Source organism: Adiantum capillus-veneris, chromosome 22 (genome assembly GCF_014529385.1).
Source record: "Adiantum capillus-veneris isolate H3 chromosome 22, ASM1452938v2, whole genome shotgun sequence".
Lineage (NCBI taxonomy): Eukaryota > Viridiplantae > Streptophyta > Polypodiopsida > Polypodiales > Pteridaceae > Adiantum > Adiantum capillus-veneris.
In genome coordinates, this window is record NC_140952.1 from 85,014,884 (window position 1) to 85,159,062 (window position 144,179).

Sequence of the window (144,179 nt, forward strand, 5' to 3'; positions counted from 1 at the left end):
TGTGTTTTTCTTGCATGTGGACATTATAAGTAAAAAGAGATTGCATCATTTTACGTTGTTTGGGAGGCATGAGCTACTAAAAGAATCTACGGTAGTTGCTATATGGGCATTGTTACGATCGGAAGAGGGTAGGGGAGCTTGCATTCCAGAACCCCTACCTGATGGGATGCGGGGAGCTGTATGACAGGAAACTATCACAGGCGGTTCTGAATCGGCGGTCAGGCAGGGAACTCTCAACCCAATCGATCAACCATAACTGAAATAAGGCTTTAGAAAAGTCGTCGATGTCGCTAAGAAATAGTTTATTTACATGAGTAAGAATATGACGTATTTCCATTAGTCGCTTTCGTTCCGTATATTAGTTATTTCGTATGTCTTGTATAGTTCTCCACGAATCAACATTAGAAGGTTCTTCAATAGGCATAAACAAGTCGTGTTGGTAGCTGGTTGGCTTTACAAGTCCCGAGGAGTTGGATTAGTCTTCCTTAATTACTAATTACTATTTTGCTACTATGTGGTTGACATAAAACGGCATTGAAGGCAAAAAAAGCTTGAGATCATTTCAACGGGTGGCCTTGGCTTTTACTAAGGTCACCTCTAACGTTTTACTAGCTAGGTAACATAATGGCAATGTATTGGACTGCAAATCCTAGAATGATGGTTCGACTCTATCCCTAGCCTTATCTTGCTTGCTTGATTCAAGGGTAGTTGGAGAATGCGGTACGATGAAAGTCATAGGCCGTTTTTAGAGAGGATTCATTGTCTATTGCCTATATGGTAAAATCTTTTAGATAGGACTAAGAAACGGCAGCTTACCTTATAGCAGATGCCAGCGATTCTAGTTTACTTATCTCCAACCTGTGATCTAAGTCAATAGAATCGCACATCACCCACTAGTATGGAAGAATTATGGAAGAATCTTGATCTGTTGGCCGGTGAGCGGGGCACTTTAACCCACGACCAATTCCCTATGAAATGAACGTTGATAAAATCCTTGCATCGCATGTAATAGCACGTTGACCATGTTTCCAGCCAACACAAACAACACCCTATTTAATGAGAGTATGCCTCATGTCTGCGTGCTTGTTTGGGCACGAAGTTCATTCGTTAGCCGTAGACATCGAGAGTTTAGTTGGTTGAGCCCCGAAGTGCAGTCCCAAAAGGCAATCCCTACGCGCTGGCTGAAGAAAGAATAATATTAATATTATACTTGTTTTTGATAAGGCGAGAAGCGACATACTAATGGCTTGCTTTCTATTAAGTTAAATATCATCTCAACACGAAGATCAGGCCAAGGCAAAGGCCTTGAGGAAACGCAAAGCGCAAACACACATTTCAAGAATATAGTTAGATGCAAGGAAGCTTGCTGAGACCAATAATCGGTCCTCCCGCTTCATACACACCGCATGTGCAAGCCAATCCAACACGCCACGCGTTCAATGATATATATACACACATACGTAAGACAGATTAATTTTTTGTAATTAAAAAAAAAAAAGGGAGTGCTTGCGAAGCTTAAGAGCCAGCCTTACAGGCCAGGCCCTCCGTGGACTGCAAGCAGATCCCCTTGTTCGCAAACAATTGAGGTGAACCACTGAACACCGCCAAAATGTCTATGCCAGATTTGAAGCAAAAAAATTTGTCGTGAAAGAATGAATGACAAGGGCCGACTCATTGGCTATCCTATCTTAAGACAGAGCCGTATGATGCAGAGTATCATGTACGGTTCTTTGGGAAGGGATCGGGTACCCGCCTTCTCTTGACTTACCGCCCTTTGTAGGGCGATAAAGGGAGGGACCTATCCTTGACTCTCCTATTACTATAGGGGTATGGGGTTCTAAATAAAGAAAAATACGAGCGGCACATTGGTTTTTCTTACATACCTTGCCTGGATCTGTCTTTATGCTCTTAGCTATCTCATTGATTTTTTTTCAAACGGGAACTTTTGATTTGTATATATCATTAACCACAGAATCTAGCGAATGGTGCTAAATCTCGCACGGCTTGCCTTTATTGCTTCTTTTTTTGTAAAAGTGCCTGTGGTATCAGTTTCTTCTCACATGTGCTGCTGCGTTATTTGAAGAAAAGATGGAGGTTGCAGAGCTAGCAATGCAAGATCTTCTCCATGTTTTGTGAAGGCAAAGAGGACTTGAACCCCTGGCAGCCCCGGTGCTATCGCCTCGTTTTTTGCTTGCATTTTTAAATTCGGAAAGTAAACAAGCGACACCAAATGAATCACAGCTCTTTTGGTTTGGTTGAGATAATATTCTTCATCCTCAGACAAGTAAAAGCAAAGTTCCCGTTTTTCTTTCCTACTAGCCCATGACCAGACTCGAACCGGTGTCGTTTCCTAGTACATAGAAAGGCTCTTTCCAAAGGTAGCAGTTACATTACATGAGCCAAAATAGCATAGCTGGCTCTTTTTGTTTTGTTTGGATAAAGGATATGCTAACTTTAGCAGCTTGGAGTGGCTCTCTCTCTCACGTGGGCAGCATTCCTTCCGAGCTGGGTCTCATGGCCGTATTCAACTATCTACATCTCGATAACAATTCATTGTCTGGTTAAATTCCTCCCACACTGGGGGACTGTAAGTATCTGGTGTGGGTGGATCTCAGCAGCAATGAACTGGAGGGCACCATCCCTGAGAGCTTGCCAAGCAAGCAGGGAAGGTGATAGAAGGGACACCAGCTTGCATTTAGCCTTTTTTAAGCATCTTTAGGTGATCAACGCACAAAGTATGGCTTGGGATCAGTGCTTACCAATTCGCTCGGCTTAGCAGAATTCCTTCCAAAGGTACAACCTTAGCGTCTCTACTCGGATATCGTGGACCACGCACGTATACGATTTGTACAGGCAATGAGCGTGGGATACTTGAGGAAGAGAGTAGGATCGAATGCAACACAAGTAAAAATCTTGAAAAAGAGCTACAAGTCGTGCATGAACAAAAGGAGAGACTATTTGACAGAATTAAAGCTTTAGAGCTACATATAGAAAATGCAAAGGACGACAGCTCCTTTGTTCATGACTTACGCAAAATGCCTAATTGCTCTACACCCGATTTGTTAGCCTTACGCCAACCTTTGAATCGTTGCGAAACGAATAACGAGAACTGGGGAAAAAAGGCGGCGTAGCGGATTTACACTCAATGGAAGGAGGAAGATGGCCAAAGGCATCGACAAATGAAAGATGGCGTGTTGAGAAACTAAAGTAGCAAACCGAAGACATACTCTAATGGGTCAAATCCAAGACCAAACCACGATAAATTGAAGTTTTACTATCCATTACAACGTGAACCACCGATTCCCTGCAAGGCAAATGATGGAACAAATAAGATATTTTACCATCACTGATTTTGTACGCTTTGAGGCCAGAGTGGTCGCTGATTTTGTACGCATATGCTTTCAGGCTGTATGCGGAGTGGTCACTGATTCTATATGCTTTGAGGGCAAGGGATAAGAGAATAATTAAGTTACTGGCGCTGCAATGCCGATGGTATCGAGGCAACTCCTAATGAGATGATATGTCTGCTTTAAAAGAAAAAGTTATGGATACGACGCACGGAGGAAAAAAAAGGATTAAAACCTAGTACTAGTAAAGCTCCAATTTCTTTCATGCGTAGAAATCAATTCAAACACCTTCGGCAAAGACACTCTGCTAGACCGACACTGACACTGAGAGATGAAAGCGGGGAGTGAATGGGATTAGATACCCTTGTCCTAGCCATAAACGATGGAGACTAATCGCTGCGCGTATCAACCCCTAAGTGCTGTAGCTAACTTAGCAATAAGTATCCCGCCTGGGGAGTATCGTTCCCATTAGATATTTAGGTGCTAGGCTAATGTAACCTCTCGGGACCGATGGTAGGCTAGGTGGTCCCTATGTTGATGGGCAACCAATCCCAAATGCCAAGGCCAAGATTGCGAGGTGGAGTAAATGGCCAACTCGCCAGGCTCATGACCTGAAGACTGTAGGTTCGAATCCTGTCCCCGCACTACATGTTGTCAGCAGTTTTAAAGCAAAGAAAAACACAGTTTAAAAGAAAAGGAAAGCAAGTTGTAAGCAAAGAAAAAGATGCGATAGAGAAAGCAAACAAGCGAAAGCAGAAAAAGATGTGTTTGCTTTAAAAGAAAGAAAAATCAAAGCAAAGCAACCTTTGCCAGCCAACTACTTTACTCCGTTCAACATTAGCTTTTTTGCATGCTAGCACAGTGCATAAAAGCATTTATGAAAATGTGTAAAAAGAGATGTTAAAAGAAAAGCATTAATTGCACCATGCTCTTCTTTGGTTTAGGTTTTTTTGTAGGGCTTTCCGTAAGCGGAAGCTGTTTTTTTGTTTCTTTTGTGTAGGGCATGCTTTTGGAATTGGAGAGGCTCTGAAATCTTGCGGAATTGTATCGAGCACAATTCAACTTTCTTTATTCACAAAACCAAGTAGGATAAAATCTCTTACTAAGGCTGTGGAGAGCAGCTATCCCTCAAGGATCCCAGACCAAGTGCAAGTAGGGACTTCTCAACATCACAAGTCACCTCTTGATGATCTGTCCATTAACCACACAAATATTTACATCTGATTATTATAGTTTGACTATTATACGAGAACACTAGAGAATCTTTGTCTTTAGGCTTTAGGCATCCTTTACGTAACAAACCACTAAACTAAGAGGCCATGTCGTTGATAGCAAGCTGTGTACTTGTCGGCTATCAATCATAAGGTGGAGTGAAATTGGATAGCCAGAGTGTTTTTGGGCACTCAACAAAAAGAGAGGCGCACATGCAACAAAGTAACAGGGGGCTTGGGGTTGTTGGGGTTCCTCGTTTGGCTCATGTAGCTAAAGGGATAGAGAATTCCTATGTACCATGAAAGGAAACGGCACCGCTTTAAGTCCGATCGCTTACCTGGATCAGAAAGGTCGCGGTAGTATCTATTATATTGTTGACATGGATAATTTTTCTACTGCTGCTACTTCATTTTTACTTTTTAGATGTAATAAAACATCAAAACTCCATTTCAAATATACATAATTTTTTTAATTTTATTTTTTTTGTATGTAATCACTTTTATTAAGCTTTGTCATGTCTCTTTTTGAATAAAATAAAGTATATAGTATAATACTCCAACACACACACTGGTTAGTGACTAAATATGATAATAGCTCCTTTTGCCACTATTGGCTTTGGAATCTGAGCCCAGGAGCTTAAAAATATAAATACCACACACACACACATTGTGTTTAAAAAAATCTTTTTGCTCATCCTTGACAGGAAGTGTATGAGTTTGGGAGAGAACGCACACACTCACACACGGAGTTCATTTCCAAAACTTAAGTAATAACCTCGATCACTATTATTTACTATGGACTTAGAACCTAGAAAAGTTTTCTTCTCTTTTAGGTCATACTTTACCCGGTCCTTAATTCGTCCCAACCTTTTTCAGGTCACACACACACACACACATGGAGTGCATTAAAAACAAAACCTAAGTGATTAACCCGTTCAATATATATATATATATATATATATATATATATATATATATATTCTCTACTACTATAGGGTTATAAATACATAACAATAAAACATAAGAGAGCAAAACTTTGGGTTCTATGAGTGCTTTAGAAGCACTATAAGAAATCCATGGATGCTCTCTCTCTCTCTCTCTCTCTCTCTCTCTCTCTCTCTCTCTCTCTCTCTCACACACACACACACACACACACACACACACACACACACGTGCGCGCGCGCGCACACACACACACGTTTTTTTTTTTTTTATCGATTTGATTAATTACTAGTGGGAAACCTCAAGGCGAGGAAAACTACTAGAGCACAAAACTACTCAGCTGTAGAGAGTAGCTAAAACATTCATATGAAAGCTGATGCGTCTCTAAAGTGATATCACCAACTTCCAAAGCAAACCGTAATGATTGCCTAAGAGAAAGCTTGAAGAGTGGGAATGGGTCTGCATGAGTACGATGGAACATGCAAGCATTGCGCTGACTCCCAATATATCTGACCCACACAAAGAAGACCGCAAAATGTTGCAATATCAGTGAGAAAATGCCAAATGCCCAGAACCTTTTGTGAAAGACAACCCCAGGAAAATGAAGCTGCATACAGGCCGATACACAGCGAAGGAAGTCTCCTCTAGTAACGCCACAATCCCACAACAAGTGACAAATATCCTCTTCTGCAGACGAGCAACGAACGCAAGAAGAAGGACGAATATGACGCGCCCGAAGAAAAGTGCCGACGGGAAGCACTCCAAGCAAACAACTCCAAAGAAACAGGTGCTCTTTCAAAGGAAAATGACTTTTCCACAAGGCAGAGAGGAGCCTCCTTCACCAGAGGTCAGATTTGTGCATGCGCCAAAGTGCATTACAATGACCATCAAGCCATGGTTGTGGTAGAAGAAGAGCATAAATTCGACCTGCAGAAATATCTCGAAAAGGCGTTTTCTGAAGGGCCCAATCAAACATGCGATCACCATCAAGCAAAGGTGAACAGGCAAAAAGTCGCGAGCAGCATGCTTTGAAGCTCTCTCCAAAACTGACAATAATGAATGCTCAATCCAAACCGGTGAGCAGCAAAGGGAAACTCAAAAGTATATCCGGCCTCATCGACCACATCCTCAACCACACAAATGCCACGCCCAGAGAGAAAGTAAGCATGACGAGGGGAGAGGTCGACCAAAGTAAGAGAGAATGCCCGGGTCCAATGGAGACTTTCCAAACGAATCGAATCACCTTCCTGCCGAGGATTCCATGATAAATGCATCGTAACCTCTTTCCATGCAGATACTAAATTGGAAGTAAGAGGACATCCAGGAATGTGCCCTTCCATCTTGCCAAAAACCGCCTCTCAGATAGATGGTTGCCAATGGCCAAAAGCAGAAGTAACAACATGCTAACCGAGGAATGCAAGCATCAGAGTCCAAAGCTGAATTTGTTGCACAAGAGTAGAAAACAACATAGCTTTCCTCGCAAGAACATGCCTGCGCAAATCCAAGATATTAAGTCCACCAAGACATCTAGGAGTGCAAAGCTTCTCCATCGACATCAGGCGTAAGCCTTTTTTCAGAGCATGAGTCCGCCACAAATGGGACATAATGTCCAACATAAGAGAATCGAGACATCGACGAGGCCAATGCATAAGTGGCAAAAAGAACCGAACATATGCCAACAGGATACTTTGAACAATTCGCGGACGAACATGCGAGGGCCAAGTAGATAGCTTCCAGTAATGCAATTTGACATTCAAATGTTGCATAACCCAATTGAATTTCTGAGAATGAGTAACATTCCATCCAATTGGATAACCCAAATGCCTAGTGAGCACATTTGAAGACACAATCTCACTTGGCCACAACAGACTATGCCAATCACAGGAACAGAGAGGCAGAAGCTTCAATTTACAAAAGTTGAATCTAAGCCCAGCCGCATTGCCAAAAAGTTCCAAGGCTTCCATAATCACTTTGACATCCGCCTGCTGATTATGGGGCATTAACAACGAATCATCAGCGTAGGCCTGGCCAACAAATGTACGACCCGAAGGTAACCGCAGACCATGAAGACGCTCAACAGAGGTCAAGTGATCAAGATAAGTCAACAGTGGGTGAGTGGCAATAGCATACAACAAAGCACAAAGGGGGAAGCCCTGCTTGACCGAACAACCAAGAGGCCAAGAGTCAGTTAATTCACCTTTCCAAGATCCCTGAAGACACGCTACATGCATACAAAAAATAAACCACATTGGCGAATTTAGGATTAAACCCTAGGCACCTCATCGTGGCGGCAAGAATTCCACTGTACAGTGTCAAAGCCCTTTTCAATGTCAACTTGCATAACCAACACATCCTATTGAGTGTACTTAACATACTCCATGCCAATCATAACATTAGCCAGATTATCCATAATCTAGCGACGTGGAATGAAACTATATTGAGCCAGATGGAGTCCTGCAAAAAGATGATCCTTAATACGGTGCACCAGCATCTTAGCCAATGTCTTATAAACCACCGACATCAATGTAATCGGGTGCCAAGAAGAGAATCGCTCACAAAGCGCTTGCTTAGGCAACAATTTAAGTAAACCTTCTTTCCAAGAGAGTGGAAAATCTTGTTTCTCCCATGCCGCATTCATCATGAAAAGCACTGGATGTTCAAGAACCTCCCAGAAGGAGAGGAAAAATTCCACAGTAAGTCCATCCAAGCCAAGAGACCGCCAACGGCCCAAAGCAAGCAACGCACTATGCAATTTTGAGGCAGTGAAGGGGTCCTCAAGGCCACATGCATTTTGCGGGGAAATGATCGGAGTAACAAAGGAAAGCATCAATCGACGCGCATGGCAAACAACCGAAGATGGCTGGGAAGGAGCAGCAAACACATGTCGATAATGCAAAACCATGGAATCCGCAAGTTATTGCTTCGAAGAAGTCCAAAGACCTGAGGGAATCATAACCCGCTTGATTGCCTGTGAGAGTCTTGAATGATGAAAATGCTTAAAGAATTTCTTTGAAGCACAGCCTTTATCCATAAAAGCCTGTTTGATGGGCACACATTTTCCATTTAGCAAGCTTTCACTTATCATTACACTGAATACACACAGAAGCTTCACATAACTCCGACATCTCGGAATCAAATAGAGGCCTCTAATCAACCAACACTTGCAATCGTTGACAAGCTTGCTTCGCATCTTTGACATCCCCTCAAGTGCATTGCATGTAATGCGTGCCATAGTTACAAAATAACACTTTGCACCCTCATAACAAAGCGATACCAGGCAGCATCAAGATCAAAATGCATATGAGCAAGTAGAGGGGCAATAATCTCAGAAATCATGTCACGAAAAACCCCATGAGTGAGATAAGCATTGTTAACAAGCAATAGACGTTTCCTAGGAAGAGCATGATCGCAACGAATCTGCCCAAACACAAAACAGGGTAATAATCTGATAACTACAAGGTGTAATCAACGTTGGCCTCACATATAAATTCCTCATATTGTTGCAAATTAAGCAAATACCATCTATCCAACCGCGCTCGATAAGAAGAGTAGGCAACATGCTGAAAAGTGAAACCAGAGGCATCTGGATGCAAATGCCGCCAGATATCAATCATCTGAGTAGAAGCAAAGAGATTATCCAATTATTGCCGTTCCGCAAACAACATATGTGAATTACCAGTGGTACTATCATCCATCTTAGGGGTATTATTAAAATCACCGCAAAGGAATGCATTCGAGGTGCATGAGCGAGAAGAGGCGTCTCGCCATAGAGCACCTTTTGTCCAGATGATGTATACACATAAATGCCTCCAAATTCATACACCTGACAGTTTAACAAGCATTGAATTACCATCCAGCGGCCATGCGGATCATTAAACAAGAGAACTGACTGAAGCTCAAATCTCTCTCTCTCTCTCTCTCTCACACACACACACACACGCACACACACACACACACACACACAAATAGCTAGATCAATCTGTAATGCTAGTGCACCTCAAAAAACAGCAGAAAATTTGCTAAAGTTAGCTACAAACAATGCTTGCAGGTGTGCCCCTTAAATGCACCTTTTTCTGCATTTTAGGGTCGAGCCCTCTTTTGTGGGACATTGGTGAGTGGAGATAGAGACCCTTATAGGGTCAAACACAAAAGAGGGCCATCATGTCACAAAAGAGGGTGTACCCATCTTTTGTGGGACATTGCCGATTCGTGTAGAGCCTTCCAGAGCCAACCATCCTCATCTCTTACTTTAAGGTTGATGAATGCAGTTTTGTGCAATCCTCATACTACTAAAGTTAGTTGAAAGCTCTTTTTCTCGCATATTTGATACATAAGCTAGTCCAAAACAATCGAATATAATAGAGGTACTATAACCATAGCCTACAAACATACAAACCCACTCAACAAGGGTCCCTTTTGAGTGCACTCTAAGTTCATGATGCAACACAAACTCTCTCTCTCTCTCTCTCTCTCTCTCTCTCTCTCTCTCTCCCCCCCCCCCCGTGCTCTCTAGCAACCCTTGTTTGAAGTGCACCACTATGTCTCTCTAGATATTGAGGATGATTTCCCATTTTGAGGTACACACCTCTGTCTATCTGTCCCTCTCATCCGGTCTTCAACTCAAAACTCTTTAGATACATCTGGAAGGTCTCTTGGAATGTTCCTATGACGTTGACATTTTTCTTCTTCTATATGTCTCTATTTTGAACTTCAATGCCCATGCATGTGTGCTGACTAAGTGAATAAGGTAAGGAAGGAGGGATCAATGGTCCAAATCGAAGATTGGAATGGAAATAGGACATTCACGATCCGATTGCTCCAATCGGAGAGTTACACTCCTTGTGGACTGAAAATGTTGAACTAGTTAATTGTCAATGGAGTGTTCAGTGAGAGCGCTCTCTCTCTCTCTCTCTCTCTCTCTCTCTCACCATCAGAGCGGGATGGTAGCAAGGAGAAGGTAATACATATGTGTATTTAAAACTGACTTGCTATATGCATCACATGGCTCAGTGTTTACCAAAAACCTTTTTAGGAACCAAACGAGAGATTTGAAAATCTATTGGTTTTCAGAGAAATTTTGCTGGTTTTTACACTGAAATCCTCAAAATATGGATAACTAGCTAAATATAAACATGCATAATACATTAATTACTTGAAATCACTTAAATGAATAGTTGTCAACAATTGATGTTGTAATTCCAAACATACAATGATGTGACCAACTAAACAAGTGGGCTACCCACAATATTTGCTTACCATCATATTACAACGGGCCTCCATTTCCAACATAGAATTGAAGCTAGTGGCAATAATGTTGTATGCTAGTGATCCATATTTGTAGGTCTTTGCTAGATCAAGGGAGAGAGCTCAACTTTGACGACTCAACTCCGAGGTAGGATGCCTGACGCAAGGAATGGAAGAGAGAGAGAGAGAGAGAGGGAGTTTGCACTACACACACAACCGGAAATTTTCAATTTTTGTCCTTTACAAATACATTAAAGGCCGGTTTTTTGTGAACACTGACACGGCTATTTCATGGGAACAATTCCCCAAATGGGGAAGTGGGAGTTCGAACTGCTCTCTCTCTCTCTCTCTCTCTCTCTCTCTCTCTCATTCTCATTCAAAAAACGACAGGGAGAGTAAATTCTGACTCAGGTCTTTAAAAATTTGAGAATACGCGCTTTTCGCCATCGCCATGGCTTCAGCAGAGGAACTTGCTGTGATTGAGGCACTCTATTTCTTCGTAGCTTCCTCATTCCGAGCTCATTTCGATAGCGTTTTTACTCAGAAGCCAAAACTGTGTGCAGAAGGCGAAGGTTCTCATGGTTGGAGCTGGAGGCATCGGCTGCGAGCTTCTGAAAACCTTGGCTCTTACTGGTTTCAAAGACATACACCTGGTATTTTCACCTCAATTCTTATTAAGCTGTAGCTGCTTCCTTTTACACGATCACACTTATTTGTGCATGTGTATTAAACGAAAGCTTGCATGTCCACCTCTGTGCACGTCTGCTGTTTCTTTTTTTCTACAACACTGGGTTGAAGTGCATACCTAAGTTGTGCATGCTAGAGATTTTGCATGCTCTCTCGCCTTACATTCATATGGGGTTTTTAGCGAGTGTATGCACCCTGAATTTTTCAATTTTACTTATGGAAGAAGGCTTGTATTGGGCTGCATCATTATATACTTGGACCTGTCGTAGACACACAGACAACTTACTATTCCTCCTTGATGTGCGTCAATGGTCTATCATCTGCATCAAGGGTCCGTTGGGGCTAACCACCATTGCAGAGGAAAGAGCACACTATTTTGGTGTCATACCACATTGTTGTGCAACTAAATGCCATATCATTGGGACATATTCCGAGCTCTGGAAGTAAATAAAGAGAAAACATTATACTGCGTTAGGTAAGAACAAGCTGCAAGTGGATTGTAGGAGCCGTTAGCATGCCATGCATAGTAGTAGCCATGGAGTCTCAAAACAGGTTTCAAAGGATTTAGAAGGTTTTGGTCCATGTGAGAAACACCAACCAAGAGTTTTCTTAAAAACTTCAAGGTAGATGTTGACACATATACATGAATACTATACGATCATGCACATTGTACAACATGTCAAAATAAGACATGAACTAGGTGTATTACGTGCTAGCAAACTCATGGTGTACTTAGAACTTGAAACTTCAAATAGAATAGTTGGGAACTATACAAGTGAAAACTTGATTTTTGGAGAAAGGAAATTTTTGAAAACGCAAGGTTTAATAAACGTTTCCTCAAGATCTTTTGTGGAAGCAACGGGTTTGGGATGCCATCGGTAATCACCCACTAGATGGCTGGCCCATTGAAGCATGTAAATTGCGACTGAGAGACTCAAAAAGAATTGAAAAGATCATACTTGCACTTTGATGACAACACGGAAGAGGCATAGGGTCCCCTCCAAAGAGTGTCGGCCCTCAAGCCGAGCACCCAGGGCATTATTTATTTATTATTATTCAAGAGAGTTTACAACTGTGCGACCACACACTTTTGATATCTATTACAATGCCTCTTATTTATAGGCACTTAGCCTCACAAAAAGCAACTAGATAGTCACTTGAAAAAACAAAGCACACAAAAAGCTCCTTCTCCTAATAACTTCTTCTAAAAGCTGAAAAGTCAACTGCTTGGATAACTTACACCTAAAAAGTCCTTGTCGTAAAATATGCTACATCGCCATTAGTTTGTATTGTCCGCTCTTTGCGGCACACAATCTGCCGCGAATTGCGGGGTGTTCTGTTACCATATACATGTGGTAGTGATATGTGTGAACACACTAGGACCGCCGGGGCATTTTTTCCCTCATTAGGAGGTTTTTTCCCCGTGCATTGTATATACGCCCATCACTCTAGGGCTATCAATCTTTCCATTGCACACTAAGTTATACACTCTCTATTATGTGCCTTGAGCTTCCTTCGTCTTCTCCAAGCTGTGTGTGTTTCTCTGCAACCCTAATTCCAACAATTGGTATCAGAGCAGGTTGCGTCCTCCCGGGCTTAGTCGCCAGCTGCTCCAGTATACGCCTGCTCACTTTCTCCGATTTCAGTGAGCTTTGGCGAGCGTTCGCAGGTCGACAAATACTTCGGGTGCGCTCGTAGAGCATGGTTTGCTCAAATTTTCGATTTGGGCTCATTTCGGGCTCCGTTTCCACTACAAGCAGGTCTGCACAGGCAATTTCGTCATTTTGTGCAGAATTTCTGTCAGTGCCGTTTTGTGCATAACATGTGCCTTATAGTCTTCTACGGTTTGTGCTATATAGCACGTGTTGTTCCCGCTTCATTTCTCCTATTTTCGGGCAGTTTTCACATCAGGTGCAGCATTTACCATGGCTGACAACAACAACACAGATGTGTTCAAGATGTTTGCTGCTGAGGACAGGTTGGATGGGGACAATTATCCTATGTGGGCTTATATGATGCAACATGTTCTTGTGTCAAAGGGCGTCTGGAACATTGTGCAGGGCATTGATGTACGTCCTGGTTCTGAGGATGTAGGCGATGTTGAGGATGTTGCAGGTCTTGCTGCAAGGATTGCACTTGTTAGAGTTGTTTTGCCTACGGCAGAACAAGCTCGTTGGGATGTTAAGGATGCGCAGGCTCATGCATTGATTGCGTTGTCTGTGAAGCGCACCATTGTTGCTCACATCCGTTCAGCAAAATCTGCAAAACAGGCTTGGGATATTCTAGCAGGTCTTTATGCAAGCCGCAATGAGGCTAAAATGGCTTTGCTGCGTAAAGAGCTGGAGTCGAAGATTATGGATGAGGAAGATGATATGGACACTTTTCTTGCTAGTGTCAAGGATATCAATGAGCAACTTATTTCTGCAGGTGAAGTCATTTCAGACAGTTCCCTTGTGGAGACTGTTCTTGATGCCTTACCAGATTCCTACCAGAGTTTTGCTAGTACTTGGACATTGATGACCCATGGAAATCCTGAAGTTGTCAATTTTGATGCATTATGCACATTGCTGTTGCAAGAGTCACTTTCCAGAAAAAACAGGACTAGGCAGCGTGCAGTTGAACAGGCTTTTATTGCTTCTCAAAGAAAGGGTGGTAACAACAATGCAGCCACTTCTTATGGTTTTGCTGTGAGTGGCAAAAATTCTGTTCCTAATGCTTCTGTTGGAAGTACTTGGTCTGGCAATTCTGGTGATAAGGGCAAAAAAAAAGATGCGTTGCCATTATTGTAAAGCTAATGATCACTTGATCAAGTCGTGTTCTAAGTTGAAGGCCAAAGAGGCTAAGAAGAAAGAGGGTGGTTCCACTGCAAATGCTAGTTCCACTACAAAAGCAGCCATTGTTGAGTCTTGTGTGAAAGGAGACTATGATGCTGATGTTGATGCAGAATGGGATTTTAGTGCAGAGTGCACTTACAATCCTGCTATCCATGATGCATGCTTGTCAGTTGCTGCAGATTCACATGTGGTATTTTGACAGTGGTGCTACAAAGCACATTACCTCACATCGTGAATTGTTTACCTCTCTCGAGTCTGTCCCTCATGGGAATTCAGCCACTTGTGCCAACAATGCCTCTTATCCAGTTCAGGGAGTCGGAAAGATTGTGCTTACTGCTGCTAATGGCAGTTCTTTCACACTTGTTGATGCACTTTATGTACCTGGGATCAAGAAGAATCTCTTGTCTGTATCCGCACTTGCTAGACTTGGACTTGTAGTCAAATTTGTGGATGACAGATGTACAGTACATGATGTCAGTTTTGGTGATGAAATTGTTGCATCTGGGCTTTTGTGCTGTGGGCTCTATAAGCTCACTTTGTATGAAAAGTGTGGATAAAATTTTGCAAATGCTGTTGCAGATTCAAGGGCTATTTCAGATGCAAAACTTTGGCATGCACGTTTTGGTCATCTGAATTTTGCCAGTTTGCTGCGTTTTCAGAAATCTGATATGGTTGCTTCTTTGCCGCCTCTTGAAGCACCTATCAAACATGTTTGTGAAGGTCGTATGATGCAGCGTTCTAAATTTCCAAAGGATGGTTCAGTTCGGGCCACATGCAGGTTGCAGCTTGTGCATAGTGATGTTTGTGGGCCCATGCAAACTCGTCCTTGGGCAATTACCTGTACTTCGTGACTTTCATTGATGATTACTCCAGGCATGCATGGGTCTTTCCGCTTAAAGCGAAGTCCGAAGTTTTTATGTCCTTCAAACAATTTCTGGCTATGGCTGAAAATGTCTCGAAATGTACTATGGGCACCCTCCGTTCCGATCGAGGGGGGGAGTATATGTCTCATGAATTTAATGCATTTCTGGCTAGTCGTGGGATAAAACACCAATGTACAGTGCCTTATACACCTCAGCAAAATGGTGTTGCTGAGAGGAAAAACAGGTCACTGACAGAAATGGCACGATGTATGGTCAAAAGTCAAGCTTTACCGCATTCTTTTTGGCTTGAGGCCATCATGTGTGCCACTTATGTACTAAACAGGTGTCCTACGAAAGCTTTGCAGTCTATTACTCCATATGAAGCATGGCATGATAGAAAGCCTTCTATTGAGCACATGCGTGTTTTTGGTTGTTTGGCATATGCTTTGGTGCCACAAGTGCAGCGTAGAAAATTGGATTTTAAGGCTGTCAAATGTATTTTTGTTGGTTATAGTGCTGAAAGCAAAGGTTACAGGTTGTATCATCCGCAAACAAAACGTATTCTGGTTTCTCGGGATGTAGTGTTTGTGGAAGATTCTGTTTAGCCCTTGTTGTCATGTACTAGAAACAGTAATGTAAGTTCACAGGACATTTATGACACTTTGTTGCCTCTTTTCAGTGGTGGAAATACGAATGTAAGATCCAATGAGGAAAATGTACAGCCTATGGGGTTTCTGAAAATGTTCTAGATCAGCCTATTACTGATGCAGATGTACATGATGTATTTGATGAGGAAAGGGCTGAAAATGAGCAGGCTAGAGGTATGCCAAAATGGCTGGTGCACACTTTGCGTGACAGTAAATTGCATGCACCTTTGTCTAGTCGTACTCGTTCAGGCTCTCGCCATGCATCTTATGCATCAGATTGTTATGCTTTGGCTGTGTCTAGCTTACATGATGTTGAGGAGCCTCTGGCTTTTGATGAAGCACAAAATTCATAAAATTGCATGGTTGCCATGCAATCAGAATATGATGCACTTATAGAAAATGACACATGGACTTTATGTGATTTGCCTCCTGGCAAAAAGGCCATTGGTACGAAGTGGGTTTACAAGTTGAAACGCAAGCTGGATGGTGAGATCGATCGCCCATAAGGCTCGACTTGTTGCAAAGGGTTATGCACAGCAAAAAGGCATTGATTATGAATTTTGCTCCCACTTGTCATATGACTACTGTGCGTTTTCTATGTGCATTGGCAGGTCATTTTGGTTGGGATGTACATCAATCAGACATTGTTACTGCTTTCTTGAATGGTGACATATTTGAGGAAGTTTATGTAACGCAGCCTCGCGGTTTTGTCATAAAAGGACAAGAGGACAAAGTGTGCAGATGTAAGAAGGCTTTGTATGGGTTGAAGCAATCTCCTCGTGCTTGGTATGAGAAAGTTGATACTCATTTGGTCAAACAAGGCTTTCGTAACAGTCCAACAAAAAGCACATTGTATGTAAAGCGTGAGGGTGATGTACTTCTCATTGTGGTTCTTTGTCACAAACGGGAGCGCATAGCAATATAAAATATACTCGGATAATTAAAATTTATCACTTAATATTGAAGCCAGAGGATATAGAGAGAAATAGATAGAGAGAGAGAGATAAAGTGAGAAGATCGACATAGTACTGGGGACCAGAAGATGCGCTGGTCCCCCCCCGTAATAGTATCTTTATTACTGAGGAGAAGTCTATACAAGCACTTGAACCGAACGTATTATCACGTTCGTTCTAGAATAAGACTTGATGGTTCCCGGAAGCCTCAGCTTCCGATTCCTAGGGCAAAACCCTATTCCAAGAAACTTCCGTTCCTTATTTCAATTCCTCGAGAATCAAGGTTCTCGCCTCTGGATCTCACCTTCCAGACTCAGGGCATGACATACCTACAACTCTCTTTTAGAACTCTATTTCCAGAGTCCTCTTCCCGCAGAACAACTCTGCTTTCCCGGACACGAAGTCCTTACTTGGGAATCCCAACTTCCGGATCGCAACTTGAGAGACTACCTCTCTCCGATCCGTGTATCTACTTCCCAAACTCGGGTACGAAACCCCTGGGCTGATCTGGCTCTAGTTCCTCAGAGCCCTTTTCTCGTGCAGAGACTCATACCTTCCTCTGCTCCTACTCCCTCACTAAGAGGAAGTACACCTGCAAACAAATACTCAGAGTTCATAACATGAAAATCGTCACCTTCAAAGTCTCGACGCTCGAAACGCAACTCCGTTCTCGAAAAGCAATTCCCGGGAAGAGATCTCTCCATAGAAAATCCTCTCTTCCAATCCTACACACAAAAGAGGTGTGTTTTGCGGTTCCTTCTCATAAATCAGCCCCGTCTACGACGTTTAGGGGCTGAAATCAGAGAAAAACAGCAGCTTGTCGCGATGGAAACACACTCCGTAGGCACTTCTTCGCGAGGGAACTCGCGCACTGGGTCTTGGCGACATCTGGTACACTTGGGGCAGCCATGGGCATCACCTGCAACGTCTTCTTTACGGCTGAAATTTGCAGCAGCATCTCCTCCTTGCAAAGATTGGTCCTCCTCTCTGAGTAAGGGCATGTGATGCTTTTATAACTCCTAGCCACGGGCACGAATAGCTACTCTCGTAGAGATCGCGGCCGTTTTTTTTAAAAAATTTTTTTTTTCGTTTTTTTTTTTTTCGCTGCTTTGCTTGAAAAAGAGAGAGAGAAAACGTTGGCTGATCTGTTGCCTTATTTATCAGATGGCTGTCCACTTATTAAGTGGGCGGTCGGTCACCTTTAAAAATGGTCTGAATCTGTCCAAAAACTCAATAAAACCTTATAAGTTAAAAACAATGCTTTCACAGCACTTCCCAGGCGTCCCTGGATGCAATCACATACACAGTTGCAATGCAGACATAGACTTCCTCGCGAGAAAGCATCTGCTTTCCCGAAAGGCAATACCGCTTTCTCAAAAAGCATCTGTTTTTCCTCAAAGTTTCCTCAGAACCCATCTTCATTCAAGTGCTTGCTTTTTCCTTGTGCACAATTCTAACACAGTTCGGAATTTCCTTCCGACTATGGATATTCCCTTTCCGATGCACCCGTCACCCACCTTGTGACGCATCAGGAATACCCATCACCTAGTCCTTTCCTACCGAACTTACGGTACAATCTCCTTCACGATGCTCTATGTAACCCATCCTATGACGCATCAGAGATGTCCGTTCCCGGATGGTCGGATACTTCTTTCCGATGCTCCCTGTCACCCATCCGATGTGACGCATCAGAAGTACCCGTTCCTGGTGGTCTTACAGATATTCCCGTTCTCAGTGTTCTCGTCATTACTTTAAATGACGCACTAGGAATACTCTGTACTCGGATGTCTCTAGTGAGAAAAGCACTCTCACTTAAAATTCCAATAATTCATTTAGAATTATTTTTCCTTGGTGTTCCAAGCGACAAAACCCTCTCACTTATAAATCCAAGAATTCATTTAGAATTATTTTTCTGTAAGATAAAGTCAATTTAGCAACATCCCTCTCACTTATAAACAGTTGTCCTCAACTGTAGAGGTCCAATTGAACTGCCGGGGAGAAACCGGAAAGATTCCAAATCTTGCTCAATGGTGAGTTGAGCTAGTCCTTTCTCAAAAGAGAACTTAAAAATTTAATTAAACTAAAATTCAATAATTCATTACTTACCTTACCGGTTCATGTCTTTCCTCTAGGACCTCGAGGATATCCTTCACCTTTCATTAAAGTTACGAGCCATGTAAGAACTCGTCATTCGCGTCTTTCCAACAGATTGGAAGTTTCCTCATCCGAGAATCTGTTTACTCAATTCCACCTTCTCAATTCCGGGAAGAATAAACCTCCTAGAAATCAATCTAGGTCTATGACCTTGTGCATAACCTTGCGCTATTAGTCCTGAGGATATTAAACCTCTTGTGTCCTCCCGCATAGGGCATGTCGAGAGCATTAAGCTCATGTGAATCTTCCTATGGCATAACAAGTGTGTCATCTTACCAAAGTAAGTTCTTATTCCGGGCCTTTGCTTTGGGTAGGCCAATTGTTCTGATCCAAAGTTTCCTTATCTAAGACTCTGTTAACTTGATTCTGTCTTCTCAAATTCGAGAAGAATAATCTTCCTAGAAATCAATCTAGGTATTTGTCCTTGCGCATAATCCTACGCTGTTAGTCCAGAGGGTATTAAACCTCTTGTGTCCTCCCACATAGGGAATGCCCAAGTCATAGAGCATTAAGTTCGATGTCTTTCTTCCACAATTTGCGATCACCTTAAAGAAGGTTCTTGTTCCAGGCTGTCGCTCAACGTAGGCGGACGGTTCCAGTCCGAAGATTCCTTGTGCACGACAGCACTTCCTTCCAATCGTTTCCTCCTGCGAGTTATTACCACCAGCAGTGATTTCTCGACGCCCATTAGCGTCTCTTCCTTACAAAATCATAAAAAATGATTCACCTTGCGAGCATCAATGACGATTTGCAAAACCTCAGGCAGATAGGATTCTAGCCATAGCATTTTCTGAACGTACATTCAAACCCGGTTCACAATAGAGCGAACCCTCTTTGATTCTCAGGGATATTGTCCCATTGGTAATTCTTACCATTTTGAAACGGTTGGCGAATTATATTCTTACAAACAAAATAGTTCAAATTTATTCCAGCAGCGTGTAAATGCTACTTTACTTGCTCATGGAGAAACATATACCGCAACCAAAAGTTGCTACTGTAATGGTAAAAGCACATAGCGTACTCAATGATCAACGACCATCGGAAAACCTCTTCTCCGTAGAGAAACTCAAATTCCTTCTACCAAACACATCTCAAATAGAGATTCTCGTGTCGGAATATTCTTGCGCGCAAAAAGGCGCTCAAGAGAGTATAACAAACTCTCGTCCAGTTCCTTAGCATAGGTCTGCATCTTCGTGTGTTATCCATGTACTCAAAAGTGTACATAATTCTTAAGCTATGTTAAAGTTTCGGTGAACCTGGGAAATTACCTTCCCTTCGTAAGATCCTTAGAGAGAAGACGCTCAACTTGATGATCACTTGGCTCGATCTTAGAGCAAAACCCGCTCATCAAATAATCTAGGATTTTAATCCTTGGATTCCTCAAGCACAAGCCGTAGTTGTCGCTTGTTCCTTCCCTCCTAAAGAGAGTGTTCATTCACTTGTGCAAAAAGCACTACCATATCTTCCCTTACCGTGTAGGGGGTGTGGGCTTAAAGAGTACTCAAGCTTCATGAAAGCTTTTCTTTGCTTGAAAGCTCCGAATGGTTCCTTCATAATTTCCTACCCGCAGTAGTAGGTAATCTGTTCGAGAATTACCTGATACCAAATCAATAGTTGACCTTCCGGCTAGTTAAGCAAACCAATTCATCTCAGAAAACAATGTTTTAGTTTGATCCTGCTCTCATAAACACTCGAGAGTGGTAGTCCCGGTTAGACATAACCATATCTTGTGCAAAAGAGCAAACAAGCACAATGCACTTTATGATTTCCTCAAAGATGTAACTTTGATTGAAAACCTGGCCTCTCACTTAAAGTTCGAGGGTCTTCTATTCAAGAACTCAGGAGTTAGATTGAATTCCCTTACTCCAAACTTTCTGTGTTCAATGATTCCCGTCCCACTACGGGGATTGGATTCTATGTACACTAAGGTGTACACTTTCAACTTTTATTGTCGACTCTACCATCTGCTGCAAAGTATTTTGCAGATGCGTCTACAAAATTCGGGCAAAAGTCCTTTGTTGAATTTCTTCATCTTTCCTTCCTCAGAGAGGATCAAGAGTGGAGCTACCTTGGCAAGAGTGAACCACTACTTGCTTTGACTCACTCGTGTTCCTATTGGGCAAACCCATCCCAATCTTCTTTGATGCCTTCCTCAAAGTGTAGAGGAAAAAAAATTTGTCGAAAAATTCAGCCTTGAATTGAATCCAAGTCTTGTTGTAAGTTCCTTGCAGAGCTTTGGTATACCACCAAGTACTTGCAATCCCCTTGAGGTGTTTAATCACATGCCTCATCTTCGACGCTTTTTCAGGAATTGCCGTTTGCAAAGGCAACTTCAAACTTGTCGAATCAAAGCGGTATCTTCCCTTCCGTCAAAAGTATCAAACTTGACTGGAAGTGTTCCTAGGTCTAGAGACCTTCTTCATATCCTTCCCGGAATGACGGGATTTCATGGCTATAGTTCTGGATTGACGTTCATGGATATTTTCTGGATTCTGAAGAATCTTGAGCATTCCGCTCCTTGGATTCTCCAGGTTCTTGAGCATCATGCTCTTGTCGCCTTCTCAAAGAATCCCAAGCCTTGTGTCGACTTCTTGCACAGAGAAAAAAAATTTCCAACTCTGTGAGCTTTTCCTTGCAGGACTTAGGGTTCCGCGTGCTTACTTCTCTCTTGGCTTGTCATGGCTTCTTCCCGTATCTTCCCAGAGTCGTCCTCCTTTACAGAGAAAGAGAGGAGACCATGCTCTGATACCACTGTCACAAACGGGAGCGCATAGCAATATAAAATATACTCGGATAAATAAAATTTATCACTTAATATTGAAGCCAGAGGATATAGAGAGAAATAGATAGAGAGAGAGAGATAAAGTGAGAAGATCGACACAGTATTGGGGACCAGAAGATGGGCTGGTCCCCCCCCCCCCCGTAATAGTATCTTTATTACTGAGGAGAAGTCTATACAAGCACTTGAACCGAACGTATTACCACGTTCGTTCTAGAATAAGACTTGATGGTTCCCGGAAGCCTCAGCTTCCGATTCCTAGGGCAAAACCCTATTCCAAGGAACTTCCGTTCCTTATTCCAATTCCTCGAGAATCAAGGTTCTCGCCTCTGGACCCCTAGCCCCCCGTTCCGCGGGGATCCCGTTTCTTGAGCATCATGCTCTTGTCGCCTTCTCCGGACCCCTAGCCGTTCCCCCGTTCCGCGCGGATCCCGTTGCCGTTCCCGTTCCGCGTTCCGGGTAACTATGCATGACATCCCTGCAACTCTCTTTTAGAACTCTATTTCCAGAGTCCTCTTCCCGCAGAACAACCTTGCTTTCCCGGACACGAAGTCCTTACTTGGGAATCCCAACTTCCGGATCACAACTTGAGAGACTACCTCTCTCCGATCCGTGGATCTACTTCCCAAAATCGGGTACGAAACCCTTGGGCTGATCTGGCTCTAGTTCCTCAGAGCGCTTTTCTCCTGCACAGGCTCATACCTTCCTCTGCTCCTACTCCCTCACGAAGAGGAAGTACACCTGCAATCAAATACTCAAAGATCAGAACATGAAAATCGTTACCTTCGAAGTCTCGACGCTCGAAACGCAACTCGATTCTCGAAAACCAATTCCTTGGAAGAGGTCTCTCCATAGAAAATCCTCTCTTCCAATCCTACACACAAAAGAGGTGTGTTCTCGGGTTCCTTCTCGTAAATCAGCCCCGTCTACGACGTTTATGGGCTGAAAACAGAGAAAAACAGCAACTTGTCGCGATGGAAACACGCTTCGTAGGCACTTCTTCGCGAGGGAACTCGCGCACTCGGTCTTGGCGACAGCTGGTACACTTGGGGCAGCCATGGGCATCACCGGCAACGTCTTCTTTACGGCTGAAATCTGCAGCAACATCTCCTCCTTGCAAAGATTGGTCCTCCTCTCTGAGTGAGGGCATGTGATGCTTTTATAGCTCCTAGCCACAGGCACGGATAGCTGCTCGCGTAGAGATCGCGGCCGTTTTTTTGTTTTTTTAAATTTTTTTTTTTTCGTTGCTCTGCCTGAAAAAGAGAGAGAAAACGCTGGCTGATTTGTTGCCTTATTTATCAGATGGCTGCCCACTTATTAAGTGGGCGGTCGGTCACCTTTAAAAATGGTCTGAATCTGTCCAAAAACTCAATAAAACCTTATAAGTTAAAAACAATGCTTTCACAGCACTTCCTAGGCGTCCCTGGATGCAATCACATGCACAGTTGCAATGCAGACATAGACTTCCTCGCGAGAAAGCATCTGCTTTCCCGAAAGGCAATACCGCTTTCTCAAAAAGCATCTGTTTTTCCTCAAAGTTTTCTCTGAACCCATCTTCATTCAAGTGCTTGCTTTTTCCTTGTGCACAATTCTAACACAGTTCGGAATTTCCTCCCGACTATGGATATTCCCTTTCCAATGCACCCATCACCCACCTTGCGACGCATCAGGAATACCCATCACCTAGTTCTTTCCTACCGAACTTACGGTACAATCTCCTTCACGATGCTCTATGTCACCCATCCTATGACGCATCAGAGATGTCCGTTCCCGGATGGTCGGATACTTCTTTCCGATGCTCCCTGTCATCCATCCGATGTGACGCATTAGAAGTACCCGTTCCTGGTGGCCTTACAGATATTCCCGTTCTCAGTGTTCCCGTCATTACTTTAAATGACGCACTAGGAATACTCTGTACTCGGATGTCTCTAGTGAGAAAAGCCCTCTCACTTAAAATTCCAATAATTCATTTAGAATTATTTTTCCTTGGTGTTCCAAGCGACAAAACCCTCTCACTTATAAATCCAATAATTCATTTAGAATTATTTTTTTGTAAGATAAAGCTAATTTAGCAACATTCTTTATGGTGATGATTTGCTGATCACTAGACCAAATGAGAGACATATCGCTGAATTTAAGGCTGATTTGAATGCTACTTTCAAGATGAAAGATTTGGGGCTGTTGCATCATTACTTGGGTATACAGTGTGATGGTGGTATTGCCTTGTGTCAGAAAAGCTACATAGAGACATTGCTATGTAAGTTTGGACTTGAGGATTGCAAACCTATTGCCACTCCCATGGAAACAGGTTTGAAGTTGAGTCTACATGATGCTGGTGATCCTGCTGATGTCACTCTTTACCAAACTGTTGTTGGCTGCCTCATTTATGTATGCAACACGAGGCCGGATATTTAGTTTGCAGTCTCACAGGTCAGCAGATTTATGCATAGCCCAGGGTCTAAGCATTGGCACAGGCTGTCAAGAGGATTTTCCGCTACCTTAGTGGCACTTTACATCTTGGCTTGTTTCATCCCAAGGGGGGATCATTGCCGCCATACTTACATGTTTTTTCGGACTCAGATTGGGCTGGTTGTTTTGACACGAGAGTGTCCACAAGTGGTTTTTGTTTCATGCTCGGCAGTTCATGTATATCATGGTTGAGCAAGAAGCAACCTACTGTGGCCACTTCGAGTTGCGAGGCCGAGTACAGGGCAGTCTTCACAGCTACGGTTGAGTGTGTATGGCTCAGACGCCTTATGGCTGATTTGGGTGTTGGACAGGACACTGCCAACACTATCTACACTGACAGTCAGAGCGCATTGGCAGTTGCGAGGAACCTAGTTTTTCATGCTCGCACAAAGCACATTGAGGTGCATTACCACTATGTCAGGGAGAGGCTCTCAGCAGGAGAGATCAGCTTGGCTTATGTGCGAACATAGGACAACCTTGCAGATCTTTTCACAAAGGCATTGTATCGTGAGAAGCTTGAAGCTTTCCGCAAAGCTTTGGGCTTACTCCCCTTTGTGGACTGATCATGTCCTTAGGGCATGGCACTTCCCTTTACTCATGTGCCAGCTCTCGTTCACCGCATCACTCCAGGGGGGATTTGTTACCATATACATGTGGTAGTGATGTGTGTGAACACACTAGGACCGCCGGGGCATTTTTTCCCTCATTAGGAGGTTTTTTCCCCCGTGCATTGTATATATGCCCATCAGTCTAGGGCTATCAATCTTTCCATTGCACACTAAGTTATACACTCTCTATTGTGTGCCTTGAGCTTCCTTCGTCTTCTCCAAGCTGTGTGTGTTTCTCTGCAACCCTAATTCCAACATGTTCCGATGAGACTTGGGCCCTTTGTTTTGGGTTATAGACAACTACGCTTGTTGTTCTTCTTTTGCTTCTACTGTAACAGACTTGGACACTCCAAGTCAAGAATCTACCGCGACAGCACCAAATAACCACTTCAAAACAGCTCACAATTCACAATTTATTGACACTGGCCTGGCGGAGTTCCGTGCCTAGAGATATTGGCCCCAAAGATTGGCGCCCCTTTCGGTATTTCTTTTTGTATTAATCTGAGTTCAAAGTACAAGAGTGCGGGCAGACTCCCACACTCAAACTCTGCATCCAGATGCTTTGAGTTGTGAGAGGCCTGCCCACATATTTAAAGGTACAGGGGTTGTCAAAAGCAGAGCTCCAAAAGCTGAAAATCAAAAGCTCAAAAGCTTTGTAAAATAAAGCAGTTCCCTTTTTTTTTCTCTCTCAAGCTCTCTCTTGAGCCTTTTAAATAAAAGCAAAAGGGTTTCTCTCTCTCTATTGCGTAGAAAAAGCATTTGCCCAAAAGTTGCCAAAAATCTTCTAGCGCTGCCACGTCAGCATCTTGCCGCAAAGTGCGCCGCAAATCACAGAGGTCCGTACACTGCCACGTCAGTCCTGCAGCGTGATTTTCCGGGATTGTTTTTCCCGCGAGCTGGGGGGTGTGTACACTGCTACCCATAGCCAAGCCATGCCACGTCACTGATTTGTGACATACCCCTCTTTTGAAAACATTGTATTCGCCCTCGATTACGCCTACAAAACAGACAGAGGCCATAAACTGCCTTAGCAGACACTGACTGTTAGTACCTACTGTCACAAACGGGAGCGCATAACAATATAAAATACATTCGGATAAATAGAATTTATCACTTATTACTGAAGCCAAAGGATATAGAGAGAAATAGATAGAGAGAGAGATAGAGAGTGAAAAGATCGACACAGTTCTAGGGACCAGAAGATGGGCTGGTCCCCCCCCCCGTATAGTATCTTTATCACTGAGGAGAAGTCTATACAAGCACTTGAACCGAACGTATTACCACGTTCGTTCTAGAATAAGACTTGATGGTTCCCGAAAGCCTCGGCTTTCGATTCCTAGGGCAAAACCCTATTCCAAGGAACTTCCATTCCTTATTCCAAATCCTTGAGAACCAAGGTTCTCGCCTTTGGATCTCACCTTCCAGACTCAGGGCATGACATCCGTGCAACTCTCTTTTCGAACTCTGTTTCCAGAGTCCTCTTCCCGCAAAACAACTCTGCTTTCCCGGACACGAAGTCCTTACTTGGGAATCCCAACTTCCGGATCACAACTTGAGAGACTACCTCTCTCCGATTCGTGGATCTACTTCCCAAACTTGGGTACGAAACCCTTGGGCTGATCTGGCTCTAGTTCCTTAGAGCGCTTTTCTCCTGCAGAGGCTCATGCCCTTCCTCTGCTCCTACTCCCTCACTAAGAGGAAGTACACCTGCAAACAAATACTTAGAGATCATAACATGAAAATCGTTACCTTCAAAGTCTCGACGCTCGAAACGCAACTCGGTTCTCGAAAAGCAATTCCCTAGAAGAGATCTCTACATAGAAAATCCTCTCTTCCAATCCTACACACAAAAGAGGTGTGTTCTCGGGTTCCTTCTCGTAAATCAACCCCATCTACGACGTTATGGGCTGAAAACAGAGAAAAACAGCAGCTTGTCGCGATGGAAACACGCTCCGTAGGTACTTCTTTGCGAGGGAACTCGCGCACTAGGTCCTGGCGACATCGGGTACACTTGGGGCAGTCATGGGCATCACCGGCAAACGTCTTCTTTGTGAGTGAACTCCGCAGCAGCATCTCCTTGCAAAAACTGATCCTCCCCCCTGAGTGAGGGCATGTGATGCTTTTATATCTCCTGACCACAGCACGAATAGCTGCTTGCGTAGAGATCGCGGCCTTTTTTTTCTTTTTCTTTCCTTTCTTTTTTTCACCGTTTTGCCAGAAAAAGAGAGAGAAAACGTTGGCTGATCTGTGGCCTTATTTATCAGATGGCTGCCCACTTATTAAATGGGCGGCCAACGTATTTTAAAAATAGTCTGAATCTTCCCAAAAACTCAATAAAACCTTATAAGTTAAAAACAATGCTTTCACAGCACTTCCCAGGCTTCCCTGGATGCAATCACACGCACAGTTGCAATGCAGACATAGACTTCCTCGCGGGAAAGCATCTGCTTTCCCGAAAAGCAATCCCGCTTTCTCAGAAAGTATCTGTTTTTCCTCAAAGTTTCCTCTGAACCCATCTTCATTCAAGTGCTTGCTCCTCCTGACTATGGATATTAACTTTCCGATGCACCCGTCACCCACCTTGTGACGCATCAGGAATACCCATTATTGGAAAAACCCTCTCATTTAAAGTTCCAATAATTCATTTAGAATTATTTTTCCTTGGTGTAACCAAACGAGAAAATCCTCTCACTTGTAAATCCAATAATTCATTTAGAATTATTTTTCTGTCAGATAAAGCCAATTTAGCAACACCTACGTACTAGGAACACACATCTAGCACATGTACCAATCGACAGTCACATCACATGACATCACTAGACATCACAGGACATCACATGACATTCAACATTCATTCGGATCTTAGACCATGATTTATCGGCAATGTAGCTAGCAATTGCATCTAGATCTAGTCGGGACCTCATAGATGCCCGATTGACTAACCCCCATTGCAACCATGTCTATTCAAAATCATTTAGACCAAAATGTTGCAGTCATTTCATCTATTAGTTCATGTACTCAAAAACAAGTCAAGAACAAATCAGTTTCATATTTCGGAATTCCATTTCATAAAGTCATCCAGCAGAATACTGTCAGCTCTCAGTATCCCTGAAACTCAAAGAGACATCAGTGACTCTAGTATTCAAAAATCGAGGCATCTGTTGATAAAGGAGCGGAGTAACTCCCCTCTTGTGCAAACCCACTACACCAGATCTCCGGCCAAGCTGAATTCTGGGTTCCATTTGGAGTAGACTATGCTAAACCAAAAGCTTCAAGGTAAAGATTCACATTCCGAGGAATATCTGCTAGGTCTTCCTCCTCCATTCGCTTCGCATCCAATGCGAAGTAGGTCTTGAATCTAACCAAGAACCGTCAGTTCGCTTTACCTTCTTTCTTTCTTTCTGTGCCAATTTCTGTTCTGGAACGAGTATCTGCTCGTTTTCGTCCAATTCGAGTTGTTCATCATTAGGCACATCGCCTTCAAAAGGCTTCAAGAGACTCACATGAAAAACATTGTGAATCCTACAAGTATTCTGGCAGCTTCAGTCAAAAGGAGATATCATTCATCTTTTCGGAAAATCTGGAAAGGTCCACACTATTTCATGTTAAGCTTACAAAGAAGCCGCTCCTTTCCCTTTTTTTTCTTTCTCGGGCGTGCCTTCCCATGATGTAAGAGCACCTAATCCTTCTCCTTCAATTTCAAATCGTGACAATGGCGATCTGCTGCCTTTTTCTGTCTTTCCTGAAATTTTTGCAAAGTTTTTCGGACCAAGTACCTCGTGAACTGGTCGGCTTCAAAGAAAAATCTTATCTTTCGCGCTAAGGAAGAGTAGAACCTTCGTAGCAAATTCAAAAATCTCAAATGGCATCTTCCCCATCAAAAGAGTCAAGCGTGTTTATGTAGGCATATTCCACCAAAGGTAAAAACCTTTCCCAAGTAGTCTTCTGATCCAACCAAGGAGACTTCAACAAAGCCAGTACCACTGAATTAGCAATCTCTGATTGCCCGTCAGTCTGCGGGTGGAACGATGACGAGAACTGCAACCGCGTGCCTATGTTCTCCCCAAATGGCCGTCCGAAAACAAACTCATGAACTTGGGGTCCCTATTGGAGACAATCGTCTCAGACATGCCATGTAATCTAAAGACCTGGGCAATAAACAGTTGTGCCCACGCTGTGTTCTCGGGAGATGAAATCCATTGCAATACTTTCCCAGGGCGGGTGGGTATGGGTAAAAAGGCTGTAACAATCCCTGTGCTGTCACATGACACATCCCAACCCTATGTGTCCGTGGACAAGCTACACCACAGCAGGGTTCAGTCAGTCCAGATTAGCAGTGATTTGGCACTTTTGTGAGTCTATTTGTAGCAGGGCTACAGTGTCACTTCACAGGACAGGCAGTTGGACAGTTAGCTACAGTTGGTCTGGTTCACACTAGACGGACCCTTTGGGCTGGGAGTGACACGTGGCAGGGTACCTACGGTGGTCTAGTGGACATCGTGGCCAGGTCACCACCACCACTCAGTTTGGAGACAGACTTAGCTGGCTGGACATTTATGGGCCGTTGGTGGCTCTTATGGTTGTACATATGAGTAGTCGTTTTGGGCCAGTTCTATTATCTTGTACGTAGTCGTCTAGAGAGAGTCTTACACAGAGCACTGCTTCACCATCCCTGCACATCTGAGCCTCGACACCCCTCTTGTACCTGTGAGTTCTGGGTTGGAGCCGAGTGTGTTGCCACGCCAGAGTCTGTAGGACACATTATCCGCGCTACAGGTGCTCTCATTTTGGCAATCACGGTGGGACCTCAACTGAAGTCTCACTCTGTTGAGTAGCTGGGTTCTACGCTTCGCCTGTGTAGCCTGTTGGTCTGGTCCAGTTTCACCCTTGACAGCTTAATCTAGCTGGTCTAGTCTCTCGCCTTGTTGGTCTGGTCCTCTCTCGCCCTGGTCCACCCAATGCTCGTCCTGGTCTAGTCCTTCTCGTCCCTGGTCTAGTCCTTCCTCGTCCTGGTCCAGGCCAGGTGGTCTAGTCACTCGCCTTGGTCTTGTAGAGTCTAGACCAATGTTCAGCCAAGTGAAGGTTGTCTTGCCCAAGTGAAGGTATTCTTGCCCAAAGCTTGGTGGGGTTGGAGGTTACTGCATGACACATACAAGGAGGTCTTTGGAGCGTCAAAGTGCACTACTGTGTCCTCTGAAGTACTACCACAGACGGCGTCAACCCTTGGTGCCTAGTAGAAGCATATTAACCCCATCACCCATATCTACTCATACGGCTACCTCCATTCCTTCGACCGGTTCTACATCCTCCAGGTCACCTTCTCCGGTAAGGCTCTCCCCCATTTTGTTACAGCAAGCTAGTGAGCAACAGACTCAGGAGCAAGAGGCCATGGAGGAGCTCACAAGTGTTCTGGCAAAGGTGAACATCAAGCTCCCTACCTTTAAAGGTCTCTCCGCAGAAGATGTAGACGACCATGCTCGGAGGTTTGTCTCTCTTTGCAGAGGTCGTGGCCTCAACAGAGAAGACGCATACCTGGTGCTCTTCCCGTCCACCTTGGATGGTCTTGCAGATAAATAGTACAGTCAGTTTGCTGAAAACCACTTTACTACTTGGACCATGTTAAGACAGCAGTTCTGTGAAGCTTTCTGACCAGGGGATTATCAAGAGAAGATTCTAGATGAGTTGGCCAACCTGTTGCTCCAGCCCAAGGAGACATTTGCAGAGCTCATGACCAGAACAAAGTCCCTGGTCGCCAAGCTGCCTCAGCAACCAGGGGAATTCATGGTGAAGAAGTGGGTAGCGAAGGCTCTGCCTAAGACTTCTCAACAAAAGCTCAGAGAAAGTCTCCGTCCTGAAGCCAGTCTGGAGGACTTTGTTGCTACTGCTACTAGAATAGAGGGAGCAAGAAGGCAATTCATTGACTCTCCTCAGTTAGATACTGCTACTTCCCCTGTACTCATGGACAGTCCATCAGACCCCTTGACTTCTTTAAGAAGGGAACTGGAAGCCCTAAAGCTACAGCGGGCCCTTCACGAAGAGAGATCCTTCTCTCTCATACAGGAGAAGCCTCCACATCAAGAGGCTTATGATCAACTTAAAAGAGAGTTAGAAGAGCTCAGGTCTCAGCAGGAGACTAAGGCTATGGTATGGTGTAATTCATGCCGCTCTCCAGGACACCCTCCACAGGACTGTCCCCTTCGCTCTTATTACCACTTCTGCGAAAAATCGAGTCATGAAGATAAGGACTGCTACTATATAAAGGGATTGCACAAAATACAACAAAGTCTTGGTCCTACTCTCCAACAGGGGTTAGCACCAGCATCCAACATGGTTTCCCACTACAACCATCCCAACTACATGCCACCTTTGCTCAATACCCCTGCTTTCCAAGGTATGTCAAGTACTTTCCCGACTCAAAGTTTTTATAATGCTAATGCCACCTCAACCCCTCAGAGCTTCTACACTTCAGCCTCCAACTCCATGCAGCAACCACCTCGTCCCCCGTTTCGTCCTTCCAATCGGCCCATACTCTGCTACAGATGCGGGGAATATGGGCATTATCAGAGCAAGTGTCCTTTACGTGAGGGGTCCCCTCCTTGTCGTCATTGCCCTGATTCGAAGGATCACTACAGTAAGGATTGTCCCACGCAAAGGGCATCCACGTCTTCAAGCTCGACTCAGAACCAACAAGAATTCACCTTCCCGAAGATAAACTTGATTACTGTGAACACCATGCCTCAACCATCACCTGCTACTCATGTGGTTAAGCCACTGCAAGTGGAGGAGCCTGTTGGTGTCCTTACTCGGGCACAAAGAGCAGCTCTTGGTCTTAGTCTGCCCACAGGTCCACCTTGCCAGTCCCCACTTCCTCAAGCTGGTCTATTTGACCCAAAGGACGAGTCCTTCAAAATTGCTCAGAGCAAACCAACTTCCCTGTTATCTGACATTGATGGAGCCTTCTTGGAAGCAGTGGCTGACTTGGAACAGATTAAGGTCCCAAAGGGAGCCCAGTTCGAAGGCGCCAAGCCCACAACAGAAGCCATCTTGAAAAATACTTTTCAGCAGGTGTCACTATACAACATGCTAAGGCTCGACGCAACATTTAGAAGTGACACCCTTTTAGTCATTCAGTCTCTGTACCCGGGGGCTGGGCCTAGTGGAGGGCACCTCCTTGTACAGCCCACAGAGTCTTATTTATCTGCTCCCCTCACCGATTATAAAAGTCCTCGCCTCACTGTATCTATTCTTGGGCACCAGCTATCCGGCGTCATCGTTGATGGAGGATCTGGAATCAATTTGATGCCCGAATTCACTATGATGGCCTTAGGTCTAAAGCCTACCCGACCTGCTCCTTTCACTGTTACATTGGCCGATCAGAGAACAGTCTACCCAGTGGGCATAGTCGACAAGGTGCCTCTGAAGGTACAAGATTTCACTTTTAACTTGGATTTTGTGGTAGTTAATCTTCCCTCTACCGGTTATCCCTTGCTGATTGGTAGGCCATGGTTGCGACATACGAAAGCACTTCACGACTGGGGAACCGACACCATGTGGATACATACTCCTGGATCTCCAATGCAACAAATTCGTCTCGAAGGAGGTATGGATCCGGTCGTTCAGTATAGCTCTTTGTCAGTAGAGTCCAACCCTGACTTGGAGCAGCCGGTCCCTCCTGATGGGTCCGATGAAGACTTACTGCAATGGTTAGAAGCTACCTCTTCGATGCCATGCTATGTAGTCTCTCTTCAACCTTTGCCAACAGATTCACCCTCTCCCCCTGATCCTACACCTGAAGCTACAGCTGAAGCAAGTAATCCCAGTCAGCCAAGTGAGCTAGAACCAAGTGGACCGGTCTCTGGTGCCCATCCTTCAGAGGGTCCCTTGATGGAAACCGTCGGCCTGGGTGAGCCTATAACCCACCATAGAAGGGGGAAAAAGTCTCCCTTGCAAGAGTTGGCCAACACCCCAGCTCCTTCTTTAGCCTCTACTCCATCTGACTCTCCACCCATGCTGGAGCACTTTGAGGTATCTGAGGATTTACCATTTGCAGAGCTTCCATCAGGATGGTTGCAGGAAGAGTATGCTGATTTCAACATTGATCAAACGCCAGCTCATAATGTCCAGAAGCTAACAGAGGCGGCACGGTCTTCTCCCCCTGACGCAGCCTCGCCCACTGCACCGCCTGACCCAGTCAGAGAGGTCAACCTAGGCGGCCCTGACAACCATCAGTCCATCTTATTAGCCACTTGGTTATGGGATCACCCCGCTCTACTCGACTTGGTAATCTCTTTCGTGCGCTCTTTCAAGGATGTGTTTGCCTGGTCTTACCACGATTTGGAAGGAATCCCAGCAGAGCTAGGAGTCCACACAATTCCTTTGGTTGAGGGGGCTAAGCCGGTCAGAGGACGGGCTTACAAACTGAATCCCAAGTATGCAGAAGCAGTTAAAATCGAGTTGGAAAAAATGCAAGAAGCAGGTATTATTGTACCAGTAGAGCACTCATAATGGTTGTCCCCTATGGTTATTGCCCCAAAGAAGCAGTCCAACAAAATTCGAGTTTGCGTCGGCTACCGGGCTCTGAATAAGGTCACAATCTCGGATGGATTTCCGACACCTTTCACTGAGAGAGTCCTCGAAGATGTCGCTGGCCATGTACTGTATAGTTTTATGGACGGGTTCAGTGGCTACAATCAGTTAGGAATACATCCTGACGACCAAATCAAAACAGCTTTTGTCACTCCCTGGGGTATTTTTATCTACACTAGAATGTCTTTTGGGCTTATAAATGCACCGCCTTCTTTCAATCGCATAGTATATCTCATCTTTTGTCCTCTGCTTACTGATCACCTTCGCATTTTCATGGACGACTTTTCCACCTTCTCGGGTGCTCAATGTTCGACCCTAGTAGAAAATCTAAAGGAGCATCTTGCTCAGCTCTCTGCAGTCTTCCTCAGGTGCAGAGAGGCACGTTTGAAGCTCAATCCGAACAAGTGTCATTTTTTGGTCACAGAGGGCACACTGTTGGGCCATGTGGTGTTTGCTCAAGGTTTAGCACCTGACCCAGAGAAGATAGTGGCCATCTTGAAGTTACCTCCTCCCATAAATCCCAAAGGTGTTCAGAGCTTTGTGGGCCACACCGGCTATCATCGCAGGTTTATACGTATGTATGCACAGGTGGCTCAACCATTGACCCGGCTCACCAGTGCTGCTGTTCCCTTCCAGTGGTCAACACCTGAGGCCGAAGCATTTACATACCTCAAAAAACGCCTCACTGAAGCGCCTATTCTAGTTGAAAGAGTTCAACTTGGATCGCCCTATACATTATGCAAGTCACCTGCTCACCAAAGCAAAGCGCAACTATAGCACCACAGAGAGGAAAGGTTTGGCTATAGTGTATGCTCTACAAAAATTTCGTCACTATTTACTGGGGGTCCACTTCACAATTATTACTGATCACCATGCCTTGCGCTATCTGCTTAATAAGCCACAGGTCGCAGGTCGAGTATGGCGATGGCTCCTCCTATTCCAAGAGTTTGACTTTGAAGTGGTACTCCGTCTTGGTAAGCATCATGTAATGGCTGACCACCTCTCTCGCATTCACACAGGTGAAGAAGCTACCGGGATTGCGGATGACTTTCCAGATAGCAGTCTTTTTAAAATCGATACAACACCGGAATGGTACGGTGAGGTCCTACATTTTCTATCTACTGGGCTGTACCCAGAGAAGGCATCTCCTCTGCAGAAGAGGAGATTGTTGTTGAAGTCCAGGCTTTTCACTCTGATTGGGGGCCAGCTCTACAAATCGGGACTAGATGGTGTTCTGAAGCGTTGTGTCTCGCCTCATAAGGTGGAGCATATTCTGGAGGATGCCCACAATGGTCTCACTGGTGGCCATTACCTTGGTCACATCACTGCCCAGAAGATTCTACAGAGTGGCCTATGGTGGCCCTACGTTTTTAAGGATGCAATAGCATACTCTAAGGTTTGTGATGTGTGCCAGCGCTGTGGGCCGAAGCCAAGTAAGCAATCCAACCATCCTCTGCAGGTCTCGATGGCGTGGCTACCTTTTGAGAGATGGGGCTTGGACTTTGTGGGTCCAATATATCCCCCGGCTCAACCAGGTAATCGCAAATATCTGCTAGTGGCTACAGACTATGCAACAAAGTGGGCGGAGGTACTAGCGACAGTAGATTGCACTGGCAATACAATAGCCAAATTTTTATATGAAAATATTTTATGCAGATTTGGATGTCCCTTAGAGATCACCAGTGATAGGGGCAGTCATTTGTCAATGACATGATCTCCACTTTACTGGCCAATTATAAGATTTTTCATCGCCAGTCGTGCTCTTATTACCCTAGAGCCAATGGGCAGTCCGAGAGCACCAACAAGGTTCTGATCGCACTCCTGAGGAAAGCATGTCATCTCCATCTAGCATCATGGACTCAGGCTGTGCACGGCACTCTTTGGGCATACCGAACATCTTTCAAAGCAACAACGAATCACACACCTTTTCAACTCGCTTTCGGTTTGGAAGCCATAGCTCCATTTGAGTTCAACTCCGGATCCCCTAGGGTGGGGAGTCTGCGTGCAAGTTGGGGCATGGAAGCTGCTTCTGTATCCCGTCTTACCTTATTGGATGAAAGCCGCCTTTTAGCTTCACATGCTCTGCAAGCGGAGCAACTTCGTTGCAAAGCGTGGCATGATCGCCACCTCAGGAAGCCGAAAATAACGCAAGGCACACTGGTGCTACTCTATCAGGCAAAATATTTGAAAAAAGCCAAGAAGTTGATCCCAGCCTGGCAAGGGCCTTTCAAGGTACAGGAGATTTTACCACAGGGGGACTGTGTAGTTAGTCACTTTGGAAGGCGTTCCTTTGCCACTGGTAAATGGATCAAGAATAAAGTGCTATCACTCACTTGCCTGACTCTATAGAATATGGTTGTGTTATAACTGCCACATACAACTGTATGACTGTCCCATCTGAATTTTCGGCTCTCTCCATCGATCAATTAACCCTCTTCTCAGCTTTACCTTATCTCAAGTTCTCATTTCCGTTGTAATCTGTGTTATCGTAAAAATTCTAGTGTTTTATGCATGCATCAAACTCCTTCTCACCTCACATGGACATAATTCGAATTGGATTCCAGCTACTCTCGAATTTTTTCTTTTTAATTATTGGAATTCACAAATTGATTAGATAATCAACTTCCTGTTTCTCTCTGTCTCCGTGTCTATCTGATCCTGGGTATCCCTATCTCTGGTTCTTACAGCTTACAACACTCTCGCCACTGACCCTCTCCCTCTCTTTGTGGATTTCTTCAAATTGGCGAGTACAACTCTAATCAGCTAGAATATGGAATTCTCGATATTCTGGCACATCTCTCTCACACTGCTCACATGCTCACTAGCACTGTATCAGGTGGCAGGTGGAAGCCCTGATAGGCCATTGGCTATAAATTCTGCAGATCTACACTCTCTATCTCTCTCTCTCTCTACCTTGGACTCCTAGCCGCTGCTGCAACTAGTTGCTCCTTACTATATTGCTTTGTGCTTTCCCTTACTGCCTCTTGCTTGCTTAACTGCTAGCTTTGCTTTTCGCTCAACCCTACCCAATATTGCTTTTTACCGTGAGTTTACTGTATGTGGCGCTTTCCTGCCTACCCTATCCCAACCCCATCGCCACTACCTAAACTTCCCGGGGCCCCCGCCGGCGTCTCCGGATTCGATCACGTTGCCGTCCACTTCCACACACCCTCGCCCCTAACCTCTCCACACCCCCTCGCCCTACTCTATACCAACCCCTCGCCCCTACCCTCCCTTACTCCCCTCGCCCCTATCCACTCTCCCCCCCTTGCCCCTATCCACTCTCCCCCCTTGCCCCTACCCACCCTCAACCCCCTTGCCCTATCCACTCTCTCCCCCTCGCCCCTATCCTCTACCCACTCCCTCGCCCCTACCCACCCTCAACCCCCTCGCCCCTATCCACTCTCTCCCCTCGCCCCTATCCTCTACCCACTCCCTCGACCCTACCCTCCCTTACTCCCCTCGCCCCTATCCTCTACACATACTCTCGCCCTTAACCTACCAAAACCCTTCGTCCTAACTAAACCCCTCGCCTAATTCCGCCTGCATCCATTGATTGCTTTCAAAATCCATCGTTTTTTTTGCATCCATCGCGTGCTTTCAAACATCCATAGCTTTTTTTTGAACGCATCATCCGTTGCATCCATCGCTTTTGAAAGGCAAGCTACTCGTTTCTTGCTTATTCAAGCTTTTTTCAGAGTTAGCACTGCACACTGCAGATTGACACAACCAGGGAGTTTTCTTTACGATGGCTGGTACAAGCAAGCAAGCAAGGAAGAAAAGAGCTCTCTCTCCAAAGAGGCCAACTGAGACATCCCAAAGTTCTGCAGAGGAAGAGGATGTGGATACATCCAGCCATGGCCTCACCGATGTGTCCTCCACTGATCACAGTGATGAAGATTACAAGGAGTCCGAATCAAGCTCTGCTTCCGACTCAAGAGTCTTCGAGCAACGAGGAAGAGGAAGAGGAAGAGGATGAAGAAGAAGAAGCTGTAAAGAACCAAAAGAAGAGGAAAGCCATCATGCGGGTATTGAGTCATCAAATTCCTCGGCCTCCTTCTTCTAAGACCCAAACCAAGTTCACATTGAACTTCCATCTGCAGCAGCCTCATCCGTCTCTTCGAGAAGTCTTATCAAAAGACCAGCTACACAAGCTAGGTCTGTCAGCATTAGCAGACACCGAGCTGCCTTCTGATATTCCCATGGATATGGTGCATGCACTCCTCAAGTTTTTTCCCAAAGTCAGAGGACACCCACTGACTGCTACACGAATTGGTAACGCTTTGGGGATGACAACTTTTCCTGCAGTAAAACCGGCTACGCGAACCTATTCACAACTTTCTAAAGATGCGACAATCGAGGCATGCAAAGAGCTACTTAGTACGAGTCATGCTGACTATGCAAGGAATAAAAAGCTATGGGCCATTTTCAAGTATTACTTTTTGGTCAGAGATCCTAAAGTCAGTAAGGGCAAGGGCAAGGCCAAATGTGACGTGCCTACTATATTCTCGCAGTGCGAAGGCCTATACTGCCTCATCCACATCATCCCGTGTGGCTTTCATCAAATTTTATTTACCTCTTTACAGTCGCGGGCTAAAAGATTCAGAGCTCAGGTACAATCTGTGCAATCTAGCTTTCAATGCTTCGCAGCTCCGATATTGGCCTGGGTCATTAATATACCTGTTAGTCCTATGGATGTGGATGCGGCGATGCAGCGTAAAAGCTCTAAGGGAAAAGGAAAAGATATTGAACAAACAATGGATCTATCTGAAAAGCCAAAGAAAAAGAGAGCAAAGGTAGTGAAGGACACAGTAGAATCTTTAGTATCCCTGCCAGTTTCGGAAAGCCAACAGCTTCGAGTGAAAAAACCAGTTCGACGTTCCTCGCATACGGTCGCTACTGATTCGATGGTAAGTTCAGGTGGTGCAGATCACACTATGCATGTCACAGCTATGGCTTCTACAATGTGTGTTCCTCTCTCTACTGCTGCTATTTTTACCCCTACCACAACAGTGACTAGCTCCCACATCCCAGTGACAGTTGCTTCTTCTCCTATGCCTAATCCTGCAGCAACCACTCCTACCATCTCTACCTCGACAGAGAGGCATGCGCCTAGTCCACCGCGAGCAGTACCACTTGACACACCAGTACCACCAACTGTACCACTGGCCAGCTCTCTTCACCGTGACACTGTTACAGAACCTTCCGCAGGGTCGGACTCTACATCATTTTTTTGGCTATTTGAGGATATATTGTAGGAGTCTAGGCAAGCCATTGCCACCATTGAGCTGGGAGCAGAGCGTTTAGCAGCCACACACCAGCGTCACGCAGCTACTTACGCAGCTATGGAGGGAGCTCTGAAGGTTGTTGAAAGCGCCATCGCTGATAGGGATGCCACTATTTTCGCACTCCAACAGGCCTTGAAGTTAAAGTCTCAAGTGATTAGTGACCTTCAGAATCAACTACAAGGATTTAGAGAATTGCTGTTACATGAAAATCGGGCAACGCAGCCTACGATGATGGGTATGGGATATGGGTGGACTGAAGCAGGTACACCAGTGCAGCATGTAGCAATGGGTTCTTCTCAGCAGTTTATGGGACTCTACTCACAAACTCCACTTCCCGCTCAGTACTACAATCAACAACAACAGTAATCCCTCCTCAGGGGTTTCAGTTTTCACCATTGCCTCAGATGCAAAATATGACTTGTTGTGATGGAGTTGCTGGAGCACATCGCCATGGCTGTGTTACTCGACGTCCTCAGTACACTACAAGACAGGTGCTACCATCTGCCCAGCAGCAGGTAGCTGGTCATTTCTCAGGAAACACACTTATTGACAAGAGAGCTCACATATAGCAAGGCCCTACGATCGATTTGATGGCTCCACCTCCAGAGGCTGATACTTCGGATGCAACAGTGGCCACCACTCTATCTCTTGGATGACAGATTTAGGAGCTCACCATTGTCCAGACTAGTAGTTTTCTTTCACAGTTTCAGTCTTCCTTTCACCGAGACGGTGAGCGGTCTTGTGGCGGGCAACCTGTAGCAGGGCTACAGTGTCACTTCACAGGACAGGCAGTTGGACAGCTAGCTACAGTTGGTCTGGTTCACACTGGACGGACCCTTTGGGCTGGGAGTGACACGTGGTAGGGTACCTACGGTGGTCTAGTGGACATCGTGGCCAGGTCACCACCACCACTCAGTTTGGAGATAGACTTAGCTGGCTAGACATTTATGGACCGTTGGTGGCTCTTATGGTTGTACATATGAGTAGTCGTTTTGGGCCAGTTCCATTATCTTGTACATAGTCGTCTAGAGAGAGTCTTACACAAAGCACTGCTTCACCATCCCTGCACATCTGAGCCTCGACACCCCTCTTGTACCTGTGAGTTCTGGGCTGGAGCTGAGTGTGCTGCCACGCCAGAGTCTGTACATGGTTCTTTGAGCTAGTCGAGTCCACATGTTCTGGTTCACTGTTGTGTCTCTGTTGTTATCCATTGTTTCTGTGTTTCATTCTGTTTGAGAGAGTTTCCATTTGTTTGAGTGAGATTGTCACGCACATTGCACCGAGGGACACCCACACTGTAGAGAGCACAACACATTATCCGCGCTACTTCGTAGACCGTGCATGCCCAGTCACTTAGCATAGATGCATATCCTCTGGTTGCACACAGCATGATCATCGGAATTCCCATCAGAATCCATTAGCATCAGTTAGGAGAATTTTCCAATGCATTTAGCAAATTTTCCTATTTTTGGTTATTTTCACTTATTATTTTTAAGTGACTTTCCAACAAAAGTAGGTAGGGCAATTTTGCTAAGTTAATATATAAGCAAACCCAAGTTAGCACTTTCTGGCAGAAGAGGCAGCAGGAGCTTCCCGCTCAACAGGCAACTTCTCAGCAGTACCCCCCCTCAGCACCGTCGCCTAGCCTCTAGCAGACTTGGCGTTTTCTCCCACAGTAGGCCATCGCCATCCCCCACCCCAGTTTCCTTGCGTTTTCCCGCGACCACAAGCCTCAGCCCCTTAGCGTTTTACTAACGCCAGCTATGCTGATTTTCCCAACGTTTTCAGTCTTCTACTAACGCTAGCAGATCTGCAAATCAGCATACCAGCGTTTTTGGTTTTCTGACTCAGAACAGCCTGGCGTTTTTGGCTAGCAGCAAAGTACATCAGCGTTTTTGATTCTCAGCCCAAACCAGCAGCAGATACATAGCGATTTCAGCCCTATGGACAGTAGCAGATCAGCCCCAAGATGGTTGCAGATGTTCCCCCATTTTCAGCCATAAAAACGCAGCCAAAACAGTCATTTTCAGCCACCGAAACAGTCCCCAAATTCAGCAATTAGAAGATCTCAGATTTCAGCCATCAAGTCGTCGTCGTCACCACCGTCGTCGTCATCGGCATAGTCCCATTGCATCAGTCCATTGCATTCGCATTGTACACCTTTGTGCAATCAAAGTAGACCACTCTCGCCGACGAGAGTGGGGCCTTCGGAGGAGGGTTTTACAACCTCTCGGGTGTGGTATCTCTTCTCTCTCCTTCTCTCAGTCTCATTCACTTGCACGCACAATATCCACTCACTTTGTTCGTGATCATAGCACTCTCCATAAGTCGGAAGGCTCTCTCCTTCCCTAAGAACTAAAAGGAACCTTGAGCCATAAAGATCACTAATCTTGAGAAAATACAACATTCATTCCGTTGCACCTAACATTGGTATCAGAGCTTTGGAAGTGTTCTGCATTACTCAAGGGAAGAACCACAAGAACCACAAGAATTTTTTTTGCTTGTTGCAATCGCACGAACCCACGTTTACTTGGGCGTGGCAATTCCTAATCGTGTTTTGTTGAAGAGTGACAGGAATCCCAAGAAAGAAGGGCTTGTCCAGCCTCCCCTTGTGTCTCTTTTCACTCATTGAGAGCGGACCGTGCACTTAGCGGCCGACCAATCGACGTGAGGTGGGAAAAAGCAACCTTGGTGTGAGCGTAAGGCCGCCAAGGGGTGCGCCCGCGGAAAAGAGCAGAACTCGGGTCAAGAGAAGATCCTTCTCTAACAGAGATTGCAAGCGAAAGAAAAACCGCAAGAACCTCAAGAACTCAAGAACCCCAAGAACCAAGACCCATAAGAACCCAAGTTCCTCGTGAACTTAAGCACCCAAGACTTCAAGAACCCACGACTTCAGTGGATGGTCATCACTCGAAGCGGAATGGATACTTTGCTTGGAGGTGATGAGCATGAGAGAGGCGAAGAAGAATTTTCCCCACCACGAGGTTTTTCCGACCCTCCCCCTTCCCCATCTACGTCAAGGATTGCACTAACTCCTATGGAGGCTTTGGACCAGATGTTTATGGAAAGGAAGTTAGAACGCGAAGCAAGAAATGCAGAAAGAATGGTAGAAATGAATCGCAAACACGCAGAAAGAAAAGCAGAAATGGATCGCAGGCACGCAAAAAACAAAGCAGAAAGAGAAGCAAAAAGAAAGGCAAAACAAGAACAGAGCGAGCGACGCATGCAAGAGTTCTTGCGACTTTTTTCTCAAGTGCAGGCACCGATGCAAGAGATTCAGGAAAAGGAGACTCTCTCAGTCTCTTCTTCTCCAAAGCACGACACATGATCTGCATGATGATTTGAATGACAATGATTTGCATGATGATCAAGATGTGATCTCTCACAAGCATGATGATTTGCATGATCAAGATGTGATTTCTCACAAGCATGATGAGTTGCATGAAGATGATGTGATTGTTCACAAGGATGATGTGTTAGTGGATGCTTTTTCTAGCGAAGTTAACCTCGTTGTAGAGCCAATCTCAGCAGGCAACTTCTCCAACAAGACCTCGTCGGTTCTCCCCTCCAAGTAAGACTCAACATTAGCGTTTTCTGCATCAACATTAGCCATTGGCTTTTCCATCTCCAAGCTTCACCGCGGGAAACCCAGCAGCCCTAGCGTTTCTCCTTCAAGCAAGGATTGCCAGTAGAACCCAGCCCCTAGTGTTTTACAGATTCGAGCCTCTAGCGTTTTTGGTCCCCACCTCAGCCGCTACAGATCTCAGCCTTTACAGCCTTCAGCCTTGGCGATTTTTAGCCGTAGAAAGACCATCAAGTTCAGCCCCTAAAAGAGTAGCAGATTCAGCCCGGAAAGACCATCAATTTCAGCCCTTAAGAACCTCAGTTTTCAGCCCTAAATCTGCAGAATTTCAGCGACAAAGATCATCATAAAACAGCTCCAAAATCAGTGTTTTTGGACTAGCCGCAGATTTCAATCCATAGCGTTTTTGGACAACAGATAAAAGATTGCAGATTTCAGCCCTTGGGTCGGTGCCGTCATCCCCGTCGTCATCACCGACATAGCCTAGACTTGCATCAGTCTCATGCATACAGTTTGTACCAGTTTGTGCAATTATAAGTAGACCACTCTTGCCGACGAGAGTGGGGCCTTCGGAGGAGGGTTTTACAACGTCTCTAGTGTAACAAACTGTTGACGTGGCAAAACCCTAATTTTTGCCAAAAACCCTAATCCTAATTTCTGCCAAAAACCCTAACTGCAAACCATAATTCTGGGAACCCTAACCCTAAAATTGCAAAAACCCTAACCCTAATCTTAAGGGCAATGTGGCATATTTTCGAAAATTGCGCTGACATTATGACGTGGCAGACTGTACAAATTTCCGTGATTTATGCTGGCGGCTTTTTGGCTTTGCTTTTGGACCAGGAGCTTTTGAGTTTTGAAGGCTTTTCACTGTAATTGATTTTTAGGCCAAGGGCCTTTAAATATGAGGTTAGGGCTCATTCTTTGGCATGCTTCCTGGAGAAGGTGCAGAGTTTGGAGTACTGGCTTGTACTGTGTTGATGCAATATAAAGAAATACCGAAAGGGGCGCTAAGGTTTGGGGCCAATACTCTCTGGGGTGGAATTCCGCCACTCCGTGTTGCGTGCCGTCTCTCTCTTTTAGTTCAGTTGTTATTGAAGTGCTAAAAGTCTGTTCAGTTTGTTCTTTTCTACTTGCACGTGGTGCCCGTCTTGTGACAGTGGTATCAGAGCATCAGGCGTGTGCTTTTCTGAAAGCGTATCTGTCCTATAAAAGAGCAGACAGAGGTATTGTTGGATTTTTTTTTTGAGGTATCTTCGTCCTCCAACCCGAACTTAGTAGCCACTCCTCCAACCCGAACTTAGTAGCCACTCGCACCCTTACTTCATCGCGCATCGGGCGCGCTCTCGTCTTCACCGCAGTGTCTTACAGGGCATAAGCCAATTAAGATCACTTGCAAGAGAAAGATCCAGATTTGTTTCAAGTCATTGTTTTTTTTCTCAGAAGCAGTGTCATGCAGATGTTGATGTCTACAGCTACCAAGCAGTATACTCCAAGTACTTGGCAAGCTTTCAAGAAAATTTTTGCCCGAAGTTATATGGTTTCTGACATCTTCCTTCGGAGTGCAACTTCTGGCAGAGTGGGGTATCCTGAAATGCTTGCCATGGAAACCCTAGCAGATTATATCTTGAAATTTCTCGACATCTCTCTGTAGATGTCTCTTCTCGAGTTGGTAACCTTGGAAGTTCGGTGCGATTGCTATCTTGAGACTACCATCGCCGCCAAAGAAACACTATCTGTCCAAGAGCTGATGGACCATGCTGTGCTCGGCTATGACCTTATGGAATGAACCTAACCCTAATTTTTGATGCAGGTTTCAGGATGGAAAGTCAGTCGACTTTTCGAGCTCGATTGATGTCGAGATTGCTTTTAAGTTTGAGTTCTGTTTAATCTTGTTTGGTGATCCTGTTTGGAATTTGTTTGAAATGGATGGTATCTGTTTTGAACTTGTTTTGGTACCAATTTGAATTGTTTGACTCTGGTTTGATAGTGGTTTCAATGATTGGTGATTTTACTCCCGGGTGGAGTAGTTAGAAATTATGTTTGAGAATGCTTGTTCATACTCATGGCCCGGACCCTTGTGGTTATTTGCGGGGGGAGTATTGAATGATTGAAGAGTGCTTCTTTTACTCATGGCCAGGACCCTTGTGGTTATTTACGGGGGGAGTATTGTTGTTGTTACTCATGGCCTGAACCTGCATGGTTATTTACGGGGGGAGTATTAAGAAGTCTGAGCAGTGGTTACTCTCAGCACCTCCAAACGACGCAGACTGCGGTTTGGGGGGCGTTTGGTTGTAAAAGGCCTCTATATCTCATGGCCCGGACCTTTTTAGGTTATTTGCGGGAGGAGTGATGAGGGAGTCGTTGAACAGCTCATGGCCCGGACCTGGATGGTTATTTGCGGGGGGAGTGTTCATCGGCGCCTTTATGTTTCTATGTCTTGTAACATGCATATATGAGCATTTGTGTTGCATTGTGACGTGCCAACCACTGAATATTCCTAATTGGATGAGATTGCCTGGGTACGTAATTTAGTGCATCAAGACACCCGTGGAAGATCAGTAGGGTCTGGGTGTGATGGCTTCTTTTACAACGCCGGAATATCAAGAGTTCCGATTTGGACGAAAGGAGAAGCTAACTCCTTGATCAAAAGAGCAGAAAGGAGAAGCTAACTCCTTGATCAAAACAGCCGAAAGGAGAAGCTAACTCCTTGAACAAAAGAGCAGAAAGGAGAAGCTAACTCCTTAATAAAACGAGCAAACTGATTGTCCCTCGGAATTTTCTTTTGAGCTAACTTGAGTTGTTTTACAGATATGCTGTAATCGCGGACGATTACTCTCTTTCAAGAAGGGGAGATGTAACAAACTGCTGACGTGGCAAAACCCTAACCCTAATTTGTGCCAGAAACCCTAACTGCAAACCATAATTTTGGAACCCCTAACCCTAAAACTGCAAAAACCCTAACCCTAACCCTAAGGGCAACGTGGCATATTTTTGAAAATTGCGCCGTCATTATGACGTGGCAGGCTGTATGAATTTTCGTGATTTACACTGGCAGCTTTTTGGCTTTGCGTTTGGACGAGGAGCTTTTGAGTTTTGAAGGCTTTTCACTGTAATTGATTTTTAGGCCAAGGGCCTTCAAATATGAGGTTAGGGCTCATTCTCTGGCATGCTTCGTGGAAAGGTGCAGAGTCTGGAGTACCGGCTTGTAATGTGTTGATGCAATATAAAGAAATACCGAAAGGGGCGCTAAGGTTTGGGGCCAATACTCTCTGGGGTGGAATTCCGCCACTCCGTGTTGCGTGTCGTCTCTCTCTTTCAGTTTAGTTGTTATTGAAGTGCTCTGTTCAGTCTGTTCTTTTCTATTGGCACGTGGTGCCCGTCTTGTGACATCTGGTGTCGTGTCTCTCTTCTCTCTCTATCTCTCGGTATCATGCACTTGCACGCACAGTGTCCATTCACTTTGTTTGTGATCATAGCATTCTCTCATTAAGAACGGAAGGCTCTCCCTTCCATAAGAACAAAAGGAACCTTGAGCACAGTTCGGAGCACTCATCTTGAGCAAAGCGCAAACATTCTTTCCGCTGCACCTTACATGCGCTCACACCAAGGTTTCTTTTTCCCACCTCACGTCGATTGGCCGGCCGCTAAGTGCACGGTCCGCTCTCAATGAGTGAAAAGACGCACAAGGGGAGGCTGGACAGCCCTTCTTTCTTGGGTTTCTGTCACTCTTCAAAAACACGATTAGGAATCGACACGCCCAAGTGGTCTTGGGTTATGTGCGACCGCAACAAGCAGAAAAAATATCTGTGGTTCTTTCCTTGAGTGATACAGAACATTGCCAAAGCTCTGATACCAATGTAAGGTGCAGCGGAATGAATGTTGAACTTTGCTCAATATGAGTGCTCCGAACTGTGCTCAAGGATTCCTTTTACTTATGGAAGGGAGAGCGTTCCGTTCCTTTAGTGAGAGAGTGCAATGGACACAAACAAAGTGAATGGACACTGTGAATGGAAGTGCATGAGACTGAGAGATAGAGAGAGAAGAGAATACGACACCATGAGACGTTGTAAAACCCTCCTCCAAAGGCCCCACTCTCTATGGCGAGAGCGGTCTACTTATGATTGCACAAATTTCTACAATGCTTGGACTTGCCGATGATGTCGACGGCGATGAGGACGACAACGAGACTGCGACGACGACGAGACTGCCTGAAATCTGAAAATGCTAAGGGCTGAAATCTGCAAATCTTTATCTGCTGAATTTTGACTCTATGTCGGTGACGACGATGCAACGACGACACGCTGAAAACGCAGATGCTGAAATTTGCATTTTCCGGGCTGAAACTGCAAACTTCGCGGAATCTGACCGTGCGGCGAGCATCTGCTGCGGGAAGGTGAGATCTGCGAGGTTCGGGACTTCTTGTGCAGGTATTGACTGCTGAAAACTGAAAACGCTGGTGTTCTTGATGTCCTTGTCGCGAAGGTTTGCAAAAACGCCGTGGTTGATCTCCAAACCAAAAACGCTAGGGGTTGGAATCTGTCCTTGCTGATGGAACTGCTAATGCTAGGGCTGATCTGCTGTCTATTGTCGCCAAGAATTTGCAAGTGCAAAAACGTTGGCTGATCCAGTGCAAAAACGCTAGGCCTTCTGCAATGTTAGAAACGCTAGAGTTGTCGTGGGGGTTGGTCTTGCTGAGAAGTTGCCTGTTGAGCAAGGTGCTCCTGTTGCCTCTTCTGCCAGAAAGTGCTAGCTCTAGGTTTCTATATATACAAACTTAGCAAAATTGCCCTACCCAGTTTCCAATAAAAGTCACTTAAAAATAATTAGTGAAAAATGTCAAAAATAGGAAAAATGCACTGGAAAATGATCCTGATGGAATTTGATGGGAATGCTGATGATCATGCTATGTGCAACCAGAGGATATGCATCTAATGTAAGTGCCTGGACATGCACGATCTGCGAACAGTCACAAAAGTGCCAGATCACTTCCTATTCTAGATTGACTTGACTGAACTGAACCCTGGTCATGCTGTAGCTTGTCCATGGACACATAGGGTTGGATGTGTCACGTGACATTCAAGGTGGTAGCAATGCCGCGGTGACCCATAAAAGGCGGACAATGGCATTCGGTTAGAACCTTTTCCGTCAATGGTTGTGTAATGCACAACATGGTTTTCCTCATCTAGTAGCCATCCCGAATGGAATAGTCCGCTACTATCTCCCCTTTCTGTATTCAACTGAATACATCTGCAAAATCTGTTCTGTGGCGTACTGACCGACCATATTCTCGAAGTTCCTATGATGTATTGCGGAAATAGCTAGAAGCAACGGCTTTCGGGACAAAGTATTTGCCACCAATTTCTTCTGTCCTTACACATGGACAATCTGGAAGTAAAATGTGACAAGATGTTTGTCCACCGCATCCGCTTTTTCGATAGGTGCTTCCATAACAAGAAGTAGCATAAACTCCCATCATCTATGAAAAAACGTAAAATCGGCTCCGAGTAGGTAATGTTGCCACTGAATAAGAACATGGATAGCCGCCAAAAGCTCTTTCTCACATATCTGTATTGTCAATTCCGGCCTTGAAAACAATCGGCTCTCATAGGCATGACATTAGCCTTGTTGCATTAAGGCCGCATCCAGACTACGACCACAAGTATCACAATATACTTCAAACGACTTCTGCAAGTCCGACAAAGTCAAAACTCGTCCCGTAGTCAAATTCTCTTTCAAAGTCTGAAAGGCAGTCACCTCTGTGGGTCCCCACGAGAAAGGGACTCCTTTCTGTGTCAAGATATGCAAAGGGGAAGCAACCTCTACAAACTTTCAAAGGAACCGCTTGTAGTACGAACACATTCCCAAGAAGCTTCTAACTTCCTGAACATTCTTCAAATTGGGCCAATCACGAATAGTCTCTATCTTGGCCAGATCCATTTGCACTCCTGCTGCTGAGACAAAGTGTCTCAAAAAATGTATCTCTGGTAGGAAAAATTCACTTTTCTTTGCATTAATCACTAACTTGTGATCTCGTAATGCCTGAAAGACCTTAAGCAGATTATCTCTATGTTCTGCCTCATTCTTGGAGAAAACAATGATATCGTCAAAGAAAGTGCCAATAAATAGCGTGTACTCTCGAAAAATTCTGTCCATCCTGATGATATTCACTCTTCAAATCAATCCTGCTAAAACACGAGAATCCCTCTAATCTGTCGAGTATATCATCGATCCTAGGAATCGGAAATCTGTTCTTGATGGTGATTTTGTTGAGAGCTCTATAATCTATGCACATTCTCCAAGATCCGTCTTTTTTTTTTTTCAAAACCAACAACACTGGAGAGCAATACGGTAAAGTACTAGGCTGGACAAGATCCTTTTCCAAGAGGTCTTTCACTTGGTTCATAATCTCTTCGTTCTGGGCTCAGCTCACACGATAAGGTGGCCGGTCCCGTGGCGTGCTTCCATGTATTTGATCAATGGTATGATCCCCAAGATGAGTGGGTGGTAACTCGCCTGACAGGCCCTCTGAAAAGCAATCGGCATGAGTGTGGAGAAAATCTTGGCGTTCTTTTGTTCAGGTCAAAACATATTCGACCTTCATCCATCGTTCAGTTCTCTTCCAAAAAAAGTGAGTAAAGAAACTGAAGTTTCATCAAGGACAATCTCTGAGCCCTTCATTTGTTAAAGTCACATTCTCGGCTCGGTAGTCAACCACGGCGTTGTTTTTGTGGTACCAAGGGATTTCGAGTAGAACGTCACAACCTTCCAAGGCAATTACGTAAAACTCCGTGTGCCCTAAACACCCCTGTCATTGCAAACGAAGTTTGCCAATGCTCGGTGTAATGGCAACATCCCGTCCGGGTGCCACGCGAACTACCTTTGCCTGTGGCCTCAGCCTGTCGGGCGTAATTCCAAATCGAGCCGCCAATTCAAGAAGTTGGCTTTGGCTCCTTCAAAGGAGCTTCGTGATCTTTCCCTTTGCCCGACAAAGTTTGTACTTTCATTCATTTGATTCGGTTCAGGCCCCACGCAATGTGGTACCAGTTCTATTTTTTATCTGCCTTTTTTGCCACGTCCCTCAGTTGCTTTAGAACTTTCTGGCCTTTCTTCATCCTGTTCATTCGGTGCCTTTTAGGGCACTTCGCGAAGTTATGTCCAGTTTCCCCGCATCCAAAGCACTTCCCCTCCTTTATCTTTTTGTTCTGGGTTGCTCTTTCTCTTTCTACTTTCATTTTCGAAGTCTGTTCGACTCTTTGTGTCATGATCTCATCTGTGGGGTAGGTCAGACTACAAGAGTAAATGGCAAAACCCCGTTTCGCATGACTCATCAACTTCTGAATAGAAGCTGACTTCTATTCCAAGTAGTGATCTTGGATGTTTGTAGGTAGACCCAAGGTAAACCGCTCAATCTCTTCCTTGAACAAGATCTTCTTAAATGAAGAGGCGGGTAGAAAAGAGCTCCAGAATCTCTCGCAATAAGCGTCCACTGTATCTTTCTTGGTCATCCGAAGATGATTCCAAGCAGTTCGTATTTCACGTTCATACTCTTGAGTCAGCCAAGAAGAAATAAAAAGCCTCTTGAATTTCAGCCATTTAGCTGGCGCAGTCTTGTTTAATGGAAGTGTGGACCACCAAGTTCGAGCATTCCCCTTAAAGCAGGAGGCAGCTCTCCGAATCTTAGAGTGCTCTGAGTAACGCCCTCCTGCGAAAGCGATGTCAAACTGCTGTACAAAAGACAAAGCCTTCGAAGCATCTCTATAACCAGAAAAAGTGTCAAATTTAATTGATTGTCGACCTTCCTTAAACTCTCGGACTTTCTTGCTTTTGTCTTCCAGAAAGTCATATTGGTTGGCTTTGTAAAAATTCTTCTTCTTTGCATAAAAGTTGCTCTCATCAAAGTCTGAATTGTCTGTACACGAGTCCTCTGTAGAACTGTCATTCACGGGGCGAGATTTTTTTCTTGCCCTTTCCAAAGCGTTGCTTCTTTCTTCGCTTTTTGCCTTTTCGGTCTTCTTCGCTCGAGTCAGATGAGCTAGAAGAACTGTCAGAAGGAGAAGAAGAAGAAGAAGAAGAAGAACTGGGTACTCCTTCAAATCGAACACGCTTCTTCTGTTTCTTTGCCTTTTTCAAATGTCGACTGACGACCCAAATAGCCCGGGAAGTCAGTGCCTTTCTTTTGCTTTTTGTCGTGCTTTTCAGCTTTGTTTTGCGCGTCAAAAAGCTGAGCAAGTCGTGCATCCACCACCTTTTCTAATTCCTTCTTTGTATACTTCTTGGGAGTAGGAGGAATGTTGAGAGCGGGTTTTGGGGGTGGTGTTGTGGTTTTCTACCACTACCTGTGCACCTCCTCCAAAGAGGTCTTGCTCATATATTTTGCCATTTTCGGGTCCTTGGCAAAATTAAGCATCATCTTTGTTGAATCGCCGATCAATTGTCGGCGCTCCATCTCTTGACGCTCTGTCTGAGTAGGCCGAGGCGGGCCATACTCATCGCGTGAATCTTTGTTGTGATCCCTTCCCGCATCTCCGGATGCAGAGGAGTCGACTGATCCTTGACTGAAGCCATAGGTGCCGCAGAAAAAAAAATAACTGGGATCGAATTTCCCGTAGAAGAGAAATCGGCCGTGCTCTGATACCATTGTAATAGACTTGGACACTCGAGTCAAGAATCTACCGCAACAACACCAAATAACCACTTCAAAACAGTTCACAGTTCACAGTTTATTCGACACTGGCCCGGCGAAGTTCCATGCCTAGAGATATTGGCCCCATAGACTGGCGCCCCTTTCGGTATTTCTTTTTGTATTAATCTGAGTTCAAAGTACAAGAGTGCGGGTAGTTGCTCACACTCAGACTCTGCGTCCAGATGCTCTGAGTTGTGAGAGGCCTGCTCACATATTTAAAGGTACAAGGGTTGCCAAAAGCAGAGTCCCAAAAGCTGAAAATCAAAAGCTCAAAAGCTTTGTAAAATAAACTAGTTTCCTTTTTTTTTTCTCTCTCAAGCTCTCTCTTGAGCCTTTTAAATAAAAGCAAAAGGGTTTCTCTCTCTCTATTGCGTCGAAAAAGAATTTGCCCAAAAGCTGCCAAAAATCTGCTAGCGCTGCCACGACAGCATCTTGCCACAAAGTGCGCCGCAAATCACGGAGGTCCGTACACTGCCACGTCAGCCCTGCAATGTGATTTTCCGGGATTGTTTTTCCCGCGAGCTGGGGTGTGTGTGTACTGCTGCCCATAGCCAAGCCATGCCACGTCACTGATTTGTGACATCTACTACCGGCTCCATCGGCTATATCACCTGCTACTTTTATTGCTGGTTGCCACATCACAAAGTTATCACGTACCCCTCGCTTACAGAAGAGCAAGCATCTGCGATTACACTTGCATACGAAAACACTAACCAACTCTATCAATGTTCACTGTAGTTGCCCATTGCAATCATGCAATCAAAAATTTGTACACATTGCTCGACTTAGAGAGAATGTTGCAGTCATTCATCTCTTCCATAAATGTGCACATCACATAAACCTCAAAACATAGACCGAGGGTGTGTGACATCAATTTGGTGATGGATTGTGTCCAATTGTCACGAGACGGGCACCATGTGCCAACGGAAAAGAACAGACCGAACAACTTTAAGCACTTCGAATAACAACTGAATTGAAAGAGATGCACGACACACGAGAGGAGGAGTGGTTCCATCCCAAGAGAGCGCTGACCCCAAACCTTGGCGCCCCTTTTAGTATTTCTTTATATTGTTTCAACTCAGTTCAAGCCGGTACTCCACTCTCTGTACCTTCACCTAGAAGCGTACCAAAGAATGAGCCCATGGCACATATTTAAAGGCTCTTGGCCTATGAAAAGCAGTTACATGAAAAGCTTCAAACTCAAAAGCATCTGGTTGCACAAGCACTAGCGCCAAAAGTTGCCAGCGCGTTTTGCAAAAATCCGTACAGTTGCCACGTCATCATGCCAACACAAAATCCGGGAATTCCGTACAGGTTGCGATGTTAGCAGTCCAACGTAATTTGCGGTTGATCCGTACAACAATGCCACGTCATCATTGCAAGAGAATTTGTGTGTAGGTCGTGCTTTATTATCATAGGCCCCATTGGACAAGGCTTTGAAACTTTTGCTACTACTTCTTAGGGTTTAGATCTCTCGGTCGTAATTAGCAGGTTGGCTTCGTTCTTCAGTGGTTTGACGCATCAGTAGTTTGTGACATCCCCCCTTGAAAGAAAGTAATCGTTCACAATTATCGTATATCTGCAAAACAACCCAAGCCAGTTCAAAAATTTCCAAGGGTCATTCCGAGGGACAATTAGTTTTCTCATTACAGATTGGAGCTCTTGATATCTTGGGTCGTTGACTTACCAGGAAAATCTCATCCAATAAGGAGTCTCATTTCAAATCAGAGCTCTTGATATTCTGGTGTAGTAAAATTAGCCATCACACACTAATCTCCAACATGTGTCTTGATGCACTAAAATTACATACCTAGGCAATCTTATCCAATTAGGAATATTCAGTGTTTGGCACGTTGCAATGCAACACAAATGCTCACGTATGCATGTTACAAGGGAAAAACATAAAGCTGCCGATGAACACTTCCCCAGCAAATAACCATCCAGGTCCAGGCCATGAGCTGTTCAACGACTCCCTTCTCACTCCTCCCGCAAATAACCTAAAAAGTTCCGGGTGTCACGTGCACATCTAACCCTATGTGCATGTGGACAAGCTACTTCTAGTCTAGGGTTCATGTTGTCTTTTTTTTTTCCGAGAAAAAGATCCTTCTATTAGTTAATGAAAACTGCCCAGAGGGCTACAACCACCTCTGTAAGAGAGGGCTACAACAAACATGATGGGGAGACTCTCCCAATGAAAAAACAGCATATATACAATGAGGCTAAATCAAGAGATGGGAGGAGGGAAGAGCCACACAGGTGGACGGTAGTGCCATCTGAGCACACCCTGGACAATGGTGTAGAAAGGCCCAGGGCGCTAGAGTCGAAGGAAAGCCTCGCGGCGCTCCCACATGCGGTCAGAGCGGCCCTGTAGTCCCTCAAGCTGTCCTCTGAGAGTATGGATCAGCTCTAGCCAAAAGTCACGAACAGTCTCTGCTGGTGGCACAGGGCGAGCCTCAAAGATGCGGAAACAGCGGGCCCGCCAAATGAACCAAAGTGTCAGGCCACTAATGAGCTCCCAACACTCCTCTCTCTCACTGCACCACTCCTGTGGAGTAAGCTCTGTAGCAGGCTGGAGTGTAGGTCGCCCCCCTTGCATCACTATCATCCTGCTGGTGGAAGATAGCTCAAACTGAAGTGCCGGGCCCGTGAGAGTGGACCAAGCCGCTGCCCCCCAAGTGTACTGTCGAGCTGTGGAGAGAGTAGTCATCAGCCGAAAAACTCGTAGCCACACCTGCTGGGCCGAGGGACAGTCCCAAAGACTGTGACGCTGACTCTCCACCAAATGGTCACAGGCTGCACATGCGGCCGAGAGACCACTATGCACTAGCCAACTCCCTACTGCTGTAGCTCTGTGTGCGACCAACCACTGAAACAAGGTGACGCGCCTCGGCTGTCTGGAGTCCCACAACCTCTCCCAAAAGGCTTCCAAGAACTCGACTGTGAGACCCTCCTCCTGCCAATGACGTGCTGCAGCGGGGCGGGCCTCTCTCTATGCTGCTAGTATATGACGTCCCAGCCGAACAGTGTACTGAAAGAAAGGGACTCCTTGGTGGTCTGCAGAAGAGAAGGGGTCCCTCCATAGCCACTCACCAGGATCCCACTGTACTGGTGCTAGTGGACAACACTCCCAAGCCCATAGTCTCCAGTGTTCAGTCTCAAGAGCTGCTGGCTCAGGGTCTATGACGCAAGTCCTCCCACAGATGCCCACTAGTCGGATCCTCTGAAAATAGCACTGCTACCTGCGGGGCCTCTACTGCAACTCGTTGTAGTCGTCCCCCACCCTGAAGCTCGAAGAACAAGGCTGGGACCGTCTTTGAGCAGGCCTTGACTGAGATGAGAACCTCCAGTCGTGTGAAGGCTCCCATCCAACGGGGTGCTACTGGCTCGAGAGGCGTGAGCCACTCAACTGGAACTGACTTTGAGATGTCCTGACACATGCTCTGCACCCCTCTCATGCCCTGTAGCTGGAACCCCTGTACCTCCTCTGACAAACCTGTGAACTCTAGCCAGTGACCTAGAGAGCGCGTTGGACCTGCTGCCATGGGACCCCAAGAAACATGAGGCCGACTACCAACCAAGTGGCCTCTCTGAGTGCTAACCATGGGGTTCCAGACGAGGGGCTGCCGTAGGCGCTCCTCCGTGCACGTGGGCTGTCTCTGCTCCAGGCCACGCCGTAAGAGCTCCCAAGATCGAAGCAAACTCACAGCGAAGCGGTCCTCCAGTCTCTTGCTCAAACCAACTCTGCGCATCTCTGTAAAGATCCATCTGGTCGAAGGTTGCCAAGGGCCTCCTGACTGAGGCACCCTGGCACGAAGCCTTTGCAGCAAGAACTCCTTCCAGGGCTCCTCACCTGGAAGAAGTCCTCTGACTATGAACTTCCCAAGAAGGGCTCTGCTCTGCTGTGCTGGATCAATGATCCCAAGCCCTCCCTGAGAACAAGGAAGCGTGATGACCTGCCAAGCCACCTTGGCTCGGGCTATCTGAGTGTCACGTCCTGACCAAAGGAAGTTCCTGATCAGCCTCTCTACCTGGCTGATACGAGAACTCGAGAACCAGCAGGAAGTGATGTACCACATAGTCGCCAACAACACCTGGTTGGCAACTACTACTCTGCCAGCCAGTGAAGGTTGTGCTGAGCTCCAATGTAACAACTTTCTCCTGATAGACAGGCGAAGGGGAGCAATCTGCTGCTCAGGAGACAAGTCCAAACCAACCTGACAACCCAAGTATCGAACTGCAGTCCCTGGGGGAATCCACCTGAAACCCTCGAATGGCATCCAATCTGGCTATGGAGCACTACCAACTGAGAAAGCCACTGTCCTTCTCCAATTGATCAGTGCGCCCGATGCACAATAGAAGGTCTCCAAAGCGTGCTCACATCTGTGAAGATTGGCCTCCTGGCCATCTAAGTACAAGGCTGAGTCATCGGCAAACTCAGCGTCTAGTAGCTCATCTCCCTGAATAGGGAGTGCTAAGCCCCGTAGACCAACCTGCTGTGACACCAAAAATCTGCTCATCGCTTCCGCATAGAACAGAAAGAGAAAGGGGGCAAGAGGACAGCCCTGTCTAACCAAGCGTGTAAGCATGAAGCGATCATCTCTACCTCCTGCCAAAAGTACCTGACTGTGAGCATGTCTGTACAAGGCTGACACCCCTCTGATCCAAGCATCTGAGAAGCCCATCCTGCGTAGAGTGCCCTCTAGAAAGTCCTAGTCAACTCTGTCGTATGCCTTCTCAAAATCAAGAAGAAGAATCACGAGGTCCTCACCACGGAGCCGTGCCAGGGTAGAAGCCTCCTAGAAAGTAAAGATGTTGTCAAGGATATTGCGTTCCTTGACAAAACCTGTCTGAGTCCCATGTATAAGGCTCTCTAAAAGTGGTTGAATCCTCAAACTCAGAACCTTGGCAGGAATTTTGTAGGCTGAGTTGAGGATGGTGATGGGTGCCACTGTCGAATCTCATCCAAGGAGCCACCCTCCTTGGGAATGAGGTAGATCAGGCCCTCACTCATGCTGTCAGGCATCACTCCTGTGTGCAAAATGTAGTGAAAAGCACTACAGAGATCTGGGCCAAGCAGGTCCTAGTACTCCAAGAAAAAGCTGGGAGTCAACCCATCCTCACCTGGACAGCTACCACGGGGGAGGGCCCTAAGAGCCGTGTGCAGCTCCTCAAGCTGAAGTGGCATCTCTAGCCTCTGACGCATCTCCTCAGTCACAAGACATGACATCTGTGCCCAAACCTGCTCCCTGCATGCATCCTGCCGCTCTGATTGGGGCTCAGCAAACAGTAACTCACGGTAGAAGTCAGTAGCAACTGCACGCATATCCTCGGGCTCACATGCAATTGACCCATCGGGCCTCCTCAACTGACTGACCTTGGCATGCGAGTGCCGAGGTCCCACTGTCTCAAAGAAAGCACCAGTCACTCTGTCACCCACCTGAGTCCACTGAGATGCCTGTCGGTGGAAAGCAAACTCATGTCGCCCATCCTCTGTGCTAGCAAGCTCCTGTCGAGCCTGCTGTAACTGCTCCTCCAACCAAGGACTGTGTGGATGCTGTTCCTGCATCCTCTGTAATGAAGCAATGCCCTGTCTGAGATGCTGCTCCGCCTCTCTCGTTGCAGCCCGATGAGCCAGAGACTCCTGAAGAAAAAAATGGCTAATCTGAGCTAGGCTTGAGGCCACTCTGTCAGCAGGAGAATCCTATTTGTCCATGCCCTCTGTCCATAGAGCCTCTACCCTCTCTCTGAGTGCTGAGTCCATTAAGACCCTCTGTGGGATGCGGAGCATCGTGCTCCCACTCCTCTGCCTGTCTGCCACTGTGAGGATCACTGGTGCATGGTCCGAGAAGGAAGTCCCTGCCAGGATGCCCACTGGTCCTCCCAAGTCACTGAAGTGGTCACTAGTGTAGAAGCGATCTATCCGCGATAGATTCACTCCTCCCACTCTGTGGTCCGATCTAGAGAAGGCAAGATTGTCTGGGGGCCTCACAAAACCAGAGTGCTGCCATGTATCCGAGACCCTCAAAGTCATACACAACCTCTCCCAAGCTGCCAACTCGACTCCATGCACAGTAGCACGGCTGCCACCAATCCTGTCAGAAGGGTCCTCCAACATGTTGAAGTCCCCTCCTATGCACCAATGATCTGCCTGCGGCAGAGATTCAACAATCTGTGACCAAAACTCTGCACGAGCACTCGCCACATTGGGCGCATAGATGTTCAGGAAACCCACAAGGCCACCCTGAACCTGCATAGTAATCCACTGAGCCTTGCCTAGCACAATAATCCCTCTGCCCACAATGGCCTGCTGCAATGAGTCCGCAATAGTCATACATACCCCACCCTGGATGCCTCCAAGTCCAAAAGCAGCTGACCAAAAGGTATCATATCGTCCACGCAAAAGCTGACCACATCGCCGAATGCGGCTCTCACACAGATGGTGCTCCTAAAGCATAAGGAGATCAATCTCTCCTCCCACAAGGCAACGCTGAAGCTTCTGACGCAACCGGCCCTGCTGACGCTGAAACTAGGGCCCACCTAGTCCCTGCACGTTCCATGAGACGATCCTCATGGGGAGCGAGAGAGAACAGATGCTGCCGCAGTAGCTAGACGGGCTATCTTCGAGGATGGCTTGGATGGGGAGTAATCCGCATCCGAGCGTCCTCTAGATAGGTGTGACTGCAGTGAGTGCCTAGCCCAAGCCCAAGCAGAGCGAGCCGTGCATAAAGCAACCTCCTCTGTCCAGGAGTCCTCATGAATGTATACATAGCATGGCAAACACTGCGTATCAGCAAAGAAGTACACCACAATGTGCCTACATCGTGCTGAGTCTGGGGTTGTCACCGCAAACTTGGCCAATGGCCACAACGTCTGCAGCATGTCTGTAACTCCAAGTTCTCCCATGTGGTGAGAGAACTCTAGGATGTGTGTATGCAACCATCCCAACACTGAGTTGAGGGTCCACTCTGTCTCGGCCCTGTCGCAGAGGGGGAAGGAGAAACCAACTGCTGAGTCCAAGGCCTCTATCCCCCTAGTGGCAAGGAACAAAGCTTGGACCTTGAAGCAGGTTGCCTCATGGTCTGCAGAGGGATTGTCGAGAAAATGAGTGAAGCCGTAGTCGAAGAAGTCCTAGCGGCGCCGGATGTCAATGCTCGTCAGAGCACGAGGGATAGCTGCAAGGGAAGATGTCTGTATCTGCAGAGGGGGCCGTAAGAAAGGCTGACCCTCTCTCGCTAGGCGACTCGTAGCAAAGGCGCTGCCAAGAGATCTCCTAGCCGCCGAAGAAGGCCCTGCCCCCTGGGTCGAGTGTGGAACTGGAGTAGGAGGGGGGGGGGGGAGAAGGAGTTGGGGGAAGCGGTGGAGAAGAGGGGTGGGAGGGGGCGACAGAGGTAGAGTGGCGAGGTGGAGAGGCGACGGGAGCAGAAGGTGGGGGGGAGGATGAGGAAGAGGGGGGGAACTCTGGGTGGGGAGAGGCTGTCGAGGGTGAAGCTGGGGTGGGGGCTGGAGCAGGGACCTCCTCCTGCTCAAGAGGACCAAAGCGGTTCCCCGTGGGAACCCACTGCTACTGAGAAGGTGCCTGAGGGCCACTCTGAGTGCCAGGCTGATGCTGTGGCCCGTGTTGTCGTCTACCATGGGCCTGCTGCCACCCCTCCTCCGCTTGAGCCCCAGGCTCGGAGGGTGGCTCTGCATGTGTGCGTTGTGTCGCTGTCTGTGGCTGTGGGCCAGCCCTGGCAGGCTGGGGTTGAGGCTGTGGTGCAGGTTGAGGCCTCCTCCGTGGACATGCCTTCGCTAGATGGCCCATCTGTCGACAAATGAAGCATTGGTTCGGGAGGCCCGAGTCCTCCACACTCTGTCTAAACCAACCCCCACTCACCCGAGGCAAAAGGATAACCTTCGGGAGCGTGTGGGTGTCTCTGACCAAAACTCAAACTGAGGGAATGTCAGCCGCCTTGGCAGCTGCTGATGCTGCCGTATGAGGTGTCTCCAGGACAGTCCCAATGGTTGAGCCGATCCTAGATAGAAGTGGTAAGTACTCCCTCCGTAAACCCGGAAACCAGACCGAGACGGGGATGTTTGCCTCCTCTACTAGAACATCCGAAGCCGGGTCAAAACCATGTCTCCACTGTCGAAAGTGGGCACGTGCTGCTCGGATGGTCAGTGGACTCATGGCTATGACCTTGGACGGCATCTCGGAGGTCTCAAACTCGATCTGATAGTAACCCCGTCCAAGAATCTGGACATCCAAGACTTGCCCACCTCTGCGAGAAGGCGGGCCTGGAGAAGGTCACGCAGCTCTCCTCCGCTAGGTCGGGTGCCGAGAATCTTGCAGATGACCGAAGTCGCGTGCAATCGCTCTACCTCTGTGGCAAGGCTCGCTTGCTCTGTCAGCGAAAGAGCAAGTCGAATGGTGGGCTCAGCGGGGTAGGGCGAGGGGGCTTCGGGCGAGTCCCTCTGTGGCTGGGGGCGGCTGGGGCGGCAGTGGCGGGCGGGGGCAGCGCGGGCAGCGCTGGGGGGGGGGGGGGGGGGGGGGGGGGCAGCGAGGGGGGATAGCAGCAGCTAGCGCACCTGTTTCATCTAATTGTTCTGGGTTCATGTTGTCTTAGGTAGTGTTCTGGCACCTTTGTGAGCCTGTGTGCTGGCCGTGCATGTCCACACACTTAGAGTGGTTGCATTTCCTCTGGTTGCACACAGCATGATCATCACTGTTATAAGCAGTAGCCATCGGGAGAATTTTTTAGTGCACAAAACCTATTTTCCCTATTTTAGCCGTTTTTCACTTATTATTAATAAGTGACTTTGTGTTGAGCGCGCGGCGGTGTGTTCAAGTGATAGAGCACGCGAAGATGTGCAGGCCTTGAGGCTTGAAGCGGAGGCACTGTGCTGCAGAAGGGAAGCGCTAGCAGAACGAAGAGGGAGAGAGAGAGAGCTCACGTTTTTGGGGAAAACTCAATAAGTGAGTTTTGGGTTTTCCCACTTTTATTATAAGTGACCTTTAAAAATGTGTCCAGGTTCATATTGAACCTGGACAAAGTATAAAAATGTACAAAAAGGGGTTATTTAGGCCTTTAACCCAACAACCTCCCACTTAAAGGCATAAATGACGCCTTTAAGTTAACCAACTCCCACCAGCTGTATGCAATGCTCATGTTGAGCCTTAGCAAGACTCTTGGTGAGAACATCTGCAGGGTTATCCTGTGTGTGAATCTTAGTCAAGGTGACTAGACCATCCTCCAATATCTGTCGTATGAAGTGGTATCGCACATCAATGTGCTTTGTCCGTGCATGAAACATGGCATTCTTGGCCAAATAGACAGCACTCTGGCTATCACATCCCAAGACAGGAGTACTAGCAAGCATACCAAGCTCTTTGACAAGTCTGCCCAACCATATGGCCTCTTTAGAAGCCTCAGTGGCTGAAATATATTCAGCCTTAGTAGTACTCAATGCCACAATTTTCTGCAGTCGTTAACACCAAGAGACGGCACCACCAACAATAGCAAACACATAGCCACTAGTGGACTTCCTGGTATCCAAGTCACCTGCCATGTCTGCACCACAATATTCCTACAACTTTAAGTCACTTTTGCCATAACAGATACACTTTGATTGTGTACCTTTCAAATATCTCAGAATGCATTTGACAGCTTCCCAATGCGCTTTGCCAGGATTCGACATGTATCGACTAACAACTCCCACTGCATAAGCAATGTCGGGACGAGTGGCAACCATAGCATACATAAGAGAACCACAAGCTGATGCATAAGGGATTCCCTTCATTGCTTTCAATGTTACCTCATCCTTTGGGCAATTTGCTTTGCTAAGCTTAGTGTATGGAGGTAAAGGTACTCCAAGAGGCTTAGCATCAGTCATATTAAACCTATCAAGTACTTTTGCAATGTACCTTTCTTGAGATAAAAACAACAATTTCAGCTTTCTATCTCTTTTAATATGCATGCCCAAAATATGCTCTGCATCACCCAAATCCTTCATAGCAAATGTTGAATTTAGCTTACGTTTCAGAGCATCAAGACTAGTCTTATGTTTCCCGGCAAGCAGCATGTCATCAACATAGAGAACAAGTATGATGGGACTACCATCTTCATCCCTTTTCGTATACAAACAATGATCTGCATGGCTGCGTTTAAAGCCTTGAGACAGCATAAAAGTGTCAAACTTCTTATACCACTGCCGTGATGATTGTCTCAAACCATACAAAGCCCTTTTCAGTTTGCATACAAGTTCCTCACGTGTAGGAACTACAAACCCTTCAGGTTGTTTCATGTATATGTCCTCTTCAATGTCACCGTGCAAAAACATTGTCTTTACATGCATTTGATTCAATTCCAAATCAAGCACCGCAACGAGAGCAAAAAGGACACGTAAAGTTGTAAGCTTTACAACGGGAGAAAAGATTTCTTGAAAATCAATTCCTTCTTTCTGTGCATATCCTTTTGCAACCAATCTTGCCTTGTACTTGGGTTTTTCATCCACAATCTCAATCTTGTATACCCATTTGTTAGGAAGAGCCTTTCTTCCTTTAGGCAATGGCACAAGATCCCAAGTATTGTTTGCATGCAAAGATTTGATTTCCTCTTGCAGCACAAGCTCCCACTTACTGCTTAACTCACATGATTTTGCCTCTTTATATGTAAGAGGCTCTCCCTCATCTGTCAACATAACATGATGCAAAGAGGGCTCAAAGCGCTGTATCAACCTTTTGACACCAGTAGACCTGTGTACCCAATGATCTACATTCTCAGGCACAAGTTCTACATCAAGAGGCAACTCATTTTCAACATGCTCATGCTGCTGAAAATCATTTTTAGCCATGACAGGTGGCTGTCCATCCTCATTTGGAGCATCTAAATCATGTACTACCTCTTCTGGCTCAAGGTTAACCGGCTGATTATCAATTTCAGCTTGCGGTAATGCATCCCGAGGCTCTTTTTCAACATCAATAGGTGGCAAGAGAGCTGAAATTTGACCGATTTCTTGTCAATTTCAAAAGATGTAGCATTTTTCAGCAATTTAGTTTCATTGAACACTACATCTCGGCTGCGTACTACCCTCTTAAAATGAGGCAACCATATCCTGTAGCCCATTTCACCCTCTTCCCCATAACCTAGAAAGAGTCTTTGGATGGACTTGGCATCTAGCTTTGTCCTCAAGTCATTACGAACATGGACAAAAGCCTCGCAGCCAAACACTCTCAAATGATCATAAGAGGCAGGTTTGCCAGACCAAACCTCCTCTGGAATGTCATTTTTTACGGTACTGTTAGGAGAGCGATTGCATACATGAACTGCAGTTTTCAAAGCCTCTCCCCAAAACCCATGAGGGAGATTAGCCGTGGACAACATGCAACGCACTCTCTCACATAAAGTACGGTTATACCTCTCAGCCACACCATTAGAAGATGGATTATAAGGGGCTGTTAACTCCCTTTTAATCCCATATTCTTCGCAATAACGTTGAAATTCAGAAGACGTGTACTCCCCCCCATCGTCAGATCTCAGACATTTAAGCTTACTACCCGTTTGCGTGGTCACAAAAGCATGAAACCTCTTAAATGCATTAAATGTCTCACTCTTATTCTTTAACAAATATGCCCAGCCTTTCCTAGTGCAATCATCAATGAATGTAACAAAGTATGATGCACCACCAAAAGACTTAACAGGCATTGAACATACATCGGAGTGAATTAAATCAAGAGCATTAGCTTTGCGCGAGACACCAGAATAATAAGAAGACTTCTTTTGTTTACCATACAAACAATCATTACAAAAATCTAACTTGGTGCCCTTTACATCAACCCTCTTCAAAGAGGAGAGCACATCAAGTCCCTTCTGGCTCATATGGCCAAGTCTTTTGTGCTACAACTCCAAATGAGAAGCAACTTCGGCCACTGCAAGAAACTTGCCAGGCAAAGCTTTGCCATGTAAATAGTACAATGTACCACTCTTGCATCCCTTGACAATGAGCATTGATCCCTTAAGCAACTTCCATGAACTCCCAGCAAAAATGGTTGTATAACCCTGTGCATCCATCTGGCCAACAGACAATAGACTCTTCTTGATGCGTGGTACATACCTTACATCTTTAAGCATAAACTCTTGGCCATTGTTTAATGCCAAGCGTATAGTGCCCATTCCTTCAATGTCACAAGCATGGTTATTCCCAAGGTAAACCTTGCCATACTTGCCTGCATGATAAGAAGAAAAACACTCCACAGATGGAGTCACATGAAATGAGGCACCCGAGTCTACTATCCAAGACTGTGTAAGGCCATCATTTGCACTTAGCAATGCATCAATGACATCTCTACGTGAGATAAGCATGTCTTCTACATTTGCTATAACAAAATCTGAGGGGCATGAAGCTGCAACCAAGATCTCCTCATTGTCCGATAACTCTGTGATAACCGCACTAGAGGATACATTGACAGTCTCCGAATCCTTGGAGGAGGTATCTGCTGATTTTTCCCCTTTCTTATCCTCTGTCTTCTTCTTCTCCTGTGATTCCTTCTTTCTTTCCTGCTCTTTCTTGAAATACCTGCAATCTGGCTTCTTATGGCCTTTTCTACCACACTGGTAACAAGTCACATCCTTATCCCTAGACTTGCTTTTGCTCTTGTTTTGAGTCTTGGTACCTGTATTTTGCTTCCGACTTCTGCCTCTCGCATTGTAAGCAGAACTGCCACCTTCCCCACCACTAGACTTGCGTCTAATTTCCTCATTTAAGATGGAGCCTCGCACTCCATCATATGTGAGGTTGGGGCTATTACTCAAAGAAACCACAAGCGTTTCCCAAGAGTCTGGCAAAGTCATCAACAAAAATATGGCTTTCAACTTGTCATTAAAAGGTTGAAGCCCAGTATCCTGTAGCTGACTCATAACACTTGTGAAAGCACTTAAGTGCTCAAAAGCCGACTTGGCTTCGTCAAGCATCATGTTCACCAGTTTGCGCATCAAATGCACCTGATTCATAGGGGTGGCATTCTCATAACTGGCCTTCAACTTATGCCAAATTGCATGTGCAGTGTCCAAGCCCTTTATGTCCACCAGAATGTCATCGGTCACAACCTTTTTGATATAGGCCTTTGCCCTCTTGTTGAGCTTGGCCCAATCCTCATCCGGCATATCCTCAGGCTTTACAGCCAAAAGGGCGTCCTCACAATCCTTGAGGAACAAAATCCCCTGCATCCTGTCCTGCCATAGGTCGAAACCTGTACCGTCAAATCGCTTGATTTCCATAAAGCTCTTGGCATCAGACGACAAGGAAGTAGAGGCCATTTGCACGGATAAAAATGCAACAGAAAGTGTCTACACAAAATCTGAAAATTTCCAGTGATCACAATGTACAGCACGTTGCATACAATGTGCTGAAAATTTCAGCAATTAACAAGTATCCCCAATGCGTACTTGCATAAACCCACAAAAGGTGTACATAAACCTCAATTTGTGTACATAAAAACAGTCCAATTCTGAATTTTCTGCAAATTTACTGTTTTGGCGCATCAATGTGCATCAAATGGACCTGTTTTGAGTGGGAAAAGCAAGGGACATTCACGGGAATCGATTTAGAACACCTGCGTTTTGCTGTTTTGACCTGTAATTTTCTGGTTTTTACTTGTTTTGACCTAATTTCAGTCTGTTTTAGGCTGTTTTGGAAACCCTAATCACCCTAGGTGACTCCGGAAGCAAGGGGCTTCGCGATGAAAGCGGAATTTGACGCGAGAGAAGCCTTTCGCCTGCTGTCCAGCCTCCTGCGCAAAGCTTCTGAAACCCTAATCTGGCTCTGATACCAGTTGTTGAGCGCGCGGCGGTGTGTTCAAGTGATAGAGCACGCGAAGATGTGCAGGCCTTGAGGCTTGAAGCGGAGGCACTGTGCTGCAGAAGGGAAGCGCTAGCAGAACGAAGAGGGAGAGAGAGAGAGCTCACGTTTTTGGGGAAAACTCAATAAGTGAGCTTTGGGTTTTCCCACTTTTATTATAAGTGACCTTTAAAAAATGTGTCCAGGTTCAATATGAACCTGGACAAAGTATAAAAATGTACAAAAAGGGGTTATTTAGGCCTTTAACCCAACACTTTGTTGGGAAACTGGGAAGGGAAAATTTGCTAACAAGACTTGGCGTTTTTCAGCAAGAACATCAACTTCAGCGCCAGCGTTTTCAGCAGACAAACCCATCGTTTTCAGCCCTGCTGTGATAGTGTTTTCAGCCTTGCTTTCCAGCGTTTTTCAGCACCTGAAACCAGCGTTTTCAGCCAGTCGTCGTCATCATCGTCTCCGACCTAGATCCTCATTGCATCATTACGTCAAGAACTTGCATCAACACCTTGTATCAGATTTGTGCAATCAATAGCATAGACTTCTCTCGCCATCGAGAGAGGGGCCCTTGGAGGAGGGTTTGACAACTTTTCTGGTGTCGTATTCTTCTCTCTCTATCTCTCAGTCTCAGTACCTTCATTCAGAGTGTTATCCACTTTGTTTGTGATCAATTGATCTCTCACACTAAAGAACGGAAGGCTCTCCCTTCCGTAAGTAAGAGGAACCTTGAGCACAGTTTGGAGCACTCATCTTGAGCAAAGTATAACATTCACTTCGCTGCACTTTACACTAGGCCGGGAGATATAGAGGCCTTTTACATCCAAATGCCCCCCAGACCGCAGCTTGCGTCGTTTGGAGGTTCGAGCATACAACCAAACGCTCCCTTGATATCTGTAACAGACTTGGACACTCCAAGTCAAGAATCTACCGTGACAACACCAAATAACCACTTCAAAACAATTCACAATTCACAATTCACAATTGATTTACACTGGCCCGGCGGAATTCCGTGCCTAGAGATATTGGCCCCAAAGACTGGCGCCCCTTTTGGTATTTCTTTTTGTATTAATTTGAGTTCAAAGTACAAGAGTGCGGTCGGGTCTCACTCTCAGACTCTACGTCCAGATGCTCTGAGAAGTGAGAGACCAACTTCACTTATAAAGAGTTACAAGGGATGCCAAAAGCAGAGCCCGAAAAGCTGAAATCAAAAGCTTAAAAGCTTTGTAAAAATAAAGCAAAGGCTCCTTCTCTTTCTTGCTTGAAAATTAAAGCAAAAGTCTTTAAAATAAAGCTCTTTCTCTCTCTTGCTAATAGCGTAGAATAAAGCAGCCATTAGCGTAGGATTTCAGCCAGCCTTTTGCGTAGGAAAAGCACTACCATTTCTGTACTTTGCTGCCATGTCATCAACCCCGCGAATTGCGCCGCATTTTCCGGGCATGCCACGTAGCAGTTTCAGCCAGCAGTTAGGGTTTCGGTTTTTGACAGAAATTAGGGTTTTCAGTATTTAGGGTTTCTCTGGCAGCCACGTCATCACTTTGTGACATACCCCCCTCTTGAAAGCATTGTAATTTACCGCGATTACGCTTGCAAAACCGACAAAAGCCATAAACCGTCTTAGCAGACACTGACTGTTAGTACCTACGTACTAGGAACACACATCTAGCACATGTACCAAATCGATAGTCACATCACACGACATCACAGGACATCACAAGACATCACAAGACATTCAACATTCATTCGGATCTTAGACCATGATTTATCGGCAATGTAGCTAGCAATCACATCTAGGTCCAATCGGGACCTCATCGATGTCCGATTGACTAACCCCTATTGCAACCATGTCTATTCGAGATCAAGTAGACCAAAATGCTGCATTCATTTCGTCTATCAGTTCCTGCACTTAAAAACAAGTCAAGAACAAATCAGTTTCATATTCAGGAATTCCATTTCATAAAGTCATACAACAGAATACTGTCAGCCCTCAGTATCCCTGCGGAGACGTGCTAGAGATTGAGCCCATGGCACATATTTAAAGGCCCTTGGCCTTGAAAAGGAATTACATGAAAAGCTTCAATTTCTAAAAGCATCTGGCCTCCCAAAAACAACCAGCGTAAATTCTGAAAATCCGTACCATATGCCACGTGAGCAGTCAACGCGAATTGCGCTAATCCGTGCAGTGCCATGTCAGTGCAAATTGTGGGGCGTCTACATTTGCCACGTCATCGTCTTTTTACGTAGACTTTGAGTGTGTCTATGTGCCGGCTTTACTTCTGGTGACTTGGGCCCCCATTAGATGGGGTCCCATAGGTTGCAAAACTTTAATGATTTTGTCCCACTCGTTGAGGATGTGTATGTTGGTGAGAACTTCTGCTGCTTTTGATTCTTCTAGGGTTTAGGCCCCTCGATCGGGATGTGTAGGTCGGCTAGGGTTGAGTCTAGGAACCCCCAACCCATCGGGTCTTCAGTGGCTTGACACATCAACTGTTTTTGACACCCTTGGTTCTTTGGAACTCTCTGATGAACTATCATCTGTTTTTCTTAGGACATTTCCAGAAGACATGTCCCTGTTCACCACAACATTAACACTTGCTCTCTTTGAAGTACTCATCACGTTGCTCTTTTGTCAATTTGGGCCCTTTGGATTTCTTCTTCTGATTCTGCTTTCCCTAGGGTTTAGGCCCCTCGATCGGGATGTGTAGGTCGGCTAGGGTTGAGTCTAGGAACCCCCAACCCGTCGGGTCTTCAGTGGCTTGACACATCAGCAATTTTGGACACCCTTGGTTCTTTGGAACTCTCTGATGAACTATCAGCTTAGGACATTTCCAGAAGACATGTGTCCTTGTTCACCACAACAATAACACTTGGTCTCTTTGAAGTACTTATCACGCTGCTCTTTTGTCAATTGGGGCCCTGTGGATTTCTTCTTCTGATTCTGATTTCCCTTAAAAAACTCTTGCCTCTGTTGAGGTGGACACTCACGTGTTTGTATTAAGTAAGATAGGTCAAGCAGCCGACATGCATACCAAAAGCTTCCTTGGCATGTTTCATAAGCCTCTGAATGGATTTTGACTTTTGCTTTAGACAATACCGTCGAATCTCTTTAGGTAGTCTGCAACAAAACTGCTCAATTTGGTCCTCAAGGGTGATCTTCCGAAACGAGGATATTGGCAAAAAGGTATCCCAAAACCTTTGGCAATACTCAACCAAAGTGTCTTTTCTTTTTCATTCACAGATGATGGCAAGCCGTGATGACATCTTCTTCATATTCTTCCGTTAACCATGCTAAAGTGAAACCTCTCTTGAATTTTATCCACTTCTTAGGTGCTTTTTTAAAGGGAAGGCACCACGTACCAATGGAAAAGAATAGACAAGACAAACTTTTAAGCACTTCAAAATAACTGAATAGAAAGAGATGCGGAGTGGCGAGTTCCTCTCTAGAGATCATTGGCCCCAAAACCCTCGCGTCCCTTTCGATATTTCTTTATATTGCTTTTACTCAGTACAAACCCTGGAACTTTGCTCTGCATCTCCCATCGGGTAGAATGCCTGAGGAAGAGTCTAGACCTCTTTTTTTAAGACCCTTGGCCTCTATAAGCAGTTTACAATGAAAAGCATTTGAACTAAAAGCATTTAGTCTACAAAAGATGCCGGTGCATAAACATGGAAATCCGTACAGCTGCCATGCCACCTGCTGTCAACGTAAAGCACGAAGTGCCTTATGGTGCCACGTGGCATGTCAGCACGAAATGCGGAAGGTCTATACAATTGCTGCCATGTCATCAGAAATTACGCAAGCCTTCTTTGTGTGTGTCTTGCTTTATTTTAATGTCTTTGTCATGTGGGCCCCATTGGACGGGAGTCCCATAAGTTCGTAAAAATCTTTTTAATTTGCCCCACCCGGCAAGGATCTGTATGTTGGCTAAGGTCTTCAATTGCTTGACACGTAAGCAATTTGTGACATCCTCCCTTCTTGAAAGAAGAGTAATTGTTTGCGAATACAATATATCTGCAAAACAACTCAAGTTAGCTTTAAAATATCTGAGGGTCATTTTGAGGGTCATTCAGTTTTCTCATTCCAGATTGGAGGTCTTGATATTCTAGCGTAGCAAAATTAGCGATCACACCAGACCGTGCTGATCTGTAATGGATGCTCAATGCACTAAAATTACATACCCGTGCAATCTCACCCAATTAGGAATATTCACTGGTTGGCACATCACAATGCAACACAAATGCTCACATAGGCATGTTACAAGACACAACAAACGGTGTTGCTGAGCACTCCTCCAAGAGAGACGATATGCCGTATGAAACTACTCAACGACTACCTCGTCACTCCCCTCTCAAACAACTTAAAATGGTCCTGGCCATGAGCTCAGAGGACTGATACAACCAAACGCTCCCTAGATCGCAGCTTGCGTCGCTTGGAGGTTTCAAGCATACAACTAAATGCTCCCAGACACCCGGTCTACGTCGTTCGGAGGTTTCCCAACATACAACGAAACATTTCCCAGATACCCGGTCTTCGTCGTTTCGAGGTTTTCAAGCATACAATGAAATGCTCCCTTGACACCCAATTTGCATTGTTTCGAGGTTTCACACATTATCAAACATCACTCCACTTGGGAGTAAATCACAAATCATTGAAACCGCTATTAAACTAGAGTCAAATAATTGTCAAATCGGCACCACATGTTTAAAACAGATACAATCCATTTCAAACAATACTTTCTCAAACAAAGTTCAAAAAGTATTTAAATACAAAGCAATCACAAAAAAAAATTCGGTCTTTTGTTCAGACAACATAACTTTAAGGACGATTGGGTTGTCCTTTTGTATCAAAGTGATCATGTGATTCTGGATCTAGAGTATCGCGTCATTCTTGTCGTGCCAAGGCCTGCCCAAGAGAACGTCGCAATTGCCCAGCTTCATGATGTGGAAATCGGCTTTTCGATGGTATCCTTAGATGGTCACTGGAAGAGAACCAATAAGTGGTACCACCTTTTGAGTTTGGCCCGTGGCTAGCTCGGCTTCAAGCTCTCCGCCTTGTGCATCTTTGTCAAAATCTATCTGTTTGAGGAATTTTGGATGGATGAAATTTTCAATAACACCTGGGTTAAAAAAACGAGGGCTTTCAAGCTGTTGACTTCACTATATGCTCTGCACAATTCATTTGAACTTTTCGAGATTTTTGCCTCGAAGGTATGCCCGGTTTGAAAACATTCAATGCATTGAAAATGTCAAAGCTGACCAGCCGACTAGGAAGCGAAGAAATCCAGGAAGCTCGAATCGGCATGGATGTCCGCGCCACTAAGCCACGAGCAAGGGCTGTGCTCAGCGAACGCCTCGCTGTTGGTGAGTGCCAGGAGATAGTCGCACCAGAGGGAGGGGAAGGGGAAGGAAGGGGGAGGGGCGGCAGAAGGGGAAGGAGGCGGCGGGGGAGAGGGGGGGGGGGGAGGAAGGAGCAGGAATAGGGGGGTCGGAGGGGGTGGAGGCGGAGGCGCGGGGGAAGGTGACGACATCTCCTGGTCCTCTGCAGGATTAGGCTGCAAAGGCTCAAATCTGTTCCTCACGGGAACATACTGTTGTTGTGGCTGTCCGTGGGCTTGTCTCTGTTGTCGGCGTCTGCGGCGCCCCTGCCCTGGCTGCCACCCAGAGGGATCAGTGGGCTGAGTAGGTGCACCCGGCGCTACCTGCTGGGCCGGTGCTGTCTATTGGGCTAGTGCTGTCTCTTGGGCCGGTGCTGCTGTAGAGGGCCTAGGCTGCTGGGGTGTAGGTCGAGGTCTCCTGGGAGGACAAGCCTTGGCCAAATGGCCAACCTGTCTGCAGATGAAGCACTGGTTCGGGAGCCCCGAATACTCAACTCTTTGCTCTATCCATTCCCCCCCAACCTTAGGTAGCTGGATGACCTTAGGCAAGGAGGAGACGTCTGGAACCAATACTCTGATTGAAGGTAATCTAGCTGCTCTAGCCACTACTGTGGCGGCAGTTTGCTCGGCCTCTAGTACTGACCCCACAAGGGAGCCAATCTGCGATAGCAGAGGAAGGTACTCACGTCGCAGTCCGGGGAAGCATACTGAGATGTGAAATAGACGCTCTAGGGGGCTCATCGCAATGACCTGGGCCATGCTCTGGGCTGTCTCAAACTCAATCTAATAGTGGCCGCGGCCCAGGAGCTATATGTCCAGGATCTTGCCCACATCGGCAAGAAGGCGGACCTGAAGAAGATCTCCGAGGTCCCCTCTACTTGAACGGGTGCCGACAATCCGGCAGATGGTGGAGTGCACCTGAAGGCGCTCCACCTCTGCAATAAGGCTCGCTTCCTCTTCCGGTGAGAGAGAAAGCCTGATGGGGGGGTTCTCGGGAGCGGGGTCTGTAGGTGAGTCCCTCTGAGGCGGGGCGGGAGGAACCTCCATTAGAGTCTGAAGTTGCAATAGAGGGGGGCGGGGCGGACGTCGTCGAGTGCAAGGCCAATGCTGGTGAAGAAGGCTGAGAGTTGAAGGGAGGGGCGAGTCGGTGAAGCGTGAAAAAACTCCGAGGAGTGGGCGGGCGAGGGGGGGCTGACGCGAAAGGGGGGGGGGGGGGGGGGGGGGGGCGCTGACGCGAGGAGGATAGGGGAGATGGCGAAGTACACAGGTGTGGGCAGCTTCAGCAAGCGCATTCCAACGGAGCTTGTGGCTGCACCATATTCTTGAAGACTCCCCCAATCGGAATAGATGGTTCAGAAGTTTGTTGATTAGAGGCTCTTGCACTTTCTAGTGCCGGAGGAGGGGGTTCCACCTTTATATTTTGCTTCAACTCAGTACAAACTCTGGAACTTAGTACTTTGCATCTCCTGCCGAGTTTAATGCCAAAGGTAGAGCCTGGGCCTCATATTTAAAGGCCCTTGGCCTCTAAAAGTAGTTTACAATGAAACGCATCACAACTAAAAGCATCTGGTTTTTAAAAGGTGCCATCGCGTAAACGTGTCAAACCTAAGTGCTTGACCCCCATCCTTGAACTCCTTGGTCTTCTTTCTCTTCTTCTTAGTGTCTGAACTGTCAGAAGAGGAGGAAGTCTCCTCCTCTAAATTGCTAGATTGCTTTTTGTACTTTGTCTTGGATTTGCTTTTCTTACTTTCTCTGTGTTTCCTCGCTTCTTCCACTTTTTCTTATTCTCACTAGAACTAGAGGAAGAAGAATTGTCAGCTAAAGATGAGAAAAAATCTGGGTCATCCTCGAAACAAACATGTTTTTTGGATCTGGCAACCATCTCAAAAGTCGATTTCTGGTCCAAATAACGAGGATAATGTGACGGGAGGGCACCACGTGCCAATGGAAAAGAATTGACCAAACAGACTTTAGACGCTTCAAAACAACTGGGTTGAAAGAGAAACATTGCACATGAGACACAGAGTGGTGGAGTTCCACCCCAAGAGAGCACTGTCCCACACGATGGCGACCCTTTCGGTATTTCTTTATATTACTTCAACAAGGTACAACTCGGGTAGCACCCTCTGCACCTCCACACGGTAGGATGCCAGAGAGTGAGCCCTCTTCTCATATTTAAAGGCCCTTGGCCCTCAAAAGCAATTTACATGAAAAGCTAGTAGTCTAAAAGCATTTGGTCTCCCAAAAGCTAGGGCCCTCGGGGTCTGTCCATACAACAATGCCATGTCATCAATTTATGCAATTCACAGGTAGGTCCGTACAGCCTGCCACGCCAGCAGTTAACGCAATATCTAGGCGTCCGTACAAATGCCACGTCGCAAGTTAATTTCGTGTGTATGTGTGTGTGTGTGTGGCTGCTTCTTTTATAGGCCCCATCAGACGGGGCCCCATAAGTTAGTTGGGGGTTAGGAATATTAATCCTAACCCAACTTGTTATTTGGGCGACTTGGCGAGGATCTACAAGTTGGTAAAGATTTCGTCTTCTACTTCCGCTTGGGTTTAGGCCCCTCAGTCAGGATCTGCAGGTTGGCTTGGGTTAGGGCTCGGGGAGCCCTAACCCGTTAGGTCTTCAGTGGCTTGACACGTCAGCAGTTTGTGACAAGCAATCTACTGATTTTCATTTCTTTTGAGAGTGCTTCATGCTTTTTATCAACTGGTTTGTCTTCTTTTCAAGAGCTTCGCCAAACTCTTTCTACGAATACAATTTCTGCTTTTCTGTACTCAGGTTTGCTTTCTGCTTCATTACCAACTTGAGAGGAGAATGGATAGCCTCTCGCTATGTGGAGTGAACCTCGTCAAGTGGGTAATCCTTCAGGTGATTCACATATCTCGGGTCCTCGGAGTACTTGATCAATAGTTTCATGCACATGTCAACTTCTAGTTGACACTTGTGCACAGTTTTGTGTTGCAATTCCCCACCGAAAATTTGCCCAAATCCCAAATCCGAAAGGCTTATTCTCGTTACAATCTTGGTTGGTTTCCTCTATTCCCCTGCTTGGATGTGTGCCTTCTTCATCTCCCGATAGAAAGTAAGTTGGAGGGGTGTCGTCTCTGTCGGATTCTATGCAAGAACCTGTCAGAGCATTGGGATTAAAGTGCAACGGAGATTAATCAGAATAATCAATCAACTTTGTAACATTGAGCATGCTTGAGCACGACTATTGCAAAGCAAGCATTAACTTAGATTCAAATTACACATCACATGTGCTGAAATTGCTCGCGAGAGAGAGAGAGAGAGAGAGAGAGAGAGAGAGAGAGAGAGAGAGAGAGAGAGAATTTGACACCAGTTGAGGGCGGGACTCTTTGGAGCCCCCTCCCCGCCGAAAGGATTTTAGAAATATAATTCTTTCTCTTCAGAAGAGATTTTGTATTGTACAACTTGCTAATCGCACTTCTTACTAAACAAATTGAAGAGATGGAAGCTCTAAAATTCGGCAAGGATTGAGATTAGGCTTTTCAATTAAAATACCTTGTTGAACTCAATCCCTAGGCCCTCAGCATTTTGTGGGTGATAGGATTTGCGGGATTAAGCAAGAATCAGGTTAAAAGAAGATTCCAAAGCAATGACAATTGATATTGCAAATCCTTTATTTACAGAAATCTGATTACAAAACAAAACAAATATATGAGGCATGTCTTTTTAACAAAATCAATAGACCGATGTACATAGTGTATATACAATCTATCTTGTTTATCAAAAAACCATGGAATACCTAAGATAACATTTGCTATGTCTAAACGCATGATGTGGAAATCCAGGTTTTCTTTGCAGGTAGGAACCATCTCATTCCATACATACATATCTTCACCTCGAGCCATCTTCACAAAATACTCGTGGTCACTGCCCCGTGTTTGTAGGTGCATGTCACGTGACACATGCACCCCCGTGTGTCCGTGGACAAGCTACAACATGACCAGGGTTCGGTTCAGTCAAGTCAGTCTAGAATAGGAAGTGATCTGGCACTTTTGTAAGTCTGTTCGCAGACCTGCATGTCCAGACACTTAGAGTAGATGCATATCCTTTGGTTGCACACAGCATGATCATCGTCATTACCATCAGAATCCATCACGAGCATTTTTACAGTGCATAGACCTATTTTCCTTATTTTTGACATTTTCACTTATTATTTTTAAGTGACTTTTGTTGGAAACTAGGTAGGGTAAATTTACTAAGTTTGTATATATAGAAACCTAGCGCTAGCACTTTCTGGCCGAAGAGGCAGCAGGAGCACCTTGCTCAACAAGCAACTTCTCAGCAGAACCACCACAGAGACCTAGCGTTTTTGTTCAGCAGATCAGCCTCGACTACTGCAAGACAGTAGGAACCTTAGCGTTTTTGTAGCAAAAGATCATTTTCAGCCCTAGCATTTTTGCATCAGCCTGGCAGTCCTGCGTTTTGCAGATTCACCGCGACGGAACACCAAGAAGCACCAGCGTTTTCAGTTTTCAGCAGTCAGACATCGCAATAGAACCTCCGAACCTCGCAGATCTCACCTTTGCGCAGCTGATCCTCGCCGCACGGTCAGATCCCGCGAACTCTGCAGATTCAGCCCGAAAAACTCAGATTTCAGGATCTCTGTTTTCAGCGCGTCGTCGTCGTACCGTCGTCATCGACATCGTCTCCGACATAGAGTCAGAATTCAGCAAATAAAGATTTGCAGATTTCAGCCTTTAGCATTTTCAGATTTCAGCCCGTCTCGTTGTCGTCCTCATCGTCGTCGGCAAGTCCAAGCATTGTAGAGATTTGTGCAATCATAAGTAGACCGCTCTCGCCATAGAGAGTGGGGCCTTCGGAGGAGGGCTTGACAATATTCTGGTGTCGTATTCTCTTCTCTCTCTATCTCTCAGTCTCAGCACCTTCATTCACAGCATTCACCACTTTGTTTGTGTCCATTGCACTCTCTCACTAAAAGAACGGAAGGCTCTCCCTTCCGTAAGTAAAAGGAACTCGTAGCACAATTCGGAGCACTCATCTTGAGCAAAGGTCAACCTTCATTTCCGCTGCACCTTACATTGGTATCAGAGCTTTGGCAGTGTTTTGTATCACGTAAGGAAAGAACCACATAATATTTTTTTGCTTGTTGCGGTCACACGTAACCCAAGACCTCTTGGGCGTGTCGATTCCTATCAATTCTTATTCGTGTTTTTGAGGAGTGACAAGAAACCCTAGAAAGAAGGGCTTGTCAAGCCTCCCCTTGTTTCTCTTTTCACTCATTGAGAGCGAACTGTGCACTTAGCGGCCGGCCAATCGACGTGAGGTGGGAAAAAGCAACCTTGGTGTGAGCGCAAGGCCGCCAAGGCGTGCGCCTGCAGAAAAGAGAAGACTTGGGTGAAGAGAAGATCCTTCTCTAATACGGATTGCAAGTGAAAGAAGAACCGCAAGAACCTCAAGAACCTTAAGAACTCAAGAACCTCAAGAATCCCAAGAACCCAAGACCCGTAAGAACCCAAGTTTCTCGTGAACTTAAGAACCCAAGACTTCAGTGGATGGTCATCACCTGAAGCGGAATGGATACTTCGCATGAAGGTGGTGAGCATGGGAGTGGCGAAGAAGAGTTGTCCCCACCAGGAGGTTTTTCTAACCCTCCCCCTTCCCCATCTACGCCAAGGATTGCACTAACTCCTATGGAGGCTTTCAACAAGATGATGATGGACAGGACGTTAGAACCCAAAGCAAGAGATGCAGAAAGAAAAGCAGAAATAGCGCGTGAACACGAAGAAAGAATGGCATCCATAGAGCATGAGCACAACGAAAGGAAGGACGCCTTGTTCCGATTCTTTCCTCAAGTGCAAGCACAGATGCAAGAGATTCGGGAAAAGGAGACTCTCTCAGTCTCTTCTTTTCCAAAGCAAGACACACAGGCTTTGCATAATGATGACAATCATGATAATGATAAGCATGATGATTTGCATGATCAAGATGTGATTTATCACAAGCATGATGATTTGCATGAAGATGATGTGATTGTTCACAAGGATGATATGTTAGTTGATACTTTCTCTAGTGAAGCTAACCTCATTGCAAAGACGATCAATCACGAAGAACCGATCTTGGCTTTGGAGTCGAGGTCCAAAGAACCCCCACAGGACGATTCGATCATTCAGGAAGAACCGATCTTGACTCTCGAGCCTAGGTCCAAAGAACCCTCACAGGAAGTATTATGTGTTCGAATGATTAGTCAGCAGGCATTGTTCGAGTGTTTCATTCGTGATCGTTTCCTGTATTTTAGTGAGCGTCTTTATGTGATCCCTTTTAAGTTTTCATAGGTATGCCATATTGTATGTTGAGCACGATTCACTCATGAATGAGCACGGATGTATGCAGATTTCTCATAAAAAGCTCAAAAGTATGCATTCAAGGAAGTCACATTTTATGTCTCTTCCTTTGCATGACACATTCCTAGAAAGAGCACAAGAAGGATTGAGCATCAAGCATCGGCAATTCCATTGTGATTTGCCACAGCTGATTGAATTAGTTTAGAAAATCAAGATTCGACCCCATTGTTTGCGTGTGTTTGATGAACGGTTTGGCATTCCGTCACTTTGTTCATATGTATTGCATGCTGTCACAAAGTGATGACGTGGCGGACAGCAGAAACCCTAATTTCTGCCAAAAAGCCTAAAATTCCTACAAACCCTAATTTCTGCCAGAAACCCTAATTTTCGGTAATCGTGGAGACGAATTATTAAAAAATAAAAAATAAATTTTTTTTTGGAAAATGATGAGCGACGCAAATTTTGTTTTTGCTTTTTTTTATAAAAAAAAGAGAAAACACTCTCTAAGAGAGAGAGAGAACTGATGCTTTTGATTTTAAAAGCTTTTGGGGCTCTGCTTTTGGGCATCCCTTGTAACCTTTAAATTAGTGGTGAGGGCCTCACTTCTCAGAGCATGTGGACGCAGAGTCTGAGAGTGAAACCCTAACCGCTCTCTTGTACTTTGATGATTGATTAATATAAAAAGAAATACCGAAAGGGGCGCCAGTCTTTGGGGCCAATATCTCTAGGCACGGAACTCCGCCGGGCCAGTGCAAATCTATTGTGATCTGTGAATTGTTTTGAAGTGGTTATTTGGTGCTGTCGTGGTTGATTCTTGACTTGGAGTGTCCAAGTCTGTTACAGTGGTATCAGAGCACGGCCGATTTCTCTTCTATGGGAAATCCGATCCCCGATTTTTTTTTCCGCGGCACCTATGGCTTCAGGCAATGATCAGTCGACTCCCTCTGCATCTGGAGATGCGGGCTAGGATCACAACGAAGATTCAGGCAGAGAGTATGACCCGCCTTGGCCTACTTAGGCGGAGCGGCGAGAGATAGAGCGTCGCCAGTTGATCGGCGATGCAACAAAGATGATGCTCAATTTTGCCAAGGACCCGAAGATGGCAAAATATATGAACCAGACCTCTTTGAAAGAGGTACAGATGGAGTGGCAGAGAACCACAACACCACTCCCGAAACCCGCTCTCAAGAAACCTTCTGCCTCCAAGAAATATACGGAGAAGGAACTGGAGAACGTGGTTGATGCACGGATTGCTCAGCTTTTTGACACGTAAAAGAAAGCCAAAAAGCACGGCAAAAAGCAGAAGAAAGGCACTGACTTCCCGGGATATTTGGGTCGTTGGTCGACATTTGACAAGGCAAAGAAATTGAAGAAGCGCGTCAAGTTTGAAGACCTACCCAGTTCTTCTTCTTCTTCTTCTGACAGTTCTTCTAGCTCCTCGGATTCGAGCGAAGAAGACAGAAAAGGTAAAAAGCGAAGCAAGAAGCAACGCTTTGGAAAGGGCAAGAAAAAGGCAAAGAAGGCTACATCTCGCCCAGAGACTGACAGTTCTACTGAGGACTTGTCTACAGACAGCTCAGATTCCGATGACGGAAAGTTTTATGCGAACAAGAAGAATTTTTACAAAGCCAACCAGTATGACTTTCTCGAAGATAAAAGCAAGAAAGTCCGAGAGTTTAAGGAAGGTGGCCACTCGATCAAGTTTGATACTTTTTCAGGATACTCGGATGCTTCGAAGGCTGTGTCTTTTTTCAGCAGTTTGACATCGCTTTCGCGGGAGGACGCTATTCAGAGCACTCCAAGATTCGGAGAGCTGCCTCTTACTTTAAGGGGAATGCTCGTACTTGGTAGTCCACGCTTCTATTAAGCAAGACTATGCCAGTTACATGGCTGAAATTCAAGAGGCTGACTCAAGAGTTTGAGTGAGATATACGAGCTGCTTGGAACCATCTCCGGATGACCAAGAGCGATACAGTGAATTCTTATTGTGAAAGATTCTGGAGCTCTTTTCTACCCGCCTCTTCATTCAAGAAGATCTCATTCAGAGAACAGATTGAGCGGTTTACCTACAGAGATCCGAAATCACTGCTTGGAACAGAAGTCAGCTTCTGTTCAAGAGTTGATGAGTCATGCGAAGCGGGGCTTTGCCATTCACTCTGGCAGTCTGACCTACCCCACATATGAGGCCATGACACAACGAGCCGAATAGACTTCTGGGAATGAAAGTAGAAAGAAAAAGAGCAACCCAGAGAAAAAAAAGGATGCACGACCCAAGCTTACTCCTGTGGAGAGAGCTCGCTTCATCAGAGAGGGGAAGTGCTTTGGATGCAGGGAACATGGACATATTTCCGCGAAGTGCCTTGATAAGGCACAGAAAGAACAGAATGATAAAGACGACGACAGGTCTGAGAGTTCGAGAGCAGCTGACGAATGTGGCAGAAAAGGCAGATAGAAAAGCAGAACTGGTACCACATGGCGTGGGACTTGCACCGAATCTAATGAATGAAAGTACAAACTTTGCCGCTTTCGGGGCAAAGTGAAGGATCAGGAAGCTCTTTTGAAGGAGCCAAGGCCAACTTCTTTTCACTTGGAATTGGCGACTCGATTTGGAACTACGCCCGACAGACTGACGCCACAGGCGGAGGTAGTTCAACTGGCACCCGGATGGGATGTTGCCATTACACCGAGCATTGGCAAACATCGTTTGCAATGACAGGGGTGTTCAAGGCACGCGAGTGACATTCTACTCGGGATCCCTTGGTACCACAAGAACTACGCCGTGGTTGACTACCGGGCCGAGAAAGCGACTTTGATAAATGAAGGGCTTAGAGATTGTACTTGATGAACTTCAGTTTTCTTACTCATTCTTTTGGGAGAACTGAACGATGGATAAAGGTTGAATATGTTTTGACCTGAAGAAAAGAACGCCAAGAATTTTTTTCTCCACGCTCATGCCGATTGCTTTTGAGAGGGCCTGAAGATCATACCATTGATCTGATATCTGGAAGCACGCCACCGAATCGGCCACCTTATCGTGTGAGCCGAGTACAGAATGAAAAGATTATGAACTCAGTGAAAGACCTCTTGGAAAAGGGTCTTGTCCAGCCTAGTACTTCACCGTATTGCTCTCCAGTGTTGTTGGTTTTGAAGAAAGACGGATCTTGGAGAATGTGCATCGATTATAGCACTCTCAACGAAATCACCATCAAGAACAGATTTCCGATTCCTAGGATTGATGATATACTCGACAGGTTACAGGGATCCTCGTGCTTTATCAGGATTGACTTGAAGAGTGGATATCATCAGATCAGGATAGCACCAGGAGATGTCTACAAGACAGCTTTTCGGACGACTTTTGGGTTATTTGAGTTTTTGGTGATGCCTTTTGGCTTAACCAATGCTCCTGCGACATTTAACCGGATGATGGATAGGATTTTTCGAGAGTACAGGCTATTTGTTGGCACTTTCTTTGACGACATCATTGTTTTCTCCAAGAATGAGGCAGAACACACAGATCATCTGCTTCAAGTCTTTCAGGCATTACGAGATCACACATTAGTGATTAATGCTACGAAAAGTGAATTTTTCCTACCAGAGATACATTTTTTGGGACACATTGTGTCAACAGCAGGAGTGCAAATGAACCCGGCCAAGATAGAGACTATCCGTGATTGGCCCGATTTGAGGAATGTCCATGAAGTTAGAAGCTTCTTGGGACTGTGTTCGTACTACAGGCGGTTCATACGAAAGTTTGCAGAGGTTGCTTCCCCTTTGCATACCTTGACACAGACAGGAGTACCTTTTTCGTGGGGACCCACAGAGGTGACTGCCTTTCAGACATTGAAAGAGAAATTCACTACAGGACCAGATTTGACTTTGCCGGACTTGCAGAAGTCATTTGAAGTATTTTGTGATGCTTGTGGTCGTAGTCTGGGTACGGTCTTGATGCAAGAAGGCCATGTCATAGCTTACGAGAGCCGTTTGTTCTCTAGGCCGGAGATGACAGCACAGATCTATGGGAAAGAGCTTTTGGCGGTTATCCACGCTCTTACTCAGTGGCGGCATTACCTACTCGAAGCGGATTTTACTATCTTTACAGACCATCAGAGTTTGCGCTACTTCTTGTCACAGAAGCAGCTTTCGGAAAAGCAGATGCGGTGGGTGAACATCTTGTCACAGTTCCACTTCCAGATTGTCCATGTGCAGGGACAGAAGAATGTGGTGGCATATGCTTTGTCTCGAAAACCGTTGGTTCTGGCTATTTCCGCGATACATCATAGGACCTTCGAGGATATGGTCGATCAGTATGCCACAGATACAGATTTTGCAGATATTTTCACACGGATACGGGATGAGGAGACAGTAGCGGGATACTCCCTTCGGGAAGGCTACTTGATGAAAAAGACTATGTTGTGCGTTACACAGTCGTTGAGGGAAAAGGTTATGACTGATTGCCACTGTCCACCTTTTACGGGTCACCGCAGCATTGCTATCACCATGATAGGGGTAGAGAGAGATTTCTTTTGGCGGAGACTGAAGAAGGATGTGGAAGAGTTTGTGCGCAGTTGCTTGGTATGCCAGAAGGTCAAGTTTGACAGGCATAAGGCACCGGGATTGTTACAGCCTTTACCCATACCCACCCGCCCCTGGGAAAATATTGAAATGGATTTCATTTTTTTTAATCTCCCGAGAATACAGAATGATCACGATGATTTTCCGATTACATGGCACGCCTGAGACAATTGTCTCCGACAGAGACCCGAGATTTATGAGTTTGTTTTGGAAGGCAATTTGGGAGAACATTGGCACGCGGTTGCAATTCTCGTCATCGTTCCACTTGCAGACTGACGAGCAATTTGAAGTTGCCAATTCAGTGATTTTAGATTTATTGAAGTCTTGTATCTCGCATCAGAAGACTCAATGGGAAAAGAACTTACCTTTGGTGGAATTTGCCTACAATAAGACGATACACTCTTCGACGGGGAAGACGTCATGTGAGATTGTTGAAACTGCTGCGAAGGTTCCATCCTTCCTGAGCACGAAAGATTACAAATTTGAAGCAGATGAATATTCGCGAGATTTGGATACGGCTTTTGCCAAGGTTCGCGAGACTTTGCAGGAGTCTCAAGAACAACAGAAAAAGGCAGCGGATGGCCATCGTCGCAACTTGAAATTGAAGGAGGATGATTGGGTGCTCTTACTTTTGAGAAGGCACGCCTACGCCTACGAAAGAAAAAGGGAAAGGAGAGGCTTTTTCCAAATCTTAGTATGCGATACTACGGACCTTTCCAGATCACTGACAAGATAAATGATGTCTCCTTCCGATTGAAACTGCCAGATACTTGGAGGATTCATAATGTATTGCATGTGAGTCTCTTGAACCTTATTGAGGGTGATGTGCCTGATGATGGGGAGCCTGATGAGCAACCCGATGTGGAAGAAAACGAGGAGATCCTTGTTCGTGAACAGATTTTGGCACATAAGGATACGAAGAAAGGTAAAGTCCGAAGGCGGGTTCTTGGTGAAGTTCTAGAACTTTCCTGCATTTGATGCGAAGTGGATGGAGGAGGAGGACCTAGCAGATACTCCTCGGATTGTGAAACTTTACCTCGATGTTTTGGTTTAGCATAGTCTACTCCAAACGGAACCTAGAATTCAGCTTGGCCGGAGATCTGGTGCAGTGGGATGCACAAGAGGGGAGTCACTCCACTCCTTTGTCAACAGATGCCTCGATTTTGATACTAAAGTCACTGATGTCTCTTTGAGCTTCAGGGATACTGAGAGCTGACAGTATTCTGCTGGATGACTTTATGAAATGGAATTCCTGATTATGATACTGATTTGTTCTTGACTTCTTGTGAGTGCAGGAACTGATAGCCGAAATGATTGCAGCATTTTGGTCTGATTTATCTCGTATAGACATGGTTGCAATAGGGGTAAGTCAATCGGACATCGTTGAGGTCCCGATTGGACCTAGATGTGATTGCTACCTACATTGCCGATAAATCATGGTCTAAGATCCGAATGAATGTTGAATGTCATGTGATGTCCTGTGATGTCTGGTGATGTCCTATGATGTCGTGTGATGTGACTGTCGATTTTGTACATGTGCTAGATATGTGTTCCTAGTACGTAAGTACTAACAGTCAGTGTCTGCTAAGACGGTTTATGGCTTTTGTCGGTTTTGCAGGCGTAATCACGGTCGATTACAATGCTTTCAAGAGGGGGGTATGTCACAAAGTGATGACGTGGCGGACAACAGAAACCCTAATTTCTGCCAGAATCCCTAAAATTCTTGCAAACCCTAATTTCTACCAGAAATCCTAATTTTCGGAAATCGCGAAGACGGATTATTAAAATTTTGGAAAATGATGAGCGACGGGAATTTTGTTTTTGCTTTTTTTTATAAAAAAAAGAGAAAAGACTCTCTAAGAGAGAGAGAGAACTGATGCTTTTGATTTTAAAAGCTTTTGGGGCTCTGCTTTTGGGCATCCCTTGTAACCTTTAAATTACTGGTGAGGGCCTCACTTCTCAGAGCATCTGGACGCAGAGTCTGAGAGTGAAACCCTAACCGCTCTCTTGTACTTTGATGATTGATTAATATAAAAAGAAATACCGAAAGGGGCGCCAGTCTTTGGGACCAATATCTCTAGGCACGGAACTCCGCCGGGCCAGTGCAAATCTATTGTGATTTGTGAATTGTTTTGAAGTGGTTATTTGGTGCTGTCGTGGTTGATTCTTGACTTGGAGTATCCAAGTCTGTTACACATGCACAGTTTTTTCGAAAGAATAGTCTTTTTCCAGTCACTTTATATGGAATGGGTATGTTCATGTTTTTGTGTTGGAAGTGGTTTCAGGAATTTTCAGCCTCGGAGATTCTTGAAGAAGTTGGATGCATGACTATGGACGAAGTTGAAGCAGTGAAGGAGCCACAGAAGACTTTGTGTCGTTTTCGGCGTGGCCCAAAGAAGCAAGCGTTGCAGACCTTTATGAAGTTCAGGTATCGCATGACCCACGCATCAAAGTGAGCTGGCGAAGAGTCCTTTCCAGGATTCCGGATGCTATTGGCGATCTCCCTCGACGCCATACAGTTCGGTACCAGTACCTAACTTTGAAAAGGAGGGGATGTCACGTGACACATCCAACCCTATGTGTCCGTGGACAAGCTACAGCATGACCAGGGTTCAGTTCAGTCAAGTCTGTCTAGAATAGGAAGTGATCTGGCACTTTTGTGAGTATGTTCGTAGACGTGCATGTCCAGACTCTTAGAGTAGATGCATATCCTTTGGTTGCACACATCATGATCATCAGCATTACCATCAGGATCCATCCGAATCCATCAGGAGCATTTTTATAGTGCATAGACCTATTTTTCCTATTTTTGACATTTTTCACTTATTATTTTTAAGTGACTTTTGTTGGAAACTAGGTAGGGCAAATTTACTAAGTTTGTATATATAGAAACCTAGCGCTAGCACTTTCTGGCAGAAGAGGCAGCAGGAGCACCTTGCTTTACAGGCAACTTCTCAGTAGAACCACCACAGAGACCTAGCGTTTTGCAATCTGCAACACCTAGCATTTTTTGGATCAAGACCAGCCCTGGCGTTTTTGTTCAGCAGATCAGCCTCGGCTACCGCAAGGCAACAGGAACCTTAGCGTTTTTGCAGCAGAAGATCATTTTCAGCCCTAGCGTTTTTGCATCAGCCTGGCAGTCCAGCGTTTTGCAGATTCACCGCGATGGAACACCAAGAAGCACCAGCGTTTTCAGTTTGCAGCAGTCAGACATCGCAGTAGAACCCCCGAACCTCGCAGATCTCACCTTCCTGCAAGCAGTTCCTCGCCGCACGGTGAGATCCCGCAAAGTTTGCAGATTCAATCCGGAAAACGCAGATTTCAGCATCTGCATTTTCAGCGCATCGTCATCGTACCGTCGCCATTGACATCGTCTCCGACATAGTCAGAATTCAGCAGATAAAGATTTGCAAATTTCAGCGTTTTGCATTTTCAGATTTCAGCCCGTCTCGTCGTCGTCAGCATCGTTGGCAAGTCCAAGCATTGTAGAGATTTGTGCAATCATAAGTAGATCGCTCTCGCCATAGAGAGTGGGGCCTTTGGAGAAGTGTTTGACAACATTCTGGTTTCGTATTCTCTTCTCTCTCTATCTCTTAGTCTCAGCACCTTCATTCACAGCGTTCACCACTTTGTTTGTGTCCATTGCACTCTCTCACTAAAGGAACGGAAGGCTCTCCCTTCCGTAATTAAAATGAACCTTGAGCACAGTTCGGAGCACTCACCTTGAGCAAAGTTCAACATTCATTTCCGCTGCACCTTACAGTGCAGTTTCTGTATCAATTTTGCATTCAAAATTATGCGAGCTTTCATTTCAAAAGTACCGTTACATCATGACCATTGGTCTTCCCGGGGAAACTGAGAAGGTCATGCTTATCAAACACTTTAATGCTAAATGTACAATTAGTGCATGAACTAAGCGCTAAATGATGGTGGTCAACTTGAATAACATAAGATTTACCTGAGATCTCGTGAATATGAATTTCGATCATAACTTCTTTTCTTCTCATAATATGGAAATTTGTTCCATTCATCAAATGGAACGTTCTGGCCTTTTCCATAGCATCCTTGACATCAATCGAGGCTTTATGCTTAGGCCCAACGATAATCTTCATGCAGCCCAACAGATACATATGCACAGCATGTGTAGAGTTCATCTTACAAAAGTGAGTGCCTCCTTGAAAGCTGTAGTATAGTTGTCAAAGGATAGAGTTTTCATTGAAAGACTCTGTAGTATGTCATAAGCTTGAAGATTCCTATAATGCGAGATTTTTACCATAATACCTAATATGGTTTTACCACCTTACCACCAACCTTGCGTTTACCTTCATTGGAAACTTCGTTGTTTTATCCTTCAACACCAATGGATGGGCTTGGGAGCAAGCATTAGCATCCATGATAGGTTCACAAGTCACCTATGCATGCATACAATCACAAAAATGTTAGGTTATTTTGAAATTGAAACAATTCAATATTTGGATAATAAGATACAATGATATACATGCAAAAAAAACAAAAAATGGCATGAAATCCGTGCAATGATGAAGAGTGTTGCATTCCAACAATAGAAATGAGCCCCAACCACTTTCACCTCCTAAACCCTCCAAGAGGATCGATTTTTGCGAAATTCTTCTTGAATCTGGCGTAAAAATCAACCCACGTGGTAGGCTTCTCTGTTATATCACGCCACTAGGTAAGCGCCTTACTGCGCAAATAGAGAGTAATCATTTAAATCCTCCGATCGTAATGCTCTTCATGGAGATCAAAGTACGTAGTCCACTGATGAAGACAATTATTTACAGCTAATTCTGTACATTCCTTCTCTTCCCCTGAGAATTGGTAGTTTTGTACGGGATTGTCACAATGGGGCCAACCTTGTGAACGCCCAAAAGTAGCAATTTGCGTCTTCAATTGTTGAAAATGAAATGGTGTCATTCTCAGAAATGCTCACAGACATCGATTGAGCCGTATTTTCGAGAGCAACAACACCAGCATTAAACCCTTGTATGGCTCCTTCGAGAGAGCATACACGAATATTGGTTTGAACATTTGCATTTTCAAGAGCAGATATGTGTTGATCAAGGCTCTAGAAAGTACTCAATAGTCCATGTTTATAGAGCATGCGTGAATGGAATTTTAGTGTTACCTAGTGTGTTTTCGCGTTATGCATCTATGCTAGAAGAATCCATGATGAAACTTGGTAGAAAACAAGAATTCCCACACAAAATCAGGGCCTTTTAATACTTTTCCTTTGCAAAAATTTGGTTTTCGGGAAGCTCTTCGCATTCTTCTATAATCCAGGTGGAAGTGAAGACATATTTGAATTGCAACCACTTCGTAGGCGCTTCCTTGCAAAAGTAAGGCAAAGTACCATGTTTGGGCATTCCCTTTCGGATATGACAACGCTCTTCGCACTTTGGAATGTTCTGAAAAACAACCTCCCAAAAAGAAGATGTTGAATTGTTGTATGAATGCAAGAGCTCAGTGGGTATTCTTAAAATGTATCAACCTTGAGTGCTTGCCCACCCTTCTTAAAATCCTTAGTCTGCTTGCCCTTTTTCTCGAGACGGTCATACTGGTTCAAAAGGTACATGTGTCTTCTCTTCTTCCCTTATATTGACTCAACTATGTCAGAACTGTCAGAGGACGAGGTGTCCTCGTCGGAATTGTCAAAATGCTTTCGAGATTTCTCATGGGATCTGCTCAGTTGTCCTCGCTCTTTTGAGTCTTTTTCTACTTCCGGTGCTTCTTGTCCTTCTCATTCAAGTCGGAGGAAGCGGAACTTTACGAGCTATTAGAAGGTGAAGATTAACTAGGGTCATCTGCAAAACGTACACACTTCTTGGATTTGCTAGCTACCGCGGGACTGAATTTCCAACGCAAATAGCGAGGATAGTATACTTCTTCCGAGAGCTGTTCATAGTCTTCATTAGTTTATTGACCTATTGCTCTACAGCCAAGTCAAATTCATCTTGTGAGTACAGTTTTTGCTTATCAGCACTCGGCTTTGCTTTCTGTTTCATGGCCGACTTAAGAGGTGAGGGAATGGCAGCGTGCCATCGCAAGTGAATCTTGTCAAGGAGATGATTCTTCAGAAACTTTGCATACTGTGGATCTTTGGCGTAGTTGAGCATCTGATCAGCACGAGTGTCAACTTGCAATCGGCGCTGAAACCGCAATTGTTAGGCTGCCTGACTTCCCAGAAAATAGGGGCCAAAACTGGGAAAAATATGAATTTAGCCCATATGTGGAACCCAGCCACATAGGGCAGATCGGAAAATACCCTAGACGCTGGGTCACCAAGTGGCAACAACTATGACAATGCCAGCAGTACAGGGTGGGAAAACCAATGGTGCCAAGTTTAAAAAAACGAGGCTCGGCATGTCCACAAAACGGCCGTCGCTCCCTATGATCAACCCCTGGGAAATATCGGGACACCAGCAACTCCGCTAGGATCGGCTAGCTATAAAAAAATAAGGAACTCGAGTGGCATGACACATCTCATAGTTGTTCCCTCTCTAGCTGGGACTGTATCATCCAACCACTAGTTCTGATAGTGAGGTTTGGGAGGTGCTATTTGGAAGGGTTAGTTCATTGCATTTGTGATTACAATTCTTCGTGCTTAAACGACATTTGAATTGGTAGCAAAACCCCCGGCTAATGTGTTGGTTTGTAGTAGAAATATGGTGTCTGTACTTTTTGGGTGGGTTGTGATTTTCATATATATTCTTTTGTCTTGTTGATTTTTTTAGAGATTTTTCAGCCATAACTAAGTGGAGTTTCTTTAGATAACAAATTAACTCATTGTTGATGAGCAGATTGACTTGGACACGATCGAGGTCAGTAATTTGAATAGACAGTTTTTGTTTCGGAAGCAGCATGTTGGGCAATCCAAGGCCAAAGTAAGAGGAAATCTTTGCTTCACAAAATTAAGTTTGCATTTGAGGGTTTTCTAGGCCCATGCATTTTACAAGCACAGAGCCATATCATTTACTTCTCATTGCCTACTTTTCTGCAGGTTGCTCGTGAGGCAGTGCTGAAGTTCAAGCCTGACTTGAAGATTGAGGCTTATCATGCAAATGTGAAGAACTCAGATTTCAATGTTGATTATTTTAGACAGTTCAATGTTGTGCTAAATGGCCTTGATAATGTTGATGCTCGACGCCATGTGAATCGCCTTTGCCTTGCTGCTGGAGTCCCACTTGTTGAAAGTGGAAGCACAGGCTATCTTGGACAGGTGATTTGAAGGACTTTGTTTCTTGAAGCACCTCGATTTGGACAACCAGAATTAAAGCCCGGATCATAAGATTTGAATGTTAAACTACGTTTGTTTGAGTTCCTGGTGGCGAAGTGAAGCATGCTGCAGGTTTAGCTTGAGCTTTTAATTTTTGGTTGTCTTGATATTGGTGGTTTTGATTACCCTTCACCTTGGAGCTAGAAAATTCCCTTTGTTAGCTGCTGACGTGGTAATTTGTAATCTATGGGTTTGTTTAAACAAACCTATAAATCAACCCTGGACAATTTCAATAGGCACTCCTCTCTTAAATCACTTTCATTAGGCTAGCACTGACTGCGACTTCTTTGGGCTTGTGAATGGCAGTGGTGATTGTTTCTTCATGAGATCACTAAGCTGCCGCGTTCTTTACAAAGTTTAGTGTTAGCGTTGTATAGTTCTCGTTGATGAATGTGATGTGTTGTTCTTAACTGTTTAGTGGGTAAGCATGGTTATTTTCATCGCTTACCATTGTTGAATGCTTCTAGTGAGTACCTGGCATTCAAGAAGGAAACTCTGGTATCATTTTAGTAAATTGTGCGCTGTCAATGGATTGATTGTCATGTCTTTGTCAGGTTACTGTGCATGTCAAAGATCGCACAGAGTGTTACGAGTGTCAGACCAAAGAATTACCTAAGACATATCCAGTATGCACAATCACCAGCACACCCTCAAAGGTGAGGAGATTTTTTGGTTCTTAGTGTAATTACATAACATGGGCTTTCTAAGATTTTCTTTCTATTAACTGTTGCAGCCAGTTCATTGCATTGTGTGGGCAAAAGATCTCCTTTTTGGGAAACTTTTTGGTGACAAAAACCAAAGTAGTGATCTTGTCGTTCACACTACTGATCAAAACACTTCGGCTGCTACGGAAGATGCAGAGTTTTTCAATCTCAAGGATGGAGAAACATTTGAATCTTATGCCTGTAGAGTGTTTGATGGTGTTTTTGGTCACAATATTGAAGTTGCTTTGAAAAATGAAGATACTTGGAGAGCAAGAAAGAGGCCTAGACCGCTGCATATAAATGAGGTCTGTTCGGATTCAAAAAGAATGCGAATAGATACATTGACTAGCACGGCGAATGGAAGTAGTGAACACACAGTCTCAGCAGCAAGAATGTTGGGATTGAATAACCATCAAGAAGTTTGGAGCCTAAAAGAGAATGCGAGTGTGTTTTTACAAGCATTAGAACTGTTCCATGCGACGCGTAAAAAAGTAAGCAGTTGCTTCTTTGAAAATTAGATGGTTGCATTGATCATTTTGAAGTGCAAAAAAGTTTGCTAAAAAGCATTGCGAGATTTCTTTTGTGCAGGAATTTGGGAGCCTTGTGTTTGACAAGGATGATCAACTAGCTGTGGAGTTTGTTACAGCAGCAGCAAACCTGCGTGCCTCTTGCTTTGACATTCCCATGCAAAGTCTGTTCGAAGCAAAAGGGATTGCAGGAAATATTGTGCATGCAATAGCAACCACAAATGCGATAATATCTGGTCTCATTGTTCTAGAAGCTATCAAACTTCTGATGGATAGTCTGGATGATTGCAGGCAAGTTTGAGCTGGGGGACATTGTGTGTGGCTACCCTGGAATTGTTCTCGAAGTCTTGTGGGGTGTAACTGTTTGGCCTTGGTAAATTTGTGGTCAGGACAACTTATTGCTTGGAATATCCAAGAAGGCGGATGCTACTTATGCCTGCTGAGCTTTCTGGTCCAAAGTCCTCGTGCTACGTTTGCTCCCAGGTCGGTTTTGAATGATGAAGTCTTGCAGCTGGCTTACCTTCTGGGTCATATCATAAAATCTTGAATCTGTCCTTTTTTTTTTCTTCCAGACCCCATTGTGTCTTGAAGTCAATACATCGAATACAAAGCTGAAGGACATTGTGGAGAAAATTGTGAAGGGAAAACTTTCTGTTAATTCTCCCATAATCATGCAAGGTTCTTACCTCATTTATGAGACTGGAGAGGACTTGGAAGAGGACATGGTTGCACGCTACAATCAGAACTTGGAAAAGGTCTGTTCTATTTTAAGATTTAAGCTGTCAAATGCATGGTAGTGGGCACTCCGTTTTTGCTGTTAAATCTTGAATATGCACAATTTCTCTTGGTTTTACTGTTTACAGTGCCTGGACTCTTTCCCCACACCGATTGTGGATGGCTCAATATTGTTGTTAGAAGATTTGCAACAGGAGTTTACGTGCAGTCTTCAAATAAAGCACAGGTGTGCCTTTGTCCTCTCATCACAGGTTGAGGTTCCAAGTACTTACTACTATCTATTCCCTGCAGGGTCAAGTTGTTCGTTCGTTGTTTGAGCATGGTAGCTTCAGCATCTTACTACTAATCCCACTCATTTATGATTATGATAATAAAAACACATTCTTGAGGAAAAGTAAATATCACAAGCGTATTATTTTATTTGAAAAGATATGATTTAGTTTCTGCCATTTTAAGGGACTATAATCATTACACATCATTTACGAGTTAAATATGCACTTTATTCTTGTCAAACACATCCATTGAGGGGCGGGAGGGGGGGGGGGGGGGGGGGGTAGGCTCCTGAGAGGCCTTCTCCATAAATCTTATCACTTTCTTTTGGTAGAGCTGTCGCTACAGGCCTAACCTTCTTTGCCACAGTTTTTTACTTATGTTCTCCAGCGGGCAGGGGCGGGGGGAGTAGGCTCCTGAGAAGCCTTCTCCATGATCTGATCACTTTCTTTTGGTAGAGCTACTGCTACAGGCCTAACCTTCTTTGCCACAGTTTTTTACTTTGTATTAACCTGTATCTCATCTGCACTGTCCAAATTATCTTTCATATGAATGAGAATTCGTAAATAAAAGGGAAGGGGGAGGGGGTGTGAGTTTTGAAAGAGGCTGACTGTTATAGACCTTCAGGGAAACATTTGATGAAGAGAAGGAGCCAGACAACATGGTACTTTCTGGAAAGTTTTCTACAGCAGCAAGGGACCAGACATCGCTTGGCTTGGTGCAGCCGGCAGTGGACAACAATCCTATTCAAGCCATAGAGGATGATGATGAAGTGATCTTGGTCGGTGACGCAGCCAAATCAGGCATCAAAAGGAAGTCCTTGGAGGAAGACGCTGTTGTCTCTGGAAAGAGGCAGAGAACAGAAGCTAGCTAGTGCTTTAACTTTGACACTTTTGAAATCCCCTGAAGGGGCTTATATATTAACACAATTTAACAACTTAGACATAAGGCATCTCTGGATAAACGCTGCCCAACAACACTTCTTATGTAGCTGCTTGTTAGAATATGAGGCAGAAGGATATGGCAGGTTTAGGTGACGTGCCCTTCAAGCTGTGCAGCATCTTCCAGTGTAAGAATTGTTGCTTCACCAAGGCAAAACTTGAAGGCAGGTACAATCATGGGATTAACATTGAAGTCCCACTTGTATTTTGTACAACCATAACAGGTCAAAGTTTCCTAGTTGAAATGTTGCCAAGCCAAAGTAAAGTAGCAACTGCGTCTTAGCAAGATAATTATGGCACTCAGAGATGACATCAGTAAGCAAACCATACGAATTTAAGGTTGTTACATCGTGTCTCCACGCTATTCACAAAGATTGTTCTATTTCTATCCGGTAGCTTAGATTGCGCATTCCACTTCCTCTATGTCCTTATAACAATAGTTATCATAGTGTACCTGTGTGTGTGTGTGTGTGTGTGTGTGTGTGTGTGTGTGTGTGTGTGTTTTACAAAAAGAAAAAGTGTGTGTGTGTGTGTGTGTGTACATATATACATATGCTTGCTCTTCAACCTCTTAGAGAACGATAGAGGTGCATAGTTAACAGGAATGTGCATACCTTGTTGCTTTATGTGAATGTTATAGTTCTCATTGTTGACTTGCGAGAGGAGCTACAGAGACAGTTAGATGCATTATAGAGCTATGCACATGATCGATTAGTCTATGAACCTTGGCAAGACCAAGGTGAAGACATTTAACACCTCAATACAGTGGATGAGGACGTCAGCATCAACGTTTATGTATGGTCAAGAAGCAGTTGAGTATGTAGAGTCCTACACATGTGCGGGACTCATTTTTACAAGACCCTATGAGTGAGGCAGTATGTAGAGTCCTACATGTCTGGGAGTCATTTTGACAAAGGCAGCAGTTGGAGTGGATGTGAGAAAGGCAGCAGCTGGAGTGGATGCTCAATAGTCCTACACTAAGTTATGGAATTACTATAGACATGCTTTATTATGGAGTTATACACACCATAAAAGGACTTTCAGACCTTCTGCAGACGTGAAGAAACATTTCATCTCTCTCTCTCTCTCTCTCTCTCTCTCTCTCTCTCTCTAGTAGTAGTATCTAGTTCTTTTGTACCCTGTCATGGTATTAGATTCACCATTTTGTAACAGATTGGTCTCATAGGTCATTTTGGCCTTTTGAAGACGTTAATATAACAGTTCATTTCATTTCATTTCTATGTTTGAGAATCAGTTCCACTGCTGTTAAGGCAAATAGCAAGCAAAGACACTCATGAGCGCTCTCTCTCTCTCTCTCTCTTTTCTGAGGTGTGTGTGTGGGTGTGCTAATAAAAAGAGGAAAATGGTATAACCTTTCTATCACCCAAGTGTGGTAAATTGGTTATGCCATTTCCCTCTTGAATAATAGGTCTTGAGTTCATCTCCTCGTCGACTAGATCTTTAAGGTCTCTTGGGATAGTTTTCTACGACGTTAAAACTCTCTCCTCTCCTTGTCGGGTAGATCTGTAAGGTCTCATGGGATAGTTCTCTCTCTCTCTCTCTCTCTCTCTCTCTCTCTCTCTCTCTCTCACACACACACACACACACACACATACACTAGCTTTGGGTCGAGACTAGGAGATAACACATGGAGCTTGAGAGAGGGTTGCACTACACATGGCATTGCCCAGTCTACTATGAGATACAAGGCCGCTTCCATTACTTGTTCAAAGAGGGCTTTGGACCATTCTCCAGAGTCATGGGAAACGAGGACCAGAGGTACTTGGGTTTGTTGTTGTTGGAGCTGTGTAGACACAAAGAGAGCCTGATGAGAGGAGAGGCTAGCAAGTCTCAGAGAAAGATAACAAGCTTCTTTAGACCACATTCTCCTCACACATCAACCGAGCGACGGAGCTGGGGAGATCTAGACGTCCATGACTGTGGAGGACTACAGAGCATCGACGGAGGTTGTATCAGAGGATTTGGATCACTTTGGCCCGGCACGCACGACACCTAGTTAGACTACTGACCATGGAGGACATTGATGAGATCCGCCAGCGACCGATGCTAGATCTCTTGTTATTTAGCTCTTTCTGAGGATATACCCACATCGAGTTGTATTAGCCCCCCATTCGCTTCACCCCCCACTCAATCCTAGCTAGCTGCTTAGTTCACATCTAGCAACTTCGGATTCCTTAGTATTTCTATTTTGTTACTCAGACTTTGTATCAGACCCACCACATTGTAACTTTTTGTCTCATAGGTCACTTTGGCCTTTTGAAGATGTTAATATAACATTTCATTTCATTTCTCTCTCTTAATGAGTACGTAAAGTAGGGAGGTAGCACTAGCCACTCAAAGAAATGATGTGTAATGCAAGTTTGGCTGGCCGCTAGCTAAGAAAAGTCCAAAGGCTATCTCTTCCAACCAGCCAATGCACAAATTGGCCGGGCAGGCCAATGAAATTAGTGCAACACAAGGTCTTTGGTTGTGCTCTATTTCTCCTGTCAACACCAATGTATCTGCTGCCTCATCTGATTTCATTGACCGGGCAGGCCAATGAAATCAGTGCAACACAAGGTCTTTGGTTGTGCTCTATTTCTCCTGTCAACAATGGTGTATCTGCTGCCTCATGTTCTCTAGCTGGTCTTTTGATATGCTCAATTGCATAAAGCTCAGCCAACTAGCAATCCATTTTCTCATCTTGCCAATCTCTCTCTCTCTCTCTCTCTCTCTCTCTCTCTCACACACACACACACACACATACAACGGGTCTTGAGTTCAACTCACCTCATCGGATATATCTTTAAGGTCTCTTTGGATAGTTTACTATGACGTTAAAATTCTCTTCTTCTTCTTCTTCTCCCTCTCTCTCTCTCTCTCACACACACACACAAAGCACTTACATATTCAGAATGTAGAGATGACAAGATGGTATGACTATGTAGTTACCATGCACTAGGAGAGCCACCATGGCAAAAGGTCTAGAGCCACACCTTGCTACATCAACGCGCTTCACAACAACAATGGTGAAGAGAGTAGAGAAGGCTTCAAACAAGCCCTTTCTACTAACATCTTTATTCTCCATTGCTTGATTGATCGGATGAAGGCACAAAAGAGGAGACTACATTGCCGCTTCGTGGATTCTGCAAAGCTTTCGACACAATTCCACTAGACAGACTCTTCCAATGCCTCAGAACCTTTGGGCCTTGGGGTAGTTGAGAAGATTCTTTAGAGAAGCTCAAGGAGTGCCATAATTCATCTAAGAATTTTAGAGTAGTAACAAATGCAAGTGTCTCGCATGATCTTTTGTTAAGGTTAAATAATTATGCAGGCAACAAGGTTTAGAGCAGAGCTCACGGTTAGGTGCAGTCAGCCCTGTGGCGCTTGCAGATTGGAGAGCCCATACCGGGGGATCTGTCGAGTGTCTGCTCTCGCTAGTGAGGGGAACTTGCATTTGATGTCTCGAGGCATCGCCTTCAGCTGCACCACAGGTGCATGAGTGTACACTTCCCCGTCAGAACTCGCTCGGCGTCTGGCAGTCCTGCGCGTTGTGCTGCGATTTTTTGCCTTCCCATGTGCTTGGCTTGCATTTCCTGCTTTTTCAGCTTTAACAACTATTTTTACTCTTTTGTGTGGAACCCTTACCCGCTCGGACCAAGCCCCGCACCAGTGCCCTTTGCCACCACCCGGCAGTATCTCAATCTCCATTGCAATGTAGTGCGGAAGGGAACTTCTCTCAAATGCTTGCAGCTAGGAAACTGCTGTCGAATGAAGCAGTCGTGCCGATGGACGAACGGGATGGGTCGTCCTTGCTACCATCGTTCGAAGCCATAATGATGGATGTTGCTTCGTCAAGGGATCTGAGCCTCAGCACTAAAGGGCACGGGCATTAAATGAACCTTGGGAGGTGGGATCGACGGCTGAGAAGCCCCGGCACGAATCTCAAGGAGATTTGAGGGCTCAAAAAAATGAGGCGTGAGGTGTTGCATGCGGGTTTGAAACTTGGTGGGTACCACACAAGGCGCATGACTTATCCAACCCTCCTATGCGCATACGTTGGCCAAGGAGGGCAACAAATGCATGATAAGTAAACGTCAACAGGGTGTGCCCATGTCCAAGTTTACTTTTCGGCGTCCTAGTTTACTTCTGGGCATCCTACGGCCCTGCGCGCCTCTGCTTTTGTGCCCGGGCTTCTCAGCCGTAGATCCCACCTCTTGAGCTTCCTTTAATGCCCCGTGCCCTTTAGTGCTGAGGGGATCTGAGGGATAACAAAGCTTTGTCAACTGAAAAGGCTCCCATCACTAGAGAGAAAGAAAAAAGGATCGACCAAACTGCTCAAGGAACCAAATTCGAGGTAAAACCCTTAAAGCCAAAGCCTCAGGGTTTGATCTATGTGATCGGAAACAAGGTATCAATCGCTTTTGCATCTCTCAAACTACTAGGCATCTCATTCACAAGCAATCTAAAAGGTCCTGTCTCTTAAGGACTACGAAAAAGCCATGTTAGATGCATCATCAAGTGATGGAGGCATTGAAAAACTAAAGATTGTACAGGCTCGGCTTGAACAAGAGCTCAAAGAAGTTAACAGATATATTGGACTCTAGACTATATGTAGCAGGTTCTTCGAAGACAGGCCAATGGATCGGGCCTTCAGCACTTTAAAGAAGTCTCTGTCGTAGCAAGTGAGATCACAAAGGCTATTACCTGTGGCAATTCCGTCAGCTCTAATTAAGATTGTGCTAGCCATGCAAGTTAAGCTTACTCTTATATTTGGATTTAGTGGGAGAGTCTCAAATAGGTACAAGTTGATTCCGTGGCTTCAAGGACCGCAAATTCTTGGGCATGGAGGAGCAACTGAAAACACCTCCTACCTAGCAAAGGGGTTTTGTTCGGTTAGATTCAAAGAGGTCTCCAACGTGTCAAAGATAAATGCCCCTTTTTATTTAACAGGACTACTGTGTGTGTGGTGCCATGGGAGCCATTATTTGACTCCGCACAATTCCTTAAAGGGATACATCTTGTCTCGGTTGAATTCGGTCGAGTTTGCGGGATTGCCTTGCTGGCTCTGGGATAACCTCAATATGCTTGCCAGTCAGCTGGGTACCCCCTTGTTTGTTCCTAACAAGGGAGGTCTTGGAAGGTCCTCTAACCAGGTATGTATAGGTTGGAACGTGTCTAAGACACCACCTAAGACCATGGTTGCTCAATGTTGGAGCGCAGTTGATAACTATTCCACTCAATTTCGAGACTTACTTTGGGGCGTGTTTTGAGTGTAACAAATTTGGTCACTCTGCTAAGGATTGCCCCATGAAGGTTAAAGTGAATACCGACTCCGCAACATAAGTCTCCAGTGATGAGGCCGGCAACCATGTTCCTCTAAAGGGAACCGCGGGGGAAGGCAATGAGAAATAGTTGACAAGTAATGAAGAGTCAAGTTTAGGGGAGAAAAAAGAGGCTATGATTTACAACAAGGTGGACACCAAGATGCAAGAGAAGATTTTGGAGAAGTGGAACCTCACACTACAAATCCTTGGGCCATGCAATGAAAATGCGTTTGTTTTTCTTGCTTCTACATTTAAGTTTATGACAGTGACAACTACATCGGTAGTGCGAGTCCCAGGTCTAAAGAGGGCCAAAAGGGTAAAGGCAGTGGCAAGGGATCCCATATCACTTAAGGCTGTAAGAGCCTTGAATGGGAAAGGCTCTGCTCCACCCCCACCCAACTAAAAAGGGGAATGTGTGTCGTCCCGCTTCACAACCCCTTTGTAGTGTTAAAGAAATCCCCTAGCTTAGAACCCTTGGATTCTCCTAGGATCAAGGATATGGTGACTAAGCACGGGTCAGATGTTGAAGAATTTGTCCCTGTCTCCCAATGATGATACTCTCTCTATTCATTCTTGGAACATGAAGGGATTAAAGACCCGGAAGAAGAGTGCCCTCTTCTGGGATGAAGGTAAGAAAGAGAAAGCAGTCAATTGTTGGGCCATCTAGAAGCACCACCTAGATGCTCGTAGCAAGAGAGACCGGGCATTAGGGAAAATTCTTGTATTCTATGGAGAAGGCAGTGATGGATTCAGTGGTGTTCTATTTATTGTCGACAAAAAATTGGAGCCAAAGATGGTTCTCAACCACCCATTCGGCAGAGTCCTTGGAGTTAGAATTCGGTGGGAAAATCAACCCCTCACCATAGTAAATGTGTATGGCCCTTGTAATGAAGTAATTCAAAGGATAGAACAAAATTGTGGATGCATCTTCGAGATACTCCTATAGAAGGCGAGTGGCTGACGGTTGGAGATTTCAATATATTAGAGAAGAGCAAGGATAGAACAGGTTCCGCAAGTATGTTGCCTAGTGGTGAAAAATCTAAATGGCTGAGCTTGTGTGAGAGGTGGGCTATGGTTGATTAGCGGGAGATAGGCCCCTGGAATAGCATGCCTGGGTTCACCTACACAAGTCTCTAGTATGCCTGCATCTAGGCTTGACAGATGTTATTGCTCTCACCACGCTGACTAGATTCCGTCGATGCTAGAGATGAAGGTGATCTCAATGAAAAGCCTACGGATCACATGCCCTTACACATTCAACTCAAGAAATCCAAAGGGGAGGGGCAAACCCCAAAAGGTGACAAAAAGATTCTTATAATAGGGACACCTATTCAAAGATCGTCTTTTCAGAAGCCTCACCAAGAAAGCATTGGGGAAGCTCAAGAAAGATGTGGATCTCAATAAACCTAATGCTTGGGATCTATTCGCTCGAAGCATCCAAAAAGCGATCAAAATCTCAGGCCCTTAGATTAAAAAATCCAGTGCATGCATCTCACAGCGGAGGTGGTTGGCGGAGGTGGTTGGGCTGACCTCAAGAAAGGCTATTGGGCTAGCTACCGAGGATGAGCACAAGCGGTGGCTCGAAGCTAAATATAACTTGGCTAATGAATAGGTTGAGGAAATCAAGAAAGAGAGATTTCTCTCCAGGGAGACCTTCCTATAGCTGGAAACCCCTAATCAAGCACATTTTTTTAAGGCCTTAAAAGTCAAGAAGAGACAGGGTTGCTCCACTCGCTCTATGATGAGAATGGAAATGTAGTTCAGAACCAAGATGAGATGGCTAGTTTAATGCTGAACTATCTAAGCCATATTATTGGCCAACAATTTGAGACCCGATCTCAAGAAGTGGATGAAGCTAGAGCGTGTTTTCTTGAGAGTGTCCAGAAGAAGGCTCCCCGATCGGAAGCCAACCGTCAAGAAGTGGCATTCTCCGAAGACGAATGTTCACTAGCATTGAAAGCTCTTGGCAAGGAAAAGTCCCCCGGTTGGGATGAACTGCGGCTAAATTATTCAAAGAATTTTGGGATGATATCAAGGTACCAGTCACGTGGTTGGCTAACCAACCCATTACTGAAGGGTCGTTGGATACAAGTGTGAAGAAAGGACTTATCAAACCCATCTCCAAACAGGTCTATTGCTCTCAACTAAAGCATTGGCGCCCTATTACTATGATGTCAGTAGCTTATAAAATTATTTCCAAGGCGGTTTCCCTCAGACTAGCACCCTACTCAACAAGACCATCTCTCCCCATCAGCATGGGTTCATTAAAGGAAGATCCATTTATGACAACATCTTGGTAGAGATGACAACATCTTGGTAGCGAATATGCAGCCTTCACCAAGCAGGAGCGCATTCTGCTACAACTTGACCTTGACAAGGCTTATGACACAATAACATGGTCATATATAGAAGCTTTCATGGAAGCTCTGGGTTTTGGGCCTCTCCTGTGTCGCCTCATCCACACACTAGACAAAATTGTGGGGTCCTTCAAGGTCAAAAGGTCTATTAAGCAGGGATGCCCCTGGGCTCCCTTGCTTTTAACCATCAGATCGCATCCTCTCATGCATTGCTTGAAGTCAGTGTTGTGCGAGGTGATTTACAAGGCTTGACTTTACCTGGCATATATCATGCATTGATGCACTAGAATAATTGGTCTAGCCTCCTTAACAAATGTAAGGCCCTTGTTATAAGGAGAAGGCATCGTGCATGAAGAAAAATCACTCGCCGAAAATAAAAATCACTCGCCGAAAACCAAAATTTTCATTCATCGAAATATTATGGCTGGACGACGGTCGGAAAGTGGTCAGAAAACGCAGTAGCTAGTGATAGGAAGTCAATGGCCGGTGGCCGAATTCAAAAGCGGACTTGTCTTCTCAAGGACGGCCACACATGGGCAAATTGGAGGGTTCGATTTGGACTTATCTACACAAGGGTTGCTACACATGGCTGCCTCTCATGAGAGAGGACAACCCTCTTGGCCTATAAAAGGAGGCCATTTTTACACACATTTCATAGTGTGAAGTTGATGCTACAAGGTCGGTGTGAGGTGGTGAGAGTGAAGCAAGGTGGGAGCTCTATTAAGGGTATAATCCCTTTGTAACCTACTTCTTGTTTTGAAGTACTAAATCCATTGAGTGGCTGCTTTCCCGTGGATGTAGCCCACATTGGGTGAACCACGTATATCGTGTGTACTCTCTCTCTCTCTCTACTCTATAATCTCTTGTGTATGAAAATTCTCTCTCTCCATTAAGTAATATACTCAATTATCTACTTAACTACATCATATTTCCTAACAAAAAAGATGAGAACTCTTGCTCTTCTTATCTTCACTCAAACTATCAGGTACTTCTTTCATCATATTTGGCGGGCGAGGAACCCCCGTGTCTTTGAAGGAGATCTTGATGTGACAAGCTTCTCAGAGATTATACAAGACAACAGAGTGATGATCTGCAGGCTCAGAAGCAAGCAAGACTCGGGAGATTGGTCTAGGGCTGCACATTTGTAAGGCCCTTGTTATAAGGAGAAGGCATCGTGCGTGAAGAAAAATCACTCGCCGAAAATAAAAATCACTCGCCGAAAACCAAAATTTTCATTCATCGAAATATTATGGCTGGACGACGGTCGGAAAGTGGTCAGAAAACGCAGTAGCTAGTGATAGGAAGTCAATGGCCGGTGGCCGAATTCAAAAGCGGACTTGTCTTCTCAAGGACGGCCACACATGGGCAAATTGGAGGGTTCGATTTGGACTTATCTACACAAGGGTTGCTACACATGGCTGCCTCTCATGAGAGAGGACAACCCTCTTGGCCTATAAAAGGAGGCCATTTCTACACACATTTCATAGTGTGAAGTTGATGCTACAAGGTCGGTGTGAGGTGGTGAGAGTGAAGCAAGGTGGGAGCTCTATTAAGGGTATAATCCCTTTGTAACCTACTTCTTGTTTTGAAGTACTAAATCCATTGAGTGGCTGCTTTCCCGTGGATGTAGCCCACATTGGGTGAACCACGTATATCGTGTGTACTCTCTCTCTCTCTCTACTCTATAATCTCTTGTGTATGAAAATTCTCTCTCTCCATTAATTAATATACTCAATTATCTACTTAGCTACGTCATATTTCCTAACAAAAAAGATGAGAACTCTTGCTCTTCTTATCTTCACTCAAACTATCAGGTACTTCTTTCATCATATTTGGCGGGCGAGGAACCCCCGTGTCTTTGAAGGAGATCTTGATGTGACAAGCTTCTCAGAGATTATACAAGACAACAGAGTGATGATCTGCAGGCTCAGAAGCAAGCAAGACTCGGGAGATTGGTCTAGGGCTACCCATGCCATTTTGTCTACCTGCGATAAGTAAAAGCGTTGAACTATAGTTTACCTATTTTGCAAAGTCGGTTATGATTAGCCTCGATGATGGGTTGTAGACATTCAATTTGTAATCTTCAGCACCTCAAGGCTCGGCCTAAGTTTGAGGTTATTTTGTAATTTTGTCACTGTGATTAATACAATTCACTCACAAATTGTGAGTTTTGCTATAATGGAAATGGCATATGAACTTTGAGAATAGTGGAATTAAGAGAATTAGAATGAGCATTTTTTTTAGACCACTTGGAGAACATAGAGTGAACTTAATTAGTAGTAGCAACATAACCATTATACTTAATTAACTTGGCATGAATAATACTTTTGCAAGAGAGAGTATCAGAGAACATGACAACAATTGAGGACCGGATTTACTTGGAGCCGGTCCCCCCCCTCGAAAAGGCTTTTGTATTATAGATTCTCCCATCAAGAAAGACTTCTTACAATACAATCTTTGTGTTCCTTGTGACCTTGGTGATGCTATGAAGATGGAAAGCTTCATGCATCCCGAGCATAAAATAAACTTTTGTAAAAGCATTAACCATCCCCGGCCTAAGTCCCAAGGCCTCAAACACCTTCGAAGGTGGAGAGAACTAGCGGGGAATGAGGGTAGGGAAGAGGAAGAGGAATCATTCATAGGAGAAAGAAATAGTTCCTCACTTATCATCACTCCTCTTGCTTAGCATAGCATAATAGCATAGTAATGAGGATGAAGAAAATGGCAAGCTTAAGCATTGAAGCATGACTCTTGGTTGGATTTGCATTCCATAGCCAAGAGTGTTGGTGTAAGCTCTCAACTTCTCAACAAGCTTGGAGAAGGAGATGGAGCTCTTGCACTGTGCACTTCACACAATGAGTGTGTGTATGTGTGTGTGTGACATTACCTCTCTCTTGAAATCATAGTCGTCCTCGACTGTGAGGTAGAAGAGATAAAGTATTAGTCATTAGTCTACATTTCTTAGCGAGTAGAGGATCCCTTTTTACCCTACAACAACATTCCAAAATGCATGATTAGTCCATTTGGTGCTTGGGAGACTTAGCTGCTGCAAGCATGTTTGCTCTTTAGCCCATATCATACTCCCAAAGTAGAGTGACAAATTCTACTTGGTGTTTGAGTGACGTCGTCATCACAAACATGATTCTAAGCATGCTTACTATTTAAATTTGTGCATAAAAGAGGATAAGTCTTATAAGACAAAAACATTGTTCATTTAGAAAGCATTTACATTTTTCTACTCTAGTGTAGCATTGTAAGCATTAACAAGGTTCATACTATCTTTAAGTTGTATTCCTTGCATCCATCTAGCATCTTCAAAAGGATAATTTTTTAACTTAATAAGATACCGTCGGATAATCTTACCATGTTGTAGTACCTTGTCTTCATGCCGAAGGATAGCTTCGGATTGTAGCACCTCTTCTTGGTCTTCGATTTTTGGAGGGTATTCAATAATTGGTTCTCTTGGTGGCTCTCCTTTGTAGGGCTTAAGTAGGCTCACATGAAAAGCATTGTGTATGAGCCAATGGTTGGGCAGCTTGAGTTGATAAGCCATGTCATTGATTGGTTTTAAGATTTGAAAAGGACCATAGTATCTTTTTGCTAGTTTAGCATAATACTTTTGATGGCTCGTAGGATTTTTGTCCATCGTGCCTCAATCGAGCCTTGGGAAACTTAAGTAAGACCCAATCATTTTTTTTGAACGTTAAGGCCCTTATGTGCTTGTCAGCAACAGCTTTTTGCCTTTGTTGAGAGATGGATATAGCCTCCTTAACCTTTTGAAACGATTCTTGTAGGTCACAGCTATACTCATCAGCAGCGAAGATCTTTCCATGTAGTTTAAGTAGCAAGAGACTTTTAGGTCTTCCCTCTATGATCTCAAAAGGTGTTTTTCCCATAGTAGTATGGACAGTATTATTGTACGCATACTCTACAAGGGATAAGTACTTCTCCCATTGTGAGCGTTGATCTACTTCTGTAACATAATCCTTTAGTAGATCGAGTATCGTAAGGTTGGCTATCTCACTTTGGCTATCCATTTGTGGGTGATAGGCCAAAGGTAAATTCAATCTTGTACCTAGATTTCCAAAGAGACCTTTCCAAAAATTACTGGTCATTCTAGGATCTCTATCCGAGATAGGTCATTGTGAGTTGCTAAAGACACCGCATTAACTCTTGGTCGTCGTGAAAGTGCATTGGCCACTTGATTATGCATACTAGCAATGTGAGATATATGAAAATAAAATTGCGAAAGGAAATTTGTCCACCTCATTTGTTTGTCGGAAAGCTCGGTTTGCATTATGTACTTTGGTCCGTTCGCAAAATAAATGGAGTCCCCAAAAGATAGTGAGTCCATGTGTCTAGGACATGTAGAAAAGCTAAAAGCTCTTTTTCTTATATGCCCAAAACCCGTTCATCAGCATTGAGCCTTTGGCTCTCATATGCTATGGCATGCCCTTCTTGAAGCAAAACTGCTCCAAGGCAATCACCACAAGCATCACATTGGACCTCAAATGGCTTTGAGAGATCTGGAAGCATAAGGACTGGTTGGGAGGTAAGCTTATCTTTGAGCTTGTCAAAATCATTTTGCTCTTTAGCAGTTCGTGAGTACTTAACATTCTTCTTTCCATTTTTGGAGGGTATTCAATAATTGGTTCTCTTGGTGGCTCTCCTTTGTAGGGCTTAAGTAGGCTCACATGAAAAGCATTGTGTATGAGCCAATGGTTGGGCAGCTTGAGTTGATAAGCCATGTCATTGATTGGCTTTAAGATTTGAAAAGGACCATAGTATCTTTTTGCTAGTTTAGCATAATACTTTTGATGGCTCGTAGGATTTTTGCCCATCGTGCCTCAATCGAGCCTTGGGAAACTTAAGTAAGACCCAATCATTTTTTTTGAATGTTAAGGCCCTTATGTGCTTGTCAGCAACATCTTTTTGCCTTTGTTGAGAGATGGATATAACCTCCTTAATCTTTTGAAAAGATTCTTGTAGGTCATAGCTTTACTCATCAGCAGCGAAGATCTTCCCATGTAGTTTAAGTAGCAAGAGACTTTTAGGTCTTCCCTCTATGATCTCAAAAGGTGTTTTTCCCGTAGTAGTATGGACAGTATTATTGTACGCATACTCTACAAGGGATAAGTACTTCTCCCATTGTGAGCGTTGATCTACTTCTGTAACATAAGCCTTTAGTAGATCGATTATCGTAAGGTTGGCTATCTCACTTTGGCTATCCATTTGTGGGTGATAAGCCAAAGGTAAATTCAATCTTGTACCTAGATTTCCAAAGAGACATTTCCAAAAATTACTGGTCATTCTAGGATCTCTATCTGAGATAGGTCATTGTGAGTTGCTTAAGACACCGCATTAACTCTTGGTCGTCGTGAAAGTGCATCGGCCACTTGATTATACATACTAGCAATGTGAGAAATATGAAAATAAAATTGCGAAAGAAAATTTGTCCACCTCATTTGTTTGTCGGAAAGCTTGGTTTGCGTTATGTACTTTGGTCCGTTCGCAAAATAAATGGAGTCCCCAAAAGATAGTGAGTCCATGTGTCTAGGATATGTAGAACAGCTAAAACCCGTTCATCAGCATTGAGCCTTTGGCTCTCATATGCTATGGCATGCCCTTCTTGAAGCAAAACTGCTCCAAGGCAATCACCACAAGCATCACATTGGACCTCAAATGGCTTTGAGAGATCCGGAAGCATAAGGACTGGTTGGGAGGTAAGCTTCTCTTTAAGCTTGTCAAAACCATTTTGTTCTTTAGCAGTCCATGAGTACTTAACATTCTTCTTTCTTAAGTCATGCAATGGTCTTGCTATTTGAGAGAATTTTTCTATAAAGTGTCTATAGTATGCACACATACCAATAAAGCTTCTTAGCTCATGTAGATTCCTTGGATCAGGCCATGCTTTTATTACCTCCAACTTTGATGGATCTATATAGATACCATCTTGAAAGATAATTTGACCTAAGTATTGAATCTCTTGAAGGAAAAAATCGCTCTTCTTTTGATTGATAAAAAGCTTGTTCTCCCTCAAGCCTTGAAAAATTACCTGGAGATGTTGCTTGTACCCCTCCAAGGACTTGGAGTAATGATGATATCATCAAAGAATACTCCATTGAACTTACGATAGGGTCTAAATATTTTCTTCATGAAACGATTGAATGTGTCCAGTGCATTAGTCAAGCCAAAAGGTATGACTAGATGTTCATAAAGACCAAATGTTGTACGAAACGCGGTCTTTACGATATCTTCATTCACTATCCTTATTTGATGATAGCCACTTTTAAGGTCAATCTTATTGAATTAGGACAAACCTTGTAGCTTATCAAATAGATCTTCTACCCGTGGTACAAGAAATCTGTTTTTATTAGTGATACGGTTTAGTGCTCAATAGTCCACACACATACGGTATGTGCCATCTTGCTTTTGCACTAAAAGGACTAGAGAATTAAAGTTAGAGGAGCTAGGCCTCACCATCCCTTTGTCTACCAATTCTTGTACTTTCCTCATGATCTCCTCTTGTTGAGCTTGGGAAACTCGATAAGGAGGCTTGTTAGGCGATGAGCTTCCTGGTAGGAGCTCAATCCAATGGTTATCATCCCCTCGTTTTGGAGGTAAGTCCATAGGAATTTCATCGATAAAAACATCTTGGGATCCATTTAAGAAAGTAGACAAGTCTAACTCTTCTTGATTTCTATCATTTTCATTTGATGAATCATTAGCGTCATTAGTGAATTCTTTAATAAAAATCATGTACGCAAAAACCGAGCTATTCATTGACTTATCAAAAGCGTGTGAATTTACAAGTGGTATAGTAAGACCAGATTCATTAGCATCTATATACATGCTCTTTCCCCTATAGGTGAAGTAGATTCTCCTTTTAGAGAACTTCATGTTGGCAGCCATGCGGTTGAACCATGGTGCCCCTAGGATAGCATCCTCATGTTGGAGAGGAGAGATGAAAAAGTCTTCTTTGTCGACATATCTTTAGACATGAAGCCTCAACTCCCCAATCAAGGGAGTAACGGAGCTTGATATCCCTTGAAAGATGTCTCAATAGTTACAGTATCTCCAATCTCAAAAGCTTGAATGCCTAACTTGGTGGCCAGCTCCGTTGATATGAAGTTGTGAGTAGAGCCAGGTCAAATAAGATGAAGGCATCATGTTTCCTTACCTTTCTGCAAGCATAGGAGAGAGGTAATCCTTTGTAATGATCATCCTCTTTTGGAGCTTCGATGATGGAAGCTCTAGGAGTCTCACTACGAGCATTTCTCTTGGGACAAGAACGATAGCCATGTTCTTGCTCCCCACACTTAAAACACTTATGGTCCTTGCGAAAAGCTTCAAGATCTCTAGAAGAGAGTTTTATTTTAACCTTTGTAAACTCCCATCTCCTTGGACCGATTGTTGTTGTTGTTGTTATATGAATTGCCTTGGGAAGAATTTTGGGCATTGGTTTTCCCCTTTGCATCACGTTTGTCTTTGTTTTCCATGGGCTTGACATTCCGTCTAGCCCCTTGTTCAAAATTGATATGGGAAGCAACCATGGTGTGGTGGATTACTTCGGTGATAGAAGCAGGCCGTTGGGATTTGACATTCTCGATCATTTCTTCAGGTAATCCTGCACAAAATTGTTGCTTTTGCTCGGCGAAGTCTATCTTTTGGAAGACAGTAGCCTTGAGATGTAAATCCCAAAACTTGTCCACATATTTGTGAATAGAGTCATGGGAGAGAAGCTTCAAACTCTACTATTCGGTAAGTACTTTGTCCTTTGCATCGCTTGCAAGGAATTGCTTCATGAAGGAAACTTGTAGAGTTTTCCATGTCTTTGGGACCTCATCGTTGCCACAAAGGCTAGCCCACCATTGATGAGCCAGTTTTTGGAAGTGCATAACTACATGGTATAGGTTGGAGGACTCCGTGAAGCCCTCGTCTCCAAAGGCCGCATCAAATTATTGGATGAAGGTCAATACTTTGTCGGTGGCACCAAAGGTGCTATCATAGGTGAGAAAAGAGATACTCTTTCCTCCCTCTTTGAATTTCTTGAGCTTTTGGGACCTTCGCCATGCAGGGTAAGTTTTGTGATGTCCTCCCCTCTTGTACTCTCTAGGAGAATAGCCGTAGCTTTTGTCCGAAGAGGAGGAAGGTGAAGAAGAAGGAGAAGAGGGTGACCTCTTTCTTGAACTTTTCTTCCATTGTTTCCTCTCTTCTCTTTTGGAGTGACGAGGAGGAGGACTGTGTGTTGACCGTTTCCTCTTGGGAGGGGTTGGCGATCGTTTAGACCGCCATCTTCCTGGAGCCACATCTTCAGAGGAACTTAGGGATTCATTACTTTCTTGTTCTTTGGATTCCTCCTCTTGTATGGAAGAGAGTCTTCTTTTGGGGGTCTCATAAAGAGGCCTCCTAATCTCTGTGTCCTCATAGAGAGGAAGCCATAAGCACGAAATTGTTGAGTACCTTCGGCTTGCAAAGCAAGGTTTCCCATAGCTTGTTGCAACCTAGTAACAAGATAATTGACAAACATGGGGGCATCATCATTAGCACCTTCATGTACAAAATCAAAGTTATTAATGTTCATTCTACTCTCTTGGTTATTGTCAGCCATGCTAATTATACTTATGTGTTTACTTAGTGTATTCTTTGAAAATTCAAAACCTTAGTTGGTACTCCTCTTAGCCTTTGAAAATAAGCACTTAAGTATCTACACCCACCACGGCTTGAATTGGTTAATTAAGGAGAGTAGTGGAGTGGGTCTAATATTGCAAAATTGTTGAGGGTTAGCTTCTTTTGAACTTCTTATGGCTCAATAATGGTAAAGCCGTAGGCAATTCCCAGTCCCACTTACCCTAATATAATTAACAAAATCAACCATTAATAGGATACTTAAGGACCTCTTTTCTTAAACAAGAAAAGAGAAACCAAATGCTCTAATACCAATGTAATGGAAATGGCCTATGAAATTTGAGAATAGCGGAATTAAGAGAATTAGAGTGAGCATTTTTGTGAGACCTAACCATTATACTTAATTAACTTGGCATGAATAATATTTTTGCAAGAGAGAGTACTAGAAAACATGACAACAATTGAGGACCGGATTTACTTGGAGCCAGTCCCCCCTCCAAAAGGTTGTTGTATTATAGATTCTCCCATCAAGAGAGACTTGGTACATGACAATCTTTGTGTTCCTTGTGACCTTTGTGATGCTATGAAGATGGAAAGCTTCATGTATCACGAGCATAAAATAAACTTTCTAAAAGAATTAACCATCTCCGGAATCAGTCCCAAGGCTTCAAACGCCTTCGAAGGTGGAGAGAGCTAGCGGGGAATGAGGGTAGGGAAGAGGAAGAGGAATCATTCATAGGAAAAAGAAATAGTTCCTCACTTATCATCACTCCTCTTGCTTAGCATAGCATAATAGCATAGTAATGAAGATGAAGAAGATGGAAAGCTTAAGCATTGAAACATGGCTCTTGGTTAGATTTGCATTCCATAGCCAAGAGTGTTGGTGTAAGCTCTCAACTTCTCAACAAGCTTGGAGAAGGAGATGGAGCTCTTGCACTTTGCACTTCACACAATGAGAGAGTGTGTGTGTGGAGGGAGGAGAGTATACTCCTTCTCATGCTTGTTCCACCTCTCTCTCTCTCTCTCTCTCTCTCTCTCTCTCACTATCTAATTATATGATTTAGACATTTGTCCTCTTTTCTTCTTTGAGATAAATAGCTTAATTATTTATTTTTATGCATCTAAATTCTCATTGGATCCCTTTAAAGCCTATCCAATAGGATTCAAGCACATCATGAGGGCCGAATGGGGAGGATCTTGACATGTGTCTTTTATGCTTCATAAAGATATCATGTTTGAATTGAACACTTCAAGTACCTTAGTCATTTAAGCATGAAAATTGTTTGTGCCTCTTGAGAGATCATGTTTGAATTAATTACTTCAAGAACCTTAATCGTTTAAGCAAGAAAATCGTTTATGTCTCTTGAGAGATTATGTTTGAATTGAACACTTCAAGAACCTTAGTCATTTAAGCATGAGAAGCACCTCAAGCTTGGGCAAGGTTCCAACAAACACCTTAAGCACGTTAGTTAGTAAGCACAACAAGCACCTCATGCTTGGGTAGGATTCCCACCTCAAGGTCAACCCTAGCTTGCCTAAGGTCAAAAGACTTTTTAATACTAACTTTTGGAGGTTTTTAATGAAGCTAACCCTAAGGTATTTAAGCTCCATTAGGTAGCATTGCTCTTTAACATACCATCTCTCATTTGGACCCCTTTAACCTTGGCCCCTGTTGAGACAGATATATAAGCACATGTCTATATTATGACCCTTGTTCCCGTTTATTCTCCCACATTAAATGATCAGTTTAATGTGAGAAAATCATTTGGGTTGGTTAGATATTAGATTTTATGACATTTGCAAAAAAAAAAGATGGATGTTCTTACTATTGACATAGTCTATTTATACCTTAGACTTCTACCTTGAAGAATGACATATTATATGAAGGTTGTGATAGTCCCACTTTAAGTAGAGAATGCCAAGACAATGCTATGTGAAGAAGACTCGTGGCCATAATATAGAGTGACATTCTTTGTTATGTTCGAAATTGTTTATCTTGCCAGAATAACGGTAGAAAGACTGAAATGACAAGAGAATTGCATCCTTTTAATATTCCTTAAACAAAGTGGCAATTCATGAGCATAGATTTTTTCATGAGACTTCCCACAACTGATTAGGGAGGTTATGTCTTGACTATAATAATAGTCGACATGCTCATGAAAGTAGCTCATCTAATTTCAATCAAGATTGTTTCTTTTAAATTAGGTATTAGCTGCCTTTTCATCATGAACACATCCCTAGTCTACCCAAAAGGATGTAACTGATCATGATGCTAATTTTAATCTTTTGGACAACACTTTTCCTAGTCACATTAGAATTCAAATGAGTTTAAGCATATATTGTCATCCTTAAATTGGTGGCCAAACTATCACCATGTGATGCAATTGATGTGTATGAGCGCACTTTGGATAGTAGTGGCACTTTTTCCTCTTACTGGCAGGCTTTCTTTCCCTCGGCTTGTATATAAAGGGTATATACGCTTATTAGTCTAAGATAAGCCTTATCTTTGTTTTAGCGCACTCAATAATACAATTTCGTTGCATCATGTTACCTTGAGCTTTTTCTTTATCGTATCCATCTTTCCGTGCATTGCTCCAATTGTATTTATTTGATATTAGAGTTTGCTTCGACATCTTGAGTAGTGTTGCCAACACCCCTTGGCTCACTTTCTCAAATCAACATTATATTGGGTGAGTTTTCTTTAGGACGACAAACAGCTCATAGAACTTGGTTTGGTCAAAAATCACGGGTCCATTTCTACTATTGGCAATTTTGCACATGTATCATTTTGTGCAAGTTTTTGATAATGTAGATTTTTTCAAAACATATATCGGGTAGTCTTCTATGGGTTCTACTATATAGCACATCTTGGTTTTGTGCAATTTTTTCTCTTTATATGTAACTTTTACATCACATGTAGTCACAGTTCTGGCTGCATATTGTCCTTTGAGGGCAAACCAAACGGGGACAACTATCCACCTTGGGTATACATGATGCAACATTTCCTTGTTGCAAAAGGTGTTTGAAACATTGTGCATAGAGCCAAGCAATTTTTATGTAATTCAAGCAACTTTTACTTTATGATTGGAAATGTATTCGATTATATTGTAGATACTCTTTTTTTATCCGGGGCGGGGGGAGCGGGGGGATTAAAACACCATTGTAGAGTTTCATACACCGCTCAATAGAATGATGTTACTAGGACAAAAAATTGATCACTTATGGGTTTGGATTAAGGTTACTATGTGCATTGCATATGTACTAAATGTATGTCCTAGTAAATTATTAGATGATAAGATTGTGAAATGTATTTTTGTTGATTATAATTTAGAAAGTGAAGGTCAACAGGTTGTACAAATGTTGTTTTTTGTGAAAATGTAGTTTGGTCTTGTTAGTGTGTATTAAGGAAATAGATTGGGCTTGCACAATGTATATGATACATTGTTTCCTTTGTTTAATGGCGAATGCATAAATGTAGGTCCTAATGAGCCAAATGTGCAACCTATGCAAGTATTTTCTATTATGGACTAGCCAATTACTAATGCAAATGTACAGGATCTGTTTGATGAGGATACTGCTAAAATGCGAAAGCTAGAGGTATGCCAAAATGGCTAGTGAATACCTTATGCAACAAATAATTTGGTGACACTCACATTTTTGGCATACCTCATATGTATCAAATTGTTGTGCTTTGGTTGTATCCAAAATGTTTAATAAGGAAGAATCTTTGTCATTTCATGAAGCTCAAACTTCACAAAATTCATTCATTGCATTTGTCACTTGCCGCTTAGCAAAACTGCCATTGCTACACTAAGTATGTTTTCAAGTTGAAACGTAAGCTTCATAATTGTGTTGATTTTTATAAGGCTAGACTTGTGGCAAGAGGCTATACAAAAGAGAAGGGCATTGATTTTGATAAGAATTTTGGATTTATTTGTCATATATAACTACCATTCATAGCATTTGTGCATTGGCAACAAATAATGGTTGAATGTACATCAATTGGATGTAAAGATGGTATTCTTGAATGGTGTTTGTATGAGGAAGCATATATAGCACACCCTCATGGTCATTTGAGGGCTAGAAAACGACGTGTGCAAGCTAAAGGCCATGGAGACAATCTCATTTGGCTATAGATGACTTTTAGAATAGTCCAATTGCGAGCACTTTGCATGTCATTTGTACAAATGATATATTTATTATCAATGTGCTCTATGTTGATGACAGAATGCTCATTGGACATTTTTTACGATTGCTTTGGATGTGTCTTGAAATATCAGATTTGGTGCTCTGTTGTATTATAATTTGGGCATGCATTTTAAGCATTGTGATGGAGGTGTTGCTTTGTGCCAAACGAAGTACATTGAGGCATTGTTGCATACATTTGGCCTTGCAAACTACAAGCATGTTGCTACTCCTAGGGAGAAAAGGTTTGAAGCTTAGTATTCATGAGGCTGAAGACACTTTGATGCCACCCTCTATCAACATTCTACAAGGTTTGCTTCTTGAGAAAATCAAAGCTTTTTGTAATGCTTTTGGCTTACCCTCCTTTAAATCTAATTACATAGGGTCTATCACTTCCCTTTACTTAAGTGTTCGCTCATGTGTATCACTCCTAAAGGAGGTATGTTACTAAATTATGGTAGTAAAACCTATCATCTTTGTGTCCTTGGGCTTCTCTTTCATCCTTTCTTGCATTCATGCAACCATATTTCTTCCACAAGCTAAAAGGGTAAACCAATTGCTTGAGGATATCATAAGAGCCTAATGTAGCAAGAAATAAGTAAGCGGATTCAACCTCTCAAATTCAAAGAACAATTCTTTTGTCCATGGACATAATGGAAGGATTCCTTATAGGGTTGAATTATCTCCATGGGACTTCTTTGATCCTACCTTAATGGTCAAAGCCACAAAGTAGATGCTTGAAGAAATGGAGACATAGACAAATGCTCTCCATAGGAGAAATAAAGCTACCGAGGATGGACAAAAGATGTAGATCAAATAAGAACTTTCAAGCAAGGAGATAAAAATTTTCTTAGAGTTAAGCCTAAGAAGAGCATCCTACCCCTTGAGTAAGCATAACAAGAGTATTTAACAAGATCTAAAAGAACTTTCAAGCATGGAGATAAAAGTTTTCCTTAACGATAAGTGCTAGAAGAGCAACCTATCTCCGCAAAAGCATAAGAAGCTTAGCTATCACTATTGTTGACCTTTGTGACATCAAGGTAATAAATGAACAAGCTTATAAGCTAATGCTACTGCCCTACCTCAAGATTCATGATGCATTCCATCTTCTGAAGCTATGCATATAACCACAATCATAACCTCAATGGCCAAAGAATATTCCTAGAGAACATCTTTGTACAATAGAAAGAATATCCCTTGGAAGATGCTACCTAGAAAGGGGAAATCCCCCTTTGTGAACATTATCCTAATATACTCATGAGATGAGGACATTTCATTTCTTTAGGTTGGGGTGAATGTAATTTTTCTAGCCTTTTGCAATTGAGATTGTGAATCAACCATTGCCACATTTTCACATGGTCATAAAGCCATTACATAATGGAAACCTTCAAATAGATTGATGATAAAATACTGTGGATGAGAGCTTACACGAGAATCACATGGGCTTCCTATTAATCTTTTTAGGTGAAAGTCATTGAGGAAATCGAGCAACCTAATGGGCAAGAACATGGGTTGACTTTAGATATCCAGAGAGGATAGGCAATTGACAAGTGTTAATCTTGTGCTAAAAGATATGCTAAGTGCATACATAAGCACAAAGCAACCCAATGAGAGATTATGCATCATCCACCAAATACAATATAGCTTAAGGTTTACACCCAAACCAATTCAGAATAATATGGGGGTTCGACATAGGGCCAAACTAGGAAAGGCAAGTTATGGGTGTCTATGCAATCCCAAGTCTTTGAACACAACTGTCTCCCACTCCTTTGGGGAGCTACTTGGTGATCGAGTGGTCTCTCTCTCTCTCTCTCTCTCTCTCTCTCTCTAGCAATAGCCTCTTGGTATATATTCTCCCAAAAAGAGAAATTCTATCAAAATCTTAATAATTCTTTTTTCTCAACTAAGCCCTCTTGACATTAGTGGTCATTGCTCAAGGGCACACATTTAGGTTAATTGAAGTAAGCCATTCATGAGAGCATTGCGTAAGGACACATGTAACAATACAACTCCCAAGTTCCAACTTAGGAAGAGGGAGGTGAATGAAAGCATACAGATAGCCATGACCATTGGAGGCACAAATGGATCGAACTAAAAACCATACAACAAAAGCACTCGCAATACAAGTGATTGCAAGCATCAAGAGGTGCCATGACCATTGGATGTGCCAATAAACCAGTGCCTAGGCTTTATGTGAGCTCACCTAAATTTTGGGATTCAACATTAAATTGCAAATTCTAAAGTGAGAAAACCTACAAAGTTAAGGAAAATTTACTGTGAAAACCATCAAATTTAGTCAATTTACCTCCACTATTACTCATGTGAAGGTTTGCCAAGTTATTGGAGAGAAGGTTTTATTAAGCACTGCAATGGACTGACCTTAGGTGCGCGTCACACTGGGACGGGCAAGTGAAGCCCAGGCCGATATGGCGTCCGCTCATTCGCCCTTGCAAAAAGAGAGCAGGAAGTGAGGGTGTCAGAGGGGCGGCCTCGCATTGCTGGCCAACTTTCCAAACAAGCAACCATCTCCAAAAGTGTGCGCACAAAAGCGTCAGAGAGGTTTTGAGCCCTGACATGCAGCATGGTGGATGGAAGACCTACCACTTGGGCTATTTTCATTGCTTGAGAGAAAAGGAAAATGTTTGATAGATGTCCCAATGTGACAGCAATGGGCTGGCCACACATGCAAATCACACTGGGGCGGGCGCCCCAATGTGAAAGGGGCCTTAATAGGCATTCACCCACCCACCGGGCCACCAGATGCATGTAAGGCAGAAGGGGCTGTGGGTCGGAGGAAACACAATTTGAGAACCCTTTTTTGTACTTGTATAGACTGAAAGGGACAAACTGAAAAGAACACAACTGGATGAGGCTTGGCACAAGCATTGTCACACATCACACTCACTTCTCACCAAACACACTCACCCCTCCATCAAAACAACTCACTTTTCTTGCATCTTTGATTAGCTTACAATACAACCCTACAACACACACACACACACAAAAAAAAAAACTTAAGGCTCCTCTTCTCTTCTCAAGGACTTGTTCCTGCTATCTCCCACGGCAGCCGAATTCGGCGAGCACCTCTGCGGCCCCTTGCAGGCCATTCCAACCCTCATTCCCTATATGGGCATCCATTACCCCCAATTCTTACATAATCTACATCATTATAGTATCACTTGTACACCCACTCACACTCATCACAATAATCCATCTCCTCTCAATGGCTTGTCCCCTCTGACACCGAAGGCGACATTGATATGCAGTCGAAAGAATCATCTCTTTGAGGGGAGTGCTGCTCTCCTATAATGCCTTCAATCATCTTCACAACTTGGCTCATTCTCGGACGCTGCTCAGGCGCTTGCGACACACATGCCATCGCAATTTGAAGCATGGCCACCATCTCCTCTTCAATGTTCTTGTACCTTAGAAGCTCAAGGTCAAAAACCTCAGCTGTCCACTCTTCTTGCACTACAGATTGCACCCACTTGGGTAAATCCACCCCCTCCTCGCGCGCATAAGATTGTGCGGGCGCTTTGCCAGTAAGAATCTCTAGCAACAGAACTCCAAAACTATACACATCAGCTTTCTGTGAGATCTTCTTCGACTCGAGGTGCTCTGGGGCTCTATATCCAATCAACCTTGATGCGACCACCGACGAGCTAGCCATTAAGACTAGACCAAAATCAGAGATGCAAGCATTTCCATTCTTATCAAGCAGCACATTGGAGGACTTGATGTTGCCGTGGGGTAGCTTCTGGGGTTTGCATTGATGGTGTATGAAAGCTAAGCCTCTTGCTGCTCCAAGAGCAATCTTCACACGTGTGGTCCAATCGAGCGGGGTTCTTCCAGGACCTCTGTTTCCTGCCAGCAAATACATCATAATATCCATTACTAGTCAAGCCTTCCCATAGAGAGCCATGCTTCCATAGCAACAAACAAAATGCATCCCTTCTTTGTGATACAGCATGCAGACATGCATGAAATGTAACTAGACAACTTTGATCAACTTATCCATCCATACAGAAAAATGTTATGCTACCGACAGCTTTTAAGGCTTATATGATGATGGGATACACACATACGGAATTGCTATGTAATGTGTGCATACACCTGTATGCATAAATCCATAAGTGAGAGATCAACACACTTGAAAGATGTTTTGCTAATGACTGGTTTCGAGGCATATATGGGAAATGCACATGAGGAATTGCAATATGTGTGCATACACCTGCATGCGTAAATCCATAAGTATGTGTAAATCCGACTGGTTTTGAGGCATATATGATGAAACATACACATAAGGAACTGAATATGTGTGCATACACCTGTATGCATAATCCATACTTATGCATGTGAACAGGTGAACATGTATCGACACAGAATGCATTACGAATAGGACATATACCATGTAAAAGGGTGTAAAGATTTCCTGATGGTAGATAGTCATAGACTAGCAGCTTTTCCTCTCGGGCATAGTAGTAAGCTCTCAAGCAGACAAGATTAGGATGTCGGAGCTTGCCAATAAGCTCCATCTGTTGCTCAAACTCTTTGCGCCCCGCAATACTCATGTCCTTAAGGCGCTTGACGGCAACCACAGAACCATCTTCTAATACAGCCTTGTAAGCAGTCCCAAAGGTGCCTTTGCCCAACATTTCTGCAGAAGCTCTTAAAAGGTCCTCCAGCTCAAACTGTTTTCTTCCATCCATAAAAACAAGCTTTCCCTTGTCCGACTCTGCATGAAGAGGGTAATTCACTGCATTGAACACAAGCTTCTCGGGGTCTGCTTTCCTCTTTGCTCTTGCTGAGGCATCAGACTGGTTATACTTTTTCCAATAGTACAAAATGAAGAAGCATGTTATCAGAACCACAACCGCAATGTCGCCCACGACTATGGCTATCAAGGCACCCGTCCCAAGCCTCACGGGGCCTTTCTTCTTCTCAGAAGCAGCCGGTTTCAAGCTCGGGCTAGAAGAGACCACCATAGGATTTTGATCCCCTGATAGATCTGGATTTGTTGGCTGGCTGGTATCACATACCAAGAGAGGTACACCACACAGCTCATTGTTCCCTTGGAACGAAGAGATGGAAAAATTCGATAACGAGCTTGGTATCGGCCCCGTCAACTGGTTACCTGAAACATTGAAGTCCTGTAATTTGATGAGCTTCAAGTTAGGTAGAGGGCCTGTGAGCTGGTTGTCTTCCAACTTCAAGGTAAGAAGCTCGGAGGTGAGGTTCAATGATGGTGGAATGCTCCCGCTAAGAAAGTTTTTGGAGAGATCTAGGCGCCGTAGCCGCGACAAGAGAGAGATAGAGTCAGGTATGGGACCTGAGAACTGGTTATGCGATAAATAGAGGGATTTCATGTACTTCAAAGATGAGAAGTTCGGAAGGGATCCATTCAGCATGTTGTTGTCGAGGCTCAATATGCGAAGCTCGTCTAGCTGTGAAAGCTTGGTGATTGGTCCGCTGAGCTGCAAACCCTCTAGTACTAGGTGCCTAACCCGACCGCTCTCGCATTTTACGCCTTGCCATAGCCCGGAGCAGGGGTTGTTCCCTGTCCAACTCAACAGTTTCTCCAAGAGATCTGCCGAGGCCTTGAAACTTTGTAAGGCAAGACGGTCTGATGTCGCATTCCCGGCCTCCGTTGTGCTTGCCGAGAACAGGAAAGCCAGCACGAAAGTGACAAGAATTACGGTGGGAAACTTCATGAAGCTGATTTGCATGATGAGGTTTCTGTACATGAGAAGGGCCTTCTGCTCTGCTTTAATCTTCTGTATAGAGAACTTGTCGCATGCGTAGTTGAGGGATGAGACATTCAACTGGACACAGAGGGGACAATTAATGCAAATTCTGGGCTGCTACTCTTTGAAAGCAAAGCATTGCATGACAAACAATATGCACACAATGTAGTAACAAGACATGGACAAGAGGAACAGGGATTCTCAATGTATAAAGAGACATACATTCAGATGAGAAAGAGACAGAGGATGATAGTGTGTATGCGTGTAGCTGCATTGTGAGTGGTATAGAGTGTGCGCTTGTGTGTGTGGGTGTGTGTGTGCGCGTGCATGTGTTTGCCCACATGAGTAGTGTGTGTATCACCATCACACCAGATGCTTCAAAAGAACTTAAAGAAAGCAGCATACCTTGCATGCTGTGAAGAGGATAGAACTGCTATGATGCGAGTCATGGTAAAGTCCCTGTATAGTACGGTTGAGGCCATGGTTGAGCGCAGGACCAGCTCAACAGAAGTTGACTGCTGGGAAGTGAAGAAGGAGAGTGAGTTAGTGGGTTTGTGTGTGTGTGCGCGCGCTTGATTGTGTAGTAATGGGCAGCATCACCACCACACTCAAAAGAAAGAAAAACACTTACAAGAAGACGGTTCTTGATGAGCTTAGACGCACTCTGCCTGTGAAGTAGTATCTTCAATGCGATCACCCAAAGAAGAAGCAGTGCGAGACTGCGAGTGAATGAAAAGTATAGAAGATGCCGTGCATGTATGATGAGTGTATGTGTGTGCGCCCGCCTCTTGCAGACTCGCACAGAGTGCACATTGCTGGTTTGAATGAAGGGAAAGATAGAGAGGGGGAAGGGGGAAACCGGGAAGGAAAGAAATCAAGCAAAATCCTCTGCAACAGTGCCTCCAAACTAATAAGGTAGTGTGAGAGTGCAGCGACAGTAGGAAATTAGGAATGTGTGTGTAGAGAGAGAGAGAGAGAGAGAGAGAGAGAGAGAGATTTTGATTTTGGGCGTCAGGGCAAGCTGGGAGTCTGGGGAGGAAGGGAAACTTTGACGCGAGGAGAGAGAGAGAAAGAAAGAGACCTAGGCAAGACTCTCCACAGTGAGCTGGATGGGGGTTGCTTTGCAAGCAAAAAGGAGACAGCTTTATCAGGTAGAGAGGGGTCCCCTCAGGGGGAGTGTGTGTGTATGTCCTACTAGGCCTAGAGAGTAGAGAGAGATCTTACACAGCAAATGGGAGAAACTATAGCGAGGAGCTCAGCCACCTCGATGCCTCGCGATCCTCTGTTCGCCGGGGTGCTTGCGGGCTTTCTGATTATCAAGAAGCGAGGACGCCGGGGAGCGAATGTGTGTGTGTGTGGGGTACCGCATGTGCGATCTGTCTGTCTAACACTTTCCACTTTTCAAGAGAATTTTGTCTCTTTGCAAGAGCCTGTTCATATGCTCCTATGGCTGGGGTCAGACTAGCCAATTGTTGGACCTCTGCTTTTCATCGGGTGCCTCTTCCGTCGTTCGCAAAAGGCGGAAGCTGAAGCTACGATATAACTGGCTTGCTAAAGCCTTAGAGATAGAGGGGGAAAGGCGTATATTCGCCTATTGTTGCCACATGTCACTCTACTTTTGGAAAAGACTTCTAATCGAACACGTCCGACCTTCCCCTTTTCGGTTTTCCAAAGTAAGGGTATCTTGTATTAGCTTCGTGAATGTGGCCTATAAGCGCAAGATTCATGAAGAACATCTGCAATGTGTGCAAGGAGTTTGACAGAGTACGCGAGGAGTTGGAGGCTTTTGCTATTGTAAGCTTTGTGAACCATGCCAACATTTACTGTATTGAGGCTTGTGAGCATGGGTTTTGTGTTGCAATTCATGCAACTGACGCGGTCAAGGAGACGCATCCAACAACACACGTGAGGGCTTATTAAGCGCGTTGAGGAGATTCAAGTGCTATAGGCATGTTTGCTCCGGGCCTATGATCTCTCTGTATCATGTATCTCCAAATGCACCCAATTCTTCTTTGCGGTGGCCCTCTGAAAGCATTTGTTGTGCTTGTTTGTAGCGGTTGGTGCCTTCATTGTTCCAAGTGCTCAGCGCCAGTATTGTTTGAAGCATCCATGTGAAGAAATTACATTTTTATTGCTTGCATGTGAAGGAAGACAAATCAAGGTTTCATGGGTTGGAAGTGACGCTCGTTTTGGCTTTTCCCATGTGAGGGATTGTTATTGATTGTCATGCACATTGCTATGTATTGCATGTGAGCTATGTGCTATTAATGGGTTCCTAGTCAGGATCATTTAGGCTTCTGCCATTTGGAATTGTGATGCATGCCACTTTTCTTTCCTTATGCGTAGAAAGACTCTAACGGGGAGCACAGGAGGCAGACGAGCAAGCATGAATGCCATGTACAATCGTCAAGCTCTCCTCGTTGAACCACCATTGCTTTTCTCCTCGCATTTCACGCCCACTCCTAGTTGTCTTGTGTCAGTAATCTTTCCCTTTCCCCCCTCCCCTTTTGGGGAGCAGAGCAATGGAACTGCATGAGGCTCCGCGTGAGGGGATTGTGCATAGGGAAACTCTTCCTCAATCGGTTTCGCCCTCACTCAGGCTATTAGGCTTTGGAGGTAATGCCCTTATAAATTTTGTCCCTAACCCTTTGTTTCAGAATAGGCTATCGATGCATACCGTCTCTCTTAATCCTGGAGGAACCTCAACTACTTATCCACCATTCCCTGTTGTGAGTGGTGGACCTTCCTATGTAGCAAAGGATGCCATGCAAGTCCCCCAACTCGGTTCCGACTGGAGGTGTTACTGTAGGCAATATTTTCTCACCGGTTCAACTTGCCATGGGTCAAATGCCTGCTCATCCTCCTGCTCACTCTTCAACTCTTCTTCAAGAACAAGGTAAACCTCCTGTCCTTTGAACACTAACTTTGGTCAGGGTATTTTCTTCTCAAAATATGAGGTAAATAAAATCAACAATATTGCTAAACAGTCCTCACCTACTCATAGAGAAGTAAAAGAGCCTAAGGTCTTTCCCCTACATCGAGAAGCTAATAGGCATGTTAGCCTTGTGCTTCTGAAGAAGTCGACTCAGATGAAGACACAGGTAAAGGAGAGGGTCGCTATACCTATGAAGGAGTTAGAAGCTTGGCATTCTCAGCTTTAGGACCAGGTGATTATTGGCCTATGCCATGGGGCAAGACCTTCCTTGGAAAATCTCCAAACTTGGGTCACCGAGCAATGGGAGAACAAGAACATCAGAGTTGTGCAAGTTCAATACCTGCCTAATAATTATTATTTGTTTTTTCTTACAATGTAAATGTTGCTATGCAAATAGCTAGCCGAGGCCAATGGATTATCACCTAGATTTATGCTTCAATTCTTCATTGTGACCATTTCATGGGAGCTTGAGAACTTCATTAGCCAAGTGCAAGTGATTATATGAAGAGGGGAAACCCTAATAAGTGGCTTCAAAGCCTCGAACATGCAGTGGAAACAGCATGGCACTGCACTAGCGCCCTGATTTGGAACTGCAGTACCTCCTTTCGTAGATATCCAAAAGAGCTCATTTTTGGCTCTATAAACTCATATCTGTTACCATATACATGTGGTAGTGATATGTGTGAACACACTAGGACTGTCGGGGCATTTTTTTCCTCTTTAGGAGGTATTTTCCCCTGTGCATTGTATATATGCCCATCACTCTAGGGCTATCTATCTTTCCATTGCACACTAAGTAACACACTCTCTATTGTGTGCCTTGAGCTTCCTTCGTCTTCTCCAAGCTGTGTATGTTTTTCCTGCAACCCTAATTCCAACAATTGTTATCAGAGCAGGTTGCGTCCTCCCGAGCTTAGTCACCAGCAGCTCCAGCACACGCTTGCTCATTTTCTCCGATTTCCGTGAGCTTTGGCAAGCGTTTGCAGGTCGACAAATTTTCAGGCCTCTGTTTCCCCTACAGGCAGTACTACACAGGCTATTTCGTCATTTTGTGCAAAATTTTTGTCAGTGCCATTTTTTGCATAACAGGTGCCTTACAGTCTTCTACAGTTTGTGCTATATAGCACGTGTTGTTCCCGCTTTGTTTCTCCTCTTTTCGGACAGTTTTCACATTAGGTGCAGCATTTACCATGGCTGACCACAACACAGATGTGTTCAAGATGTTTGCTGGTAAGGACAGATTGGATGGGGACAATTACCCTATGTGGACTTACATGATGCAACATGTTCTTGTGTCAAAGGGCGTCTAGAATATTGTGCAGAAATTGATGTACATCCTGGTTCTGAGGATGTAGGCGATGTTGCAGGTCTTGTTGCAAGAATTGCTGCTATTAGAGTTGTTTTGCCTACGGCAGAACAAGCTTGTTGGGATGTAAAGGATGCGCGGCTCATGCATTGATTGCGTTGTCTGTGAAGCGCACCATTGTTCCTCACATTTGTTCAGCAAAATCTGCAAAACAGGCTTGCGATATTTTGGATGGTCTTTATGCAAATCGCAATGAGGCTAGAATTGCTTTGCTGCATAAAGAGTTGGAGTCGAAGATTATGCATGAGGAAGATGATATGGACACTTTCCTTGCTGGTGTCAAGGATATCAATGAGCAACTTATTTTTGTAGGTGAAGTCATTTCAAGCAGTTCCCTTGTGCACATTGTTCTTGATGCCTTACCAGATTCTTACCAGACTTTTGCTAGTACTTGGAGACTTATGACCCAAGGAAATCCTAAAGTTGTGAAGTGTGATGCATTACGCACATTGTTGTTGCAAGAGTCACTTTCTAGAAAAAACAGGACTAGGCAGCGTGCATTTGAACAGGCTTTTATTGCTTCTCAAAGAAAGGGTGGTAACAACAATGCAGCCACTTCTTATGGCTCTCCTACTAGTGGCAAAAATTCTGTTCCTAATGCTTTTATTGGCAGCAATTTGTCTAGAAATTCTGGTGATAAGGGCGAAAACAAGATGCGTTGCCATTATTGTAAAACTAATGATCACTTGATCAAGCAGTGTCCTAAGTTGAAGGCCAAAAAGGCTAACAAGAAAGAGGGTGGTTCCACTGCAAATGCTGGTTCCACTACAAATGCAGCCATTGTTGAGTCTTCTATGAAAGGAGACTATGATGCTAATGATGATGCAGAATGGGCTTTTAGTGCAGAGTGCACTTACAATCCTGATGTCCATGATGCATGCATGTCAGTTGTGCTGCAGATTCACATGTGTGGTATTTCGATAGTGGTGCTACAAAGCACATTACCTCACATCGTGAATTGTTCACCTCTCTTAAGTCTGTCCCTCATGGGAATTCAGTCAGTTGTGCCAACAATGCCTCTTCTCCGGTTTAGGGGGTTGGAAAGATTGTGCTTACTACTACAAATGGCAGTTCTTTCACACTTGTTCATGCACTTTATGTACCTAGGATCAAGAAGAATCTTTTGTTTGTATTTGCACTTGCTAGACTTGGACTTGTAGTCAAATTTCTGGATGACAAATGTACAGTTCATGGTCTCAATTTTGGTGATGAAATTGTTGCATCTGGCCTTTTGTGCCGTGGGCTGTATAAGCTCACTTTGTATGACAAGTGTGGACAAATTTTTGCAAATGCAGTTGCAGATTCAAGGGCTATTTCAGATGCAAATCTTTGGCATGCACATTTTGGTCATCTGAATTTTGCTTGTTTGCTGCATTTGCAAAAATCTGATATGGTTGCTTCTTTGCCACCTCTTGAAGCACCTGTCAAACATGTTTGTGAAGGCTCTATTTTGGGTAAAATGCAGCGTTCTAAGTTTCAAAGGATGGTTCAGTTAGGGCCACATGTAGGTTGCAGCTTCTGCATAGTGATGTTTGTGGGCCCATGCAAACTCCGTCCTTGGGCAATTACCTTTACTTCGTGACTTTCATTGATGATTACTCCAAGCATGCATGGGTTTCCGCTTAAAACGAAGTCCGAAGTTTTTATGTGCTTCAAACAATTTCTGGCTATGGCTGAAAATGTCTCAAAATGTACTATGGACACCCTCCATTCCGATCGAGGGGGGGGAGTATATGTCTCATGAATTTAATGCATTTATGGCTAGTCATGGGATAAAACACCAATGTACAATGCCTTATACACCTCAGCAAAATGGTGTTGTTGAGAGGAAAAATAGGTCACTTACGGAAATGGCACGATGTATGGTCAAAAGTCAAGCTTTGCCGCATTCTTTTTGGTTTGAGGCCATCATGTGTGCCACCTATGTACTAAACAGGTGTCCTACAAAAGCTTTGCAGTCTATTTCTCCATATGAAGCATGCATGACAAAAAGCCTTCTATTGAGCACATGCGTGTTTTTGGCTATTTGGCATATGCTTTGGTGCCACAAAAACAGTGCAGAAAATTGGATGATAAGGCTGTCAAATGTATTTATGTTGGTTATAGTGCTGAAATCAAAGGTTAAAGGTTGTATCATCCACAAACGAAGCGTATTCTGGTTTCACGGGATGTAGTGTTTGTCGAAGATTCTATTGAGCCCTTGTTGTCATGTACTAGAGACAGTAATGTAAGCTCACAAGACATTTATGACACTTTGTTGCCTCTTTTCAGTGGTGGAAATACGAATGTAAATTCCAACGAGGCAAATGCACAGCCTAAGGGGGTTTCCGAAAATGTTACATATCAGCCTATTACTGATGCAGATGTACATAATGTACTTGATGAGGAAAGGGCTGAAAATGACCAGGCTAGAGGTATGCCAAAATGGCTGGTGCATACATTGCCTGACAGTAAATTGGATGCACCTTTGTCTAGTCATACTCGTTCAGGCTCTAGCCATGCATCTTATGCATCCGATTGTTATGCTTTGGCTGTGTCCAGCTTACATGATATTGAGGAACCTCTGTCCTTTAATGAAGCACAGAATTCAAAAAATTGGATGGCTGCCATGCGATCAGAATATGATGCACTTATAGAAAATGACACATGGAATTTATGTGATTTGCCTCCTGGCAAAAAGGCCATTGATACAAAGATGGTTTACAAGTTGAAACGCAAGCCGAATGGTGAGATCGATCGCCATATGGCTTGACTTGTTGCAAAGGGTTATGCACAGCAAAAAGGCATAGATTATGAAGAAAATTTTGCTCCCACTTGTCGTATGACTGCTCTGTGTTTTCTATGTGCATTGGCAGCTCATTTTGATTGGGATGTACATCAATCAGACATTGTTACTGCTTTCTTTAATGGTGACATATTTGAGGAAGTTTATGTAACGCAGTCTCGCGGTTTTTCAGGAAAGGACAAGAAGACAAAGTGTGCAGATGTCAGAACGCTTTGTATGGGTGAAGCAATCTCCTCTTGCATGGTATGAGAAAGCTGACGCTCGTTTGGTCAAACAAGGTTTTTGTAACAGTCCAACAGAAAGCACTTTGTATGTAAAGCGTGAGGGTGATGTACTTCTCATTGTGGTTCTGTATGTCGATGATTTGCTTATCACTGCACCAAATGAGAAACATATTGCTGAATTTAAGGCTGATTTGAATGCTACTTTCAAGATGAAATATTTGGGGCTGTTGCATCATTACTTGGGTATACAATTTAAGCAGTGTGATGGTGGTATTGCCTTGTGTCAAAAAAGTTACATGTTGGAATTAGGGTTGCAGAGAAACGCACACAGCTTGGAGAAGATGAAGGAAGCTCAAGGCACACAATAGAGAGTGTATTACTTAGTGTGCAATGAAAAGATAGATAGCCCTAGTGTGATGGGCTTATATACGATGCACGAGGGAAAAAACCTCCTAAATAGGGAAAAAATGCCCCGGCGGTCCTAGTGTATTCACACACATCACTACCACATGTATATGCTAACAAATCCCCCCTGGAGTGATGCGGTGAATGAGAGTTGGCACATGAGTAAAGGGAAGTGCCATGCCCTGAGGACATGATCAGTCCACAAAGGGGAGTAAGCCCAAAGCTTTGCGGAAAGCTTTGAGCTTCTCACGAGACAATGCCTTCGTGAAAATATATGCAAGGTTGTACTGTGTTGGCACATAAACCAAGCTGATCTCTCCTGCTGAGAGACTCTGCCTGACATAGTGGTAATGCACCTCAATGTGCTTTGTGCGAGCATGAAAAACTGGGTTCCTTGCAACTGCCAATGCGCTCTGACTATCAGTGTAGATAGTGTTGGTAGTGTCTTGTCCAACACCCAAATTAGCCATAAGGAGTCTGAGCCATACACACTCAATCGTAGCTATGAAGACTGCCCTGTACTCAGCCTCACAACATGAAGTGGCCACAGTAGGTTGCTTCTTGCTCAGCCATGATATGCATGAACTGCTAAGCATGAAACAAAAACCGCTTGTGGACACTCGTGTGTCAAAACAACCAGCCCAATGTGAGTCCGAAAAAGCATGTAAGTCTGGCGGCAATGATCCCCCCTGGGATAAAACAAGCCAAGATGTAAAGTGCCACTAAGTTAGCGAAAAATCCTCTTGACAGCCTGCCAATGCTTAGACCCTAGGCTATGCATAAATATGTTGACTTGTGAGATTGCAAACTGAATATCTGGCCTCGTGTTGCATACATAAATGATGCATCCAACAACAATTTCGTAAAGAGTGACATCAACAGGATTAATAGCGTCATGAAGACTCAATTTCAAACCTGTTTCCATGGGAGTGGCAATAGGTTTGCAATACTCAAGTCCAAACTTACATAGCAATGTCTCTATGTAACTTTTCTAACACAAGGCAGTACCACCATCATACTACTTAAACTGTATACCCAAGTAATGATACAACATCCCCAAATCTTTCATCTTGAAAGTAGCATTCAAATCAGCCTTAAATTCAGCAATATGTCTCTCATTTGGTCTAGTGATCAACAAATCATCTACATAAAGAACCACAATGAGAAGCCTCACACTTTACATACACTGTGCTTTCTGTTGGACTGTTACAAAAGCCTTGTTTGACCAAATGAGTGTCAGCTTTCTCATACCAAGCACGAGGAGATTGCTTCAACCCATACAAAGCCTTGTTACATTTGCACACTTTGTCCTCTTGTCAAAACCGCGAGGCTGCATTACATAAACTTCCTCAAATATGTCACCATTCAAGAAAGAAGTAACAATGTCTGATTGATGTACATCCCAACCAAAATGAGATGCCAATGCACATAGAAAATGCACAGTAGTCATGCGACAAGTGGGAGCAAAAGTTTCTTCATAATCTATGCCTTTTTGTTGTGCATAACCCTTTGCAACAAGTCGAGCCTTATGGCGGTCGATCTCACCATCCGGCTTGCGTTTCAACTTGTAAACGCACTTCGTACAAATGGCCTTTTTGCCAGGAGGCAAATCACATAAATTCCATGTCTCATTTTCTATAAGTGCATCATATTCTGATTGCATGGCAGCCATCCAATTTTTTGAATTTTGTGCTCTATCAAAAGATAGTGGTTCCTCAACATCATGTAAGCTAGACACATCCAAAGCATAACAATCTAATGCATAAGATGCATGGCGAGAGCCTGAACAAGTACGACTAGACAAAGGTGCATCCAATTTAATGTCACGCAAAGTGTGCACCAGCCATTTTGGTATACCTCTAGCCTGCTCATTATCAGCCTTTTCCTTATCAAGTACATCATGTACATCTACATCAGTAATAGGCTGATCTATAACATTTTTAGAAACCCCCATAGGCTATACATTTGCCTCATTGGAATTTACATTCGAACTTTCACCACTGAAAAGAGGCAATAAAGTGTCATAAATGTCTTGTGAGCTTATATTACCGTCTCTAGTACATGACAGCAAGGGCAACAGAATCTTCCACAAACATTACATCCGTAAAACCAAAATACTCTTTTTTTGAGGATGATACAACCTGTAACCTTTGCTTTCAACACTATAACCAACAAAAATACATTTGACGGCCTTATCATCCAATTTTCTGCACTACACTTGTGGCACTAAACCATAAGCCAAACAACCAAAAGCACGCATGTGCTAAATAGATGGCTTTCTATCATGCCATGCTTCATATGGAGTCATAGACTGCAACGCTTTTGTAGGACACCTGTTGAGTACATAAGTGGCACACATGACAGCCTCGAGCCAAAACAAATGTGGTAAAGCTTGACTCTTGACCATACATCTTGCCATTTCCGTATTTTTTCTTCTTAACAACACCAATTTTTCATGCTCGCACAAAGCACATTGAGGTGCATTACCACTATGTCAGGGAGAGGCTCTCAGCAGGAGAGATCAGCTTGGCTTATGTGCTAACACAGGACAATCTTGCAGATCTTTTCACAAAGGCATTGTCTCGTCAGAAGCTCGAAGCTTTCCGTAAAGCTTTTGGCTTACTCCCCTTTGTGGACTGATCATGTCCTCAGGGCTGGCACTTCCCTTTACTCATGTGCCAGCTCTCGTTCACCCCGTCACTCCAGGGGGGATTTGTTACCATATACATGTGGTAGTGATGTGTGTGAACACACTAGGATTGTCGGGGCATTTTTTCCCTCTTTAGGAGGTTTTTTCCCCGGTGAATTATATAGACACCCATCACTCTAGGGCTATCTATCTTTCCATTGCACACTAAGTAACACACTCTCTATTGTGTGCCTTGAGCTTCCTTCATCTTCTCCAAGTTGTGTGTGTTTTTCCTGCAACCCTAATTCCAAGAATATCAGCTTGAGAAAGGAACGCACCATCACTGATGTGGCATTTTGAGCTACTTAATGCTAATTTAGGGGTATTTTTTACCATTTTAAGCCCAAAAATGCCTTTCCCCCTTGTAAAAAGCCCAAGCAAGCTAGAAAAAATCCCTAAATTTGTTTAAGTACCCTTTGGGATCAAATTTCATGTTGAACCTCATATTTCCACTTGGCATGCACTTTGGCACACCTTTTATGGCCACACATGAAACATATTGTTTTTGGTCAAGATCGCCCCTATTGAACTTTCTAGGCAAAACAAGCGCACTACTTCAAAACACTTGACATTTGTATGTTTCTAAACTAAATTAGGAGCTTTTTAATGTGATAAAACATGCATTAGTTCCACGTCTAGGGCCTCATCTCTCCGGTAAGGTGTGTACATGACTACGACTATGGCATTCATTTTGCATATATCACACTATGTACATTATAGCATTGGGTCCTGCATAACAAAATGCATAAAAAGTGAGGTGAAAATTTATATTCACATTATCAACATGCCATGACACAACATCCACCACCCCTAAACTTGCACATCTTTCGGCATGTACCACACATATCTCTTTGCAGGTTCAGTCTTCATTCAAGTCAACATACATGTCAGTTTCTTTTTCATCTTCAATAAAGTCTAATGCATCCTCATCTCTTCCTTCATTGTCATCCATAATTTTTCATCATGATCTTCATTTTGACTTTCTTGTGAGTCAAGGGATCTTTGTCACCTCTTCTTTTGAACAGCTTGACCCTTTTTCCTGCAATGGGAATCTTCATTTTTGTCCCATCCAACTCATGTAAAGTGTAAGTTGCATTCCCATGTACATGCTTAACCACATAAGGACCAAACCATATTTTTGAAAGTTTTCTTATTGTTGAATGTTGGTTTGTCAAAACTACTATCATACACTAACACCCAATCACCTTCCTCAATGGCTCTAGGTTTGAGCCTATGTCTTTTGTCAAACCTGTCTTTATTCTTTAACCTTGCATCTTTCAATCTTGCTATTGCAATCTCAATATCTTGAGGCCTTCTTTCTAATTGTTGCATGCACAAAGCAAGAAGGCATTGCATGCTCATTCCATCCTCCTAAGGCAATACAATCCATGTGGAAATTAGATCCTCAATTGGCATCACATGTCTTTGACTATACATCAACTCAAAAGGCATATAACTAGTGACTGAGCTATGAGTTGTACGATCAACCCATAAAGCACAAGGCAATAACCTAGATCACACTCCTAGTTTACCTTTGCAAGCCTTAGCTTTATTGATAAGAGGATGCCCACACTCTCATGTACCATTCCCTTTAGGATTGCAAGCAATAGTGAGAGCAAATATAATGCCCAACCTAGAGAAAAATTCCCTGACTTTGTCACCATCCAACTCACCCATGTCTGTTGTTATTTTACCCACACAGCCATAAAAGGACTAATCACACCTTCTAAAGGAACTTACATATCCCTTCTGTTTTTTCTGTTCTTAGAGCATGACCTTCAACCTGGTTAGTTAAATCTTCTCGTGAAAGCACTATGTGTCTCATTCGTCGTAATCTTAATGACATTGTAACCGGATCTACTACCCACTTATATTGTATGCAATTTATCATGATGACGTACATTTGAATACATTTGACATGTTTTACAGGACTCCACAAAGTGAGATACATCTTTATACATACCTTTCCACCAATAGCTCTCTTTCATTTTAGTAAAAGTGTCCCATACATCTCTGTGTCCAGCATAAAATCTCTCATGAAACTATTTGAAAAGCTCCTTTTCAGTTCCCTTATCATTCACAACTCTCAAAGACATCCCATTTCTTTGTTTTAGATGCTTCCACAAGCATCCATCTTTCAAAAAGTATCCATAGGCTTTTCTACATATTCTTGGAACTCTTGACCAGTTCACCCTTCTTGCCTTGTCAAAGTGCTCAAATAGTGTCCAATGAGTAACCAATCACCTTGATATAGATCCTCTATAAATGAATCAAACATGATCACCCTTGGCATGAGAGCTACTATAGAACCTTGCACCTACATCATCATCATCGACAACATTTCTTCATTTTCATACCTTGCTCTAGAAAGCATATTTGTAATGAATTTATATTTTACATGCAATATGCTTAAATTCTGGATTCAAGTACTTTATGTAGGCAATCCATGTTGACATAGCAATGTCCAAGTTTGAGTAGCTTGTGATCATTGGAAGAAGGGGTAAGCAATCGATCACCATGATTACACTTGCTCCTATCAAATACTCTTTATCACATTTCAATGTTGTGACTGCTCCCCATAATTCTCTTTTACCTATGGATAATTGCATTGATAAGCACTTAGGACCTTTGCCCCAAATCTCATTACATATCGCTCTCCAACGACATCATCTTACCCAATCGCCCATCGAATTCCTGTGGGGCTAGTATCCAATGTCATAATCACATGTCTTCCACATTCATAGTTTACTTTCCGCAAAGTTTGAAACATAAGCAACAATTTTCAAAATTTCCTCATGGCATGTATATGCATTCCTTCTTATTGGAATTTCTGGTTCTTTCTCAAGAGCTGGTACAAAGGTTCTGCCACATGCACGTAATGTGGAATCTAGATAACATAAGAAACACATGCATCAAAGAAACTTTGAACCTTAGTCACATATATAGCATAGACCCAAGACTATATATATAGTCTACCCCCACATGAGGGGGTGAGGGCATGTGGGACAAGTCCTCCACAGGTTTGAAAGAAGTGGACTTAGAGTTCTGTAAAAATTGTGTTCATGAAAAACAAAAGAGGGTAAAATTTCAAAAAGCAAGAAATGAAAGAAAAAATAAAAAACTTGAATCAGTTCATTCTAATGTTTGGGGTCCTGCAAGTACACTATCCCTTGGTGGCTCGTTGTACTATGTGACATTCATAGACGAGGCAACTAGAGAAACATGGGTTTATGTCATGAATAATAAATCCAATGTGTTTTCCATATTTCAAAGGTGGAAAGACTTTGTGGAGAATAAAGTAGGTACCAAGGTTAAATGCCTCATATTCGACAATGGAGCAGAATATTGCAGCCAAGCTTTTGAAAGATTTTATGCTAGCAATGGCATTCAGAGGCAAGGACAATCCCAAGGACACCTCAACAAAAAGGAATTTTTGAAAGGATGAACAAAAAAATCATGGAGCGATCACGAAGCATGCAACTACATGCAGGCTTACCGCTTGAGCTTTGGGCGACAGCAGTAAGTATGTATGTGTACTTGATCAATCGGTCACCCTCAACGGCATTGGATGGGGGAGGTCCATAGGAGGCATGGACAAGTAAACCGGTGAATTATTCATTTCTCAAAGTGTTTGGGTGTGAGGCTTTCATGCACATAAATAGAAGCCTAAGGTCAAAGCTAGATGCAAGTCGAAAAGTGTTTCTTGATTGGCTATGGAGAAGGTGACTTTGGGTATCACCTATGGAATCCTGAAGATGGTAAAATCTTTAGGAGTAGGCATATAATTTTCAATAAACAAAATATGTACAAAGACTACTTGGGAAGAAAATAAACAGAAGAAACAGGTGATGAGTACATGGAGCTTGAGGACGGTGAAGAGTCAAGGAGTGCAAACGGTGACAATGTGCAACAATGTCAACGAAATGAGGAGCCTCAACCTATTCCCCAAAGATCTACAAGAGCAAGTAGACCTCCAGAAAGGTTCCTTCCTTCCTTCAACCAACTCTTGGTCTCAGATTCTGGAGAGCCAGAATCATACAATGAAGCTATACAACACGAATCCAAAGAAGAATGGATGAAAAGCATGCAAGTGGAGATGGACTCATTACATTGCAACCAAACACGAGAGCTGGTTGAGTTGCCTAAAGGTAAGCGGGCACTTCAAAACAAATGGGTATACAACCTGAAGGAAGAAGAAGGTAGGAAGAAAAGGTACAAGTCTAGGCTTGTGGTAAAAGGGTTTTCTCAAAAGAAAGATATTGACTTCAATGAAATATTATCTCCTGTTGTAAAAATGAACCCAATTAGGCTTGTCTTAAGCCTTGTGGTTGCTTATGATTTAAACCTTGAGCAAATGGATGTAAATACGGCATTCCCTCACGGTGACTTAAAAGAGGAAATTTACATGCTTCAACCAAAGGGATATGAAGTAAAGGGTAAGGAGAAAATGGTTTCAGATTAAAGAAAAGCTTGTATGGTTTAAAGAAAGCATCAAAATAGTGGTACTGAAGTTTGATCGATGGATGTTGTATCATGGATTCAGAAGATGCAACTCAGATCATTGCATCTACATAAAGAATTTGGGAGATGGAAAGTTCATCATCCTAATGTTGTATGTTGATGACATGCTGATTGCAAGGGCTAACATGCAGGACATCAAAGACCTAAAAGAGAAGTTGTCTAAATATTTTTCAATGAAAGATTTAGGTGTTGCAAAGTGGATACTTGGTATGAAGATATCAAGGGACATGAAGAACAAGACAATAAAGCTATCTCAAGAGAATTACATCAAGAAGGTACTAGAAAGGTTTGCAATGCAAAATGCAAAAACAATTTTTACACCTTTGGCTGGTCACTTTAAACTAACCAAGGATATGTGTCCAAAGACACAAGAGGAGATCGCCTATATGTATAAAGTTCCATATGCTACAGTGGTAGGTTCTCTAATCTATGTTATGGTCTGGACAAGGCTAGATATTGCACATGCAGTCAGAGTTGTGAGTAGATTCATGGACAACCCAGGTAAAGAGCATTGACAAGCTGTGAAGTGGATACTTAGGTATCTAAAAGGGACAACAACAAATGCTTTGTATTTTGGAGGAACTGATATTTTCTTGCAAGGGTATGTTGATGCAGATGTGGCAGGTGACAAAGATACTCGAAGAAGTACTATTGGCTATGTCTACACATTTGGGGGCATAGCTCTAAGCTGCGCTTCAAAGCTACAAAAAGTGGTCTCGCTTTCTACCATGGAAGCAAAGTATGTAGCAATGACGGAGGCAAGCAAAGAAATTATGTGGAGCTTGGATACAAGCAAGACAATTGTGTCTTGTACAATGACAGTCAAAGCGCCATTCATCTTGCAAAGAAATCAACCTTTCACTCAAGGACAAAGCACATTGAGGTGAGATATCACTTCATACGTACTCTTTGTTGGGGTATAAAGCCCAATGTGGTCGCCCAGGTGAGTGGGCGGGCCGCCAGGTATGTACACATATTCTTTTGTAAAAACCTAATAAAAACTCACTATGCTCTACACATTACAGTAGAGCGAGTTCACCATATCGTCGTGCTCTTCTTCTCGCACTCTATCTCGCGTTGCACTTCCGCTCGTACTCCTTCAACTGGTATCAGAGCTAAGATCGAGGCTCGGGGCAGCACTACAGGAGGTTAGAGTCACCAGCTCAGATTGTAGTGAAATTCGACAGGAAAAGACACGGCCCCAAATCTTGTGGGCGAGCTCAAAGGGCTCGTTGTTCTTAGAATTTCATTCTGAGGTCATCTCGGCCACCATTCGGCTTCGACAAAGTTCTGCGCAGGCCATTTTCAACTACGTGGTCTCAGCGGGTGCAGATCCGACTCTGCAAATTTGGGGTTTTCGGCCTATAACTGCAGGTGCTGAGGATATCGACACTCCCAGAGTGTTGATTTGTGGCTGTCTACACATCGAAGGACGGCTCACAGTTCTTGGAGGCGTGTCACATACGACACGGGCGCATCTACACACAGACTGTAGGCGACATTCACTAGTTCATCAGGTAGCTTGCGTTTACTGCTTGATATTCCAGATTTCATCCTGACATTGCAGGTACTTCCACATGGGATGTCACATGGGATGTATTGTCAGAGATGATGTATGTCTGTTGAGGGTTTGCCGGCTGTGAGTCACGCAGCAAACAACCGCCGCAGCGGTTATAGCATACAGTGGGAAATTTGTGGATGTATGACTTTATGGGAAGTCTATGTACTGTCAGATTTACTGCAGCCTTTGTTGAGGGTCGAGTGAGGTTTTATTGAGCTGGGGGATTCTCGAATGTTGAGATCCTTTCGGTGATACAGGTCTTGGAGCGATCCCTCGAGCACCCTTAGATAGGCAGCTACGATGTATTGACTGTGAGTTAGACAGTTGGGATTGCATCTTTGCTTTACTGCCGTTGAGGCATTGTCGCAGTCTATGCTTACAGGACAGTGAGAGACAGTACAGGTGCAGGACAGGTTTACCCACAGCTTACAGTGTTAGAGAGATAGTGGTTTTTTCAGCTGTTTTTGGTCTGTTTTTGAGTACACCAAAGCCATTTTACAAAGGAGACTCTGCCGAAATTTCTGCAGAATCTGAAGCTTCCTTGGTTCACTTGACAGGTTGATATTGGTTCAGAGGTCAGTTTACAGGGGAAACTCTGCCGAATTTTTCCCAGGAAAGTAAACTATTGTGAAGCGTAGCTATGGCTGGATCACAGGACACTGCTCTTTACAATATCAAGAAGCTGGATGGAACCAATTTCCCATTGTAGAAGAAGCAGATTTGGCACGTGTTGGTACAAAAGAAGCAGATAAAACCTATAAAGCTCAAGGGGATAAAACCAAAAGATATGGACGAAGATGAATGGAGCGAAATGGATGAATTGGCACTTTCTACCATTATGTTGACTTTGGCAGAAAGCGTTTACTTCAATGTAGCAGACGAGATGTTGGCTTATCAAGCATGGTTAAAGCTGAGTGATCTTTATGAGAAGCAGAGTGCAGCTTCACAGGTATACTGGCTTAAGAAGCTTGTTGCCTTGAAGATGAAAGAAGGGACACCTATGTCCAATCATCTGAATGAATTCAACACAATCTATAGTCAGTTGTCAGCTCAAGGTGTCAAGTTTGATGAACCTGTTAGAGCTATGTTCCTGTTGATCACATTGCCGGAAAGTTGAGACACTTTTCGCATAGCTTTGAGTAATTCTGCACCTCCAGATGGTTTGAACATAGCAGGTGTAGAAGGAAGTCTGCTTACTGAAGAAACCAATAGAAAGACAATGGACAAAGGCAAAGGAACAACCTTAATTGTCAGGGGAAGGACCAAAGAAAAGTACAAAGGTGGAAAGAGGAATCAGTCTCGTAGCAAGTCCCGCATTGCTAAAGGCAAGAGTGACATAGAATGATACCATTGTGGCAAGAAGGGTCACAGGAAAAGAGACTGCAGAGAATGGAAAGCAGAAAAAGGCAAAGAGAAAGCTGAAGACCATGGTGAGAAGAACAAGTCCTCAGTGAAGATTCAAGAAATAAATGTGACAAACACTGTTGCAGAGGATGACAATCTAGTGTCAGGAGACATCTACTTCTTGAAGAATACAATGGACTCAGCTCTTCTTACAGCATCTGATGGAGATGCACTGAGTGACTGGATTATAGACTCAGGGGCATCACTTCATGTGTCTCCAAACAAGGAGTGGTTTACCTCTTATGTGACCACTAAAGATCATGTTTGGCTAGGCAATGGGCAGACATGTGAGATCTTAGGTGTTGGAGATGTTAAATTGATGTTTCAGAATGGCTCTTCTTTCACGCTGAAGAATGTGAGACATGTTCCCGCAATTACAAAGAGCTTGATCAGCACAGGTTTACTTGATGATGCTGGCTACGTCCCCACTTTTGGACAGAACATGTGGAAGATATCCAAGGGTTCTATGACAGTAGCACACGCAGTAAAGTCTGGAGGACTTTACATGATTTATGTATCAAATGTCTCGAAAAATGTAATCAATGTAACCGAGCAGCCGAACGTTTCTTTGTGGCATAGCCGGTTAGGACATATGTCCAAGAAGGGAATGGAAATCTTGTCTCGTTCTGGTTATTTGCCTGGCTTTTCATTTTATGATTTTGAATTCTGTGAACATTGTCTGTATGGTAAGCAAACACAGCAGCCACATAAGCATAGAAGCAGTAGAAGAGACACACAATTGGCACTTGTTCATAGTTATTTGTGTGGACCTATGCCTAACCTATATTTAGGGGGAGCTTCTTACTTTATGACATTTATAGATGATTACTCGAGGAAAGTATGGGTTTACTTTCTCAAGCACAAGGATGAAGCGTTTAGTGTTTTCAAAACGTTTGTGACACTTGTGGAGAATCAGAGTGGCAAGAAGCTTAAATGCTTACGCACTGACAATGGTGGAGAGTATGTTTCAAAGGCCTTTCAGGACTTTTGTGAGTCAAAAGGTATAAAACGTGAACTTACTGCTCCTTACAATCCTCCTCAAAATGGTTTTGCTGAGAGGATGAATAGGACCATACAAGAGAAGGTCAGAAGTATGTTGTCTAATGCACGGCTGCCAAATGGGTTTTGGGCTGAAGCTGTATCAACAGCAGTTCATCTTATAAATAGATCTCCTAGCAAGGTTTTGCAGAAGGATTCAGTGCCAGAGATGGTATGGTCAGGCAAAATGCCCTCATACAAGCATCTCAGAGTCTTTGGCTGTGAGGCATATACTCACGTTCCAAAGGAATTTAGGAACATACTTGAGCCAAAGAGTAGAAAGTGCATCTTTCTAGGCTATGGTAATTCTAGTGAGATGGGGTACAGACTTTGGGATCCCGAATCCAGAAACGTTGTCCGCAGCAATGATGTTCACTTTAATGAATCCAAATATCATTCTAAACCAAGAGGGTTGAGGAGATTAGAAGAGTTGTCTTCCAAGAAGATGGACCTGCACGTGCAAGACAAAATGTCAGGGCTCAAGAGGAGCAAGGACAGGATAGAGTGGAACCACAGGTTGTGGATGAGCCTGAGCCACCTATTGTGCGTAGATCTGGACGTATCACGCGACCTCCTGATAGGTTTGTTCCATCTATGAACTATGTCATGTTGACTGATTGCAATGAGCCTTCATGTTACAAGGAAGCAATGCAAATGAAGGACTCCGGAATTGGCAATTGGCCATGCAGTCAGAGATGACAGCTCTGCATAAAAACCAAACATGGAAGCTAATTAAATTACCACAGGGCAAAAAGGCTCTACCTTGTAAATGGGTTTACAGGTATAAGATCACCACTCATGATAGTCAACCAAAGTACAAAGCAAGGCTTGTTGCCAAGGGCTTTAAGTAAGAACAAGGCATTGACTTTGATGAAGTCTTCTCTCCGGTGGTCAAGATGACTACATTGAGATGCTTTCTTGCATTGGTTGCCATATTAGATTTGGTGTTGCACCAAATGGATGTCAAGACAGCGTTCTTGCATGGTGATTTAGATGTGGAAATTTACATGCAGCAGCCAGAAGGGTTTGTTGACAAAGGCAAGGAAGATTGGGTATGCCAGTTGTTAAAGAGTCTTCATGGCTTAAAACAATCACCGAGGGCATGGTACCATAAATTCCACAAGTTTATGCTTTCTCAAGGCTACAAACGTAGTGAGTTCGATCACTGTCTATATACAAAGAAGGCTAAGGATGGTAGTTGGCTGATCCTTATTTTGTATGTGGATGACATGTTGATTGTTGGCAAGCACTTGGAAGAAATTTCAGCTTTGAAGTCAAAGATGGCAAAATCATTTGACATGAAAGACATGGGTGAGGCAAGTCATATACTTGGTATGTGCATTGAGAGAGACAGATCAAAGAAGTTGATTTGGTTATCTCAAACAGAGTATATTGACAAGGTTTTGCAACGTTTCAATATGGAGAAGGGAAAGGCATTGAGTGTTCCATTGCCACCATATGTGAAACTTAGCAAACAAGATTGTCCTTTGTCTGCGGAAGAACATGCTGAAATGGATAAGATTCCATATACGTTTGCAGTGGGTAGTTTGATGTATGCAATGATTGCTACTCACCCAGACATTGCATTTGCAGTGGGAGTAGTAAGTCGATACATGTCAAGCCCAGGTAAGAAACATTGGGAGGCAGTGAAAGGAATATTGAGATACCTGAAAGCTACAAAGAGTATGCGTATATGCTATGGGAGTCAGGAGCTAAGTGTAAAGGGTTTTACAGACTCAGATTATGCAGGTGACTTAGACAACCGAAGGTCTACGTCAGGGTATGTCTTTACATTGGCTGGTGGAGCAGTATCATGGCGTTCTAGATTACAAGATTGTGTTACTTAGTCTACTACAGAGGCTGAATATGTTGCAGCATCAGAGGCATGCAAAGAATCAATTTGGCTTAATTGACCAGTAACAGATTTGGGAATCAAAGAAGAGATGCCTGTGTTATATTGTGATAGTCAAAGTGCTATACAATTGGCTCGCAATCCAGTTTATCACTCAAAGACAAAGCATGTGGATGTGAAGTATCATTTCATCAGGGAAATGCTCGAGGATAATCAACTTCAGCTTGTCGAAGTTCACACCACAAAAAATCTTGTTGATCTACTTACAAAAGGACTTCCTCAGAGAGCTTTGCGCATTTTCGCAAGCAGTTAGGTGTAGGATAGTACATCACTTCTCTACATCTCTTGTATATTAGCTTGTATAGTAGCTTCTCTCACACTTAAAGTACCACATTGGACTTTAAGTGGGAGGTTGTTGGGGTATAAAGCCCAATGTGGCCGCCCAGGTGAGTGGGCGGGCCGCCAGGTATGTACACATATTCTTTTGTAAAAACCTAATAAGAACTCACTATGCTCTACACATTACAATAGAGCGAGTTCACCATATCGTCGTGCTCTTCTTCTCGCACTCTCTCTCGCGTCGCACTTCTGCTCGTACTCCTTCACTCTTTTGGAAGAGGGGCAACTAAAGCTAGGAAAGGTGCATACAAGTGAAAGTCCTACAGAAATGTTTACAAAGATAGTCAACAAGGAGAAGTCGAGCTTTTGCTAATCTTCAATCGGAATTCAAGGATAAGAAGTAGGATGGAAAGCAGTCATATGTTTGGTTTGGAGGTCAGTTTCCAAGTGGGAGATTGTTAAGTATGGAGCCTGATTTAACCCTTGTAATTTTCAGTATTAAAAAAGAACACTTGTAAGGCCCCAATTATGAGGAGAAGCCATTGTGCGGGAAGAAAAATCACTCGTCGCAAACGAAAATTTTCATGGCTAGGCTTTCGCTGGAATATTATGGCTGGACGACGGTTGGAAAGTGGTTGGAAAACGATCGACCGGTTGGTCGGTGGCCTAGCCGATGATCGGAAGTCAATGGCCGGTGGCCGATTTCAAGATGGATTTGGCTTCTCAAGGGCGGCCATACATGGGGGCATTGGAGAGTCCAATTCGGACTTGTCAACACCAAGGGCGGCTACATACGGTTGCCTTTCATGAGAGATGGCAGCCCTTTTGGCCTATAAAAGGAGGCCTCTTCTACACACAAAAGTGGATTGTGAAGCATTGTGGTGCATTGTGAAGTTGATGTGAGGTGGTGAGAGTGAAGCAAGGTGAGAGCTCTAAAAGGGTATAATCCCTTTGTAATCTACTTCTTGTTTTGAAGTACTAAAGCCATTGAGTGGCTGCTTTCCCATGGACGTAGCCCGATATTGGGTGAACCATGTATATCGTGCTCTCTGTCTCTCTCTCTCTCTCTCTCTCTCTCTCTCTCTCTCTCTCTCTCTCTACTCTATAATCTCTCGTGTGTGAAAATTATCTCTATCCATTAAGTAATCTACTCAATTATCTACTTAGCTACGTCCTATTTCCTAACAAGTACATGGAAGCCATTATAAATATTAATAATTATATTTACATAGTTCTTAGAAATGAACTTGCAAGTGTGAAGTAATGAAAACTTCCTTGTTTATTTCACTCAAGATTCTTAATAGATCTAGCCATTCCAAGAGATCAAACTTGATGAATCAACAATTGACATGAGGAATCTCCTCCTCTCTGGTATATGTAGTATTGAGCATGTCCATCCACTCATTCACCCTATTATTACCATCCCACACCACAAAAAAATTGTTTGCCATATGTCCCCACTCTTGGTGGGTACATAACATCTCATCATACTTGATGATGACCTCTTTTAAATTTGGCATTCAATATGAATATGGTTGCTCAAAGGGAAGCTGATCAAATATGCACTCTGAGACAATAAATAATCCCCATCTTGGTTCATGACCATAGCTATGCATGAAGCTTTTTTGAAGAACCTAGATATTATTTTCATGAGTGCAAATAGAAGTACTTACCTTTCATTTGCAAATGGTTAATGGTGGAATCCTTACATCCTTGTGTATGCAATAGTCTTCTAACCAATTGCACAACAGAGTTATGCAATGATTGATCCAACCTCTTCTCATAAAGCTTCTTTCCGTTCATGTGCTAATGATCTTGGTTGATCCAACCACCACATTCAAAGGCCCTACTTTATCACCTAAACATTGTGAGCTTTGAATAGCTATAGATACTTGAATATTTTATGAAGTCAATATCACATCGAGTTCACCAAGATCATGCCTTGTTTTATGAGTGAGAATTATTTTTCACTTCCAAGAGAAATCCTATACTTTGATATGTGTGTGTGTGTGTGTGTGTGTGGGGGGGGGGGGGGGGGGGGGGGGGGGAGAGAGAGAGAGAGAGAGAGAGAGAGAGAGAGAGAGAGAGAGAGAGAAAGAGAGAGAGGACCCACCTACCATTGATCTAGAAGTAAATATTTTTGAAGATGAGATTGAAGGGGAGACCCAAATTGTTTTAAATACTCCTCAATGCAGATAGGTATTGTCAATGTCAAGGGTATTAATGACACTTTTAATTTTGCATTAGTGGATTTTGGAGCAAGATGTGATCATATGTTTTTTCCAGGAACACAAGTTGCATCATAGAGGAGGTGAAGTTAGATCAGGAGAAAAAGAACATATACTCTGGGGTTATGACTTACATGAAGTCCTCTCTACATCCCAATTGGGTGATGGATGAGAGTAATTTTTGCAGTTTGCATCCCCTTTTGGTGAACTTTATGCTATTAATGCTTATGGGTCAAAACTCTGCTTTGGAGAGACAATTCCTTTGGAGATGGATGTTTAACATCCCAAATCATGTAGGGATTATAAGGGGGATTTAAACATGGTATGCTCTTCATTGGATACCACTTCATTGTCTTTAGTGAATGATTCTATTGACGCTCAAATTTGGGATGATTTATTGCTTCATCTAGGGCTGAGGGATGCTTGGGACTCTACAATGCCGTCCTTGGTAGGGTTTACAAATCATTCTTCCATTCATAGTCACTCTTGGTCTAGGTTACATATTTGCAATGCAGTCCTCTCTAAGATTTACGTATCATTCTTCCACTCATGGTCAATCTTGCTCTAGGTTACATATATGCAGTGCGGTCCTCTACATGATTTACATATCATTCTTCCACTCATGTTCAGTCTTGGTCAAGGTTAGACAAACCCTACTATTTAGGGATCGATTCGATCCCAACCATTGAGACCATGGAAGTGCAAGTTGCTTTGGAACTTTCTAACCATTTTCGTATTGTATCGAAGTTGCAATACTCTGATTTGTCTTAGTTCCAACATGTTGGATCCTCTAGAACATTAATGGTTGATAATTGATTACTTAAGCATGAAATCTATAAGGAGGATGTGCTATCTCTTGTTGAATATGCTATGTATGCTCATCCACCCCACTAAAAAATGGAATGCCTTTTGTTATGGACTGCAAAGCTATAATAGGAAAGTTGGTAGATATGTGGCTCAAATAGACAACACACAATACCATTTATTTTTGTTCTACAATTGCTCAAGATAGGGTGATGTCTGAGGATGGGATGTAGCAATGGGCTCAAGCTAGGCAAGCAGTGCGGTCCTCTGCACGATTTATGTATCATTCTTCCACTCTTGCTCAATCTTGCTCTAGGTTACATATCTGCAGTGTTTTCCTCTGCATGATTTACATATCATTCTTCCACTCATGTTCAGTCTTGGTCTAGGTTAGGAAAACCCTACTATCTGGGGATCAATTCAATCCCAATCGTTGCATGAATGCTCTTGACCTGTATTCTTTGGCTGATATTATGTCTATAAATTTATTAAAATCTCAAGTGATTGATGTATCTGTAAGGTCCTTTGAAACATTGATTTGGTAGGGGAAACTTTACAAGGATTAAGTCTTCCAATCAAGATCAAGTTTATAACCAAACCTCATCTTGGGCTTTTCACTCACACTTTGCTTAGTCTCTCTGAGAAGGTTTTAGTCGTGAGGTATTCTGCAATGTAGCTGCTCCACTTGGGTGCCACTGTAACTTGAAACATGGTCACGAGGTCTTGTGGAGGCTTAGCACTACATGTTGAACCCTTCTTGATGTATTCATGAACCATTATTCTCTTGTTTGGCCAATGTTATGAGCACATCTTGAACTAGAAGAGAGGGAGAGGAGGTGCTCACAATATCCAACCCAAAACTCTCTTTGTAGTTACTAGATTGTATGAAGAGATTTTGAGGATGACCTTTCGGAGAAAATATGTAGTACATGTGAAGCTACTATCACATAGCTCTTTTGTAATTGGCATAACTCTCACTCTAATAACACAAACTGATTTCCAACAAGTGAATTGTATTCCTCTCCTCTTGCTCTTTCTATTGATTGTAAGCATTGATAGTTTAATGAAAGTTCTCATTTATGATGTGTAAGTCTGCACCTATTGTTTTAATGAGTTTTGAAGTTCTTAGGCCATAGGAGATGCTATTAGACTAATTTTTCTCTTGTTTTGAATGACCTATGAAACGATGGGTCAAGATTCATGTACCTCTTGATTTATAACTTTATGGTGCATATATGTTCTCCTAAAGTTTTGAGGCATTTTGCACTTGTTTAGTTGATAAGTAATTGAGTAGTTAGTTGAAGCGGGGATTGACTGTTTGCATGATGATTGATTGTTGAGTGTCGAGTCGTGATTGCTCTTGAGTGCATCTTCTAGCAATAATATGGTTTTGTGCACATCTTCGTGTCCCATCCTTTTTTCTTTTCTGAGTATGGATATTAGATATTTTTATTGCCATATAACTATGTTATAGAGGGTGGTTATGCTGATTTGCTAACACACACCCTTGACCTCACATTACCTAGGACATATCCAAGCATAGTTGCAGGTAGCCAAGATCATTTATGAATTCAACATTGACACAAGATTTGATAGTCAATTTTTTTGCACCAACATCAAATGTGATGTTTTTGGTTGGACGGCTTTGACCCAGCTAAGGAGTAGTTGTCTGCATCAACACTACAAGCGGAGCTTCCTACATCTACAAGCTCACAAAAGGGGACATGTAACTGACCTATGCACACTAGCATACACTCAATAGCCCATGTAGAGGCATGATTTTCTCTATATTTTAAAGAGATGCTTGTCAAACATATGCATCTTTGTTCCATGTAACTTCTAGTTGTGAGACTGAGTACAAGGCAGTCTTCATAGCTATGATTGAGTGTATATGGCTCGGACACCTTATGGTTGATTTGAGTGTTGGACAGGACACTGCCAACACTATCTACACTGACAGTCAGAGCGCATTGGCAGTTGCGAGGAACCCAGTTTTTCATGCTTACACAAAGCACATTGAGGTGAATTACCACTATGTCAGGGAGAGGCTCTCAACAGGATAGATCAACTTGGCTTACGTGCCAACACAGGACAACCTTGCAGATCTTTTCACAAAGGCATTGTCTCGTGAGAAGTTCAAAGCTTTTCGCAAAGCTTTGGGCTTACTCCCCTTTGTGGATTGATCATGTCCTTGGGGCATGGCACTTCCCTTTACTCTATGTGCTAGCTCTCGTTCATCGCTTCACTCCTTGGGGGCATTTGTTACCATAAACATGTGGTAGTGATATGTGTGAACACATTAAGGACCGCCGTGGCATTTTTTCCCTCACT

At 44.0% G+C, this 144,179-nt stretch overlaps 3 protein-coding genes across 4 annotated transcripts; 2 read left to right on the forward strand and 1 right to left on the reverse strand.

Annotated features, from left to right (window-relative positions):
* The first annotated feature begins 11,049 nt into the window (after positions 1 to 11,049).
* On the forward strand, positions 11,050 to 91,811 carry SAE2 (SUMO-activating enzyme 2). Its single transcript, XM_086495954.1, has 11 exons — positions 11,050 to 11,228; positions 11,308 to 11,397; positions 87,804 to 87,887; positions 88,004 to 88,222; positions 88,834 to 88,935; positions 89,013 to 89,474; positions 89,572 to 89,801; positions 89,900 to 89,993; positions 90,083 to 90,265; positions 90,374 to 90,471; positions 91,143 to 91,811. The coding sequence occupies exons 1-11, from the start codon at positions 11,196 to 11,198 to the stop codon at positions 91,387 to 91,389; spliced, it is 1,842 nt and encodes a 613-aa protein (XP_086352080.1). The 5' UTR covers positions 11,050 to 11,195; the 3' UTR covers positions 91,390 to 91,811.
* Positions 91,812 to 114,881: 23,070 nt separating this feature from the next.
* LOC147429711 (putative leucine-rich repeat receptor-like protein kinase At1g68400) lies at positions 114,882 to 118,940 on the reverse strand. Of its 2 annotated transcripts, none has more exons than XM_086495956.1 (4): positions 118,329 to 118,940; positions 118,103 to 118,212; positions 116,362 to 117,775; positions 114,882 to 115,817 (listed from the first exon to the last, which is right to left on the reverse strand). In XM_086495956.1, the coding sequence occupies exons 3-4, from the start codon at positions 117,695 to 117,697 to the stop codon at positions 115,174 to 115,176; spliced, it is 1,980 nt and encodes a 659-aa protein (XP_086352082.1). In that variant the 5' UTR covers positions 117,698 to 117,775; positions 118,103 to 118,212; positions 118,329 to 118,940; the 3' UTR covers positions 114,882 to 115,173. The 2 variants fall into 2 exon arrangements, with proteins under 2 accessions (XP_086352082.1, XP_086352081.1); XM_086495955.1 differs by having other exon boundaries at positions 118,103 to 118,215.
* A 1,595-nt stretch (positions 118,941 to 120,535) lies between these two features.
* On the forward strand, positions 120,536 to 120,980 carry LOC147429712 (uncharacterized). Its single transcript, XM_086495569.1, has 2 exons — positions 120,536 to 120,593; positions 120,775 to 120,980. Exons 1-2 carry the CDS (start codon positions 120,536 to 120,538, stop codon positions 120,978 to 120,980), a joined length of 264 nt encoding a protein of 87 aa, XP_086351695.1.
* Positions 120,981 to 144,179: the final 23,199 nt, after the last annotated feature.

Coding starts and splice junctions, on each gene's coding strand:
- SAE2 (XM_086495954.1), top strand. CDS start 11,196: ATGGCTTCAGCAGAGGAACTTGCTGTGATTGAG. Junction 87,888..88,003: donor TTGGGCAATCCAAGGCCAAA/GTAAGAGGAAAT, acceptor ACTTTTCTGCAG/GTTGCTCGTGAGGCAGTGCT. Junction 90,266..90,373: donor ACAATCAGAACTTGGAAAAG/GTCTGTTCTATT, acceptor TACTGTTTACAG/TGCCTGGACTCTTTCCCCAC.
- LOC147429711 (XM_086495956.1), bottom strand. CDS start 117,697: ATGTACAGAAACCTCATCATGCAAATCAGCTTCATGAAGTTTCCCACC. Junction 115,818..116,361: donor TCTTTACACCCTTTTACATG/GTATATGTCCTA, acceptor ATTTGCTGGCAG/GAAACAGAGGTCCTGGAAGA.
- LOC147429712 (XM_086495569.1), top strand. CDS start 120,536: ATGGGTCAAATGCCTGCTCATCCTCCTGCTCACTCTTCAACTCTTCTT. Junction 120,594..120,774: donor AACTCTTCTTCAAGAACAAG/GTAAACCTCCTG, acceptor GTGCTTCTGAAG/AAGTCGACTCAGATGAAGAC.